Source organism: Cololabis saira, chromosome 17, assembly GCF_033807715.1.
Source record: "Cololabis saira isolate AMF1-May2022 chromosome 17, fColSai1.1, whole genome shotgun sequence".
NCBI classification, from domain to species: Eukaryota; Metazoa; Chordata; class Actinopteri; order Beloniformes; family Belonidae; genus Cololabis; species Cololabis saira.
The window spans coordinates 42,612,498-42,746,118 of NC_084603.1; the positions used below are offsets into that span (position 1 = coordinate 42,612,498).

At 44.0% G+C, this 133,621-nt stretch overlaps 3 protein-coding genes across 4 annotated transcripts in view; all 3 read right to left on the bottom strand.

The window, feature by feature from the left end:
• Window positions 1-42,769: 42,769 nt before the first annotated feature.
• On the bottom strand, window positions 42,770-112,323 carry ncapd3 (non-SMC condensin II complex, subunit D3). The gene is made up of 35 exons (XM_061745402.1): window positions 112,209-112,323; window positions 108,864-109,036; window positions 107,108-107,270; window positions 100,442-100,605; window positions 89,104-89,274; window positions 88,967-89,028; window positions 88,801-88,888; window positions 85,225-85,358; window positions 84,178-84,250; window positions 83,922-84,047; window positions 81,939-82,188; window positions 81,433-81,471; window positions 77,616-77,714; window positions 77,402-77,475; window positions 77,144-77,278; window positions 76,480-76,700; window positions 75,458-75,649; window positions 75,249-75,346; window positions 75,054-75,163; window positions 69,428-69,535; window positions 67,146-67,260; window positions 66,239-66,334; window positions 65,901-66,139; window positions 58,171-58,250; window positions 56,946-57,083; window positions 56,692-56,825; window positions 56,279-56,472; window positions 53,302-53,412; window positions 52,328-52,483; window positions 49,745-49,842; window positions 49,558-49,616; window positions 48,065-48,115; window positions 47,905-47,967; window positions 47,692-47,746; window positions 42,770-42,979 (listed from the first exon to the last, which is right to left on the bottom strand). Exons 1-35 carry the CDS (start codon window positions 112,258-112,260, stop codon window positions 42,919-42,921), a joined length of 4,182 nt encoding a protein of 1,393 aa, XP_061601386.1. The 5' UTR covers window positions 112,261-112,323; the 3' UTR covers window positions 42,770-42,918.
• A 2,564-nt stretch (window positions 112,324-114,887) lies between these two features.
• On the bottom strand, window positions 114,888-119,327 carry LOC133463465 (calcium homeostasis modulator protein 2-like). Of its 2 annotated transcripts, XM_061745016.1 has the most exons (3): window positions 119,183-119,327; window positions 118,374-118,972; window positions 114,888-116,664 (listed from the first exon to the last, which is right to left on the bottom strand). In XM_061745016.1, exons 2-3 carry the CDS (start codon window positions 118,923-118,925, stop codon window positions 116,248-116,250), a joined length of 969 nt encoding a protein of 322 aa, XP_061601000.1. In that variant the 5' UTR covers window positions 118,926-118,972; window positions 119,183-119,327; the 3' UTR covers window positions 114,888-116,247. The 2 variants fall into 2 exon arrangements, with proteins under 2 accessions (XP_061601000.1, XP_061600999.1); XM_061745015.1 differs by having other exon boundaries at window positions 118,374-119,327.
• An 11,867-nt stretch (window positions 119,328-131,194) lies between these two features.
• The window catches only part of calhm3 (calcium homeostasis modulator 3), a 4,262-nt gene continuing 1,835 nt past the window's right edge, over window positions 131,195-133,621 (bottom strand). The window contains exons 4-5 of the mRNA XM_061745408.1: window positions 133,493-133,620; window positions 131,195-132,476 (exon numbers count right to left, since the gene is read on the bottom strand). Of these exons, the coding sequence (XP_061601392.1) occupies window positions 132,030-132,476; window positions 133,493-133,620 (575 nt within the window). The 3' untranslated portion in view covers window positions 131,195-132,029. The remainder of the gene's footprint in view (window positions 132,477-133,492; window position 133,621) is intronic.

The following is a 133,621-nucleotide window of genomic DNA, read 5'->3' on the forward strand; positions in this document are numbered from 1 at the left end:
CTTTTACAAACTGACATTAAAAAACAGTACGTTGCGCGCCAAAAACGCATAATTTAGCCACTATAACAAAGAATAATATATAAATAATAATAATGTCATAATTCGTGTATATATCACGACCACGCCCCCATTGACTTTGCATAGTACTATATCCGTGGTGCTCAGATTAAAACCTCATTAAAACACTGCTAAAACAGCGTTAAAAACATGTTTTTACAAACTGACAGTAAAAAACCGTACCTTGCGCGACAAAAACGCATAATTTAGCCACTATAACAAAGAATAATATATAAATAATAATAATGTCATAATCCGTGTATATATCACGACCACGGATCCCATTGACTTTGCATGATACAATATCCGTGATGCCCACACGTAATTTTACCAGTTTCCGTGTTGGTACCACGGAAAATAGTGGTGAGAGGTCGTGGGCATTTCACGGATTTTTGTGAGATCAGGTTGTTTTTATGCCAACCTTAAAGAGGCATATACATCACCCCCCCCTTGGAAGATCTGATCACTATCTGATACACTTTCTCCCCCTGTATCAGCCTCTGGTACACAGACAATCAGCAGTCACCCACACCAGACATATCTGGTCCGAAGAGTCTCTGGAGACTCTCCAGGACTGTTTTGACACTACGGTGTGGGATGTGTTCTGTGAGGACTTCGGGGAGGACATTGAGGGATGTTTTCTGTGAGGACTACGGGGAGGACATTGACAGTCTCACCAGCTGTGTCACGGACTACATTAACTTCTGTGTAGACTCCACCATACCCACCAAGACACTCAGAGTGTTTGCAAACAGCAAACCATGGATCACCCCTGAGATTAAAGACCTGCTCAGGGACAAAAGGATGGTCTTTAAATCAGGAAACAGGGACTTGCTGAAGACGGTGCAGAGGGACCTGAGGAAGAAGATCAGGGAGGGGAAGAGCAGCTACAGGAGGAGGATGGAAGACCAACTGCAGCGGGACGACATCAGCGGGGTCTGGAGGAGCCTGAACACCATCTCAGGACGTAGCAACTCCAGACCTGCGCTGGACAGGGACCAGGAGTGGGTGAATGACCTGAACCGGTTCTTCAACCGGTTTGAACAACCAGACACCCTTCCCACCACCCACCCAGCCCGGCTGCAACTTCTTCCCCCGAGTGGAGCGTCTTCTGCTCCAAGGACTCTCACCTCAACCCCCCTCCCTGCTACTCCCCCTCCACAACCCCCCAGCCCCCTCTCAACTCCACCGAACCCACCAACCCCCCTCCCTGCTACTCCCCCTCCACAACCCCCCAGCCCACTCTCAACTCCACCGAACCCACCAACCCCCCTCCCTGCTACTCCCCCTCCACAACCCCCCAGCCCCCTCTCAACTCCACCGAACCTACCAACCCCCCTCCCTGCTACTCCCCCTCCACAACCCCCCAGCCCACTCTCAACTCCACCGAACCTACCAACCCCCCTCCCTGCAACCCCGCCCAGCCCAAACACCCAGGCCCTATACAAAAAGGGCCAAAGCCGACTCCACCTGCTGCACAGACTGAGGTCCTTCGGAGTGAGGGACGGCCTCCTGAGGACCTTCGGAGTGAGGGACGGCCTCCTGAGGACCTTCGGAGTGAGGGACGGCCTCCTGAGGACCTTTGGAGTGAGGGACGGCCTCCTGAGGACCTTCTATGACTGTGTGGTGGCGTCGGCCATCTTCTATGGTGTGGTCTGCTGGAGCAGCAGCATCACTGCAGCAGAGAGGAAGAGACTGGACAAGGTGGTGAGGAAAGCCGGCTCTGTCCGGCTCACTGCAGTCTGGACCGGGTGGAGGTGGTGGGGGAGAGGAGGATGGTGGCTAAGCTGTCCTCCATCATGGACAATGTCTCCCACCCCCTTCAGGAGACTGTCAGAGCCCTGGAGAGCTCCATCAGTGACCGGCTTCGTCACCCACGATGCACCACCGAGAGGCATCGCAGGTCCTTCCTCCCCGCTGCCATCAGACTGTACAACCAGGCCTGCTCTCAGTAGCCAGTGGACAATAAGATGTGCAATAAAATAAGATGTGCAATATTTGCCAATCTACCTCACAACACTCCACCTGCTTTTTTTGCACTGTTTCTTCCTCCAACCAACTGTATATACTGTTCATATTCTGTGGTTATTCATATTTTTTGTATTTTTCTATATATTTTTTATTTCTGACTTTTCAGTCTTTTTACCCCTCCCCTGCATGTGTGTGCTGAAAAGTCAGCTGGAGCCGTGAGCAGCTATGAAGAGACAGAGCTCCTGGTAGATCTGGTCATTCACAAGAATCCGTCACAGTCTCTTTCTCTGATTTCCTCCTCCTGACTCAGACGTCTGACTCCAACCCCCCGACCAATCGGTGGCCTGTAGTGTGATGATGTCAGATACAGCCGACGTCAGCAGCGCACAGCAGTCATGTGGAAGCAGCAGCGGGATGACCAGACCCCCTCTGGTCATCCCGCTGCTGCTTCCACATGACTGCTCCCGGGGGGGGGGTGCAGGCAGGCGGAAGCAGCAACAGCAGACATCCACGTAGGCAGGTGGAAGCAGCAGCGGGATGACCGGGGATGGGGGGGGGTACCGGGACCGCAGGCCAGAACGCAGCTCCCGAGGCTCCAGCCTGCAAACATACACAAAAGAGAAAAAAGGGGGGCCGGCACAAGAAACTACAGGAACGATGGACAAAAATGATAGCTATGAGATATTTATAATAAATAAAAATGGTAATGGAGAAGAGAGGCAGGGAAAAGGAGAGGAGAAGAAGGGTGAGAGGCACCGCCCAGCGGATCATGTCGGTGCCCCCCTGCAGCATAAGCCTATAGCAGCATATCTACCGCGAAGCTATATTTGAGACTAACTATTATAGTTTTGTTCTATAGCTGCAACTATGACTACTGACTCTAACACGCTAAAGTTTACACTACCTAGAGACTTACCAACACCAGCTAGAGGTTTACTAAACACTAACTATAGGCTTTACTAAACAGAAAGGTTTTAAGTTTAGTTTTAAAGGTGGAGGTGGTGTCAGCCTCCTTAACCCATATTGGAAGTTGGTTAAGTAATGGTGCCTGATAGCAGAACGCCCGCCCTCCAAATCTACATTTAGATACTCTAAATGCGGTTCTCCACCCACGGTTCTCCACCCACGGTTCTCCACCCACGGTTCTCCACCCACGCTCCCTGAAAAGAGACTCCCAGTCCTGAGTGTCACGTTCCAGGAGAAACATCTGGGACCGTTGGTTTATGTAACTGAGATATTCATCACATCCTGGAGTGTGTGTGTGTGTGTGTGTGTGTGTGTGTGTGTGTGTGTGTGTGTGTGTGTGTGTGTGTGTGTGTGTGTGTGTGTGTGTGTGTGTGTGTGTGTGTGTGTGTGTGTGTGTGTTTGACTGATGAAGTAACAAAAGCAGGAAGATAACCCCCCCCCCCCACCAGTCCTGTATGCTGAAGCAGGAACTGACTGACACTATATTTGAAGAACAGCTCACATGTACATGCTGAGGTTACCGAGTATTACAGTATGTTATCAGTTCCAGTCATGCAGCCCAAAATATGTGCAAATAACAAAGAAAAATTGTTTCACAGAGATAAATCCAAGTTCTGTGTAGTTATTTCACACATGCTAAAACATGTCAGTGTTTGTAAGAATTAATCAGGAGGCTGATGATAGTCTCCCGGACTATTGAGACAAAATCAGGACATCCTGTCACATGTTTTGCCATTTTCAATCATCAGTTACACAAACTGTTGATAAATAGACGGTTTAGTGGTTTGGCTACTTCCAGCTGCAGCCAAGATAACAGAATCAGAATCGTGTTTATTTGGCCTAGTCAGGTCAAACAAAACTAAACATGACAGGTCTTATTAACTCACTCATCATTCATGAGTCGCGGGGGCAGCAGCCTCAGCAGGGATGCCCAGACTTCCTTCACCCCAGACACGTCCTCCAGCTCTTCCTCCTGCTCTTCCTCCTGCTCTTCCTCCTGCTCTTCCTCCTGCTCTTCCTCCTGCTCTTCCTCCTGCTCTTCCTCCTGCTCTTCCTCCTGCTCTTCCTCCAGCTCTTCCTCCAGCTCTTCCTCCAGCTCTTCCTCCAGCTCTTCCTCCAGCTCTTCCTCCCGCTCTTCCTCCCGCTCTTCCTCCCGCTCTTCCTCCCGCTCTTCCTCCCGCTCTTCCGAGGGGAGTCCGATACGTTCCCAGGCCAGCCGAGAGACATAGTCTCTCCAGCGTGTCCTGGGTCTGTTAGGTTTAAACACAGCATTACATAAATTCATAATGAGAAAAGACACAGAGACTACCTTGGAATGGGTTTTAGCGAACTCCTGCAGGAGGGGGGAGAGCAGAGGAGTGCAGAGCAACGTAGCCCTCATTGAGAACTCCTGAGCTTCCCCAAAGATCCTCCCTCTAGAAGATGCTTTTATTAAGAAACTTTGACAGGAATTGATCATATGGACAATGCATAGTAAACAGTAGACAGTAGACATTGGGTAGTGGACAATGGGTGGAAGTGATAACGTATGATTGAGTCCTGACATTACAGTGCTCACCTGTCATAGGACAGTAGTGAGCTGTCACCAGGTCAATTCAAAACCTAGTAGATCAGGAAGTTGCTGATGTGGCTTCTGTTAGCCACTCAGGTGACAGTTTCACATTGACAAAACAAGTTCAAAGGTTGATTTACCTCACATTTCCCTACTCTTGTCAATTTTGAAACTTCAACTAAAATTCGTCCATTAGGCTTAGAATAATAGCCTCATAAACATTTAAGGTCAAACATTTAAGAAATAGCTAGGGCTTATAGCGTAATTATATGTCAAGGGAGAGGCGAAAACCCGATTATATGGGGCAAAATTCCTCTCCGACCCTCCTAGTGAGCGATCACTCTGGCCAAGACACATAAAAGCTTAAAACATTTCACAGTAAACAAAATGAAACAATCTATACTCCAGTGTTATCATAAACAGGTTGTCCTCAGTTAGAGTTCGATGGAGTTGTTGGCAATACTGGACTAACTTCCTTAGTCCAGTGGATGGTTGGATGGTTCTTTGGATCATTGCACTTAGACACAGAATGATACACTCAGAACCGTACAAGGACAGTAATAATCGAAATCATAATCTAGCCATTATGTCAGTCCAGGGGCCGGAAGTCAGCCAGGACCCAAAAGTGGTCTCCTGCTGAGCGTCTGTCTTCTGACACAACTTTGGCCAACTGACGTAATTCGGCTATAGCTTTGGTAACATTAGCTTCAGCACCAGTCTATGAACGGTGTATCAGTGTAATCATAATTACAACACAGCAATGCAAGTAAAAAGTTTAAGGAACAATTCCTAACATGTCAGCATGAGTCATTAGTGGAAAAGTTTCTTTCATCTCTCGGACTCCTCTCAAGTCTGTTGTCGCATGTCAGTTTGGGCTAGTCATCTTCAGGCTAGCTTTCACTGCAACTGGTGGACGCATGTAGATCGTTCAGCCATCTTTACTGCTGTCGGTGTCCTGATCTAGACCACAAAGGGGCCATCCTGACGGGGTGATGACCATGTTTTTCGTCTCACCAATCAGGATCTGGATCTGGTTTCAGCAGTTCCTGCTTAGAAGAGAGAGAGAGAGAGAGAGAGCAGAAACCAGCAGCCCACAAGAAGACGATTCTCATGTACAGTTCGACTAATGGCCGTCATTCAGGCCATGGCTTTCCTGAGCCTTAATTTAACAGGCCATTAGTTCACTCCAAGAATGAAATCCATATGAACAACTTCAAATGGATAGGTCCTTTCGCGACACTGACCTCTCTTAGGCCTCATATTGCCTTGCATATTGTATCTGCAACATGTCGGAAAGACCCTACAAAAATTTTTTTAAAGGGTATTTAGTATTTAATTCTTTGTGTACTATACTCTTCATCCCTCCTGTTTGAGCTATGGGACTTCCCATGGCTCAATTTATCCACCAGGGGGAACAGGTTTTCGTGTCACCTAGAATTTGAGTTGTATTGTCAACAGAGGTGGGGGTCTCGTTGTCATCGCTGCCGAGTCCTGACTTCTTCCCAGATAAGTAAGTGGTTCTCCCACTTCTTGACCTATGCACCCTGGCAAGTCGGCAAGTCTGACTTAATGATTCTCTAGGGTCGGTTATCTCTACGTCCCAGAGAGATCCCCCAGATCCCCCCTCCCATCACCTTAGATTTAGAAGGGGGCAAAACCTGTTAAATTCTGTCTCTTATCTGAGTCAAGGACCACAGAACTTTCCTATTTCAAAATGTTCTCATTGCAATCCAAGTGGGTTATGGTTTAATGAAAGTAACACCACACAAAAACTGTCAGTGCAGCAACTCTCCTGTAACGTAAAAAAGTAGTCTTCAGTGAACTTATATATATATATATAAACAATAAGTCATTGTCACAAAACGTTGGACTGAAAGGAAGCATTCTATCAAATAATGCCTTCTCAACTGTTGTTGAGCTCTATTGTAGCACGCCCAAAAGGAATACCAGAAAATTGTCTCCAGATTAATCATATAGTCTTCAGGAGATACTTAATCTTCTGTTTGCATGCTGTAATGCAAATGCATGCTCTTCTATGAAAACTTATAGAAGTCTTAAGAAAATTGTGGGATAAATTCCGATGTGTAAACTAAGCAGACAAAAACCCACCAACATTAAACACACACTTCAGATCATCTATATGTGGGTTCGTGTGTTAGTGCATATGTGTAAATTACTTCTCCTCAAACTACACTAACCAAACTCAATTGGTGCATTTCAGATGAACTCCAAACCTAAATGGTAGCAACACTGATCACAAATGTACACATTTTCAGTGTGAATAGGCTAGTATGCACTCAGAGTTCTTCTTTTCTAAAAAGATTGTTCAACGGGTTTGTTTCTTCTCCACACACTCCTTTCCTGTGTAAAATGTCACTGACTGACATGCAAATGACAATAGGCTCATGAACACGCCTCACTCCACTGTATCCAAAACACAGCGGCGCCCATTTTACGGGACGAAACTAGGGCTGAAACGATTCCTCGAATAATTCGAGTAATTCGATTACAAAAAATGATCGAGGAACTTTCTCTGCCTCAAGGAATCGTTTAATTTCACCATCTCAAAGCCTCGTATTAGATGGCACTGATGCACCAGACTGATACCGAGGGCCTTCACCATCAGCCGAACCTGACAATTTACCCTCTTGAATTAAGCTTAGCTTTCTATGCTGCAATTCCAACTTATCCCTCTCAATCTTTTGCCTCATCTCTTCCAAAGCCAGTTCTAGCTGCCATTCATGTTTTTGCTTTAACAACAAAAGTTCTTTTTGTTGCTCAAAACTCAAAACAGTATCTGCAGAAACTGAAGAACGAGTCCCCACACCAGGTTTAAGAATTCCTTTCTCCAACAAAACTGCCTTCACACTTTAACAGACTCCTTTAATTTTCTATCTGCTACTTCAAGCTCATACTTCTCAGCAATTAGCAGCAACTGGTCCTTAGTACACTGATCTAATTGTGCTGCTGATGGCGAATCATCAAATTCATCCACTACAGATGCCATGCTACACTATCTAAACAAAGTAACAAAGAAAAAATAAATAAATCAATACTTTAAGTGTTGGAACCACAAACAAAGCCTGGGGGAAAAAATAAACAAGGAAAAAGGTAAACCCAAAAGTAAAGAACCAAAAGGAGATGGAGATCCCGGCCAAAAAGAACAAAAGAGGGGTAAGCACAGGGCCAGCCCGCAATGGGCCGTCGGACCATGCACTTTCCCCACTAAAGAAAAACCAGGTAAATCTATAACCTTAAACAAAACCGATAACAGGACTACCGGCAATCTCCAACTCAAACTAAAATAAGAAAACTCTGCCAATATGGACAGAGGAAAACACACCTTCCCCAAGACCAGTCCCAAAGTTCCAACCCTCACCTTATTTATTGCAACCAAAACATTACAAACCACAAAAACAAAACTTAAGGACAAATGCTCTCCTACTCCCAAACTCCACCGACCAAAACCTCCTTCAAAACTGAAAATCAGGGAGAGAAGAATCACATGTGGAACTCCCAACACTGGCACCTAACTAATTGGCTTCAACAGGTGCTACCAATAAGATAAGATAAGATAAGATAAACCTTTAAATAACTTCAAATACAACTACGGCCAAACTAAAATTCCTAACAGGAACACAAACCATATGCCAACATCAAAAACCAATAGTCAGACCAAAGGGCGAGCCCCCATTTTGTCACACACTGGGCTAGTTAGTGACAAAGAGGGAGTCCACACATGAGTCACCAAATTCAAAAATGTAATTTATTAAAGTAAAAATTAAATCAAAACAAACCAAAAGTATATGTAGGTTTAAATGTAGAGTGTCAGTCATGTATTCTGTGTGTGGGTGAATGAAGTATGCTGAGTGCAAGTGTTGTATGCAGGAGGAAAGAATACTTAGTTCCCCATTGGCAGGTGGAAACCCAGAACCAAGCCCCTAAATACCCTGGCTCCCACACACACACACACACACACAGGTGAGGCCAATTGGGCTGACGACCTGCCACAACTTGCATCCAGGAAGCAGAATGACCAATCAGGAGGGAGAGGGGCAGGCCGTCACACGCCCCGACTACATTTAATGCAACACAACATGCTGACGCTGCGTAAAGGGGGGAGAGCTTAAAGGGGGAAGAAAGAGGCGGCAGGCATGTTTGACTTCCATAACATGCCATGCTCAGGCAGTCTGCAATGGCCCCGACGGGAGACACATGCAGCTCAGCGCTCAACTTTCATTCTTAATCCACGCTATATTCTTCTGGTCTCTTCTCCCATGTTCCCCCTCTAAAGCCAAAATCATTGTCCCGCATTAAATCGACCCAGAGCCTACGCCGCAGCCTACGCCGCTCTCTGGCAAGGGCGGAGAGCGCCGGTCCGGCTGGCGGTGCTGCGCTGCCATGCAGGCTCTGTTGCCACGGCTACGCAGCGACGCGCCCCATTCTACGTTGTTGTAACGTGGAACCATAAATCAGCCCTTACCCGGTACATAGACCTCTGTTCCCGCTACAGTTTTAATTAAAAGAAAAGGCAGAAAATGTTAGACAAATAAAAACGTAATAAAGCTAAACTGGGTAGTTTACAATTTCAGCTCTGTAATCATTCATGGATAAAACAAGTAGCGCTGGTGCCTAATGTGCTCCAATACAGCAGGTCTCACAATTTTATTTTGAACACTGCTAATACTTTCACTTAAAACTTAACTAGAACTTAAAATTAGCTTGACACAAATGAAAGTTCAATTGAAACACGTGGAAAAAACACCCAACCTTTTAAGTTATGTGTGACACCAGGTGCAATGGCATTTCTAGGTTAGAAACAAGGATCTTCAACATCAACAAGGTCTTCAAATGCACAGCCATGAACCCACTGTACCACATAACTTAGTCTTAGTGATGTCAACTAACATCTTATGTATATTTAGAATTTTTCTTTAACTAAACAAAAATATGTTTTATCCGATTACTCGATTAATCAATGGAATTTTCAGTAGAATACTTGATTACTAAAATATTCGATAGCTGCAGCCCTAGACGAAAACACATCCTGATGAAGCTTTGAATCATCAGTATGTGACTTCAAGACAGACAAAGTAAAGACAAATTATTGATTTGTTTCACACTCATGTCAGTCAGCCCAAGCATGCACAGCTCATACTCAAATATGGCACCTTTCCATACGATTAAAACATACAAAGACCAAAAACAGTATTACAAAAGTAATCTGCAATCATTCAACAGTGAATTAACCCCATTTGACAATTCTACATCACTACACCTTCATTCAGGGCTTAGAATGATAGAAAACTATATTACTCAATTTCTCTGCCTCCTCAAGAGGGGAGTTTCTCACTTGAAACACTAAACAGAACACCCTCTGAAGCTCTTGTGTTTTCCAGCAGACAAAAAGTCTCCTTTGCAGACACAGATCCAAATACAGTTATTTGTATCATTTTAACAAACATTTCCCCATAGAAAATTTAACACTCACCAGTCTCCAAATGAGAAGACACTCCCTCTGGATCCACCAAGCCTCATCCCATGCAGCTTCTCGTAGCACTTCTTACACAAACAATCTGATCTGCAGCTGATTACACACAGACACTGACCTTTGGCCTTCTGCAGCCTTTTGCAGCAGGCTCTCTCATCAACTTTCCCAATTTCCCATCAAATCACATTTCTTATACCATTCTTTTTCACAACTTTCCCATTTCTTTCTTTTTACTCTTGCTGGAACCTTGTCCCATTTTGAACATTTTGATCAGTTTTTTCTTTTAGCCTTAAATTGATTTATTTTCAATCTTTTAAAGTTCCTGTATATTATTTCGCACAATATTTTGTCACAAGCTTTAATTTCCTAGTTTTAGGGACGTCTCCCCATTAAGCATCTTTTAGAAATTATTTTAGGCATAAGTTTCAGTTTAACCACGCATCTGCTATTTTAGCCAGCTATTTTTCTTAACTTTAAGTTTCTTTTAGCTCATAAGTTTCCCTTTTTGACAGTTTAGCACTGATCTTTTCAGTGAACAATTGAAACTTGACTTCACAATTTTAGAAACCACAACATTGTCCATAAACAGTTTCAGTCATGAACATTAAACAAGAACATTAGACAAAACACACATTGGCCAAAACAAACATACACAAAAAACCTAAAACCCCATTCCAAATAGAAACCTCCTCTCGTTGGGTCCCCAGACCCGTGGGTGTTGGTGAAGTCCATGACTTCTCCACAGTGGTCCCAGACCACAGGCTAACCCCTTTAGCCCCATAACCCCATCTTTTAAAGCAACATATTTAAATACCCTAGGTATTTATCGAGAGGAGCATTTCTTACCCAGTCTCAGTGCCCCTCCCTGGCTCGAGGAACCCCGTCACCGGGCATCGTCCTGACGCCTCAGATGTAGAGGTCTCGGGTTTCGGGCACCAAAAATGTTAGGTTTAAACACAGCATTACATAAATTCATAATGAGAAAAGACACAGAGACTACCTTGGAATGGGTTTTAGCGAACTCCTGCAGGAGGGGGGAGAGCAGAGGAGTGCAGAGCAACGTAGCCCTCATTGAGAACTCCTGAGCTTCCCCAAAGATCCTCCCTCTAGAAGATGCTTTTATTAAGAAACTTTGACAGGAATTGATCATATGGACAATGCATAGTAAACAGTAGACAGTAGACATTGGGTAGTGGACAATGGGTGGAAGTGATAACGTATGATTGAGTCCTGACATTACAGTGCTCACCTGTCATAGGACAGTAGTGAGCTGTCACCAGGTCAATTCAAAACCTAGTAGATCAGGAAGTTGCTGATGTGGCTTCTGTTAGCCACTCAGGTGACAGTTTCACATTGACAAAACAAGTTCAAAGGTTGATTTACCTCACAGGTCTTCCCCGGGGTCTCCTCCCGGTGGGACATGCCTGGAACACCTCCCAAGGGAGGAGGGACATGCCTGGAACACCTCCCTAGGGAGGAGGGACATGCCTGGAACACCTCCCTATGGAGGCGTCCAGGAGGATCCGGTACAGATGCCCAAGCCACCTCAGCTGACTCCTCTCAATGTGAAGGAGCAGTGGCTCGACTCCGAGCTCCTCCCGTGTGACCGAACTCCTCACCCTATCTCTAAGGGAGCGTCCAGCCACCCTGCGGAGGAAACTCATCTCTAAGGGAGCGTCCAGCCACCCTGCGGAGGAAACTCATCTCTAAGGGAGCGTCCAGCCACCCTGCGGAGGAAACTCATCTCGGCCGCTTGTATCCGCGATCTTGTCCTTTCGGTCACTACCCAAAGTTCATGACCATAGGTGAGGGTAGGTTCGTAGATTACCCGGTAAATCGAGAGCTTCGCCTTTCGACTCAGCTCCTTCTTCGCCACGACGGTCCGGTACATCGACCGCATAACTGCGGACGCTGCACCGATCCGTCTGTCAATCTCCCGCTCCATCGTTCCCTCACTCGTGAACAAGATCCCGAGATACTTGAACTCCTCCACCTGAGGCAGGACTTCTCCACCCAACCGGAGAAGGCATGCCACCCTTTCCCGGTGGAGAACCATGGCCTCGGTCTTGGAGGGGCTGATTCTCATCCCTGCCGCGTCGCACTCGGCCGCAAACCACCCCAGCACATGCTGAAGGTCCCGGTCCAATGAAGCCATCAGGACAACATCATCTGCAAAAAGCAGAGATGAAATCCTGAGGTTCCCAAACCGGATCCCCTCCGGCCCCTGGCTGCGCCTAGAAATCCTGTCCATAAAAATTATGAACAGGACCGGTGACAAAGGGCAGCCCTGCCGGAGTCCAACATGCACCGGGAACAAGTCTGATCTACTGCCGGCAATGAGAACCAAACTCCTGCTCCGATCATACAGAGACCGGACAGCCCTTAATAGAGGGCCCCGGACTCCATACTCACCGAGCACCCCCACAGAATGGCACGAGGGACACGGTCAAATGCCTTCTCCAGATCCACAAAGTACATGTAGACTGGTTGGGCAAATTCCCATGAACCCTTGAGCACCCTGCGGAGGGTATAGAGCTGGTCCAGTATTCCACAACCGGGACGAAAACCGCATTGTTCTTCCTGAATCCGAGGTTCAACTATCGGCCGTATTCTCCTCTCCAGTACCCTCGCCTAGACTTTCCCGGGGAGGCTGAGAAGTGTGATCCCCCTAAAGTTGGAACACACTCTCCGGTCCCGTTTTTAAACAGAGGGACCTCCACCCCGGTTTGCCACTCCAGCGGTACTGTCCCCTTCCTCCATGCAATGTCGCAGAGGCGTGTCAACCAAGACAGCCCTACGACATCCAGAGACTTGAGGTACTCAGGGCGAATCTCATCCACCCCCGGTGCCACCGAGGAGCTTACGAACTACCTCAGTGACCTTGGCTTGGGTGATGTATGAGCACGCCCCAGAGTCCTCACCCTCTGTTTCTTCAGTGGAAGGCATGTCAGTCGGGTTGAGGAGATCCTCGAAGTATTCCTTCCACCGTCCGACGATGTCCCCAGTCGAGGTCAACAGCTCCCCACCCACACCATAAACTGTGCCGGCAGAGTACTGCTTCTCCCTTCTGAGGCGCCGAACGGTCCTCCAGAATTTCCTCGAGGCCGACTGAAAGTCTTCCTCCATGGCCTCCCCGAACTCCTCCCAGACCCGGGTTTTTGCCTCCAGGACTGCCCGAGCCGCGGCTCGCTTGGCCTGCCGGTACCCATCTACTGCGTCAGGAGTCCCACAGGCCAACATAGCCCTGTAGGACTCCTTCAGTCTGACGGCATCCTGTACTTCCGGTGTCAACCACCGGGTTCTAGGATTGCCGCCACGACAGGCACCGGAGACCATGCGTCCACAACTCCGAACCGCCGCGTCGACAATGGAGGCAGAGAACATGGTCCACTCGGACTCAATGTCCCCCGCCTCCCCCGGGATCTGAGAGAAGCTCTCTCGGAGGTGGGAGTTGAAGACGTCCCTGACAGAGGGCTCGGCCAGACGTTCCCAACAGACCCCCACAATCCGTTTGGGTCTGCCCGGTCTGTCCAATCTCCTCCTCCGCCAGCGCATCCAACTCACCACCAGGTGGTGATCAGTTGACAGCTCAGCCCCCCTCTTCACCCGAGTGTCCAAGACATGCGGCCAAAGGTCAGATGAGACGACAACAAAGTTGATCATTGACCTCCGGCCTAGGGTGTCCCGGTGCCACGTGCACTGATGGACACCCTTATGTTTGAACATGGTGTTAATTATGGACAAACTGTGACTAGCACAGAAGTCCAACAACAAAACACCGCTCGGGTTCAGATCGGGGAGGCCATTCCTCCCAATCACGCCTCTCCAGGTATCACTGTCATTGCCCACGTGAGCGTTGAAGTCCCCCAGTAGAACAATGGAGTCCCCTGTTGGAGCACCATCCAGTACTCCTCCCAGGGACTCCAAGAAGGCCGGGTACTCCGCACTGCTGTTCAGCCCGTAGGCACAAACAACAGTGAGAGACCTTTTCCCGACCCGAAGGCGCAGGGAAGCGACCCTCTCGTTCACCGGGGTGAACTCCAACACATGGCGACTGAGCTGGGGGGCTATAAACAAGCCCACACCAGCTCGCCGCCTCTCACCCTGGGCAACTCCAGAGTAGTGGAGGGTCCTGGGTGTGAGGGGTCTGGTCCTGGTCCTGGTCCTGGGTGTGTGGGGTCTGCAGAGATGCTACCGGCCCGTTTCCTGGTCCTGGAACGGTACAGGTCGTCGATAGATGGGAGGTTAGTCCCAGTTATCCTCTCTGCAGACCTGATTGTCCGTTGCAGTCTGTTCTGTCTAGTTTGGTGGCCGATCCAAACCAGACAGTGATGGAAGAGCAGAGAACAGACTGAATGATGGCAGTGTAGAAGGTGATCAACAGCTGCTGTGGTGGTTATACTTCCTGAGCTGATGCAGGAAGTACAACCTCTGCTTAGCTTCTTCCTGACAGAGTTAATATCGTTGGTTCCACTTCAGGTCCCGAGAGATTGTGGATCCCAGGAACCTGAAGGAGTCTGTGGTGGCGACTCTCCAGTCTTTCTCCGTAGCTCCTCTTTGCTCTTCTGATCTCCCTCGTCAGCGTGTTCCAGGCCTGCTTGAACGGGGCTCAATCACCACTTCTGTAGGCCTCCTCCTTGGCTCGGCGCAGCTTCCTGAGGTTCGATGTGAACCAGGGCTTGTCGTTGTTGTATGTGCAGAAGGTGTTAGTCTGCACACACATGTTCTCACAAAGCTGATGTAGGATGTCACAGTGTCCGTGAGTTCATGCAGGTCTGTGGCTGCAGCTTCAAAAACACTCCAGTCCGTGCAGTGAAAGCAGAACTGAAGCTTCAGCTTTTGACTCCTCTGTCCACTTCTTCACAGTCCTCACTACAGGCTAGACGTAAGGGGAAAGCGTCACCCAAGGGCGCTCACAAAGTAACTGTGTCGACGGCCTCCCCCTGCAATTGCGTAGTTTCACAGTCGTCTCGATCATTCGTGCCACTGAAGATGGAACCATGTGACCAAGTCAATAGAACATGGTCTGCACAGCCATGCTCTTATCATTGTGAATGCAGTCTGCGAACAAAAGTCCACCAATACGAATGACGCATGACGGGGGCAGGCTTAGTAGGCTGGAGGCCTCTAGTGAATAGTTCGATTGGTGGCGGCTTGGTTTTTAATAATCGCTGGATAGAACGAGAGATAATATCCTTCGGTATTTTGCCATGCGACGAGGATGCCCTATTTAGGGATGCACACCCTCCCCCAATCCGGGGAAGCCCCTAGAAAAGGTGGGGTAACAAGCACTCTCATCACTCCGTCAGTGAGAGTTTGGCGTCCTCGTATCAGTCTCTTTAAGCGTTTATTTGTTTGTGATCTAATTTGTGTTTCGTTTTCAACTTCTCGGGGAGTTTTTGGTGCACAGTGTGGCTAAAATGGACTTTCTTCTTCGCCCTACGGTGTGTTTCTGGCTACTGTTTCTACTGCTCGCCCTGAATGACAGCTGGACTGTCAGCGGAGACAGGCTGCGGTATAGCAGAAATGAACTCCTTCGACTCCAATACATGGTACCGGCCAGCGTGTCAGATATAATGACACAGATTCCGGATCACATCCTTAAACTGCCTAACATAAGAACTGGTGGTGGAAAATGGAGGGAGAGAAGCAGAAGGAAGCGAGGAAAGAGGGGAGGTGTGCGGTTACGTATGAGGAAGCTGAGGCTCAACCGGCTTCCCCTGCCTTCCATGATCCTGGGAAATGCCCAGTCCCTCCGGAATAAAATGGACGAACTTCAGGGAAACGTCCGCTTTCTGAAGGATTTTAAAGACTGTGGGATCCTGACGTTCACAGAATCTTGGCTGACTGAACGTGATCGGGACGCAGACCTGCTTATTGATGGCTTCGGCGCGCCATTCCGTTTGGATAGAGACGCCGACGCAACAGGGAAATCACAGGGAGGCGGAGTCTGTCTGTATGTAAACCAACGGTACTGTCATCCGAAATCTGTTACTGTCAGAGAGCGCATCTGCACTCCAGATGTTGAACTTTTATGTGTATCGTTGCGTCCTTTCTACCTGCCCCGTGAGTTCCCGCAACTTTTTATTATAACTGTCTATTTACACCCGAAAGCCAATGCCTCTTCTGCCTGCAGTGTCATCCATGATGTAGTGCAAAAACTACAATCTGCCTCACCTGATGCACCGATCCTCTTACTGGGTGATTTTAACCATGTCTCCCTTAAAAAAACCCTCCCGGACTTTCATCAATATGTAACCTGTCCAACCAGACGGGATAAAATTATTGACCTCTGCTATGGGTCCGTTAGGGATGCATATAAATCCCTCCCATTACCTCCCCTGGGCTCAGGGGATCACAACTGTGTGCATCTCCTGCCTACATACAGAACTGTTTTAAAGAGGGAAAAGGTCCAGACAAGAGACATTAAGGACTGGACAGAGGAGGCGGTGCTTTGCTTGCAGGAGTGCTACGACTGCACGGATTGGAACATATTTAAAGAAGCTTGTGGTGATGATCTTGATGAACTTGCTGATGTTACTTGTTCATATGTCGCTTTCTGCAGGGATATGATCATTCCTTGTAAGCGTGTAAAAATATTTCCCAATAATAAGCCTTGGGTCACTAGGTCAGTTAAGGCCTGTATACAGAATAAGAGACTTGCTTTTAAACATGGAGCAGCCTCCGAGCTGCACACAGCCACTAAGGACGTGAAAATCGGGATTTTAAAAGCAAAGCAGGACTACAAACTGAAGTTGGAGAAAAAGATGGCTACGAATAATCTTGGATCTGCTTGGTCGAGCATGAAAGCCATTGCAGGCCTCCAACACTCCAAAGCCAGCAGTATCATCTCTTTTGATGGCTTTGAGACGGACATTGAACTTGCGAATGCTCTTAACTGTTTTTATACTCGCTTTGATGCTTTTGATTTTAGTCAGGAAACACAGGAAGTGAGTCATAAAGTGATTGATGATCAGCACTTTTTTATCTCCAGGAAGGACGTTGAAAAATCTTTCTTTTCCCTTAAACCAAATAAAAGCCATGGTCCTGATTACATCTGCGGCCGCTTGCTAAAATCTTGTGCAGTAGAGCTGAGCTCTATTTTTCAGTATATTTTTAATCAGTCTTTAAAGATGCAGCACGTGCCAGTAGTCTGGAAGAATGCTGTGGTTATCCCTGCCCCAAAAATCAGTTCTCCCAAAAGCCTCAATGACTTCAGACCAATCGCACTGACATCGATTGTAATGAAATCTTTTGAAAAACTTGTAAGATCAGAAATTCTGAAGACAACTGAGCATGACCTTGATCCCATGCAATTTGCTTATAGGCCCAACAGAGGGGTAGAAGATGCCACAGTCACTTTGTTAAATTTGCTTTTTAAACATCTGGAGGGGAAAGGAACACTTGCGAGACTTTTATTTATTGATTTTTCATCTGCTTTTAATACAATTCAACCCCATGTTTTAGCTTTGAGGCTTTTAGAACATTTTAACATTAGCAAAAATCTTGTGGGCTGGATTCTGAACTTTTTAACTGACAGGACACAGAAAGTGAGAGTGAATGGAACTGTTTCAGAGCAGGTTTCATCCTCCACTGGCTCCCCACAAGGATGTGTGCTCTCTCCTCTCTTGTTCATCCTCTATACGGATATGTGCCGTAGCAGCAGAGAGGGTTCTCCCAAAAGCCTCAATGACTTCAGACCAATCGCACTGACATCGATTGTAATGAAATCTTTTGAAAAACTTGTAAGATCAGAAATTCTGAAGACAACTGAGCATGACCTTGATCCCATGCAATTTGCTTATAGGCCCAACAGAGGGGTAGAAGATGCCACAGTCACTTTGTTAAATTTGCTTTTTAAACATCTGGAGGGGAAAGGAACACTTGCGAGACTTTTATTTATTGATTTTTCATCTGCTTTTAATACAATTCAACCCCATGTTTTAGCTTTGAGGCTTTTAGAACATTTTAACATTAGCAAAAATCTTGTGGGCTGGATTCTGAACTTTTTAACTGACAGGACACAGAAAGTGAGAGTGAATGGAACTGTTTCAGAGCAGGTTTCATCCTCCACTGGCTCCCCACAAGGATGTGTGCTCTCTCCTCTCTTGTTCATCCTCTATACGGATATGTGCCGTAGCAGCAGAGAGGGTAGAACCATTTTAAAGTATGCTGACGATACGGTCATTGTCAGCCTGCTGAAAAACAATGAGACGAGCCACGGCCCAGTTGTCAATGATTTCCTTGACTGGTGCAGTAAGTCTTATCTTCAAATGAACATTTCTAAAACAAAAGACATGATCATTGACTTTCGTAAAAACAGTGCTCCCAACCAAGAGGCTACAGTTTTACAGGGTCAGGCAGTGGAGTGTGTCAGCACATATAAATATCTGGGAACTGTCATCGACAACAAACTGAACTTTGAGGAAAACTGTCAAGCTGTGTACAAAAAGGGACGCCAGCGCCTGTTTTGTTTGAGAAAACGTTCTACTTTTAACATTTCCAGGACCATGCTCATCTTGTTTTATCGTGCTTTTATAGAATCGGTTTTATCTTTCTGTCTTGCTTCGTGGTTTGGAAATGCGTCCCTTAAAAACAAAAACTTTTTAAACCAAATTGTGAAATGGTCGAGCAAGCTGATTGGAGAGTCTCAGCTTCAGCCAGAAACCCTGTTTTCTAAACAGTTACAGAGGATAGCTGGCTCGATTTTAAAAGACAACTCCCACCCCCTTAAATGTGAGTTTCAGCTGCTCCATCAGGTCGGAGGTTCATGGTTCCTGCTTGCAAAACGAAACGTTCTAAAAATAGCTTTGTACCAGCAGCCATCAGTGCTATCAATAAGTGAGGGAACTGCAACATAACTTTGTATTTATGTTTTGTGTTGTTTCCTTTATCTTGTTTTTATGAAAAGGCACATTTTTTACCCCTTTGCTTGGTTTTAATATTTTAGTGTTTTTTTTTTTTTTTTTTCTACTGATGTTTTAACTTATTTTGATTCCTATCTTGGGGCCGTCCTTCTTGTTCTTTGTTCTTTTAGCCAAAGCACTGTTGTCACTTTATCTTATCCTGTGTTGTTGAGTGTATGGTTTTATATTGTATGAGGAGGCACTCACTGTGAACCAAATTTACCCAAGGGTACTATAATAAATCTATCTATCTATCTATCTATCTATCTATCTATTCACCTGCCCAGCATACCGCGGCTGGGGGTAACTCACTAAAAGCGGTCGAAATAATAGATATCTGAAACTTGCGGCCTGGAACGTAAGAACACTCAATGACAATCCAGGAAACATCCGACCTGAGCGATCCACTGCTCTTGTAGCACATGAGCTACAACGCTATAACATCGATTTTGCTGCTCTTAGCGAAACAAGACTCCATGATTCAGGGTCCCTCACTGAGGCAGCAGGAGGCTACACCTTTTACTGGAAAGGCAAACCATCTACAGAGAAACATGAGTCAGGCGTGGGCTTTGCCATCAAATCGTCTATCCGGCTATCAGAACTACCTGTTGGACACTCAGACCGTATCATCTCACTCCGTCTGCCGCTGCGTAAGAAACGCACTCTCCATCTCATAAGCGTTTATGCCCCGACCATGCAGCACACAGACGCAATAAAAGATGCATTTTATGACGACCTATCAGTTATAATTCGATCTATACCTGCTCGTGATAAATGTATTGTCCTTGGCGACTTTAATGCTAGAGTGGGCTGTGACTATCAAAATTGGCCTTCCGTGCTTGGTCATCATGGCATCGGAAAAGCAAACAGCAACAGTCACCTTCTCCTGGCAATGTGTGCTGAAAACAATCTTACCATCACCAATACACACTTTCAGCTGCCAAACAAGCTTAAGTCCACGTGGAAGCACCATCGCTCTGGCCACTGGCACCTCATTGACTACATCATCACAAAGTCATCTGATATCTCAGACTTTCATGTCACAAGGGTTATGAGAGGTGCTGATTGCTGGACAGATCACCGACTTTTAATCTCCAGAGTGTATCTTAAGATCACCAAACCAGCCCTCAGAAAAGCTCAAAGAATACCGAAAAAGTTCTGCATATCAAAATGCAAATCAGAGGAAGCAGTAATAGCACTCAGAAGCTCTATCGAAGAGCAATTGCAACACATTGAAGTTCCAGAGTGGGATAATCTAAAAGCGGTTCTTCTTAACTCAGCTGAGACCATCCTTGGGTATCAAAAACGTGCTCACAAAGACTGGTTTGATGAGAACGACATGGAAATCGCCAAGCTATCGAAATCAAGGGCTAATGTAACAGGGGAAAGGTTAAAGGCAGTAAAACAAACCATAGCAAAGAAAATTCGAGCTATGAAGAACAATTGGTGGCAAGAACGGGCAGAAGAGATACAGCGGCATGCCGACAATGGAAACTCAAAAGAGCTGTTTCGGTTGCTAAGTGCTATTTATGTTCCTAAGAAAAACTCTACTGTCCCACTCCTAAATTCAGACGGTAGCAAGCTCCTTACGTCATCTGAAGACATTCGTGAAAGGTGGACAGAGCACTTCACACAGCTTCTAAGCGACTACTACTACTAGGTCGTCCTCAGACGAGCCATCCATCGTTGTCTCCAGTCATCCCGATTCTCCATACATCTTTCCAGTTGGCTGGAACCCTGTTTATTCACAATACCGCCACACACGTGCAGAAGCACCTTCACCCAGCTTCTCGGAACCCTTTGCTGCTGTCCAGCTCCGCCTTATAAGGCAGGCAGGGTGGAGAGAACCAGCCACTCAGGCGGATGGGACACAGGTGCGTGTCCGGTGCGTGTCAGGTGCATGTCCATGGCCCATGGTGGCCTCGGGCCACACGGTGCGTCCACGACCGCCTCCCTCACGGTGCAGCCCCTTTCTGGAGCTGGTGCGTCCCGGACCACGCCCTCCTTCGTGACGCAGCCCTGCGCGGGCTGCTGGTCCGCCTCCAGGACCGCCTCTTCCCCCACACTCTGCTCTGGCCGCAGGTCCGGCCTCGTCTCCGCGGGACCCGCTGTCGCTGGCGGCTGCGCCTCTGCAGCCGCCTCCCCAGCCAACTCCGCCTCCGCCTCCGTCGCCGTCTCCGTCCCAGGAGCAGTCGCCTGGCGGCCCGCAGCTTCTGCCTCACGGCCTTTAAGCTGCGGCGCCACCAGCGCCTCCCGCGCTGCTGCGGCGAACCTTAAACGTGGCGCAGGGGTGGGTCGGTCCGCGGGCATCGAAGCCGCCAACACAGCGAGCTGATGCTCGCCCTGGTCCCGGGACCAGGGCGGCCAGGTCTGCCATGACCTGGGCGAGCGCGTCCAGGGCCCGCTCCATGCCTCTCTCCTCCATCCCTTCGCGCCCCACGTTGGGCGCCAGATGTAGCAGGGCGAGTGCTACCGGGGCCGACCGAAGGATGGAGAGACACGGAGTTTCGTGCAGAACCCTGTTTATTCACAACACCGCCACACACGTGCAGAAGCACCTTCACCCAGCTTCTCGGAACCCTTTGCTGCTGTCCAGCTCCGCCTTATAAGGCAGGCAGGGTGGAGAGAACCAGCCACTCAGGCGGATGGGACACAGGTGCGTGTCCCATCAACTTCTCCACCCTGCCACAGAGGCCCTATGGTTGTAGAACATCTGCACAAAATAATTTTGAGGATCTGGAATGACGAGATCATCCCTGCTGAGTTCCGTGATGCAACAATCATCACCATCTTCAAGAAGATTGATCGCCACAACACTAGCAACTATCGTGGCATTAGTTTGCTAGCTGCAGCAGGGAAGGTCTTTGCTTTAATGCTATTGAACAGAATGCGTGATCCTGTTGTAGAAGCTGTCCTACCTGAAACCGAAATCGCGGAACAAACGACATGATTTTTGCCCTCCGACAGCTCATGGAGAAAGCTCGGTAACAAAACCAACACCTATACATGACCTTCGTTGACTTTACAAAAGCATTTGATGTTGTAAACCGGGAAGCACTGTGGGTAATCGTCGGAAAGATGGGATGTCTCCAGAAATTTGTCAACATTTTAAAGCTTCTACATACCAACATGTGCGTTAAGATCACGGTGGATGGTGTCTTAACTCGAGACATACAGTATAATAATGGTGTAAAACAGGGATGTATACTTGCTCCCACACTCTTCTCACTTTTTGCAACAGCTCTCTTCACAAATGCCTTTTTAGAAACACCTGAGGATGGCATTTACCTCCGCTTCAGGATGGATGGCTCACTGTACAACCTTCGTCGCCTCCAATCCATGGTCTGAACAAACAACTAAAGGAGCTCAACGATGGAACCATAAATCCTGATGGAGCTTTGGCTCCGTTAGAGAAACCTGCTCATGATCAGATCACACCGACCTGCTGGTCCAGGACTAAGACTGGACCATCAGCTGGTTTAGTCTGGATCTGCTGGTCCAGGACTAAGACTGGACCATCAGCTGGAGCTGCTACAGGTCAGACATCTCTGTCACCATGACGACCGTATGGGATGACTACTGGAGATTAAAGCCAGATCCTAAAACATCCCATAACTGTGTCTGGACAGAAAAACATTAAAATACATTTTGCAGCGAAAAACCGGTTCTGTCTTTTAAAATAAAACTAAGATGTCACGGAAAGGTTGGTTGGTACGAACTGATGTGATTCAGCAATGATGAATAAAGTTTTTATTGAATGTATTGACTTTCAGAGTCTGGTATTAGTCAGCTGCAGGAGCTGCAGGACTATAAAAAGAGTTTCTCCGGTGATGGACCGGGATCCAGACCGGTCTGTCCTCCTGCGGATGCAACACTCCGAGTTACAGCAACTTTGCTCTTTATTTCTCACGTTTGCACCTCGATAATCCCGTTGGCACAACTTCTTTCTTGCTTCATGTCTTAAATATAAATGTATATTGTTCATATTGTTATACTTGTGAGAGAGGTGATTGCAGACATCCACAATGTGTAAAACTCAATACACGTGTAAATTGGTCTTAATCCGTTAGTATATAATACGCGTTACAATAAAGCGGAACGAGGAGCCGTTTTTCATCCACCAACTTCTGGTGTTGGTTCTTAAAATACAAACAAGAAAAGGAGACTGTAATGATGCACTAACGCTGCCCATAAACATTCACAAACCCGTACGATCATAATAAAACCAAAACTCTTCACGGAACGCAACACAAAGCAAAGAACAACATTACCCATAATGCAATGCAGCTGAAATCGGAAGAAATCAGGCATCAGAATGGCTTGTCCTAAAAAAAGAAGAAAATTCTCGACGCGGACGAGTGAGGGCGCAACGCTTTACGTGTGTGCGTTGATTTTGTCCATTCGGTTATTTGATTCTGGTGTGTGCGTATGTGTGTGCTTGCTTGTGAACAAAAGGAACAAACTGCAAGGCTGTGTGTGCGGAGAGCAATTGTTGCCCATACAAAGTAATTATGGCGTTTTGTGTTGAGGATTATTTGTTTCCGTTTGGAGGAGTGGAGGATGGAGAAATCATAGACACAGACACAGATACATCATGCTTAGAGGGAAATGTGAACAGTTTATATAGTAAATATGAAAATTTGAATTTTAAAACCTTTGATCGCAATGAGCACAAACTTTATGGTATTGACCAAAATCTTGATCCAGACAATAATTTCTATAATACTATAAGTAATAACTGTGAATACTATACAGATGAACAATTTATTAGTAATGTCAACATGGAAGGTGCCCTGTCACTAGTGCATTTCAACAGCAGAAGCCTATACAGAAACTTCACAGAAATTAAAAAATATCTTGGGAAGTTTAAGAAATTTAACGTTATAGCAATTTCAGAGACTTGGCTTGATGACAACAAAGGCTACGATATGGATCTTGATGGCTATGAGATGTTTACAACAAATAGAGACAGTAAAAAAGGAGGAGGTGTTGCAATATATGTTGATACTGCTTTAAAATGTAAAATGGTCAAAAGCATGTCAAATAAAATAGAAAATCTTATAGAATACTTAACTATTGAAATTATTAACGAAAAAGCTAAAAATATAATGATCAGCTGCATATATAGAACTCCTGGTACTTGTTTAGATAGATTTAATAATAAAATAGCTGATATGTTTAGTAATATAAATAATAACAAAGTGAATATAGTTTGTGGGGATTTTAATATAGATATTCTAAATCCACATGGAAATAATAAAACAATAGACTTTATAAATCAAATGTATAGTAGTAGCCTCTTTCCTATAATACTAAAACCAACCAGAATCACAATAGACTCAGCAACTTTGATAGATAATATATTTACTAATGAAATTGATATTGAAATAACAGGGGGACTGCTGTTGAATGATATCAGTGACCATCTTCCCGTTTTTGCCATCTTACATAATTTCTTCAAGACCAAAAAAGAACCCAAGCAAAACATCTATAACCTTTCCAGATTGAAAACACTGGAAACCATTGCAGCCCTTAATGTGGACCTTAGTGAGCAGGACTGGCAGGAGGTCTATGTTAACAAAGACCCCAACAAAGCATATGATGCTTTCCTAGCCACATTACAAGACCTTTATAACAAGAACTGTCCCTTAAGAAAACAAGCTGCAAAGCCCAAGAACAAATATAACCCCTGGATAACAAGGGGGATTGAAAATGCATGCAAAAAGAAAAATCTATTATATAAAAACTTTTTAAAACATAGAACGAAAGAAACCGAAAATAGATACAAAACTTATAAAAATAAATTATTAAAAATTATAAGAATTCAGAAGAAAGAGCATTACTATAAATTACTGCAACAATATCGGAGTAATACACAGGGGACATGGAAGGTAATAAATAGTGTAATTAGAAAAGGTAAGGAGAAAGCAGACTATCCCAATTATTTTACGAAGGATAAAAAAACAACAGTAAATAATCCAAAGGAAATAGTCAATGAGTTTAATACATACTTTTCAAATGTGAGTTATAACTTGGCAAATGAGATTGTGGAGCCGGCAAATAAGGAAGGCTTAGTAGATCTAGTTGAACGAAATTATTATACAATTTATATAAGTGAAGTTAAAGAAATAGACATACTTGATATTGTGCATAAATTCAAAGATAAAAGGTCTGGTGATTGGACAGATATAGATATGTCCTTAGTTAAAAATATTATAGTAAACATAGTAAAACCACTGACCTATATATGTAACCTATCATTTCAAACTGGAATCTTCCCAAATAAAATGAAAACCGCCAAAGTAATACCCATCTTCAAAAACGGAGATAGACACCTTTTTAATAATTACAGACCAATTTCGTTATTATCTCAATTCTCAAAAATAATAGAAAAATTGTTTGTCAATAGACTCGATAAATTCATAGATAAACAAAATCTGCTGAGCAATAATCAATATGGGTTCAGAGGTAATAGGTAATAACCTCAATGGCTGTGATGGAACTAGTAGAGGAAATTTCAACTGCTATTGAGAAAGGGGAATATACAGTGGGGGTGTTTATTGACCTGAAGAAAGCATTTGACACCATAGATCATAAACTTTTATTAAATAAATTAGAGAGATATGGTGTCAGAGGGATTGCCAATTCATGGATAGAGAGTTATCTTGCTGACAGATTTCAATATGTTGAGTTAAATAATGATAAATCAGAACTAGAAAGAGTCACCTTCGGTGTCCCACAAGGCTCCGTGCTAGGTCCTAATTTGTTCATATTATATATAAATGATATTTGTAAAGTGTCTAAAATAATAATAATAAATTATGTCTTGTTTGCTGATGATACAAACCTTTATTGTTCAGGGATGAATTTGGAACAGCTGCTGAATGTGGTGGAAGGAGAACTGAAAAATGTGAAGGCATGGTTTGATATCAATAAGTTATCATTAAACCTAACTAAAACTAAGTTCATCATTTTTGGCACTAGAAAAAAAAAATCATATAACAATTAAAATTAGTGGTAAGGAAATAGAAAGAGTATATGAAAATAAGTTCCTGGGGGTAATAATAATAATAATTGATGATAAACTTAGCTGGAAATCACACATAAATAGTGTAAAATCAAGAATGTCTAAAACCCTAGCAATAGTAAATAAAACAAATTATTTTTTCTGTCAAAGAGCACAGTTTTTAATGTTTAACTCACTCATAGTTCCATACATGACTTATTGTGTGGAGGTTTGGGGTAACACCTATAAAACAAATACAAACCCTATTTTTCTATTACAGAAAAGAGCGTTAAGGATAATTAATAAAACCGACTATTATGAACCAACAAATAATCGTTTTATTAAATATAATATCTTAAAATTCCATGATATAGTAGAGCAGAAAACTGTTTTATTTGCCTTTAAAGCCCAGCAGAAACTGCTTCATAGCTGCATTCAGGACCTGTTCCAGATAAAAGAAACCTGTTATGACCTGAGGGGGAAACTCATGTTTGCTGTCGTCATGACAGCAAGAACTAATATTAAAAAGAAATGTACATCAGTTAAGGCAAAAGAAATTTGGAATAGTTGTAATAACAACCTAAAAATGTGTCGCTCTATCGTCAAGTTTAAGAAATTGTTTAAAGAAAATATTGTAAATAAATATAAAACACTATAATTATAAAGTACCGTATACTATCAAAAACACTCTAGGATGTGAAATGTCAATTTTATATTTTGTCTTATTTTTTTTTTTCTTCTTTATGTATTGTTTGTTTTCACTGAGTAAAAGTTAATGTCTCATATTTGTTGCTGATCAAAAGAAAAAGGGTAGGCACTATAAGCTACGGCTTCAGCCTACACCTTTTCGGCAAAAGAAATGTTGATTTTTTTTTTTTCTTCCTTTTCATCTTGTTCTGTACAAGCCGAAATAAAGATTAATTCAAAATTTAACGCGGAACCATAACTGAGGCTTAACTAGGCAACGGAGCGCAAAGGGGTTCTATATTGGTTCAATACGGAACGCAACTTTTAATTCCCAATTACGTAACAATTCCGTATTTCAAGGGGCGGGTGGCAAGCCCATACTCATCTCTGCACAGCCTACCTGCAACACAGCAGGGCTGCTGCTTTTTTGTCCCGCTGCAAAAATGTATTTTAAACTGAGCTGCCGGCTCCTCTTCATTTCTGCTGCTGCCGCGTCCTGGCTGTCTGTCTGTGAAGGCTGATTTATGGTACTGCGTTAAATCAACGCAGAACCTACGCCGTAACCCTACTTTTTTATTTATTTTTTCCCCCGTTCCGCGGAAACCGCGGACATTTTTTGCTGAGACGGATCTGCGGAAGAATCTGATGCCTGAGAAATGCCCCCAAATAAATTATTTATTCCAGCTCACAGCCGATGTTTTTTTTTTATTTGTTTTACCTGTTTTTGCACATTTCTTGTTAGGATGAGCGGTTTTTAATGGATAATTATCTTCATTATCATATTCAAACATATTTGAGGGAGGAGACAGGGCGGAGTGTTGTGCTCCCGCATGTGCGCTCAAATCCACGCTGATTGGGATGTACAGAGAGACCTGCGTGGATTTGGGCGTGCGCAGGGTTTTGTACATCTGAATTTTTGCGTTTGTGTAAATTCCATGCACGGTTTCACGTTGAAATCCACGCACTCTTAGTACATGAGGCCCCTGGTGAGGGGAAAACTGAGGAAGCTTCAGCTCCGAAAGGCAGCAGGACCTGACAAGGTGTGTCCCCGGCTCCTCATGACCTGCGCTGCTGAACTCGGGGAGCCGCTGCAATGAGTCTTCAACCTGAGCCTGCAACCCGGGAGAGTGCCCGCCCTCTGGAAGACTTCACGCATCATTCCGGTGCCAAAGAAGAACCGGCCCAGCGAGCTGAATGACTTCTGACCGGTGGCATTCACGTCACAACTGATGAAGACTCTGGAGCGGCTCTTCCTCAGCCTCCTCAGGCCTCAGGTATGACACGCTGAGGACCCAGGTAGGGGTGGAGGACGCATCCTCTACCTCCTACGAGCCCATTCTCATCTGGACAAGTTAGGATTCTGTTCCTGGACTTTTTGAGTGCCTTCCAACCCCTTGCACTCCAGGAGAAACTCACCAGGATGAGAGTGGACCTGCCTGGTTGCTTGGATATCCAGCTGCCTCAGCGACAGACCAGGTATGTCAGGCTGAAGGACATCCTGTCTGACACTGTGGTCAGCAGCACTGGAGCTCCACAGGGCACCGTGCTGTCCCCCATCCTCTTCACTCTGTACACCGCCCACTTCTGCTACAACTCTGCAACGTGACACATCCAGAAGTTTGCAGATGACTCGGCCATCATGGGCTGTATCAGAGACGACGAAGAGGAGGAGTACAGGAGCCCGGTGAGGAACTTTGTTGTCTGGTGCCACACAAACAACCGGCAGCTCAAGGAACTGGTCAGCGACTTGGGGAGGGACGGACCCAGTCCTAGACCAGTTCTTTTGTTTTTCCACATCTTTTTATTTATTTATTTTTTCAGTTCACACACAGACATTAAACAATTCAATGTGTCAAGGTGTTTCATTGGTAGGTGTTAGTTAGTAGGTGCTCCAAGAATATTAAACAACACAGAAATAGTAGGTGGTAGTGGGAGTGGTGGTCTAGTGGTTACAGAGGTGGCTCGGATCTGGAGGACCCAGGTAGCCCCGAAGATGGCAATATACCAAATATACACCACCTTGAGCAAGACCTTAACCCTATCTGCAGGGCTCCAGACTGCGACCATATGCTCGCATTTTGCGACCAAAATTTGAGCATGTGCGACTGAATTTCATGTCCACTCGCACACGTGCGACCAGTACATTTGCCAGTGTTTTTTTTTTTTTTTGTTTTTTTTTACACGTTAAACGTGGAAGGGGTGCGTCAATGAACCCCCATATTTTCAGGCCAATGAGTGTGAAAGGGAATGAGTCGGGGGATCTATTTATTTATTTATTTATTTCGTTTAATTTCACCAGCTCAAAGCAGGTATTACGCCCGGACCACATTTAATGCGACACAATGCGCTGCACCGCGCACATAAAGTTAGAAGAAAGAGGCGGCGGGTATGTTTGGTTTTAGTAACATCATGCTCAGGCAATGAGTCTGCAATGGCCCAGACGGGAGACACATGTAGCTCAGTGCTTAACTTTTATTTTTAATCCACTCTATATTCTTCTGGTTGTTCTCCGATATGCTCCCCTAAAGCCTGATTTATGGTTCCGCCTTAAATCGACGCAGAGCCGCCGCCGTAGCCTACGGCGTAGGCTCTGCGTTGTTGTAACGCGGAACCATAAATCAGCCTTCACCCGGTACATACATAGGTTTCTCTAAACATCTGTCCCCGCTACAGTTTTAACTAAAAGAAAATGTGCTCCAATACAGCAGGTCTCATAATTTTATTTTGAACACTGCCAAAACTCTAACTTAAAACGTAACTAGAACTTAAAATTTGCTTGACACAAATGAAAGTTACATTTTAACACGTGGGAAAAACACCTAACCTTTTAAAGGAGCTTGAGGCCGGATTGTGGCAGGATTTATGAAAAAAATCCGTATACATTTTAAGTTTTCTAGTAATAATGTCAGATGAAGCGTTCCAAACCCAAAAGAATGATTCCTCTAGTGTATCTCTCCTTTGCCTTGAACAGGCTGTGTGCTGCAAAATGTGCTGCAATTCGGTCCCGAATTTCCCGCGCTGGGCTGCGGATGTGACGTCACATGACGCTGCATGTGCGTTCTCCCCGTTCTCAGGGATTAAAGCAAAAAAAAATCCCAGGACGGAAAGTTTTCAGACCCCCCCCCCCCCCCGTTGCGATTGAAAACGTAAATTTATAATTAATTCCTGAGAGTTCATCTTTTAATCCAGTGGCAATATCCGTGCTAGTAGATACTTTTTATGTAATAATGACAGGGGGTTCTAAAGGAGGCACTGCACTACAGACTCGCTACATAACTTTGAACAAAGCATCTGAAATTAAAATGCAGATATACAAGCTCACAGCGTGTCACATTCGTAATGCAACGTAGGCTTGTAGCTCCGCAGTGTTTACATTCCGGCACACCGACATGCGACGAGGTCTAGCGCTGAGTTATGGTTCTGCGTCACACCAACGCAGAGCACACGGCGTAGGGTACGCGGCGACACGCACCGTACGGCGCGCGTCGCCGCGTAGCCTACGGCGTAGGTTACGCGTCGATTTAACGCGGAACCATAATTCAGGCTTCACAGCGCGACTCCACTGTCCGCCGGCGCGCGCCCGGCTCGTCGCCACGCCGACTCCGCGCTCATATATTTAATACATTTATAAAGCCCATATATTTATAAAGCCCCACCTGGCCGAGCCCTAACGCTGAGGCCATGGTAGATTTAGGTTACACACGGACACGCGGCACTGTTGACTTTTTTTCCCTGCCGGCTCTGCTCATTCGCAACGTGACCAGATTGTAGAGCCGTAGGCTCTGCGTCGATTTAACGCAGAACCATAATTCAGGCTTCACTCACTGCCGCAACGTGTTGACTCCAGTCATTTCAATGAGAAGCACACGCAAACACTGCATTGCATATTCAGCGCCGCACAGAGGCTCCCAAATGGAAATGATTTTTGATTTCTGAATGAATGGATAGATACGTCGCTTATTTTTTGCATATTATGTTTTTCTTTTCTGGCCTGGCGCATCGCGTTTTCGAGTCCGTTGTTTGGGGATTTTTTTTTTTTTTTTCCCGTTCCGCGGAAATTTTTTGCTGAGACCAAAATCCGCAGAAGATTCTGATGCCTGGTTATTAGGTGTCAGGTTACGTGCATCTAAAACCAGAGGAGAACTTTACTGTGCACAGCCAACAGCTGATTGACTGCAGTGGGCGCCGTTCGACAAGTCACCGCGGCGCTACAGACACCCCGGTGTTCATATTTTTTGTCGGATTTGCGCTGATCTCATAAAAAAATATCCCAAAAAAATCCCCAGGACGGAAATCCGTACCCAGTACGGAGAACTTTAATCCCTGCGTTCTCCCGTGCCGGCTTCGCTGTTGGCTGCAGTACCCATGACGGCCGTCGTGGTGAAGGGTGGCGCTAGAGAGTCTCATTTCTTAAAAGGAGCCTCATGCTCCTTTTAGTGATGTGTGTTATCAGGTGTAATGGCATTTTTAGGTAAGAAATAAGAATATTTCTTGGTAAGATCCTTAGTTATTTGAGGCAGTGAATTTGGTCGACTGGTGTAAGTTCAGGGTTTTAGTAAAGACACAAGTAGGGAAATGTTATTGGCCAGTACCCCCAATATTTGTACATTTGTTAAGTACTGTGTTTAACAGTTACATTCATGGCTGAAAGGTTACTAAGCACTTTGTTACCAAGCACTTTTTTATCATGTGAATGTATGTTTTTTTTATATATAATGACAGCAATGGTGCTGTGAGTTTACTTTATGTTGCAGCATCTTTAAAAGTGCACAATAAAATGTAACACTGCATTTGAAACAGCACATTGTGGTTATTCATTAATCTATTATGAAATACGTATTACTAATACACTGAAATGTAGTAGAAATGTAAAAATGTGGTTAGCGTGTCGATAAACGATGTGTGCTCCTAAAATTTCTGATCGTGCCCCTAAAAATGTTCAGTTAGGGGGTACTGTGCTCCTAGTGAGTCCACTGCTACTAACTAGAGATGGTTAAAAGCAGAGGTGTTTCCATGTTTACTGATGGATAAGGTGCTTATTATTAACATATGTTTTATCCGTCATCCCTCCCTACCCACCAACAAAAACAGACAAGCACAAGAAATAATGAAAAGATAAGTCGCTAAACAAAATGAGAATAAAATAAGAGAAATAAGGACAAAGGTGAAACTGAGGAACTTAATTAAAAACAAAAAACTAAACAAAGACACAACAACAAACAGACAAGGAGGGGGTAAGGTCTGGTCCATTACATTCTAATTATTTCCTCTTCAGTTATTTTCCTGTTTAAATAATCTAGAAAGGGCTGTCAAAGGCTTTGCCAGAGCTTGAAAGGGAGAACCTGATCTTTAGAGTTTAATCTGAGCTCAGACCTCTGTGAGCAGTCGTGGTGTGAAGGAGGGAGAGCGTGTTTCCATCTGAACAATAGAAGACGTCTGGCTAGTAAAGACGTAACGGCCAGGATCCGTCACTTTGTTTAATTACGATCCCCATTAGCTACAGCAGGACTGCAGCTATTCTTCCTGGGGTCCGCCAACATTTTTAAATAATACAGTACTAAACACAACATAATAAAAGCAAACCAAATACATTTCCACTAGATAAAGTGAATATCCAATTAAAATACACTGCAAAAAAGCAGAGACATTCCACAAAATGAAGACAGTGAAATGAGAACACAAAACACTGCACGGTTAAGATTCATCTGAGGTCGTCAAAAAGTCTGAAAAGCAGTCCACAATTTCATTTCATTTGTAGTCTAGAACTTAACAACTGATCTAATACAGAAAAAAAGAAAGAAAAAAATATATTCAACAACAGTCAAAACCAACTATGTTTTCATTTCCAGCATGTCAGTCTCAGCAGCTGCAGACTGTCACTAACCATTAACCAACCAAGATTCTTATGCATTTTAATAACACTTGACGTCCAGTTACAACTAAGAACAATGCGTGCAGCCCTGTTGTAGTTTTGCAATCATATCTGCATTTGACCAAACTACTGGGCAATAGTCAAGATTTGATATAATTAAGGCCTGAATTACTAGTTTAGTTGCTTTTAGAGTTAAACATTTTTTATGTCTTCTTATGACAGAAATAACATTTCCCATTTTGTTTATATGTGATTTCCATGACAATCTTTCATCAATGACCGAGTGTGTGTGTATACTGTGTATGTATGTATGTATGTATATATACAGTATATATATACACATACATACATACACACACACACACACGCACGCACACATACAGTATACACACACACAATGAAGTTAATTCTCCTTAATGCACCTGCAGAGCTGCAGTAAGGTTATTTTAATGTTACCTGCCATCAGGCCGACAGGAACATGAATAAGACTGAACTGGATTTATTGGATTTCAATGTAGATAATTTAATCAAAATTCAGATTATAATTGAGCTATATTTAATTGGATTTATACAGAACATGTGTATTGAGATGACTGGAGTTGTGAATTGCAAATAAAAAAATGGAATAAAAATCCTGTGCTAGCGATGGAAGATCCAGGTTGTTCTTTACTTCCACGAGTCGTTGGCTCGTTCCTCAGATTCCTGCTCACATGTATCTGTGGTATTTAATTAGTCCCAGAACCTAGACTGGTGCACCAAGCGCTCACTGTGAACAGTAGACTGCTGGTTAGGACTGGGCTCACTTGGACTTTACAAGGAAACATTAAAATGAGGGTAATTCTGATGCAGTTTACAAATATGGTTCAACATAAGCCAGCATGATGAAACTGCTAAATGATATGGTAAAATACAGGCCCAGCAGCTGCTGGAACCTTGGTTTGATAGGGATTATCATCATCTTCCTCCCCATTTCATCCCTAAACAGCTGTGATGATCATTGCTCAGGGCTGGAGTTTAATCATCAGATCAATCTTGCTGCCCTGGCTCACACAGTCGGAGGGATTTGATTTGATTTATCTGCACTAGGTGCTGTTTAGGATTCTCAACACACATGAACATTCTGTTCATATCAATAAAACCAAAGGTCCAATTCAGTAATGTACAGTAAAGGTTTGATGAAACCTCTCCAACGGTTTAAGGTTATATTAATAATACATAATATATAATATAATAGTTCTTTACAAGATGGAAATCAGTGTTTGTGAACAATTTGAAGTTAGGTGAATCTGTATTCACTCCAAACAACTAAAATGAACATAGTGCTGCAGTAAAAAGCCACTTTTGCACTAGTATCGGCTCAGCCCGGCTCGGCGCGGCACGGCACGGTTCCACACGTGTGTTTTCCACAGCCAGGGGAGAAGTGGGGGGGTTGGGGTGAAGCTGCTGTGACGTACTCGATTGCGCAACCGCTTTGTTCATGTCGGCGCTGATGAGAAATCAGCTGGAGCCGCGAGCAGCTGAGAGTAAAACAGCCCGTCTACATCCCTTTTTTAATTCTCTCGTCAGCCACCAGGTTTATGAACATCTGCACCTCAGAGTTGGATCACCAAACAGACGTTTTGCGCTTTATAATAAAATCGCTGCGAGTCGCCTCGCTCCGACTCCCGCTTCCTGATTCAAACGTCTGACGGCCCCGCCCCCCGACCAATCAGTGGCGCGGAGGGTGGTGACGGCCCCGCCCCCCGACCAATCAGTGGCGCGGAGGGTGGTGACGGCCCCGCCCCCCGACCAATCAGTGGCACGGAGGGTGGTGACGGCCCCGCCCCCCGACCAATCAGTGGCACGGAGGGTGGTGACGGCCCCGCCCCCCGACCAATCAGTGGCGCGGAGGGTGGTGACGGCCCCGCCCCCCGACCAATCAGTGGCGCGGAGGGTGGTGACGGCCCCGCCCCCCGACCAATCAGTGTCGCGGAGGGTGGTGACGGCCCCGCCCCCCGACCAATCAGTGGCGTGGAGGGTGGTGACGGCCCCGCCCCCCGACCAATCAGTGGCGCGGAGGGTGGTGACGTCAGAAATAGTCCCTGCTCAGCACGCTATAGTACGGAGCCCTGGAGGTGACATGGAAATTATTATTTTTATCTCGTGCGCACGACTTTTTATGTCGTGCGCACGACTTTTTATCTCGTGCGCACCACTTTTTATGTCGTGCGCACCACTTTTTATGTCGTGCGCACGACTTACTGAAAAGTCGTGCGCACGAGATAAAAAGTCGTGCGCACGACTTTTTATCTCGTGCGCACCACTTTTTAGTCAGTGAGAACAGAACACTGGATTGAATAGGAAGGAAGGCCAAAAGGAAACCCCCAAAAGTGACATATCCGCTCACTTCAACATATACAGCTATTGATGCCAAGCATTTATCTAGTCGTCGAAGTCCGATCTCGGGAAACTGGCTTCACAAACGACGTTTTAAAAGTGGAACTATTTCCAGAGGCGGAGTTGTCACAAAGTGCTTCGACATTGTCACGTGAGCGTGCTGGACCAATCAGAGCGGCCGCTGGTCCAAGATCGCTGCCTACAGTGCTGATTTTATTTGTAGAAATAAGCTTTAAATTGCACTAAAATGACTACAAACAATGTTATATGTAAACGAAAATTAATCTGAATTATAAACCTGAGAGACCTGCTGAAACAGTGATAATTCTGTCATTAGACAGAACATTAGACAGTGATGATTCTGTCATTAGAAATAGGGGGTTCTCCCTAATGATGGGAATATAATACCCATATGCTCAAAACCTATGTTAAACCTGCAATAATAACATGTTTTCTATTTTCTATTTTAATAGAAAATAGAAAACATGTTATTAATAACATGTTTTCTATTTTCTATTTTATTATTATTTTATTATTATTTTATTATATTATTATTATATATCTATTATATTATTTTATTATTTTCTGTCTATTATTACTATCTATTATTTTTAATAGAAAATAGAAAACATGTTATTATTTTTTATTAAAATAGAAAATAATAAAATAATATAATAGATATATAATAATAATATAATAAAATAATAATAAAATAGAAAATAGAAAAAATGTTATTAATAACATGTTTTCTATTTTCTATTAAAATAGAAAATTGAAAACATGTTATTATTTTTTATTAAAATAGAAAATAATAAAATAATATAATAGATATATAATCATAATATAATAAAATAATAACAAAATAGAAAATAATAAAAAATAATAACATGTTTTCTATTTTCTATTTTAATAGAAAATAGAAAACATGTTATTATTGCAGGTTTAACATAGGTTTTGAGCATGGGTATTATATTCCCATCATTTGGGAGAACCCCCTATTTCTAATGACAGAATCATCACTGTCTAATGTTCTGTCTAATGACAGAATTATCACTGTTTCAGCAGGTCTCTTAGGTTTATAATTCAGATTAATTTTCGTTTACATATAACATTGTTTGTAGTCATTTTAGTGCAATCTAAAGCTTATTTCTAAAAATAAAATCAGCACTGTAGGCAGCGATCTTGGACCAGCGGCCACTCTGATTGGTCCAGCACGCTCACGTGACAATGTCGAAGCACTTTGTGACAACTCCGCCTCTGGAAATAGTTCCACTTTTAAAACGTCGTTTGTGAAGCCAGTTTCCCGAGATCGGACTTCGACGACTAGATAAATGCTTGGCATCAATAGCTGTATATGTTGAAGTGAGCGGATATGTCACTTTTGGGGGTTTCCTTTTGGCCTTCCTTCCTATTCAATCCAGTGTTCTGTTCTCACTGACTAAAAAGTGGTGCGCACGAGATAAAAAGTCGTGCGCACGACTTTTTATCTCGTGCGCACGACTTTTCAGTAAGTCGTGCGCACGACATAAAAAGTGGTGCGCATGAGATAAAAAGTGGTGCGCACGACATAAAAAGTCGTGCGCACAACATAAAAAGTGGTGCGCACGAGATAAAAATAATAATTTCCATGTCACCTCCAGGGCTCCGTACTATAGAACCTCACTGAAATGGTTACAGAAAAAAGTACCGACTTGGAGCGGCTCTGCCCGTCTCAGCCCTAGTGCAAAAGCGCAAAATGGGGCCGTAGCGGGTAGAACCGAGGAGAAGTGAGACTAATGCAAAAGCGCCAAAACATTACATTTTACGTTCTAGACCTGCAGCTGGACCCGGGACCGTTCTAGACCTGCAGCTGGACCCGGGACCGTTCTAGACCTGCCGCTGGACCCGGGACCGTTCTAGACCTGCAGTTGGACCCGGGACCGTTCTAGACCTGCTGCTGGACCCGGGACCGTTCTAGACCTGCCGCTGGACCCGGGACCGTTCTAGACCTGCTGCTGGACCCGGGACCGTTCTAGACCTGCTGCTGGACCCGGGACCGTTCTAGACCTGCTGCTGGACCCGGGACCGTTCTAGACCTGCCGCTGGACCCGGGACCGTTCTAGACCTGCTGCTGGACCCGGGACCGTTCTAGACCTGCTGCTGGACCCGGGACCGTTCTAGACCTGCTGCTGGACCCGGGACCGTTCTAGACCTGCTGCTGGACCCGGGACCGTTCTAGACCTGCAGCTGGACCCGGGACCGTTCTAGACCTGCAGCTGGACCCGGGACCGTTCTAGACCTGCTGCTGGACCCGGGACCGTTCTAGACCTGCAGCTGGACCCGGGACCGTTCTAGACCTGCAGCTGGACCCGGGACCGTTCTAGACCTGCTGCTGGACCCGGGACCGTTCTAGACCTGCTGCTGGACCCGGGACCATTCTAGACCTGCTGCTGGACCCGGGACCGTTCTAGACCTGCAGCTGGACCCGGGACCGTTCTAGACCTGCTGCTGGACCCGGGACCATTCTAGACCTGCTGCTGGACCCGGGACCGTTCTAGACCTGCAGCTGGACCCGGGACCATTCTAGACCTGCAGCTGGACCCGGGACCGTTCTAGACCTGCTGCTGGACCCGGGACCGTTCTAGACCTGCTGCTGGACCCGGGACCGTTCTAGACCTGCTGCTGGACCCGGGACCGTTCTAGACCTGCAGCTGGACCCGGGACCGTTCTAGACCTGCAGCTGGACCCGGGACCGTTCTAGACCTGCTGCTGGACCCGGGACCGTTTATGCTCGGGGGTTTATGTTTATGTAATAATTGCTCAGGGGTTTATGTTCTGGTCTCTGGAAAGATCCTAGAGACAACATTTGTTGTAATAGATGCTATATAAATAAAATTGAATTGAATTGTTAACTTGGCATTTCAAGTCTCCATACCTGTGTGTTGTCAAAACAAACACAAACCACTTATTATTTAAAGGGGACCTATTATGAAAAACCTGTTTTTTCTTGCTTTAACATATATAAAGTGGTCTCCCCTCACCCTGCCAACTCAGAGAAGGAGGAAACAACCAGATTCTGCAGTGTCTGTACAGCCGCCCGGATGAGCCGTCCAGTGTCATGTGGATCTACGAGCCGTTCAGAATCTGCTCCTGTCGTGAGTCACGACGGGAGCAGATTTCCATAGGTCTCCTCCGCTGCTGAAACCACGCCCACAACTAACTCCGCCGGCCATACCGCCATTGTTTGGAAGCGTATAAGTGTATTGTGTGGCTGTTTCCACAGCGAGGGACAGTAAAAATTAGGTTTTGCATCGACACTTACCCTCATAAAAGGTTCAGTACCAACAGTACGGACCCGGCAACTGCACACGAGTCAGCGGTAAGTGACGTTAATTTTTTATGTTATTTATATTTGTCTACAAGTATGATCTTTGCATGGGCTAAGTATTTAGCTTAGCTCCGTAGCACCGGGGCTACTCACCGGACCGGACCGGTTTCAGATCTTCCAAGCACCTGAAGCTGTTCAACGACACCTTCAGAAGACGCACGGTCCTTCCTTGAGCCAGCAATAGTGCATACATGTTATTTATATACAACTTATGTTTTATTTTTTTAACAATAAAGTTGTCATTTGTGAAAATTCATATTGTGATTTCTTTACAGTTAACATGATTAATTTGTCTTGTAACATAAATTAAATGATGAGGAATCTGAGTAAATAACTGTGGTGTAACTGTTTACAATTCAATTAAATCTTCCTGTGTGAATTAGTGTGAAGACGAGGTGACCCGTTCCCTCTTCAGGGAACTAAAGGCTGATTTATGGTTCCGCGTTACAACAACGCAGACGTAGGGTACGCGTCGATTTAACGCAGAACCGTAATTCAGGCTTAAGATCCGTTTCCACCGTGTAACTGAATGAGAGCGTCCGACTATCACGTGGAGCTGCGTGACATCGGACGCTCTCTGTCCACACTGAAACCGTTAAACTCTCTCTGTCCACACTGAAACCGTTAAACTCTCTCTGTCCACACTGAAACCGTTAAACTCTCTCTGTCCACACTGAAACCGTTAAACTCTCTCTGTCCACACTGAAACCGTTAAACTCTCTCTGTCCACACTGAAACAGTTAAACTCTCTCTGTCCACACTGAAACCGTTAAACTCTCTCTGTCCACACTGAAACCGTTAAACTCTCTCTGTCCACACTGAAACCGTTAAACTCTCTCTGTCCACACTGAAACCGTTAAACTCTCTCTGTCCACACTGAAACCGTTAAACTCTCTCTGTCCACACTGAAACCGTTAAACTCTCTCTGTCCACACTGAAACCGTTAAACTCTCTCTGTCCACACTGAAACCGTTAAAATCTCTGTCCACACTGAAACCGTTAAACTCTCTCTGTCCACACTGAAACCGTTAAACTCTCTCTGTCCACACTGAAACCGTTAAAATCTCTCTGTCCACACTGAAACCGTTAAACGCTCTCTGTCCACACTGAAACCGTTAAACGCTCTCTGTCCACACTGAAACCGTTAAACTCTCTCTGTCCACACTGAAACCGTTAAACTCTCTCTGTCCACACTGAAACCGTTAAACTCTCTCTGTCCACACTGAAACCGTTAAACTCTCTCTGTCCACACTGAAACCGTTAAAATCTCTCTGTCCACACTGAAACCGTTAAACTCTCTCTGTCCACACTGAAACCGTTAAACTCTCTCTGTCCACACTGAAACCGTTAAACTCTCTCTGTCCACACTGAAACCGTTAAACTCTCTCTGTCCACACTGAAACCGTTAAACTCTCTCTGTCCACACTGAAACCGTTAAAATCTCTCTGTCCACACTGAAACCGTTAAACTCTCTCTGTCCACACTGAAACCGTTAAACTCTCTCTGTCCACACTGAAACCGTTAAACTCTCTCTGTCCACACTGAAACCGTTAAACTCTCTCTGTCCACACTGAAACCGTTAAACTCTCTCTGTCCACACTGAAACCGTTAAACTCTCTCTGTCCACACTGAAACCGTTAAACTCTCTCTGTCCACACTGAAACCGTTAAAATCTCTCTGTCCACACTGAAACCGTTAAACTCTCTCTGTCCACACTGAAACCGTTAAACTCTCTCTGTCCACACTGAAACCGTTAAAATCTCTCTGTCCACACTGAAACCGTTAAACTCTCTCTGTCCACACTGAAACCGTTAAACTCTCTCTGTCCACACTGAAACCGTTAAACTCTCTCTGTCCACACTGAAACCGTTAAACTCTCTCTGTCCACACTGAAACCGTTAAAATCTCTCTGTCCACACTGAAACCGTTAAACTCTCTCTGTCCACACTGAAACCGTTAAACTCTCTCTGTCCACACTGAAACCGTTAAACTCTCTCTGTCCACACTGAAACCGTTAAACTCTCTCTGTCCACACTGAAACCGTTAAACTCTCTCTGTCCACACTGAAACCGTTAAACTCTCTCTGTCCACACTGAAACCGTTAAACTCTCTCTGTCCACACTGAAACCGTTAAACTCTCTCTGTCCACACTGAAACCGTTAAACTCTCTCTGTCCACACTGAAACCGTTAAAATCTCTCTGTCCACACTGAAACCGTTAAACTCTCTCTGTCCACACTGAAACCGTTAAACTCTCTCTGTCCACACTGAAACCGTTAAACTCTCTCTGTCCACACTGAAACCGTTAAAATCTCTCTGTCCACACTGAAACCGTTAAACTCTCTCTGTCCACACTGAAACCGTTAAACTCTCTCTGTCCACACTGAAACCGTTAAAATCTCTCTGTCCACACTGAAACCGTTAAACTCTCTCTGTCCACACTGAAACCGTTAAACTCTCTCTGTCCACACTGAAACCGTTAAACTCTCTCTGTCCACACTGAAACCGTTAAACTCTCTCTGTCCACACTGAAACCGTTAAAATCTCTCTGTCCACACTGAAACCGTTAAACTCTCTCTGTCCACACTGAAACCGTTAAACTCTCTCTGTCCACACTGAAACCGTTAAACTCTCTCTGTCCACACTGAAACCGTTAAACTCTCTCTGTCCACACTGAAACCGTTAAACTCTCTCTGTCCACACTGAAACCGTTAAAATCTCTCTGTCCACACTGAAACCGTTAAACTCTCTCTGTCCACACTGAAACCGTTAAACTCTCTCTGTCCACACTGAAACCGTTAAAATCTCTCTGTCCACACTGAAACCGTTAAACTCTCTCTGTCCACACTGAAACCGTTAAACTCTCTCTGTCCACACTGAAACCGTTAAACTCTCTCTGTCCACACTGAAACCGTTAAACTCTCTCTGTCCACACTGAAACCGTTAAACTCTCTCTGTCCACACTGAAACCGTTAAAATCTCTCTGTCCACACTGAAACCGTTAAACTCTCTCTGTCCACACTGAAACCGTTAAACTCTCTCTGTCCACACTGAAACCGTTAAACTCTCTCTGTCCACACTGAAACCGTTAAACTCTCTCTGTCCACACTGAAACCGTTAAACTCTCTCTGTCCACACTGAAACCGTTAAAATCTCTCTGTCCACACTGAAACTGTTAAACTCTCTCTGTCCACACTGAAACCGTTAAACTCTCTCTGTCCACACTGAAACCGTTAAACTCTCTCTGTCCACACTGAAACCGTTAAACTCTCTCTGTCCACACTGAAACCGTTAAACTCTCTCTGTCCACACTGAAACCGTTAAACTCTCTCTGTCCACACTGAAACCGTTAAACTCTCTCTGTCCACACTGAAACCGTTAAAATCTCTCTGTCCACACTGAAACCGTTAAACTCTCTCTGTCCACACTGAAACCGTTAAACTCTCTCTGTCCACACTGAAACCGTTAAAATCTCTCTGTCCACACTGAAACCGTTAAACTCTCTCTGTCCACACTGAAACCGTTAAACTCTCTCTGTCCACACTGAAACTGTTAAACTCTCTCTGTCCACACTGAAACCGTTAAACTCTCTCTGTCCACACTGAAACCGTTAAAATCTCTCTGTCCACACTGAAACCGTTAAACTCTCTCTGTCCACACTGAAACCGTTAAACTCTCTCTGTCCACACTGAAACCGTTAAACTCTCTCTGTCCACACTGAAACCGTTAAACTCTCTCTGTCCACACTGAAACCGTTAAACTCTCTCTGTCCACACTGAAACCGTTAAACTCTCTCTGTCCACACTGAAACCGTTAAAATCTCTCTGTCCACACTGAAACTGTTAAACTCTCTCTGTCCACACTGAAACCGTTAAACTCTCTCTGTCCACACTGAAACCGTTAAACTCTCTCTGTCCACACTGAAACCGTTAAACTCTCTCTGTCCACACTGAAACCGTTAAACTCTCTCTGTCCACACTGAAACCGTTAAACTCGAGGCCAGTTACGACAGTCCAATACAAAATAAATAAAGCAATGGAATTGATTTTGTCGCTGACGCTCGCATGGGACACGCTTCGTGTACGGAGCCGCTGGTCTTCAGCCCGGAGAGGCTTTGTTCCCTCCCCTGCTACACGTCTTTCAGGCAGCCAATCAGCACAGAGCCTCATTATCATAGAATCACTCACAGATAATGAGGTTAGAAGCGGTAAAACTAGAGACATGCCCCACAGGCTGAATTTCTGATTTATGTAGAAAAAACCAGCTTTAGATTGTTTTTAAGACATTCAAGGACTGTTTAAAATATACATTAAATGCCATAATATGTCCCCTTTAAAACATTAAATCTGTTCTTGCCTGAACCAGTATTTTAAAGCGGTGCTCTAGTGAACTATCTCCCTCTGCTGGCCACAACCAGCACAACACCATGGACACGTTCAAGACTTTTACCTTTAAAAACAGATTTAAAGTTGTTCTGATCGAGTACAGACCTTGAATAGGGAAAACTTTTTTTTTTTAATACAACCTTTTTATTATATTTAACAAAAGCAAAAGGACAGTGGCACAAACAAACAAGAAAATGATCATGCAGATACAAATACTGACCATCACAAGTAAGAACAGCAACATGAAGAGAACATGAGAGCAGCGTATGAAGCTGTGTGACCACTAAACTGCTTTCTTCTGGCGGAGCGGAGTCTGCACGTTCCACTGCCTCGGCCCAGCACACCTGAAACACAACACATCCATAAACTCACACCTGAACAACAAATACACCTTTAAATATCTTTTAAAACAAATTTAGCTAACTAATCTGACCCTTTTTTTTTTTTTAAGAGGCTGACTAAAACAAATAAATGATAAAACTGTGCATGAAGACATGCAACCAGACTGAAAGGTCCTTAAACTGGAACAACTGTTTATTTATGCAGCTCATCATGTTCTATATTCGTGTGCATCTCATATGTTTTTGTTGCCCAGTTGGTTCCATGTCTTGTTACAGATGGGAAGTAATCTGCTGAAATATTTGACTTTTCACTGGTCCATAAATGCGGGTGCAGCAGAACCATCACATCCTGTATCACCTCATCTTTATGTAGGTATTTATGTTATATGTATATTGTATATGGATATATTGAGTTGTATTATACGTACAGTATTTGTGTATCTATATCTCTATTAATATATACTGATTTATAGTTATATGTAGATATGTCGATATATAGATTTATAGTAATTTTTAAGTATATATCCATCCATCCATCCATTATCTTACCCGCTTTATCCCTTGCGGGGTCACGGGGGTCTGCTGGAGCCTATCCCAGCTCATTTTAGGTGAGAGGCAGGGGTTACACCCTGGACAGGTCACCAGTCCATCACAGGGCCAAGTAAGTATATAAGTATATAAGTATATATATTTAAGTATATAATTGGAGGTAAATATATGAACCAGTGTATATATAGCATATCTACTCTTATAGTTACTCAAGTATATTGTTATAGCATTGTCGTCTATTGTTCTCTATTATATTGTAGTATTATAGTAAAGTAATACTATGCATTATAATTATGTCCATTAGTACATACATACATAGTAACACAACCTAATGCTGGGCGTTTGTTTTCTTTTGTTTGCCTTGATTTGCTTTTGACTATATTTATATACATATAATTGAGTATTATATCTATCCATCCATCCATCCATCCATCCATCCATCTATCTATCTATTCATTCATTCTGTTTTTTCACTTTTTTATCATGCATGTTCGAAATAAAATCTTCAAATCAAAAATCCTACTCCTAGGATCCACTGTGGATCAACTGGAGATGCAGCAAGTTTCTTGTTGGAGAGCAGAGACATTCCTTTTTTAATTTTCAGAAAACTCCATCACAAACGTTGTTAGTGTTCTCTGAATTCACAGACATGACCTTTACCCAACAAGACAGGGGCCTTTCGTTGGGCCAACCTCACAAGTTGCGACTGGATTGGTCTCGATTGATCGAAACTCCTTCAGAAATGAGCAAAAACATCTTTTTCTGAAGTAACCGAGTCCTTAGACTGTGACACGCGTGTGATACATGTCTAACAATTTGTGATCAGACTTCCATGGACAGATCTCCGATGTCTTTATTATCATTGCGACAAGTACAACCAAAGTAAAGGCATACTTTAGTATAAGTGAAAATCGAATGTTTTACACCCATACTTATTGAAAATGTGAAAAACACTAAACCAATGTAAAATGGACGGAGCAAAATCCCATGAAACTTCTTCAATCAGGTAGAACACTGAAACCATTGACACGGAAAGTGACTCGATTGTGTAAATTAAATCTTCACAAAAGCAAACGTGGGTCCACAACCCAAGCTTTCCACCTAAAAACTGCGGCTGAAGACCAAAGTGAGTCCCGTGAGCACCAGAACCTTCTCTGGGACAAAGGAACAGCCCACTGCACTAAGAATTGTTACCAAGATAAATAAAGACAAGTGACAGCAAGTTGCTATAGAGGGTTTGCATTGATGTCACTTCCCCACTGGACCAGCCCCCTTACTGCACTGAACTAGTGGAGAAGACGTGATAACAGCTGATTATCAGCTTAAATTAAAGGTAGTTGGACTTGACAGTGACCCGTACAGTTACCCCAAGAACCAGTGGTCCATGGACATTAATATTTGGTACAGTTACCAAGAACCAGTGGCCCATGGACATTGATATTTGGTACAGTTACCAAGAACCAGTGGTCCATGGACATTAATATTTGGTACAGTTACCAAGAACCAGTGGTCCATGGACATTAATATTTGGTACAGTTACCCCAAGAACCAGTGGTCCATGGACATTAATATTTGGTACAGTTACCAAGAATCAGTGGTCCATGGACATTCATATTTGGTACAGTTACCCCGAGAACCAGTGGTCCATGGACATTAATATTTGGTACAGTTACCAAGAACCAGTGGTCCATGGACATTCATATTTGGTACAGTTACCCCGAGAACCAGTGGTCCATGGACATTAATATTTGGTACAGTTACCAAGAACCAGTGGTCCATGGACATTAATATTTGGTACAGTTACCAAGAACCAGTGGTCCATGGACATTAATATTTGGTACAGTTACCCCGAGAACCAGTGGTCCATGGACATTAATATTTGGTACAGTTACCAAGAACCAGTGGTCCATGGACATTAATATTTGGTACAGTTACCAAGAACCAGTGGTCCATGGACATTAATATTTGGTACAGTTACCAAGAACCAGTGGTCCATGGACATTAATATTTGGTACAGTTACCAAGAAATTTCCTGGAAATTTCCCCTCTGGGGGACTATTAAAGGATTTCTTATCTTCTTATGGGGGTTCTGACACCACCCCCACCTTTAAAACTAAACTTAAAACATTTCTGTTTAGTAAAGCCTATAGTTAGTGTTTAGTAAACCTCTAGCTGGTGTTGGTAAATCTCTAGGTAGTGTAAACTTTAGTGTGTCAGAGTCGCTCCTGTAGTTTCTTGTGCTGGCCCCCCCCTTCTCCTCCCTTTTCTCTCTTTTGTCCATGTTGCAGCATCCTTTGCCGGACACCGGAACCTGCAGGTGGTCGTGGGTGGCTTGTAGCTTGCATTACGGAGCACAAGTCTTTCCCTGACCCTGCACCCCAAACTGGGACTTGCTGATTGGGCCGGAGCTTCGGGAGCTGCATGCTGGCCTGCGGTCCCCACCCCTGGTCATCCCGTTGCTGGCCCCCCTTCTCCTCCCTTTTCTCTCTTTTGTCCTGCAGGTGGTCATGGGTAGCTTGTAGCTTGCATTACGGAGCACAAGTCTTTCCCTGACCCTGCACCCCAACCTGGGACTTGCTGATTGGGCCGGAGCTTCGGGAGCTGCGTGCTGGCCTGCGGTCCCCACCCCTGGTCATCCCGTTGCTGGCCCCCCCTTCTCCTCCCTTTTCTCTCTTTTGTCCTGCAGGTGGTCGTGGGTGGCTTGTAGCTTGCATTACAGAGCACAAGTCTTTCCCTGACCCTGCACCCCAACCTGGGACTTGCTGATTGGGCCGGAGCTTCGGGAGCTGCGTGCTGGCCTGCGGTCCCCACCCCTGGTCATCCCGTTGCTGCTTCCACCTGCCTGCTGTGCTGTTGCCGTCCCTGACCCACCAGTCTGGCCCTCGGCAGGAGGGTCCCCCCTTATGAGCCTGGTCCTGCTCAAGGTTTATTCCCTCCTAAAGGGGAGTTTTTCCTTGCCACTGTTTGGCTTAAGGTTTTTCTCCCACTAGGGGAGTTTTTTACCTGCCATTGTTTATGTAATAACTACTCGGGGGTCATGTTCTGGGTATGGGTCTCTGTAAAGCGTCTAGAGACAACTCTGTTGTATTAGACGCTATATAAATAAAATTGAATTGAATTGAATTGAATTGAATTATGAACCAGTGGTCCATGGACATTAATATTTGGACACCAATCCAGTTTCCTGATATTTATATGTACTTAATTTCTACGCCGGGGAAATACACGAAGCAAAGCTTGAAGATACAAAAGTCTTGGCGCTTGGTCCGACTTCAAGGCAGGATTTGTTGTAGAAATTAAAGTGATGAGGACACCAAACTTTATGATCTGACCGTTTAACGTTAGGTACCCAAAAATCCAACATTACCTGATACAAAATGGGAACCGCAAATCCAGTTTCTGTGAATTGCAGCAATCCCTTTGTCTCTCTTAAGCTTATTTTTCGGCAATCTGTAAAACGATAACTCAGATTTCTTGCTAAATCTATGAGTACAGTCGATCCCACAACAGCTCTTTCCCTTTTTAGATGTTTTCCAGTTGCTCAAACTGAAAGTTTATGCTGCCACTCAGTCTTTCTGCCACTCAGTCTTTCTGACACTCACTCTTTCTGACACTCACTCTTTCTGACACTCACTCTTTCTGACACTCACTCTTTCTGACACTCACTCTTTCTGACACTCACTCTTTCTGACACTCACTCTTTCTGACACTCAGTGGATGTAACCCGCTGTGAAGTTTCATCTGTGACGTCTTGTCCATTCCCGCTATAGCTCCGGTCAAATTGTCTTCTGTTGCGTTTTTGGAAATTTTGTTCTGAGCTTGTTTTCATTAAAACCTGCATTCCATTCCAGGTTAGGAAGCTGCTCTGGTGTCATTCTGACAATTTGCAACATCTGTTTTGATGACGAGCCAACATGTTACATGTGGGGGAAGCTCACTGGGTTTTAAAAAGACCAACTGATGACCGTAATAGACAGCAAATGCAGACGAAGTGAAAAGGAGAAGCTTAGATGTACAGCAGGAGGAAAAGGTGGTCCTCCACGTTACATCTGGAACACGGGATTTCTGCTCTGATCAAGCATGTTTTCTCAGGATTTATTGACAAGAAATCAAATCATTACATGCAGGAGCAGAAGGTGGAATTGATGACAGAAGAACACACTTACTGCTGTTCGTTGGTCTGCTCCTCAACGTCCCCAGTGGACATCTCCCCAGCAGGACCTGTGGAACAAGGGCAGAGCACTGCCTTTAAAACATGGTTTTAAAGGAAGCAGAAGACGTGAGAAGGAGCCGTGCTGGACGAAGGAGAGAGGGAGGGGACAGGTGGAAGGAGAGAGATCCCAGGATGAAAGAGAAAGTTGGATGGTGGACAAACTTACTTGTTCCTCGGTCACTTAAGATGGCACTGAATCCTTCGCTAAACGTTAAGCTGATGTCGATGCCTGGATCAGAGAGACAGGTGTGTGTCGGCAGGGTCAGCATTACATTACAACAGGAACATGTCAGGTGATGGAGGTCTGCAGAGTGCTCCTCTCTTACCTCTGTGTGGGGTGCTGAAGAGTCTGTTTTTGGCAGCTCCTTTAGGCATGGCTGTAAACACATTCAGATTATTACAGGCTGTTTCCACTGCAGATTGACATGGTGCACTTCAAGCAAACACATGAAACATCAGAAAAACTGTGGTTAATCGGGCTAATGATGTCCATCTAGTCAACAGTTGGATGTGATTGGTGCTGTGGTTCTGGAGGCTGGACCGGCTGGTGACCCGGGTTAGGGGTCCACCATGGACAGGGTGCAAATTAGCCCCGCCCCTTCATCTGATTGGTCGATATCTGATAGTTCCTAGTTTCTGCCATAACTTTTGAATGGTTTGATATAGAGAGTCGTAGCTGGTGTCAATCCTTTAAATGTCCAGGCCTGAAGAATCTACATCAAGTCATACAAGCTTCCACTGCAGCCTGAACGTGCACAAGGGTGCGAGGGCCTGTTCATCGCTGCTTGCAGCAAGAAGGTTCCCGCTTCGACTCCCAGGCCCGGCAGGGTCTTTCTGTGTGGAGTTTGCATGTTCTCCCCGTGCTTGCGTGGGTTTCCTCCGGGTACTCCGGTTTCCTCCCACAGTCCAAAAACATGCATATTAGGTTAACTGGTGATTTGAAATCGCCTGTAGGTGTGAGTGTGTCTGGTCGTCTGTTTATCTATGTGGCCCTGTGATGGACTGGAGACCTGTCCAGGGTCGGCTCCGTGTCGGTTTTGTGTTTTGTTTGTGGTTTGTGTTGCAGATTTCCAGTGCTTGACGTGAGGCCTCCATGTGTTCCTGCTTCCTGGATTGGCAGTGGATGTCACCCCCCCCCCCCCCCCAAAAATAAATAAATAAATAAATAAAAATCACTGGGTTTGTATGTGTATATTTATGTATGTGTATGCGTATGTGTGGCAGGGTGGAGGAGCAGCAGCCACTCAGGTGATGGGTCACAGGTGTGTCCCATCAACCTCTCCACCCTGCCTGCCTTTATAAGGCGTGGCTGCACAGCAGCAAAGGGTCTGCTGGGAAGGAGCTGAAGCACGTGTGTCCTGTGTATTCTGGTGAATAAAGAGTTCTGCACTGAAACTCCGTGTCCTCTCTATCCTGTCGGCCGGCCCCGTAGCACTCGCCCTGCTACAGTATGTATGCGTATATATATGTATATATATTAAATATAGTAATAATGCACATATATATGCCTTTGGTTTTTACCGGCATGGTATCAACCATTGATATGTTTGCAGACAAGGTTTAAAAAAAAAAAAAAAAAAAAGAAGAAGAAATCAGGCTTGTCATTGGTTGCTATGACTGTAAAACAATGAGCTCTGTGTTCAGCCTTCATCTGACTAGTCACATGTCACATGACCAGTCACATGACCACTCCCCCACCCCCCAAACCTGATAATGGCACCACGTCAACAACGGACTCCCAAGCAGTGTTATCTGGACAGGTTTCCCTCGGGTGCTTTAATGGCTTCTTCAGACCGAGTGGTAAATCATTTCTTCATACCTGTCTCTTCCAGAGCGATGGATTTCAAGGGGCCTGTTTCACCTTGCCAGGGCAGGTGCCTGACAAAACGCAGAGACACAATCACACACATTTTCAACAAGATAACTTCAACATCTTCTGAACTGAATTCTCTAGATTTAACTTTTTTTTGGCCCCCTTATTGGGTCACCAATCAAAGCCAACCTACCGGTCACTCAGAGTGGTCCTGCCCGCGGGGTGACTGGGCCGCGGCGGCTGCGGGGTGGTGAAGGTAAAAGGCAGGTTGGGGGGGCCGAGGACCGAACCCTGAGGGACACCAGAACAGTGAACCATCAGTGACCGGAGCCAAGAAAAGCTCACCTACATATACTTTTATTTAGGGCTGTCAGTTTGGCGCGCAAAGCCACGACAGAAAAACTGAAACTCAATCGCAAAGTGGGTTGCTTCTGATTGCAGGTCAATTTGTATAATTTTGAATTGAGTCTGCTTAAGTGCCTATTTGAGACTCAGCCTTATTTTATTTCTGAATTTTATTTATTTAACTGTATTTGTATTGCATTTTTGAATAATGAACCTGGCCTAATTGGTTTGCTGATGTGCTTGAGCTTTTTCTTTTGGATTTCATTTATGAAACACTTCACCTATAAAAATGTGGATTTTAAATCTTCTCTTCTTAGTGTATTCAATTCATTAGGCATGCACTGCAATTTTGCAATGTCCTACAATTCAAATTGTTTATTTGGGGACCTTTAGCATATATTAGATTAAAATGCGATTAATTTGATTAATTATAAATCCTGTAATTAATTGGATTACATTTTTTAATCGCCTGACAGCACTACTTTTAATAGAAGAAAATCCTGTAGTCCCTTTGTGTGAAAAGCCTCCTACAGGAATCAATCCTGATTTAGATATTACCTGAACTCCATTTTTTAAACCACTTTAAGGAGATTTTGAAAGGCCCATTATTACTCACAGGATTGATGATAAATATACCTCAGCTCTTTCCATTTTATATCAGTACAACTAATTTAGACACTGATCAAAATGGACAAATGTTAAACTGTAAGAGACACCAAGTCATTTACATATACTTTTACAGTCCTGCTTTCTAATCTTGTTTTCTCTGAATTACAATATTCCTACTCTGAATACCAGTTAAGAACTTTGGAAACATCAATGTGAAAACCTAATTTCCAAAACAAAAAAGGTTTCAGTCTTTAAGTCTCAGTAAAATAAGTATTTCTGAATAGGTTCTGTTGTTGAAGATGAAGAATATTGTTGTTTTAAAGAAAAAAAAGTGCTTATTTTGAATTTGATGCCAAGGAATCTAATCGCATGTAAAAATATTAAGACTGGAGTACATTTGGACTTTTCCAGCCATACAAGTGATTTTGGAGTTTGAGACAAATTATCTCCAGAGTCAGAATAAAAGTACAGTATGAGGCTTCAAATGAGGCATCAAATAAGAAAAATACTACTCTATTGTGTTATTTTTAATGTACAGTACAGACCAAAATTTTGGACACACCTTTTCATTCAAACAAATGGGGAAGTGTGTCAAAACCTTTGGTCTGTACTCTACATTTTAGATCAGATTTTAGATTCAAATGTTTCAATATGACCACCACTACTAATTATCCTGACAGAAGCTGTAATGGAGGTTTCCCATCCCTCCATGCCACATGATTAAATGTCATGCTATGTGTATTCATGTTTGTGATTTTGTCACCTAGGAGGATTCTTTGGCATGCAGTTCTTGGCAGCTATGGAAGTCAGTCCTACCAAAATATGGTACATAAATCAGCCGGGGGGGCAGAACCAGTTGTTTGGTGGAACTCTGAGCACTGCTGACATGTCTGCAAGGTGTGAGTGGATTAAAACACTTACCTGTGTTCTGTGACAAAAGATTGTTCTGTGGCTGGTCAGAGCTATTTATACTTTGCCTAAAGTTAAAGAAGTACATTTTAAAATGATGAATAAGGTCTATCCTCTCCTTCTGGGGTTTAATTAACGATTTTAAGATTTTTTTAACATGTCACAAAAGAGTAGAAAACAAAAATGAAAGTAAAATAAGTGTAGACATTATTTGTTACTTTAATTTAATAATTCCTCTCCTTTTCTATGCTTCATTATGTGAATTTAAATGCTTAATTTATTTTTGTTATTCATATCCACCTTTTAATTCTTAGATATTTGTCCATTATCCTCTTTGAGTTTGTATATTTTCAGACTTTTCAGTCTTTTTACCCCTCCCCTACATGTGTGTGCTAAGTGTACTGCTGACAACAAAATAAGTTTCCCCACTGAGGGAGAAAATAAAGGATATCTTATCTTATAAAAAAAAAAAAGAAGCTATTTATACTTCCTGGATCGTACCAAGTGTGGGAAGCGAGAGGGGAGTTTAGCTGGATAACTGTCTGCAATTTGTGTTGAAGGAGCCACACAGAGATCGGATGTGGGTAGTATAATTATAAGGGGGATGATGTGATATATTATGTAAATACTCTTGGCCAAGTCGTGTGTGTGTGTGTGTGTGTGTGTGTGTGTGTGTGTGTGTGTGTGTGTGTGTGTGTGTGTGTGTGTGTGTGTGTGTGTGTGTGTGTGGTCTTGTCTAATCCATGTGGGGAGGTGTATAAGAACTCAGGGTGGTTGTCAGTGGTCTGTATTACTGTGTTTGTAATAACTGCCCATACAAGGGTACCTTGATTTCTGCCTCAGCCTCCTCACTTCCCCGTATTTAACAGGGTTTGTTCACAGGGGTTGTTTCTCTGATGTGCTCGGCTCTAACCTGGGAAGTTGGCATTCTGGCGTCTCCTGACTGGGAGCAGTCATCCATCTTTTTTTCCTTTTCTGCCTTCTCCAGAGAAAACTCTAATTCAGCCGCCAGCTGCTCATCACCAGAGAAAAACTCCTTCACCTCGTTGCGATAATCCTGCATCGTTGCCTGAACGAGGGAATCAGACACATCACTTGACTTAGTGCAGTCACTTCTGGTTCTCCACTGCAGAGAGCAATATTTTCCAGAACGTTCTCAGTTACTCTTCTTTAGCAAGTTAACCTCGCAAACTAGACAGATGTAGTTATACTAAAAACAGATATATGAAAATAGGGTTGATATTAACGTCTGAAATGCCACACTGCAGTTTGAATTCAATTCAATTTTATTTGTATAGCGTCTAATACAACAGATGTTGTCTCTAGACCGGGGGTGGGCAATCCTGGTCCTGGAGGGCCGGTGTCCCTGCAGGTTTTAGATGTTTCCCTGTTTCATTGCACCATGATACAAGTGACTGTGTCATTAACAGAATTATGCAGCCCTGGATGACAAGCTGATGACGATGATTAATTAGAATCAGGTGTGTTAAAGCAGGGAAACATCTAAAACATGCAGGACACCGGCCATCGAGGACCAGGATTGCCACCCCTGCTCTAGACGCTTTCCGGTGACCCCTGAGCAATTATTACATAAACAATGGCAGGTAAAAACTCTCCTAGTGGGAGAAAAGCCTTAAGCCAAACAGTGGCAAGAAAAATTCCCTTTAGGAGGGAAGAAACCTGGACCAGGACCTGGATCATAAGGGGGGACCCTCCTGCCGAAGCCCAGACTGGGGGGTTTGCTACTCAGTGGGTCAATCTAACACCATTCTGGTCATCCAAACGGACTAATGTCAAAGAAAATCTCTTAACCTGTAGCTACTAATATCATAAAGCTACCCCTATATTAGCCAGATGAATATGGGGTCTGGGACAGGAGCATCTCACCTGGAGGTAGGCCATGAGGTCTCTGAGGACGGGAGATCGTTTCTGCTCCAGCAGCCCCTTCAGGCTGATGATGAGCGGAACCGTGTTTTCTATGAATGCCCTCTTCTGCATCTGTGGATTCATGCAAGAAGAGTCGCAAGTTATCTGAAGATAATTCATGTGGAGTGAGCATTACTTTGCCCACTCTTTGCTAAAAATGTGCTAAAGAAATGAATTCTGAATGATGGCAGCTCTATGAAACCTCCTCCAAACATCCCGTCTCCAGAACACATGAGCCTGGATGCGACGGCAACATATCCTGCAACTCTTTGCTTTCTGCTGCCTATTATCCACATAGGTACTGGACTACTTGATGCTAGGCCTGTATTGAAAAAAAAAATTATTTTCCGATTCTAAATCAATTATCATATTAATTCCTAAGAATCGATTCATATGTCTAAAGATCGATTTTTTTTTTCATTATTACATTTTCGCCTGGTGAACTTTAATCTCAGTAGTCACGTCATTTAATTCACAGAGGCGTTAACCAAAATAACCTTGTAAAAATTAAAACCAATGCACATTTGGTACCAATAAGAGACTAAAAATTAGATGCGGACTACTAAATATACGATTGTTAAGCTCCAAGTCTCCGTTAGTAAATGATATAATTACAGAGAGCAGGAGTGATATTTTCTGCTTAACAGAAACATGGTTACAGGAGGAAGAGTATGTTAGTTTGAATGAATCAACTCCGCCCGGCTACTTTAATCATCACATTCCTAGAAACACGGGCCGAGGCGGAGGAGTTGCAGCAATTTATAACTCCAGTCTCCAAACAAAACCAGAACCTAAGTGCAATTATAATACATTTGAAAGCCTCACGCTTAGTCTGAAATTTCCGATCTGGAAATCAGAGAAGCCAGTTGTGTTAGTGGTAGTGTACCGGCCCCCTGCTGGTGCTTATCTACAGTTTCTGTCTGAATTTTCAGATTTCCTTTCTGGATTATTGATCAGCACAGATAAATTCATCATAGTGGGTGATTTTAATATTCATATGGATGTTGAAAGCGATAATCTTAAATTAACTTTCAATTCTCTTCTAGAATCAATGGGTATCTCACAAAAAGTGGACAAACCGACGCACCATTTTAATTATACTCTCGATCTCGTTCTCACCTACGGTGTTGAAACTGATGATCTGTTGGTGTCACCTGTAAACTCCCTTTTATCCGACCATTATTTAATAATGTTTGAATTTAATATTGTCGATGTTGAAGAGCAAAATAGGAGGTATTATTTTAGCAGATGTTTGTCTGATGAAGTTATTGCTAAATTTAAGGAGGCCATTGCTCATCTTACGACAGTGGAAAATAGTGATGTAGTCGAGGCCAGTGACCTGGGTTCTACCTCTGCAGATGTTCATTTCCTTGCTAGTAACACTGCTGATTTGTTGCATTCAGCTTTAGATGAAGTTGCTCCTTTGAAAAGGAGGGTTTCCAACCATAGGAGCTTAACTCTCTGGTATATTTCAGATATCCGCATGTTGAAACAAAACGTGGGTAAAATGGAAAGGAAGTGGTACTCTTGTAAGTCTGTAGACTCCTATTGTGAATGGAAAGACATTCTAATAGTATATAAAAAAGCCATTCGCAAAGCCAGAACAGCTTATTATTCTACGTTGATAGAGGATAACAAAAGTAACCCACGTTTTCTGTTCAGCACTGTAGCCAGGCTGACAAAGAGTCACAACTCTGTGGAGCCGTGCATTCCTGCAGCTCTCAGTAGTGAAGACTTTATGAGCTTCTTTAACAGTAAAAATGTGCAAATAAGTAAATCAAATCAAACTAGCTCCACCTCTATCCGTCTGGATGAGAAACGGCCCTAGAACTACTAGAACTACTTCTGTAGCAAGAACAAAGACCATGTAGAAATGTCCCACTCCAGTGCTGTCTCACCTGGGACACCACCTCCTCACCTGGGACACCACCTCCTCACCTGGGACACCACCCTCTCACCTGGGACACCACCTCCTCACCTGGGACACCACCCTCTCACCTGGGACACCACCCTCTCACCTGGGACACCACCCTCTCACCTGGGACACCACCCTCTCACCTGGGACACCACCCTCTCACCTGGGACACCACCCTCTCACCTGGGACACCACCCTCTCACCTGGGACACCACCCTCTCACCTGGGACACCACCCTCTCACCTGGGACACCACCCTCTCACCTGGGACACCACCCTCTCACCTGGGACACCACCCTCTCACCTGGGACACCACCCTCTCACCTGGGACACCACCCTCTCACCTGGGACACCACCCTCTCACCTGGGACACCACCTCCTCACCTGGGACACCACCTCCTCACCTGGGACACCACCCTCTCACCTGGGACACCACCCTCTCACCTGGGACACCACCCTCTCACCTGGGACACCACCCTCTCACCTGGGACACCACCCTCTCACCTGGGACACCACCTCCTCACCTGGGACACCACCTCCTCACCTGGGACACCACCTCCTCACCTGGGACACCACCCTCTCACCTGGGACACCACCCTCTCACCTGGGACACCACCCTCTCACCTGGGACACCACCCTCTCACCTGGGACACCACCCTCTCACCTGGGACACCACCCTCTCACCTGGGACACCACCCTCTCACCTGGGACACCACCCTCTCACCTGGGACACCACCCTCTCACCTGGGACACCACCCTCTCACCTGGGACACCACCTCCTCACCTGGGACACCACCCTCTCACCTGGGACACCACCCTCTCACCTGGGACACCACCCTCTCACCTGGGACACCACCCTCTCACCTGGGACACCACCCTCTCACCTGGGACACCACCTCCTCACCTGGGACACCACCCTCTCACCTGGGACACCACCCTCTCACCTGGGACACCACCCTCTCACCTGGGACACCACCCTCTCACCTGGGACACCACCCTCTCACCTGGGACACCACCCTCTCACCTGGGACACCACCTTCTTCTGCGCCACCTGCATGACGGCTCTGGCCATGGTCTCCTCCTGCTCTTCTTCTGCAGCTCCTCCAGCGGGACTCGATATCCGCAGCTTCATCTCCTTCAGACTCAAGATGTTAAAGGTCTCCGACAGAATTTCAGCACCTTCTGCATCCAGTGGCAGCTCTTCATCAGCAAAGCATACTGGAATAAGAAAAGGATGAAAAACAGATAGATAAATGAAAGAAATGAATAAAATAAAAATCACTGTCATGAAACCGACCATCCGGTTTCTAGAATCTAGTTTCTAGAAAACCATCCTGGTGGATCTTTCCTCTGCACGAGAACGAGTATAAAGGGTAGGAGAAGCTCAGCACGGTCAGCGTTTAGGAACTCCCCCTGCTCTGTCCACCGGGTGCTTACCTAAGACAGTCTGGTTGATCTTGTTGGTGATGTTGAAGCGGTGGGTGTCTGTGAAGTTCTCCAAAAGGAAGCGATAGATCCGAAAACGCTTTTCACGGTTTTGAGCTCCTTTCAGTGAGAAACGAACTTTTTCTCTGGACAAATTCATAAATACAATTAAGTCAAGAATAATCTTCAGATTTAATTTCCTGCATGCATGATAACAAGAGTCTTGTGTACATGTATTATTTGCAATAAAAAGAATCTGGATCAACCTGTCATTTTGAGGGAACTTGTTGTAGGACTTGTGTTTGCCGTAGGAGTTGAAGTGGAAGATGCACTCGATGAAGTGCTGGCTGAACATGTCGGGGTTCTTCTTGAGCAGCAGATGGAGCAGGCAGTACTCACACAGGCTGAAACAAACAACAACAGCTTTAGTTGTGCTCTACTTTAACAATTTTAGGTTAGAGTTTGCCTCTCAAAAAACTCAAGTTGATGTCAGACCCCACAACATGATGGAAACCACTCTCCAGCATTTCCCTGCTGATTATTATGTCAACTTTTGCACAGCACTGTAGGCTTTAGATGTAACATTCCGGCTATAAAGCATAAGATCAGGTGTGGCTTTTTAGAACAGCGGAAACAACGATATCTATTAGGCATGGGACGATATGAAAATTTCATATCACGATATTAGTGGACAAAAATATCACGATTACGATATTATCACGATATTAGCGTGTCGCTTATAAAATTCTTAAAATGCAAGGAAAGACACTAACCGTGGATCCACTGGTTCCTTCAGAACATTTATTCTCAAATCATTCTCAACACAGTGACACTTGAGGTAGAGAACAAATAGTGTACTGTAAATGTTATGCATTACAAAGTGTAAACTATAGTACCGGTACCAGTACTTATTTGAACTTTCTTTTTTTGTAAGAAAATACTTCCCTGAGAGTCGAAAGAAATAAGTGACAAATAGAAATAAAGTGACAAAGTAGAGCCAAATGCACACTGATTGTATTACTCTCTGAAACTTTAACAGTGGCTGGCTGCCTGCTACTTAGTACGGCTCTCTGGAAAAATAATAAAATAAAGGCACTGCTCTGTAGTATACAAAACAAAAGCTGCATGGCCAACACAAAGATTGAGTGAAAATAAAGTGCCACAGTAGTCAAATGCACACGGATTGTACTACTCTCTGAAAAAATATTAAATAAATAATATCAATAAAATACATGAAAAAAATAACACTGGCTTCTACCTGGCTGGTAGCCTTGTGTGACCAAAAAAATAAAAAATAAATAAAAAATTGGCGATAATTACAGTACCCCACGATAACGTTATCGCGGCCGTTTTTTTAATCGCGATATACGATAATATCGTATATCGCCCCATGCCTAATATCTATACAGCGGTATTATGTAATATAGTCTATACAGGGTATGGTGTAGTATGTATATACAGCAGTATTGTGTAGTACAGTCTATAGATTACCTGGCGATGGCAGGGACTGGGTCAACCAGCGTCACCATGAAGCGAAAGAAGAGCGAGCCTTTCCATTTCACAAACTCCTCCTATAAATAAAGTATTCACAGCACTTAGAAACATCCAGGTGGAAACTGTGTTAAATAAGACACTTACACTCACATTAACACCAACACTCATTATCTGAGATGCTTTGAAAGAGGAACAGAAATCTCTCAAGTTATTGCAAACTGAGACAAAAAAGCATCGCATATTTCTGGACAAACATTGGCTTGAAAACCTGTTGGCAGTTTTTTTTTTTAAACTTTAAACATCAAACATGGGAGATCCAAAGATTAAACAAGTCCAGCCGCTGGCAGCATTTGGGAGGAGTTAATTAATCAGAGCATAAAAGACACAATGAAACATGTAGTTTTGACTCTCATTTGATCATTTAAAAAAAGCAAAATATGTGACTTAGAAATGACACGTGTGCAACTCATTGGAACTGAAACCCTCATCCAAATGTAAGGTGGTGGTGTGAGGGGCCTGCAGATAACACTATTGGGTGAATGGCTATGTTTGTTTATATTTATGTACAGAAATGGGCCGCTACCACCGAAAAAACCCTAAACAGATGAGGCACGTGGGACGGCATATTGGACATGTGACATGCAGCAACATAACAAAGTTTTACATTAAAAATCATTGTAGGCCTATGTTGCTGAATAGACCTCTTTCCGTGTTTGTATACAAGTATGACGTAGGCAAGCTGCGAGCGCATTGTTGCGGCAGAAAGACGGAATTCATGTCAGTTTACACCAGCCGATTGACGGAAAAAGATCGTGGAAATTACGTTACTAAACTAACTTTGGCGGATGGAAAGCAACTTCCTTCCCGGAGGAAGATATCACAAAGTGGCCCGATGTCCAATGGCCGGATATTCATCCGTATTTGGTTGAGAAACCTAGTGTTTACACTCAGGAGAAGCTGCGACACTGTCAGCAGCTGTCACAGCTGAAGTTTGTAAAGAATTATGAGTCAACTGAATGTATTTTATACACTAGACATTTTAAGTTATTTTATTATTTCATATTTATTCAATTTATCTTATTATTTTTGTTAATTTACTGTGTCCCCTTTGTTTCTTAATGAGTTTGATTAAGCATTGCCTTTGAATGAAAGTCATGTCATGTGTACCTTTGTCTGTGCTGGCTGAATGAAGTTGATAGTTATTTAAAAAAAAATTAAAAATTATATGAGCTTTATTGTCCATCCTGCATCTCACATTATCACCATTAATTTACAGAAACCTATTCCCACTAATACGATAAAAAGAAAAACATTAAAAGGCATATAATGCAAAATACTGTTTTTTAAAACTTAGTTCATTATTTTTAGGTAAATTCATTATTTTTATTTGAGGGTTTGTGGGGATTAATATATCTATAATATACCTGAGTTTGATATACAACACATATAGTGAATATATGTATATTTGTGCAGCATATTTACAGCTGTGGAAGTTGGATGTTTGTAGCTTTAAAAAGAGAAAATAATCAATACATTTACACAATCAGTGAGAAAAAACAAATAACTCCAGTAGTTTATTAGCAAAACTTTAATAGTCAAGTAAATCATTAATGGCTGATATTCAATTCATAGTCACAGCTCCAAATCACTGATGAGAAAATAAAAAAATGTCAAGACTTGATGTTATTATTCAGAACCCTTATTTCTTAGATTTTTTCGGAACAACACTTTTGCTAAGGTTTGTGAGACTAGCACACACAATAACAATATCATCTAGAAGGTCAGCCTGTGACAGTGGAATTCTTGTCTGCAAAACTCTGAAGTTCTTCCATCTCCCTATAACACGTTCGACATGTATCCTGACACGTGACAGTTGTCTTGATGTGTCGACCTCCTGTGCAGAAAGTTGCCGTTTGCCTTTGGTGAAAGCTGGAATGCGAAGGGTGGCACCATGAGCTGCAACCTTCATTTCATTAACACTATCAAAAGATGATCCTGTAGAGAGAGCTTTTTGCTGAATATTTTTACACTTCCTGCAATTTTGGTGCACAAAGTCAAAGAGCACAGATGTTATTCCAGTGATAAACAACAGTTGTACCATGTTGCACTTAATATTTGAGTATGAAAATGTAGACTTCTTCAGCTCCTCTTTAAGTCTCTCATTTTCATCTCGCAGCTGTTGATACTTTTCCTGCAGGTTGACGTGGTCACTCTTCAGCTCGGTGTACCTCAGGTTCAGGTCATCGTATTCTGTCCTCGTGACTGGGATGTCCTCTTCAGCTTTAGCAGAAAAGAGAACAGTTGAGAATTGAAGACGAGATGGATGGATGGATGGATGGATGGATGGATGGATGGATGGATGGATGGATGGATGGATGGATGGATGGAGAGGTGTATAGAGAACATAAGAGGGGCATTGGAATCAGAAGGACAGTTGTGAATAGGAGAGGAGAAAAGGACAGGGACAAGGAGATTTTATTTGTCACATACATAGACCTAAGATTAATTGCAACTGTGTTAGTCTACACTGTGCATAAATATGGGTTGTAAAGAAAAGAATGGATGTGGAGATCAGCATAGGGGGAGAATACTCAACATGGTTGAACCATTATACAATGCAATGAGACATGAAATGACAACAGTGGCTACACTTACTAGGACTGTGATCCATGCTGGTGATTCCTCTGGAGCTCCAGGAGCAGGAGCAGGTTGGTTTGGTGGAGCAACCAGAAGTCTTTCACTCCATTTCTTTTTTCTTTGATACTTTCACATAAAAAAACTCAAATGAACAAAAATACTGATCTCAAGCTGTAATACAATACATTCCCATCTTAATTATCGGTTATGGTTTGCTTAATACCAAAATAAGTAAACCCTTAATATTCATGAGTTAATCATGTCATTAGGTTAAGCTAAAAACACAAACAGCTAGGTCTCATTTATTGTATTTTACCTTTTGATCTTTGCATCGGGGTTTTGGTTTTGTTTAGTGTATGAAAAAATAGAGGGCACAAAATCAGGACTCTCGTGGTCCAGTGACATCTCACCTGTAAAAAGAAAGATACACATTAGCCAAATAACACCAGATAACCACTTTTCAAGTTTCTTAAGTGTTCTGAGATGCTCAAATCAGAGAAAAGACAACCAGGGCACACATCCTAAACAACAATGATGCTAGAGGTTACAGCTGTTTAGTTAGTGGAGCTGCTGTACACCAATGGATCTATAATATTAATAATATTAATTATTATTATGTACACCACACTGAAGCTCTCAGCTGTATGAGTTAGTACTAGTAGTAAACTTACAGTCTATGGTAGCAAACACTTACAATACACTTACTCTACCTACAGTTACTCAATTAAAGGCATCCAAGTAAAGCTAAACCAGATAGCCACGATAACTCACCAGATATGAATCTAGATGATCCTCGGTCCAGTCGGTTCTTTGATGCTTGCAGCCACAGGCTCCTACGGGGCTTTTAAAATGGCCTGTTTCCTCTGGGAATTGCAAAAAAATTATGTTCCTGGATTTCGATTTGTACACCCGTACACACAACAGCTGGTGGGGCATGTTGTTCTTCTATAACGTTACTGCAACTCCAAAAACGCAACTTAAGAAACAAATCTTCCCTCGCTCTATTCAAACTCATGCAACTTCTTCAGCACTTCCGCCGCAACAATGCGCGCGCATCCTGTGTTGACGTAGGCTGGAAAGGGGTCTATTATATCACTTCAACGAAATCATTAGGCTTAATCTAACCTTTAACCAGAGTGTCATGGGCCTGAAAGGCTGCAGTGTGCTGGTCTGATCTTTTCTAGATATTTCAGAGGGATCTCTATGAAAACCCTCTGGGATGGTCCTCTTTTAACGGCTGCTTGTGCTGACGACATATGCCACAAAACATCCCTATTCACAATTGAGATTATATCAGTTATAAACAATTTAAACATTGTAGAGGATTTTTTATCTCCCGTTTTGTTATAACAGAGTTACATGCATATGACAATGCCTGGGGAAAAAATGAACCTTTAGTGGTTCTAGTGGAAAGACAATCTATTTTATTTTCATCATTATTGCTTACCAAAAAAAGAAGCTCAATCAGAACAAAAATGTAAGCTAAACAACAAATTGGAAATGTACCATGGGGAGTGTGGTACAACCAAGGGCTGTATTTATGGTTATTAAGCCATTCAGGATCCCAGCCAGATGTTCTGTGTTTAAATGCGTTGTTTTTTACTGGGTCACCAGTCGGACGGGTGTCAGCAACGCTAAAGGCTGATTTATGGTTCCGCGTTACACCGACGCAGAGCCTACAGCGTAGGGTACCCTACGCTGTAGGCTCTGCGTGGATTTAACGCAGAACCATAATTCAGGCTTAAGGGTAATTGAGCAGCCCCCTCTCCACTGCAATCTGCCCCTCTTTCTCCCGTCTCACCTGCACCTGTCATGTTTTCCTCTGTTGCCTCTGTTACTCTCCCTTCATCTATTTTCTCTGTTACTCTCCCTTCATCTATTTCCTCTGTAACTCTCCCTTCATCTATTTTCTCTGTTACTCTCCCTTCATCTATTTCCTCTGTTACTCTCCCTTCATCTATTTCCTCTGTTACTCTCCCTTCATCTATTTTCTCTGTTACTCTCCCTTCATCTATTTCCTCTGTTACTCTCCCTTCATCTATTTTCTCTGTTACTCTCCCTTCATCTATTTTCTCTGTTACTCTCCCTTCATCTATTCTCTCTGTTACTCTCCCTTCATCTATTTCCTCTGTTACTCTCCCTTCATCTATTTCCTCTGTTACTCTCCCTTCATCTATTTCCTCTGTTACTCTCCCTTCATCTATTTCCTCTGTTACTCTCCCTTCATCTATTTTCTCTGTTACTCTCCCTTCATCTATTTCCTCTGTTACTCTCCCTTCATCTATTTCCTCTGTTACTCTCCCTTCATCTATTTTCTCTGTTACTCTCCCTTCATCTATTTTCTCTGTTACTCTCCCTTCATCTATTTCCTCTGTTACTCTCCCTTCATCTATTTTCTCTGTTACTCTCCCTTCATCTATTTCCTCTGTTACTCTCCCTTCATCTATTTTCTCTGTTACTCTCCCTTCATCTATTTTCTCTGTTACTCTCCCTTCATCTATTTTCTCTGTTACTCTCCCTTCATCTATTTTCTCTGTTACTCTCCCTTCATCTATTTTCTCTGTTACTCTCCCTTCATCTATTTCCTCTGTTACTCTCCCTTCATCTATTTTCTCTGTTACTCTCCCTTCATCTATTTTCTCTGTTACTCTCCCTTCATCTATTCTCTCTGTTACTCTCCCTTCATCTATTTCCTCTGTTACTCTCCCTTCATCTATTTTCTCTGTTACTCTCCCTTCATCTATTTTCTCTGTTACTCTCCCTTCATCTATTCTCTCTGTTACTCTCCCTTCATCTATTTCCTCTGTTACTCTCCCTTCATCTATTTCCTCTGTTTCTCTCCCTTAATCTATTTTCCGTGGCTCCGGAGTCTGGCAGAAACATTTCTTTATATCATGTTGTCTGTCACCCGCGATTTTTTCTTTTTTTTGACGGCGCCATAGTTGGCTAGCTACAAACTCTATACATCCCATAATGTATAATAATATTCCCGCGCTCTCAGCACGATACTCGCATCGTTACTAGGCAACGAAGCAGGTTGACTCACGTTGCAGCTCTGCACAGAGGCTCCTAAACGTCAATGATCATTGATTTATGAATGAATGGATACGTCGCTTATTTTTGGCATATTACATTTTTTTTAGGCCTATACAATGGTAGGGGAAACACTGTGTGTGTATGTAGTAGAGCTGGGTATCATCACTGACCTCCCGATACGATACGATTCCGATACACTAGGTCCCAAGACGATACGATTTCCGATACGATATCGATATTCTAATTACAATAATGGAATAACGTGATCCTTCCATCGCTATGTCCGGCCAGAGAAGCCTCACCCTGACTGGTGGAAAGAAGCGGCCTGCTCACTCCTCAGGTTAAGGAGGAGACTTGAGCTCAGTGTAGGGCCTCCCGGGGTTGGTAGAGGGAGCAATTCCCAGGACTGAATTAGCAAGGAGCACTGGGTGATAAAACGGGGGGGGGGGGGGGGGGGGGAATCGGGATTTTAAAAAAAAAATGTATTTTTTTTTTTAAATCGATACTTGGATTTATGTATCGATAATCGTTCCTACACATGTATATCGATAAAATATCGATATTTTTAACCCACCCCTAGTATGTAGATATATACAGATATAGAGCAGATGGAGTTAATATAGAGATAGTATGGTGTAAATAAGTATATTTATATAAATATTTATATGGGCATGTGTGTACAAATATATAGAAATACTCAACTATGTGTGTGTGTGTATGTATAAGTGTGTGAGTATAATTATAGTTATTATAAATACATGTTAATAAATGATTAGTGAATGGAGTAAGATTAAATAAGTTTACACTTCTTCCTACTCCTTTTTGCACATGTAAATTAAGATATTAAAAAGGTATTATCCATGATTTTGGAGAGCTAGCAAGATTTGAAAGTGGCACCTCCTCTAAGCCCCGCCCCCTCCTCCCCCTCCCGTCAGCGCTCCATCCAAAGCCACGCCCCCACAAACTTTGGGGAATGCGCATTTGCAGGAGTCCAGTTTTCCAGGACATTTTGGACAGCACATTTCCAACAAAACTACCCCATGTCTCATTCACCTGTAAGCGAGGCCGGTTTTAGGGGGGGGCAGGGGTGGGCTGTGCTTACCCAAACATGTGTCCTGCCCACCGGCGTCTCCATCCCTGCGAGAGTGGAGAGCGGGTGGCAGTGCGCTGCAGGCTCTAGAGCCACGGCTACGCCGTAGGCTACAGCGTAGCCTACGGTGTAGCCTACGGCGTAGGCTACGGGGTAGGCTACGGCGTAGGCTACGGCGTAGGCTACGGGGTAGGCTACGGCGTAGGCTACGGGGTAGGCTACGGCGTAGGCTACGGGGTAGCCTACGGCGTAGCCTACAGCGTAGCCTACGGTGTAGCCTACGGCGTAGGCTACGGGGTAGGCTACGGCGTAGGCTACGGCGTAGGCTACGGGGTAGGCTACGGGGTAGGCTACGGCGTAGGCTACGGCGTAGGCTACGGGGTAGGCTACGCCGTAGGCTACCCCGTAGCCTACGCCGTAGGCTACGGCGTAGCTGTGGCAACAGAGCGGCGGCATGAAGGCATCTGATTGGTTCTTTCCCCCCCTGCCAAGCCTCTGGTCCTGGACCAAGCCGTTTCATTCGGACCAAATGGATTGGTTAGAGTTTTTACATGATTTAAGCTGGGAGGGGGAGGAGGGGGCGGGGCTTAGAGGAGGTGCCACTTTCAAATCTTGCTAGCTCTCAAACATTGCATACTATAACTTTAAGTGTTAAAGTATGAAATTCTTTGTTTTGTTGTTGTTTTTTGTTTTGTTTTCTTATCTTCTCTTTTAATTGTTGTTTTTTACATGTACAAAATCAAATCAAATCAAATGTAGCCGTTAATGACGTGAGACTCAACGATCATTTAAACAGCCATCAAATGTTTTTTTAACCCACTAATATATGAGGCAAGCTGAACCCCTGAATAATCCTGACATTAGAAAGACAAAGAAATGGCCACAAAACTCTTGGATGCGTTGATGACTTATATAAATAAGTGAGAACGTATCTGCTTGAGAAGTGTGTGAGAGCAGCACCCACCTGCAGCAGGTTGGTCAGCATGATCACAGTCTGCTCCCTGATGACGGCCTCGTCGTCCCGCAGACATGCAGAGATGTTGGGGATGTAGAGATCCACGATGTTGGTGTAGCGAACACACAGATCACACATCACCACCACGATGTTGTTGCGAACAGCAACCTCACTGCCAACCTCAAGTTCTCTGGCAAAGACTGGCAAATACTTCTGGACCAGTTCCTCGTGCTGCAGACACAGTTTACCTGGAGCAGACAGAACCATGAACGATGAGGTGTAGTGGTGAACACCTAAACATGCTGCTGGTAACAGGAAGCAGAGGGAACTGTGGCGAGGACACTCACCTAAAGTGATGACTCCATGGGCCTTGACTCGGGGAGGCAGAGCGTTGGGTCTGAACTGAGTCAGAGGTAACGAGGCCGGCAGCTCATCCCCGCACTCTGACAAATACCACAACAACAAGTCAGCTGGGGGTTCTTTCTTTGCTTTTCACTTTAGGAACTCACCGGTTTGGCAACAAAAAAAAAAACAAAATATTATTATTTTTTTTTTTTTTTTTTTTAAATGGTAAGAAGCTAAAATGTACTCCTTATGACATGGATTATTTATATAATCTTAATAAAGTTTATTGTTGGCTTTGTCTCGAACAACAACAAAACCCATCAAATTAAAAGCGTCAAAATAACAAAAAAAGCAAAACAATTTAACAGTCTCATCCAGAAATAAAGCACAACAGCAAAACAATGTGTTGGAGAGGGAACAGGAGGAAGCAGAACGCTTATTTAGTCCTGTCCCTTCCTCACTATATCATATCATATATGCCATAAAAAAAATATAAAAATTTAAATAAAATAAAATAAGAAAAGAAAGAAAAGACAAAATAACAACAAAAAATAAATAAATACAACACAAACAAACCAATAAACAAAGATCAAGGCATAATTAAACTAGCTTCCTACAATATCCTAAATTCAAAAATCCAATCTCCCAGTCTCCTCTCCGATGATCCATCTATCTATCCATCCATCCATCCATCCATCCATCTCCTCTCCGATGATCCATGAGCAGCCATGAATGCAGTTACATTTGTATCATATATGATCCATCACACAAGGAACAGAATAACAATCAAAGAAATAATAGAAGAATATAAAGAAATAATACTCAAATTGAGTTCTTTAGAGGTCCCCATCTTTATACTTGTCAAGAATAGCTTTCTTGTATGTGTTTCTAACGATCAGACACTCGTACCTTCCAGTCCCCCTGAGTGGGATGTGAGAACGGATTCCACCAGCAGCACGGTCTTCTTGCTCACTCTGGCAGGACAGTGCAGCGATGCCACACCGAGCATGTGGAGGTGCTTTATCTGGGAGAGAGAGCATGTTCATGTCAGTCACATGTTCCCTACACCAGTACCAGGCTGGGAAGTCACATGTTCCCTACACCAGTACCAGGCTGGGAAGTCACATGTTCCCTACACCAGTACCAGGCTGGGAAGTCACATGTTCCCTACACCAGTACCAGGCTGGGAAGTCACATGTTCCCTACACCAGTACCAGGCTGGGACACTGACTCACAGCGCTCTGTGACTGTGAAGACTCAGGGAATACTACGACAAGCCTTTTTCTGTCTGTTTCTACCAACTCAAATAGAAATTCCATATGGGGATAATATGGAAAAAGGTCATTAAATTTTAATAACACGAGTGTCAGACCCATTTTTCCCTTTAGTTCTTTGCAGCCAGTATAAACTCAAGATATGTAATGATTTTCCTTATTTCATTTGTTAATATACATCACTTTTCAAGCATGCTCACAACAAAAGCAGCATCACTTTTACCACTTTGTAGTACCGTGTTTTCCGCACTATAAGGCATGCCTTTAATTTTCTCAAAAACCGGCAGTGCGCCTTATAATGCACTATGCCTTATATGATCATTGTGGTAATTTAAGTTACTGTAGTCCGGGGGATTGTGTAGTCGTTGTCGCCGAAGTAACCATAGACATATATACATAGACGCCGCATTGACTGACGCTTCGTATTGGGGCCGACGTCGGGCGTGGCCGCCATCTTGGATCGGTGGCGCTTTGACTCCAGTGCGTTCACTTCTATTGAGGAAGGAGGTGTCTGCATAAGTAAAATAACTATAACTCACTTAATTTTGAACCGATTTTCACGCGGTTTGCTTTGTTACAAACGGCAGACATGTAGTTATGATACAGTATTGCTTGATGTACGTTAAAAATGCAGGCTTTCATGCTAAAATACGTTCTGCAGGTAGTCACACTACTGGTTATGCTATTCAGGTATACACCTCGCGGCTTTAGCTGATTTCTGATCAGCGCCGACATGAACAAAGCGGTTGCGCAATCGAGTACGTCACAGCAGCTTCACCCCAACCTGCCCACTTCTCCCCTGGCTGTGGAAAAACAAACGGGGACAAAACGGGTAGAGGCGTGACGAGCCGAGTCGGGCTGAGTAAGTACTAGTGGAAAAGCGCCATTGTATGCCTTCAAGCTTTGCTTCATGTATTTCCCCGGCGTAGAAATTAGGTTCATATAAATATCAGGAAACTGGATTGGTGGCCAAATATTAATGTCCATGGACCACTGGTTCTTGGTAACTGTACCAAATATTAATGTCCATGGACCACTGGTTCTTGGTAACTGTACCAAATATTAATGTCCATGGACCACTGGTTCTTGGTAACTGTACCAAATATTAATGTCCATGGACCACTGGTTCTTGGTAACTGTACCAAATATTAATGTCCATGGACCACTGGTTCTTGGTAACTGTACCAAATATTAATGTCCATGGACCACTGGTTCTTGGTAACTGTACCAAATATTAATGTCCATGGACCACTGGTTCTTGGGGTAACTGTACCAAATATTAATGTCCATGGACCACTGGTTCTTGGTAACTGTACCAAATATTAATGTCCATGGACCACTGGTTCTTGGTAACTGTACCAAATATTAATGTCCATGGACCACTGGTTCTTGGTAACTGTACCAAATATTAATGTCCATGGACCACTGGTTCTTGGTAACTGTACCAAATATTAATGTCCATGGACCACTGGTTCTTGGTAACTGTACCAAATATTAATGTCCATGGACCACTGGTTCTTGGTAACTGTACCAAATATTAATGTCCATGGACCACTGGTTCTTGGGGTAACTGTACCAAATATTAATGTCCATGGACCACTGGTTCTTGGGGTAACTGTACGGGTCACTGTCAAGTCCAACTGCCTTTAATTTAAGCTGATAATCAGCTGTTATCCCGTCTTTTCCACAGTTTCCCCCACTAGTTACAGCTGTTTTTGCCACTCAGTGCGTGGTCCAGTGGGGAAGTGACGTCAATGCATACCCTCTATAGGATGGTATCTTACCGTCCGCCTTATATATGAAGAGGGTTTTAAAATAGGCCATTTATTGAAGGTGCGCCTTATAATATGCTTTATGGTGTGGTGTTTATTTTCCAATGCTGCATCACAGAAGTAGAAACGGAAAAACGGTTCTCACCATCAGCTCCTCATTGATGTTTTGTACTCCGTTTTCACTGAGGATGATGTTGGCTAAATAAGCCTCGCAGGCTGACACCAGCTCCCCGCAGTACTGGTCCAGAAAAGCCTGAAGAAGGGACAGAATCACACAGGGCAGGGGTTAAACCAGAGAAATACATCAGGCGTTATCCTTGACACAACAAACACTGCTTTGACAACACCGACTGCGTCTTGCTGGAAGTTTTATACGTTTTTAAGACCTTTGAACATTCCTTTTAAAATCACCCCTTCACCAAAATCTGATTTTTAAAGACTGCCCAATATTGACTCGTTTATGATTTATACACTATTTAATGATGTGGCAGGGTGCGTGCCACGGGGCCGCCCGAAGGATGGAGAGACACGAAGCTTGTGCAGAACCCTGTTTTATTTAGTAAACTCACACCCACATGTGCACAAACATCCCCCAGCAGCTTCACAGGACTCAGTCTTATAAAGGCAGGCCGGGTGGAGACGTGGCAGCCACTCAGGTGGATGGGACACAGGTGCGTGTCCCGTCAACTTCTCCACCCGGCCCCACACCCCCAACGCCAATCTCGAGCCGGGGTCCGTCCGGAACGAGCCTACTCCCCCCCCCGCCCCCTCGGAGCGGGAGAGGAAGCCCGGAACCCTCCGGGCCTTCCTGGTCGGGGGGTCGTCCCCGGCGTCGGCCTGACCAGCGCACCGGTCGGGGGGGTCGCCCCCTGCGTCGGCCCGCCCGCCGTGGAAGACTCTCTCGGGGCCGGGCCCATGGTGGCCTGGGGCCACACGGAGCGTCCACGACCGCGTCCCTCACGGCGCAGCCCCGCTCTGGAGCTGGTGCGTCCCAGACCACGCCCTCCTTTGTGACGCAGCCCTGCGCCGGCTGCTGGTCCGCCTCCAGGACCGCCTCCTCCCCCACACTCTGCTCTGGCCGCAGGTCCGGCCCCGTCTCTGCGGGACCCGCCGTCGCGAGCGGCTGCGCCTCCGCAGCCGCCTCCCCAGCCAACTCCGCCTCCCCCTCCGTCTCCGCCGCTGACTCCATCCCAGGAGCCGTCGTCTGGCGGCCCGCAGCTTCTGCCTCGCGGCTCCTAAGCTGCGCCACCAGCGCTGTCGCGGCGAACCTCAGACGGGGTGCAGGGATGGGTCGCTCCGTCGGTCCCGCCGTCTCGGGAGCAGTCGCCTGGCGGCCCGCAGCTCCTGCCTCCTGGCCGCTTAGCTGCGGCGCTGGCATCTCCTCCCGCGCTGCTGGCGCAGGGGTGGGTCTCCCCGCGGCCATGAGCGCCTCCACTGCGGCCAGCTGCCGCTCGCCCTGGTCGCGGAACATGGCCGTCATGCCCGCCATGGCCTGGGCGAGCGCGTCCAGGGCCCACTCCATGCCTCTCTCATCCACCTTCGAAGCCCCACGTTGGGCGCCAGATGTGGCAGGGTGCGTGCCACGGGGCCGCCCGAAGGATGGAGAGACACGAAGCTTGTGCAGAACCCTGTTTTATTTAGTAAACTCACACCCACATGTGCACAAACATCCCCCAGCAGCTTCACAGGACTCAGTCTTATAAAGGCAGGCCGGGTGGAGGCGTGGCAGCCACTCAGGTGGATGGGACACAGGTGCGTGTCCCGTCAACTTCTCCACCCGGCCACAAATGACCAACAAGCTTTCAGTGTATTCTGACAGAGCTATTTTATTTTTGTTTGATGAGACAGCAGATCAGTTTTGAAGTTCCCTTGTTTATAAATCTAGTTGGGACCACAGGAATTTGGACAGTGAAACATTTTCCCAAATTCTGACTCGAGACAAAACCATCACGGTAAAATAAAGAAATAAAGACACAATGGCAGATATGGCTTCCAGATTTATTTCTGGAGGTTTCTAAAGTGAAAAAAAAAAGCTAATCAACTACAACAACATTAACATAAATATCAGATCACACTGTGGAAATTAAAATAATAAACAAACATAAAAATAACTGAAAAAACCAAACAGAGAAGTTGACACAATAGCATGAAAGGAGGGAATAAAACAGAACACAGAAAACGAGGACATAGCCACAGGTGCTAACACACAAGTGGAACACAAAGCTAACATCATCGCTGAAATACAGGCGGTTCGTCTGGACGTGCCAAAGGAACTCAACGAAACGCTGGGAACACTTAAGAACGAGCTGGCGGACTTCCCAGGGGAAATAAGTCAGAAGCTAAACGACATTGCTTCTGAAATAAAAGTAATAGTGGAACAAGAAAAGTAAGAGTGGAACAACGATGTTAAAGAGATGTTACTCCACTCACTTGAACAACAGAAATCCATTCAGGCCCAGCTGACGGATTTGGAATCACTTTCCAAATATTGGCATCCATGGTATCCCCGCGGGGGCGGAGGGGGAAACATCAGCGTACTCTTGGAAGGGTTTTTAAGACTGAACTGTCTCTCGCTGACACCCCGCTGGGCAAACAGCGCTGTCACCGTCACTGGGACCAAAACCTGGCAAGAAGCTAACCCAAGGTCTGTGATAGCGTGCTTCTTGCAGTACGCAATTAAGGAACAGGTGCTTAGAGAAAGAAAGAGATCCATTTGTTTTTTAAATATTTTTATCCCGATTTGACTCCTACCTAAGTCAGTCCTGGGCGTTGCTCCCTCTCCCAGCCCCGGGATCCTGCACTGATCTCAGGTCTTTACCTGAGGAGGGAGCAGCTTCTTTTCACTGGACACTGACTATGTTTCCATGCATCAATAACCCTTTTTTAACCGGAATATTAGCAATAACCCGGTTGCGCACGGCCATGTAAACACCAATTACCCCTTTGAATAACCCGAATTTGCTCATATTCCGGTTTTTAAAAACCCGAATATGAGCCCTGGGTTACTCCTTTTAAAACCTGAATATTGGGTCATGTAAACACCAAACGGAATATCCCCATCAAACGGAACAGGAATTTGTTTCCTGCGTATGTTCTTTTCGCAAGGAATCCTGGTCTTTTGAGTCCAGGAAGTTCTTCTAAACACGGAGAAACACAAGACCAGGAGGAGACTAATCACTTCATAAATGTAATGAAGGATATGAACATTTCTGCATTTGTAGACGGTAGAAAGTACCGGGATAGAAGATTTACAAAAAGCTGAGCGAAAAGTTGCGCGAAGCAGCATTTGTACGAACACCAGACCAGATCAAGCTCCGCTGGAAGACGCTGAAAAAGGAGAAATATAGGGCAGAGAAACAAAACGGTACCAGCGGGTCCGATTATCCGCCGTGCTGCTGTTGTTGTTGTTTTGGATTTGGATACAGGAAGAAGAAGCAGAAATGATGGGAATTGCGTCATGACGTTCTCCGTGCGTCGCTGGTTTGATCCAGATATCCCAAATGATTAATTACAATGTAAACAGGGATAACCCTGTTTGCTCACGCATGGAAACAGATTATTCCCAATGTTTCAGTAACCAGAATATTGACATTAACCCCAATTTTGACTGCATGTAAACGTAGTCAGTGTGCGACGGGCTCTCTACCTCACTGACAAAATGCAAAACTTCATGGAAAACTTCTGGAATTCACAGTTATCAGTCTTGATGCCTAAAAAGGCTTTTGACTCTGTCGGCTGGGAGTTTTTATATCTGGTTTTGAAACGCTTTGGCTTTGACAAACAGGTGATTGAGTGTCTGAAATCCCTATACTGCCTCCCTACTGCCAGAATCAAACTAAATGGTCCTTATCTAAGACGGTAAACCTTGAACGGAGCTGACGCCAGGGATGCCCTCTAAGTCCAACCTTTTTTGCGCTCTTTATTGAACCACTGGCCAAGGCAATAAGAGGATAACAATATATCTGACTGGGATATCGATTGGAATCACACAACACAAAATTTGTCCATACGCAGACGATATTCTTATGATTCTTTCCACCCCCAAAGAGAGTCTGCCTAAATTACTGCTCCTTATAATTGAATTTGGCTCATACATACAGTACATACTCCTTCCTTCACTGTTATTCTGTAACCCCCCCCCCACCTGGTATTGACTTTTAACCAGAGATTACACGAAAACACATACAGAAGTTATGATTTTAACTGGACTGCTAGTAAAATTAAATACCTTGGTGTACAAATACCAAAAAATGGAATTGCTAATCATTGATCTAAGAAATAATTATTAATCTCTAATCTCTCTTTACATTCATTGCACTACTATTACTACTTTTTTGTTATGTCACTATATTACTATCTTTTTATTTTTATTTATTTTTTTTTTTTTTGACGATAACTGTGGGGGGACGGATGGGTTTGTTCATCTGTTTTGCTCTGTATTGTGGAAACAATAAAAACATATATAAAAAAAAAAAAAGGATGGATAGAAATAGTTAAAGAAATCCACAATATGAAACAACTAATGTTCTCCCTCAGACATGAATCAAACAAGGGAAACAAATACTGGACGAAATGGAGACATTGGATTTGGGATGAAGTGTTATAAGGATGTGTGTTTCCTGTCTGAGGATATATGGAAGAACGTGATGTATATAAATGCTACATGAACAAGGGATTACCATAGAAAGACTGTTATGGACATGAAAGGAGCCCAAACCAAAGCCACTACTCCAACCTGCCCAAACTCTTTAATCTTTTTCTTTTGCTCTAGATGACCCTGTCTGCTGTGGTTGTTTATATGTATTGTATTTGTTATTTTTACTGGTACGACATATATATTATGTAAAAAAAGAAAAGTATTTTGCGATGTCAAAATACAAAAAAATAAAGTAAAAAAAATAAATAATAATAATTAAAGCTGCAAACAGCGATGAACGGGCCCTCGCACTCACGGCCACCGCCCCCATAAGCATATCAGAAATGACACCGCCCACGACTTCCTATGTCAAACCATTCAAAAGTTATAGCAGAAAAAAGGGACAACCAATCAGAAGAAGGGGCGGGGCTAATTCAGGCCAGTGAAGGTCAAGGACTCCATACAGAATCTGATGACACCACCCACGACTCTCTATGTCAAACCATTCAAAAGTTATAGCAGAAAATCGGGACAACCAATCAGAAGAAGGGGCGGGGCTAATTTTCACCAATTATGGTCAAGGACTCAATACCGAGTCCCATGACACCACCCAAGAGTCTTTATGTCAAACCTTTCAAAAGTTATGGCAGATAAAAGTATTCTAGGGGGCGCTGTTGAGCCGTTAGGCCACGCCCATTAATGCAAACCATCAAATATCAAATTTATCGCCAGGCCTGGCTTGCATGCAAAATTTGATGACTTTTGGAGAACTATCAAATATGGACCAATCAGATGAAGGGGGGCACGCTTTTTGGCGTCTAGAGTCGCCACGGTAACGCTTTTGAAAGAGAAAAGTAATGCGTGTTGTCGCAGGATGGAGACGCACATTTTGATGTATAACACACCTGGGTGCACGTTACGGGCCTTATTAACTGCCGAAGGAATGGCATAAATTGTCTTTAGGTTGAAATGATTATTGACTCAGTCCACGTATACAGGAGCACTTACCTGTGCTAGATCTTTACAAAGACAGCCATCTTTCAAACATGTTGAAACACTTAATCATGAAAGTAGAGAAAACAACTAATCCAAGTGTTATGATGTGAGTAGAAATGTATGAGGCGCGTATCCAAACCTGCGTTTGTTTGATGTCCTCACTGCAGCCGAGCTGATAAAGTGCCTGCACCGCAGCGTTGATCACTTCCAAAGACAGTGTGAAAGTCTTCAGCCAAGACATCAGATCAGCTAAAGCAGGAAGACGGAGGAAGAGGTTATGATACTTCTAGATTCAGTCAGCAAGTATCCCCATGATTCAATTCCAACTGATTACCAATAATCCTCTCCTTAGTATCCTCATTCAAAAGAACAGCAATGTCCCCCATTACCGAAAGCATGTGACAGCAGGTTGTCACGTTTACATCCTTTGAACTACAACAACAAAAACATGCAGGCATTATAATAAATCATTTAGAGGACGTTGGCTTAATGTGGAAAATTCAAATGAGGATATTGAAAATGAAAGGCAGGTTTCCTGCTCACCTGCTCATGGAGTCCCAGGCATCGAGGATCTTGCCGTACGGCAGTTTAGGAGCTGACGTGATAACCTTGGAGAGAAGCAGCCAGGCCCCGGCAGCGTGATCCGCTTCAGTGTGTGACACCAGGTTAGTGACGAACGCTGGCGTGAACTTGCTCTGCTTGGACCAGATGGTGAAGGCTCGACTGAAATATCGGCTGGAAACACGAAAGAAGAAGAGGGGGAGAAGAAAGACAAAGAAAAGTATCATATAAAGTTACAAAATGCTGCCTCAGAACTACAAACTCAACTGTTCTGCTTGAAACTTGAAGTGCAGCTTGACTTTGCCTCAATGAGGAGTAAATGATTTTGTTTTTTTCTGCTGAAAGCAGCAAAGCTTTCAGCAGTTAACTTGGCACAACAAGCTCAAATGGGTGCAAATGGGTGCAAATGCCTTGAAGCGTCAAGACCTTTGGTTCTTGGGGTAACTGTACCAAATATTAATGTCCATGGACTACTGGTTCTTGGTAACTGTACCAAATATTAATGTCCATGGACCACTGGTTCTTGGGGTAACTGTACCAAATATTAATGTCCATGGACCACTGGTTCTTGGTAACTGTACCAAATATTAATGTCCATGGACCACTGGTTCTTGGTAACTGTACCAAATATTAATGTCCATGGACCACTGGTTCTTGGTAACTGTACCAAATATTGATGTCCATGGACCACTGGTTCTTGGTAACTGTACCAAATATCAATGTCCATGGACCACTAGTTCTTGGTAACTGTACCAAATATTAATGTCCATGGACCGCTGGTTCTTGGTAACTGTACCAAATATTAATGTCCATGGACCACTGGTTCTTGGGGTAACTGTACGGGTCACTGTCAAGTCCAACTGCCTTTAATTTAAGCCGATAATCGGCTGCTATCCCGTCTTCTCCACTAGATGTTTTACCACTCAGTGCAGTAAGGGGGGGAAGTGACGTGAATGCAGAACCCCTCTACATGTTTGTGATAAAGCATTCCTGAACAAACCTACCTGAGGTTCTGGCACTCGTGGCACAGTAAGCTGAGCAGGTCCCAGGTCAGCCTCTGACCGGCGTCCAGGTGGCGGCCAGCAGAGTAAACTTTAACTTGACTGAGCAGCACTTGGTCCAGAGCTTCCAGGGCCTTGTCCTGCACAGAGTTCTCCGGGTCCACCACCGCGGGCACCACGCCCTGCAGCCACGCCTTCTGGACCACAACGACCTCCGGCTTAGCCTGGACACAGGAAATTCAGTTCAACGCCATCACACCTCACAGATGTTTTCTTTTTTTTTTTTTTTCGGGCTCTAAATTGTTTAGTCGTTTTAAAGCTAACTTTAATTTTATTTACATGACATAAGTCTATAATATCCCGTTTTAAACTGACAAAATTTTCAAAGTGTTACTAAGTTGTCTTTGTTCCTCTCACATTTAGTCCTTCCAAGAATAAAAGTAATGGATTTCCGGAATCTCTTCAACTCTAGCAGGTTCATTTTATTCCTGCAACCACTCTAGCTGTCAACATTTCTAACTCAAAAAAGTCATAGATGTCTGCAATGTATTGTCACAAGGTAAGCCCTTTATACACAGAGTTGAGATTTCAGGGAGGTTGCAGTTTCACAGAGAGCAGTGTTTTCAAAACTACTATTGATGAGTAATGTGAGTAATGTGAGACTCACAGCCAGTAGCTCTCCCACGCACTGTAAAGCCTTCTTCTTCACAGACACGGCGGGGTCTCTGCAGCGCTCCGGCAGAGTCTCCAGGTTCTCCCAGTTCAGGGGGATTACATCATGTTTCAGGAGACCCACCAAGGCCTGTGGAAGAAGGCAACATGTCTTTGTTCACTGCAGGCTTTCAACACAGAAGACCAATACACGATCCAATAATACTGCTCATTTAAGACATGAAGCCATCTGAAGAGGCTCAGGTCCACGTACCTGCAGCGCCGCTTTCCTCACATTCGTCTTAGAGTCTTGTACGCGCCGCAGAAGAAGAGCCAGGTTTTCCTTTGCTTCACACACATATACGGGATAATTCTCTGAGTTAATGTCACAACTCTTGAATGTTTGAGCATTTGAAGAATAGCATAAACATGTTAAGAAGGCGTGCATACTAAAGTCATTCATTCACTACATGAAGTGAAAACCTCACCGTCACAGCCGGAGTTGTCAGCGCTGCTGATGTCCACTGTCCTGAACGGCAAAGTCCGGTAGGTTTTCTGACAGGTCTGAGAACTCGGTGTTTGAGTTCCTGAAACACCGTCACATCCATTAAAACACCGCACCAACACTTGGAAAGCATGTGCTACAGTGGATTAGGCCAGGATACGCAACTTTACCTCTTTTCAAAAGGTTTTGACTGAACCATAAAAAAATAAATAAATAAAAATAAAAAAATTAATCTGAAAACTAGATAAAGTGACCTGCAAAATGTGGTTCAATACGCACATTTACAATAATCAACAGCAAAAATCATCTGGGTTAGCAACTGTAGAACTTTTTGGAATTCATTTGGAAAGATAATAAAATAATGATAATTAAAGCTGCAAGCAGCGATGAGCGGGCCCTCGCGCGTATAATTTTAACAATAAAAGTCAAGGACTAGAAACTAAGTCCGATGACACCACCCACCACTCTCTATATCAAACCGAACAAAAGTTATGGCAGAAAATAGGAACTATCAAATACGGATCAATCAGATGAAGGTGCGGGGCTAATATGCACCAATTATGGTCAAGGAGTCAAAACCATGTCCGATGACACCACCCATGACTCTATGTCAAACCATTGAAAAGTTATGGCAGAAAGTAGGGACTATCAAATATGGACCAATCAGATGAAGGGGGGGCGTGCTTTTTGGCGTCTTTTGAAAGAGAAAAGTAATGCGTGTTGTCGCAGGATCGAGACGCACATTTTGATGTATAACACACGTGGGTGCACGTTACGGTTCGGGCCGCATTAACGGCCGAAGAAATGGCATAAATTGCGCCAAAATTACGCGATTAATTCAAAGTGTCCGACTTCCTGTTGGGTTTCGGCCATGGCGCCAAGAGACTTTTCTTTAAGTTGTGCCATGATACAGGTGTGTACCGATTTTCGTTCATGTACGTCAAACCGTATTATGGGGCTTGAGGTACAAAGTTTTCAAGGGGGCGCTGTTGAGCCATTTTGCCACGCCCATTAATGCAAACCATTAAATATAAAATTTTTCGCCAGGCCTGACTTGCATGCAAAATTTGGTGACTTTTTGGGCACGTTTAGGGGGGCAAAAAGGCCCTCCTTTCGTCAGAAGAAAGAAAAGGAAAGAAAGAAAGAAAGAAAAATTCCTACAGATACAATAGGGCCTTCGCACTGTAAGTGCTCGGGCCCTAATTAAAGCTGCAAGCAGCGATGAACTGGCCCTCGCACTCATGGCCACCGCCCCCATAAGCATATCAGACATGACCCCACCCACGACTCTCTATGTCAAAACATTCAAAAGTTATAGCAGAAAATAGGGACAACCAATCAGAAGAAGGGGCGGGGCTAAATTGCACCAATGTCAAAACCATGTCCGATGACACCACCCACGACTCTTTATGTCAAACCATTCAAAAGTTGTGTTTTTGATTCCAATATACATTTCAACTGAAAATGTTCTGGATCTCTGGAAAGCGTCTAGAGACAACATCTGTTGTATTAGACGCTATATAAATAAAATTGAATTGAAAATTGAATTGAAAAGACATTTGGGATTTTTTTTTATGTCATTTAATATATCAGGCTTTAAAGGGTTAATATCTGAATTATTCAAATGATTTCAAGCAAAGACAGCGGAAACAACAAACCCAGTTTCCAGAGTTCAGCTTGAACAAAAACGGGGATTAGATTAGAGTAAAGTCAGCTTCCTTTATTTTTCTATAGAGCAGAAATCACCTGATTTGTGGAGGAGAAGGAAGCAAACTCACAATCGCCTCCTACACAAGTTCATCTCAGCAGATGAGTGTCAAGATTTCCACCAATGAGGAGCTGGAGATTTTAAATTTGTAGTAAAGCTAATTAGTCTAGTCTCCGGCTAAGTTTCACTAAACCAGAGTAGGGATGTTAATAATTAATCGATTTTCGATTAATTGCCGTTATGAAATTACCCGATTAAAATTAACGATTACAATTAATCTTTTTTTTTTTTTTTTTTTTATATCCCGGTTTTGTCCCCATTTTATCACCCAGTGCTCCTACCTAACAGTCCTGTGCATTGCCATCCTCTACCAACCCTGGGAGGGCCCTGCACTGAGCTCAGGTCTCCTCCTTAACCTGAGGAGGGAGCAGGCCGCTTCTTTTCACCAGACAGGGTGGGGTTTCTCCGGCCGGACGTAGTGCGTGGAAGGATCACGTTATTCCGGCCGGATCCTCCCCACCCCATCTGTCCCCCGGTTGGCCAGAGGGGGCATGTATAGCCCAGGACTGTGTGCATGTTTTTGTGGGGGTAGAGAACATTAGCTACCCAGGGGAACACGGGGAGAACATGCAAACTCCACACAGAAAGATCCTTTCACCAACCCCACCCAGGGTGCGGGCGCTGAAGTCATGGAGGAACTAACACGCACTTCAGCGCCCACAGCGTCCCCGGCGGGAATCGAACCCAGGACCTTCTTGGCTCTGCGTTGTTGTAACGCGGAACCATAAATCAGCCTTCACCCGGTACATACATAGGTTTCTCTAAACATCTGCCCCCGCTACAGTTTTAACTAAAAGAAAATGTGCTCCAATACAGCAGGTCTCATAATTTTATTTTGAACACTGCCAAAACTCTAACTTAAAACGTAACTAGAACTTAAAATTTGCTTGACACAAATGACACTATTATGGCTGCTGCTACTACTAATAGCCTTGAAGTGCACTTTATATTATATTCCTTGTGGTACAAAAATGTCTTTTTGTTACTTTTGTATCAAATAAATATTTGATTAAGGAATACATTAAAATGTCCTTTGTATTTTATATAAGCAAAAAAAATTATGTTTGTATCTCAGATGGGGGAAAAACGCCGCTTATCAACTAATCGATGATCGATCGATAAGGTTATCAACTATCAATTAATGAAATAATCGATAATTTGCATCCCTAAACCAGAGTCTAATTGATGGTCTGACTTGTGTTTCTTGATGTGTCAGACCCATGGATGTATTATAGAACTGAATGGGAGATCGAAAATGGCTGTCCATTCATTTCAATGCATTTTGCTCACTCAGCGCATACGCTGAAAAAGTTTCTGACTTCCGGGTTTACTTCCGCGTTGTGCGGCCCATAGAGCATGCGCAGTTGAGTCACCTCCCATGATGCTCTGGGGCCTCCCATCATGCCCCGGGGCAATGACGCGAATATTAATATAATATGTATTAATATAATATATTAATTCATGTATATTATTACATGTATAGTATTACATATATTATTAATGTATTAATATAATTACATAATATATATTAATATAAAACATCCGTGGAATGCACGGACACGGCTGTGACGTCAGCCATGACGTCACGCCCAGAAAGAGACTTTTCTTTGACTTTTCTGGCCGTTATAAAACATTTTTGACGGATATAAAGTCCATGACTTAAAAATATATAATACAAAGATTAGTAATTGCCGGTGATTACAGCTGGAGGTTCCTGTGAACAGATTTAGAGGCTTCTCTTTTACTATTGCGGTCTATGGGAAAAAAGATTTCTGGGCCACATGGGATTTTTTGTTGCAGTACCGCGGCTGGCCACTGGAAAAAAATCGGCGCGCCTTCTGAGTGCGAGACCCGGGGGCTGGTCAGACCTCTGTGCAGAAACTGTATCACTTGCAGACATTAGATAACAGCGTAATCTACACCAGGGGGTTAGTACTTTTTGAAACTGCAGACATACAAGTTGAAGTAACTCAAAAAGTCCCTTCTAAAAGCAGAGTTCAAAATCATTGAAGAAAGAAACCAAATGACGTACCTTCTGTGAGTTCTGCCGACAACACTGTCTGAGTTCCAGCTAAACAGAGAAAACAAACAAATGTGTTCACAAATACATGTTATGGATGTTGCAGTCAAGCTTAGTTATTTATTGATGTTGAAGTCAAGCTTAGTTATTGGTGCACCCTCTTGGGAAAAAACAAAAATGTATCTTGAAATTAGTGATCGACCAAAATGGGTTTTCCTCAGGTAGATGTCAGTCTTTCAGAAACAAGAGCAGCCAACGTTCGATCCACAAGTGTGCTGAACTTAAATAATCATTTACTAAATGATTCTTGAAATGACTTTGGTGAAACATGTTTAACACATTTTTAACAACACGGGGCTTCCTGCACGGACACCCGTCTCTTAACTGCTTCATATTCTCAGATGTCGGCTGATGTTGGCTAGTGGCTAACTCATCTATCATCTCTCTAAAATACTAAATGATATAGGAACTAAAGGAAAACACATTTATAAAAGATTATTTTTAAAGAGTATTCCTACTGTCAAAGAGCCTGTGCACGGCCCGGGTGGCGTTGAGCGAGGGCAGCTCCAGGCACTGGGCCAGGCAGGAGAGGGCGTGGCCTTGGACGGTGGGCGACTCGTCCATCCGCCGAGCAAACAGCAGGTGCTGGATGAGGAACTGATGAGGCAGGAAACCGGCCAGCTCTGGATCGGGACACTCCTCTGGCCTCCTCTCTGGCTGCTCCAGCAGAACCATCATCACGTCCACAGAGAACAGCCGGTACACCATCTACACAAACGGACATTCACTAGGCCGGGTTTGGCTCCTCCCATTCACATTAAATGATCAAGTGCTGTTTGCAGCTAGTTTGGACTTGGAGAAGCTGGGTTTTTTTTTCCTTGTTTTTATTGATTTACATCTTGTCCTCCAGGGACATCCTGCCGGAAAATATATTTCCATTTTTAATTTTTTAATGCCTTAAATTTGGCCCACGTCACATTTTATATCCAAGTCTCAGGAATAATGATTTTTCTTCTCTGATGAAGCAAAGAAAAGTTGAAGGGTGATGCGACACCATTCAGGCCTCGTGCCCACTAGGGAAAGCTGCTCAACAACCTGCACTGCTGGTGAGAAGCTATAGAAAACACGCGCTCCCCAATCCCTCATGGATTATTGATGACCTTACAACCAGATCACGGTGGTGTCTGAGTGGGTGGAGCAGCCCAGGAGTCACATCTATGGAGCTTTTCCACCAGTACCTACTCAGCCCGACTCGACTCGCCCCGGTTTTGAGCTTCTCCACTAGGGGTGGAGGCGTGCAGAGTAGATACTTTTCTGTAACTATTCTACCGAGGTTCTAAACTGCTGAGTCGGCTGTATCTGACGTCATCACACTACAGGCCTCTGATTGGTCGGGGGGCGGGCCTGTCAGACGTTTCAGTCAGGATGCAGAAATCAGCGAAAGAGCGACTCGCAGTTCTTCATTTTATACAACCAGCAACGGCAGCAAAAGTCTGTTTCTGATCCAACTCTGAGGGTCAGATGTTCATAAACCTGGTGCTGAGGAGAGAATTAAAAAGGGATCTAGACGGTGATAAGGAACGACCAGATCTACCAGGAGCTCTGTCTCTTCATAGCTGCTCACGGCTCCAGCTGACTTTTCAGCAGCGCAGAGACAAACTAACAAAAAAAGGTCATCGCTTGAAGCTTCTCTCACTCTCATTTTTTTACTTTATATCAAACACAAGCCACAGACCCAGCAGCACATCTATCATCCCCTTCAGGTTCTACATCTTTAGTGTTGTCTTCTTCATTTAGATCACACAATCAAATACGTCACAGCAGCTTCTCCAACCTCCTACTTCTGATCTGGGTATTGAAAAGAAACGAGTGCAAGGCGAGCCGGGCTGAGAAGGTACTAGTGGAAAAGCGCCATAACTAACTAAGGGCCAGCGAGAGTGACTGACTTATGCAGAAACTTGTTCCAATGGTTGGGACATTTGTGCAAGGACCTATTATGGCATCCAATACCTATTTCAAACAGGCCTTGAATGCCTTAAAAACAAGATTGATTGTTTTTGCTAAATACATTAGAAATTCATCCTCTGAGCCATGTCTTTATCTTCCCATTCTCTAACCTCATTATCTATGTGGGATTTTGAGTGGGCGGGGCTATGATAATGAGGCTCTGTGCTGATTGGCTGCCTGAATGACGCGATACACCGCTACGAAAAAATGGCTCCGGCTCCGGCCGGCGGAGTTAGCTGTGGGGGGGGTTTCACGTATTGGAGGCCGACCTATGTATGAGGAGAGATCACTTTATATATGTTAAAGCAAGAGAAAACGTGTTTTTCATAATAGGTCCCCTTTAAGGAAGAATATTAGTTGCTTCAGTTAAAGTTACTTTAATATCAGACATAGAGCAGTCTTTAATTATAATCTATTAGTATTTTTTTAAGCTACACCTTGAGTCATTCAAAATTTATTTCTTACACATTAAAAACATTCCTGGGGTTTGTTACCTTTGAGTGTCTGGAGAAGTTGAAGAGCCACTTGATGAAGCGGGCGTAGTCTGTACTCTCCATGTGAGACGTGAGCATGCCTACAGCCTGGGCTCCATGGTGGCGATACTCGCTCTTCTCCACCATCTGTACGTCCGCCCAACGGAAACATCAATCATCAGCCATCAATGCGCTCATCGGAAACACCATCAAAAAGATAAACTACTACTTTAAGACAGAAATGCTTTTTATTTTGTCCACAGGAATGATGACTGGCCTGGAAGCAGATGTGCTGCAGGAGGATTTGGAGGAAAGGCAGGACCACCTCTTTCAGCTCATCCACAAGACAACTGGAATCAAAGACAATCAATGACAAAACAATGGAACTAAATGCATTTAACTGCCAAGGACATATTACGCTGAATCTGAAGTACACTTTCTACTATAACTCATTTTATATTTCTTATTAATTGAACCACATTCCTATCAATCACCAGGAGGTGTCGGTCTTAAACCCAAAAACCATGCTGTGCTGATTAAATGCTGTGTTTGGTTTGAAATGGTAAAGAGATAGTCCTCCATAAAAACTGCTTAATCCATTTCTTATCAATAAAAATCAGTCCAACCCCAGTACATGGTTCTGTGCTAACGAAGCATCTCTTCACTCCCCTAATCTGTATGCTCTGTAAGTACAAACTAGTGGTGGGGGGGGATAATATATATAATAATGTATAATAATATATTGTTGCGCTCTCTGTCGCAATAAATAATCGATAAACTGATGGCAAATATGGATATTTTATTACAACACACATAATGGATGTATGCGGTTGTCTCCGCACTATTGTTCATGCACTTTAATTTGTCCAGCTGTTCCGTGTTTACATTTACAAGACTAGCTGGCAGTGAGGAAATATACAAATGCTCTTTCTTTGTACATTGTATGAAGTTTTGGCATTGAATAAATGCATAACTACAGAAGTTTTCCTTTTTATTGGGTATTTTTTCTTGTTCAGTCACATATATCGTGATATATCATTGAAGAAATTTCCTACAATATATTTAATATAATATATTGAATATGGTAGATATCATGTATAGTGATATTATCATTATCGTGGGCCACATATCACCACAGTATTGAATCGTGAGTTACCCGTATCGTCCCACCCCTAGTAAAAACCCACGGTTGTTCAGCACATAATAAAACAACAAAGAAAGAAACAGTGGTGCTAATTAAAAGCTATTACATTATAAATTTCAACCACATTGAGATTTAAGCATGCACTTAAGTTTAAGATTGAATGAAAATAAAGCTGCCTACCAAACAAACTGGATGGCATTGTCCCGAGTGGCAAGAACGGTCTGACTGGGGACGAGGAGGGACGGCTTTCCTTGGCTGCCTTTGTTCATCATCAGGATCACGTAGAGGAGTCGGTGGAAAACCCGACACAGAGACTGGAAAACACGCATAATGCATTTAAATGCATCAATCTGGTGCACTTTGAAAAGCTAGAATAACAATTTAATAGGGGTAATCTGATCAGAATATTTGGGGCTGATCACTGGGATGAGTGAAGTTAAATAACGTTATTGGGCTCACAGTAACGTTACTAGTAGTTGTGAGTTGTAGAGGACTGGGTTGTTTATTACAATTTCGGGAGAGTCTGCTGCCTTAACTTACCTTGGAAACATAGATATGCTCTCCGGAGCTTCTCTACCCGGCAAAACGTATTCTCCGCTCCTCTGTTACCCCTTTTACACCAAGCTGGTTCCAGGCCTGGTTCTGGGCTAGAGCCAGACTTAGCACCAGTTCTTTGGTTTTACACAGCCTAAGCACCGGCTCCTGGCTCTCAAAACTGGTGCTACACCAGCCCCAACTCTTTGCTGGGCCAGGCGTAAGAACCGCTTTACGTTGGGGGCTACGTGCTTACGTCAAGGGCTGGGGGCGGGGTTACTGAACAACCAAAGCAGAATAAACACGGAAGAGCGCCATTTTTAAACAACGGAGCGTTGAAGACGGCTGTTAACTTAACAGACTATTAAAATCTAACGTTAAAATGGATGTAAAGCAGAAGCAGCAATGGTCAACTTGCTGGATCGCAAACTTTTGCTGTCCAAGAAAGGCTTGAGAAGCCAGCAGCAACACTTGGGGTGCGTCCCAACACTCCCCCTCGCCCTAGGCTCTGCGTTGATGTACGCGGCGACGCGCGCCGTACGCCGTAATTTATTAACAGGCGTAGCTACAACTGATAGATTTCATCTATTAAACCAACATTTATCTTCCTAAATGATTTTTTTCATCCAGCGTAATTCTCAACAGAGCTGCAGGTTTCTCCCCCGGGAAGACGGTGCAGGTTGAGCCAGCTGTGCGGAGCTGCTGTACCCCGGGGCTGCCGGCTCTCCAGTCAAATTTCTTAACAGGCGTTATTTGGATAAACTGAGCCCAGGTAGTGGATCTTAAAAGGTTACTTTTACGCCTGAAAAAAATATTAAAACGTAATAAATGGCCATATTAACAGCGCTACAGCAGAAATTAAAACAGCTTTTAACTGTCTGCTTCCTCATATGGTGTGACGATCGACGCAGAGCCTACGGCGTAGGTTACGCGGCGACGGGCGCCGTACCCTACGCCGTAGGCTCTGCGTCGATTTAACGCGGAACCATAAATCAGCTCCGGAGCCGGCAGTCAGCCAGAAATTCCGAAATTTTCAGAGCAAATTTCTTAACAGGCGTTATTTGGATAAACTGAGCCCAGGTTGGGGATCTTAAAGGTTACTTTACCTGAAAAAATATTAAAACTTAATAAAGTGCCATATTAACAGCGCTACAGATGAAATGAAAACAGCTTTTGGCTCTCAGCTTCCTGATCAGGGTGGGGATGAAAACGAGGGGGAGTGGTGGTGACGTATACAGTAACGTGATGACGTGGCTCTCTGGCCAGCACCAGCTTGTGTAAAAGCAAACGGTTCTTACTTAGAACCAACCGCGAACCGGCTCTAGCACCAGCACCAGCACCAGCCCTGGAACCAGCTTGGTGTAAAAGGGGTATGTTTGTGTGAGCACAGAGCATGCACAGCCTTCACTGCTGATTGGCTGTTTCCCTGCTGTGGCTCTGTGTGTAACCAATCAGATGGTGCTCTGGGCGGGACATTGCTGGACACAGTGCAGTGACTGCAGGCAGAGAGATGCGGCTGCATCATCCCCAAAATAACGCAGTTTTAAATTGTACAAACACAATATTGGTATCGTTGGAAAGGGAAAAATGTCCTCTTAATTTTGAGGGGACTGAGATCAAATTTGGGGGGCCTTCGGCCCGTTTTTTTATTTGTAGTGAGAACATAATCCACACAGCAACCGACACAACTCCATTCATGTGTATGTGCGACCGCGGCGCAAGGAGAAGAGTCGGCGCAGAGGCTCCGCCCCCTTATCTCCTATTGGACACAACTTTCTCCCTTCTCCCTTCTCTCTCTTCTCCCTTCTCCCTTATTGGACGTGCGAAGATGTCGTCACAGCGCGGCACGGTGAAATAAAAAAAATGTTCAATTCGGGTTGATTGACAGAGGAGGTGCCAGATCCAATCAAATAGGTACTGGATCTTGTTCCGGCAGGATCCAGCACAAATTAAGCCCTGGGCGTGGTCGTCTCTAGAAGGGGGCATGACCGTCTCTAGAAGGGGGCGTGGCCGTCTCTAGAAGGGGGCATGACCGTCTCTAGAAGGGGGCGTGGCCGTCTCTAGAAGGGGGCATGACCGTCTCTAGAAGGGGGCGTGGCCGTCTCTAGGAGGGGGCGTGGTCGTCTCTAGAAGGGGGCGTGGCCGTCTCTACAAAGCATCAACACTGAAAATGGCGTCGCCGGTATGGGAGTTTTACAATGTCCAAAAAGGACAGCAAATTTGCAGTTTTCAAGGTTTGAGCAAAAGAGATCCCCCGAGGAGGAATGATACAAAAGAATTTCAACAAAACGAACCTGATAAGACATTTGAACGTTTCTCACATCAAGGAGTATATTAAGTTTTCAAAGTTGGCTGCCGCTAATTCACAGAAAGAAAAGGAGCGTGCAGCAAAGGCTGCTAACTCAGCTGTAACAGAGACCTTAAAACAACAGCAGCAACAGCAAGAAAAATTTAAAACTACATCGTAAGGTAATGGATTCATAAGCCTTGATCAACAGCCACTTTCTGTTGTAGAACATGGGGTTTGTGGCGTTAGCCGCTTGGATCCCGGTAAGCGCTGCTGCGTCGTAAATATTTCACTGATAAATGACCGCCGGAGTTATATCACACTATATCCCACACAAATCCTCACGCAGGACGACAGTCGTGTCAGTCGCTTCACGAGGGACATTTGGAGTTCTAGTTTGAAGAGTTGGACTTCACTCCCCACAGTTTGGGGTCACACACATGCTATCGCTAAAGCTTTCGCAAAGCTTTCATAATTCATTTTTATTTTAAGATTTAATTCCTTTTTTCACAGGAAAACTAGGGTTTAGTTTACAACTCGTATCAACTCTAAGAGAGAGACATGTCTGCTGTTGTCTGTGTTGGTGCACATGTTGTGTTCCACACAAGTAAGCTACACTTACTCTTTGTAAGCCGAGTCTAAGTCGTCTCTAGAGGGGGAAATATTACACATTACCTAAGCCTGCAATAAAATAGTGGTCAATTCATGCTACTTTCTCAACTCCTAATTTTAATACCTAATAATAAAATGTCAGTACTGTGTACATGAGACACCAATATTGATGAATTTATGGATTTCACACTGTGATTTGAAATATGGGGATTGGCAGATACTGCTTTTCTGTAATCGGTTATCGGCCCTCTAAATCCTGATCGGTGCATCTCTACTTATTTTTGTATTTTTTGTCTCATTTGTACAAGATCCTTGAAGCTTACGTCCTTCTGGTCTCCGTGTTTTGTGGAGCAGAGCTGATGGAGACCATAGAAAGCCATTTCTGGAACACTCCTCAGCTCGGCCGGATCTCTGCACAGAAAAATGACGGTCACCTTCCATGTTTTGGATATTTCTACACGTGACAGAGAGGAGCATAAGCAAACTCACTCTGGAGCACCAAAGTTCAGCACCCCAAGGACCGGTTCAAAGTATAGCAGTTTAGTGAAGATCTGCAGAGAACAGAAAACAACCATGGGAATGCTGCAGACGTGCGTGACGAGGCCGAGCAGAGAAGCGGGAGTTACCTGGGTGCAGTTGGCAGCGCTCTGCGGCCTGTCCTTCAGCGAAAATGTTTGGAGGAGTCTCAGGAGGCTTTGAATCAGGAAAGTAACAGCTTCCCTGATCTTCATCAAGTCCTGGCCAGAGAAATTAAGCTCTTCTTTGCCCTCTTCCTCCTCTGCTTCATCCACTTCCATCTGAGGACAACACACAGTAGTTAGAATCCATCATGTATCAGACAACATAATATCCTTAATAACACTATTTCTTACATTTACACCTGTGTTTGATAATCCATAATGAAGGTGTAAAAAATCTGTTCTGTTAAAAAGAGACAAAAAACCTGCTGTTACCCCCATCCATCAGAGCACACATTCCTCAAACAAACACAAAAACACTTTATAAATCATCTTTCAAACATTTCAAGACCCTCCTTTTACTACTGGGACTGTGTGATGAAGGAAATGGTGCACTACGTCACAAAGCAGCTCCCAGCTCCACCTACGACGATGAAGAGGGACCATATCAGAGGATGAGGACGAGCTCTTCATCACTCCGGCTCGGGCTGCACAGCCATCAGCCTGCGTGGCCTCTGGGGATGGAGGTGTGAGCAGCACACCAGCTTCTCCCTCCCCAGCCCGGCTGCCGTCCCCTGGCCCGCTGCAGCCCAGACCCCCACACCCCGCTACGGAGGGAACTAGTCGCCCTGGGCCAAGAGCTACACAGAGACACTTGTCCCCGTCTCCCAGAGCTGCTGGATGAGGTGGTGCGCTCACAGAGAGACGCCCGCTTCCTCCGTCCTCATCCCTCCACTCCAATCCAAACCTACATGACCCTGTGTGAAAAGTGAATACTTGGGTCTGCGCCCACCAACGGGGAGAGCGAGTGCAGGGTGATCATTTATCCTTCCTATAACACCAGTACAGTCTCCAAACACCAGAAACAAGTTGCTGAGTGTGACGCTTATCGTTTTAACAAAGACAAAAGTCACTACGCACAGTCACTCATTTTCTAGATAAATTTGCATCCTGCGGCTCTGACGCCAAGAAGTTCTGGAAAACGGTTAAATCCATGGAAAATAAGCTCACTTCTCCCCACCTTCCCAATGCTTTGACCTTTGATAACACTGTTGTTACTGACAAGTCTCTTATGGCCTCCCTCTTCAATAGGCACTTTGTTGATTCAGTTCATGTTTTCTCTACTAAACCCTCCACTGCTGCTCACTCTCCTCCTCCTCCACCCTCAACCTCAACCACATCCACCAGCTCCAGCACTTTCTCCTTCAGACCCATTTTGACTTCTGAAGTCTTAGAGAATCTCTCCAAACTAGACTCCAATAAGTCAGCTGGTTCTGATGGGCTTGACCCCAGATTTTTAAAAGCAGCTGCTCCTGCCATTACTGTTCCCATCACACGGCTCTTCAACATGTCTCTGGATCAGTCCACCTTTCCCATAGATTGGAAATCTGCTCTCGTTTTCCCCCTCTTCAAAGGGGGCTCCAGCTCTGACCCCAACTGCTATAGGCCTATCTCCATTCTGCCGTGCCTGGCCAAGGTCTTCGAGAAACTGGTCCATAAACAACTCAGCGACTTCCTAACCTCCAACAACATCTTGTCCTCCTTACAGCCTGGATTCAGGCCAGGTCATGGATGTACCACTGCTACGCTGAAGGTCCTGGATGACATTGTCTCCTCTCTGGACTCCAAGCAGACCTGCATCGCTGCCTTCATTGGTCTCTCCAAGGCCTTTGACTCCGTCACCCATCCCATACTCCTACAGAGGCTCTCCAACATTGGTCTTTCACCCCACTCCTGCAACTGGTTCTCCAGCTATCTAAACCACAGAGTCCAGCAAGTCAAGTCCGAAAATTTCATATCAGCCCCTCTCACCATCACCAAAGGGGTGCCTCAGGGTTCTATTCTAGGCCCAACACTATTCTCCATCTACATCAATGACACAACCAGGTTTGCCGGCAACTCAAAAATCCATCTTTATGCCGATGACACCATCCTTTACTCTGAGGGCCCGTCCCTCCAGTCCGCTGCAGCCACACTACAACACAGCCTCACTTCTGTTGAACAGCACTTCCACAGTCTCCAGCTCCTCCTCAACACCAAAAAAACAAAATGCATCGTCTTTGACCGGAAACACACTCCCACCACTGTTCCTAAATTCTTCTGCGCCGATGGCTCTGAACTAGAGTTCGTATCCTGTTACAAATACCTTGGCCTCTGGTTGGACTCGTCCCTTTCTTTCTCCACCCACATCAAACACCTACAGTCAGAAGTCAAAGCTCGTCTGAGCTTTCTCTACCGGAACAAGGCCTCCTTCACCCGTGCAGCCAAACACACACTCGTCAAAATGACCATTCTGCCCATTTTTGACTACGGTGACACCATCTATAGAATCGCACCTCACTCTACTCTCAGTAAACTGGACCCACTCCATCATTCCGCCATCCGTTTTGCAACTGGGGCTCCTTTCACCACTCACCATTGCGACCTCTATAACCTGGTAGACTGGACCTCCCTTCACACCAGACCTCTATAACCTGGTAGACTGGACCTCCCTTCACACCAGACGGCTCCATCACTGGTTTCTGCTCATCTACAAATCTATCCTCTGCATTACTCCTCCCTACCTCTCCTCTCACAACCTGCCCGCACTCTAAGGTCCAGCGCCTTCATCAATCTCTCCATCCCCAAAGTCTGCACCGCCTTTGGGCGCAATGCCTTCCGGTTTGCTGCAGCCTCTGATTGGAACACCTTACAAAAAACCCTTAAACTTTCTGTTCTCACTTCCATCTCCACCTTCAAACTACATCTTTTATTAAGTACAACCGACTGCACTTGCCTTTAGCCCTCCTTCATGCATACTGACTGTTTTACTTTATTAATTGTTTTATCTTTTGTATTGTGTTTTAATGTATTTTTGTGTATTTATATAACTTTGTTTTTTTTCATCTTAGCTCCCTCCCCTTACCCCCCTAGGCTGCACTTGTAAATAAGAAATGTGTTCTTAAATTCAATCTGCTATCAGGCGCCACTACTATGGAACCAACTTCCAATCTGGGTTAAGGGGGCTGACACCACCTCCACCTTTAAAACTAAACTTAAAACATTTCTGTTTAGTAAAGCCTATAGTTAGTGTTTAGTAAACCTCTAGCTGGTGTTGGTAAATCTCTAGGTAGTGTAAACTTTAGTGTGTCAGAGTCGCTCCTGTGGTTTCTTGTGCTGGCCCCCCCTTCTCCTCCCTTTTCTCTCTTTTGTCCATGTTGCAGCATCCTTTGCCGGACACCGGAACCTGCAGGTGGTCGTGGGTGGCTTGTAGCTTGCATTACGGAGCACAAGTCTTTCCCCGACCCTGCACCCCAACCTGGGACTTGCTGATTGGGCCGGAGCTTCGGGAGCTGCGTGCTGGCCTGCGGTCCCCACCCCTGGTCATCCCGTTGCTGGCCCCCCCTTCTCCTCCCTTTTCTCTCTTTTGTCCTGCAGGTGGCCGTGGGTGGCTTGTAGCTTGCATTACGGAGCACAAGTCTTTTCCTGACCCTGCACCCCAACCTGGGACTTGCTGATTGGGCCGGAGCTTCGGGAGCTGTGTGCTGGCCTGTGGTCCCCACCCCCGGTCATCCTGTTGCTGCTTCCACCTGCCTGCTGTGCTGTTGCCGTCCCTGACCCACCAGTCTGGCCCTCGGCAGGAGGGTCCCCCCTGATGAGCCTGGTCCTGCTCAAGGTTTCTTCCTTCCTAAAGGGGAGTTTTTCCTTGCCACTGTTTGGCTTAAGGTTTTTCTCCCACTAGGGGAGTTTTTACCTGCCATTGTTTATGTAATAACTGCTCGGGGGTCATGTTCTGGGTATGGGTCTCTGTAAAGCGTCTAGAGACAACTCTGTTGTATTAGACGCTATATAAATAAAATTGAATTGAAAAATTGAATTAAATTGCTTGCCTGGTTATGACGGAATGAAGCTACAAAACAAGATCGCTGATTCGCTCATTTGGCTGTCAATCAGAAAGGGATTCAGCCTCAGACAGATCATCCAATCATCATGCAGCAGGCCAGCCGAGGCCGCGCCCACTGCCCCATAGCCCCCCAGAGAAGCTTCAGATGGATGGGACAAACCCAGCATTTATCCAATGATGCTGCGGTCTGGCTGCAGTGGAACAACCCACTCCAGCTTCATAGACGCTGAGCTTCTGCTGTTACTGTTACTGTGAAGCTGCAGGAATGAATGAGGAGAAAGTCGCGTCTGTGACCTGTGATAAGACACTGATTCTGAACTAAAGGTGATCACGTTCTAGCGCATATATAGTCAATGAAATGTAAACACAATAGGGGTGGGCGGTACACCGGTGTCATAGTCATCACCGGTGTGACACTGCGCCACGACATGGATTTTGCAATACCGTCAATACCGTAATAAATCAATTATAAAATAATAAGCCTAAATAAGACATTAAAAACGTCGGTGATATGCAAGGTTTGCTGCCGTGTTGTGACAGCAAGAGGTGGAAACACAAGCAACCTGTTTCATCACTTAAAAAACACGCACGCCCGTGAATATGAAGAGGCAACCCGGGCCAAAACGAGCGCAAGTGGGACCAGCAGCTGGTCCCGCTGCTGCTCCAGCACCAGCGGAGCACGTCCCAAGACTAAACAGCTTTCACTGCAGGCATCGTTTATGCTGCTACACCTTACGACAAGAGTAGTAAGAAATGACAGGGCTTAAAGTATTCCGGCACCGTGCCGGATCTCCGGCGTACGGAGTTTTTTTTCTCGGCGTGCGAGTTTGACTGCTTTAAAAAAAAAAAAAAAAAAAAGGTTTGAGAGAAAAAAAAAGGTTTGAGTCAACCGTGTTCGTCTACCAATGGAATGAAAGGAAAGCAGCTCTGGCGCTCAACCAAACTAACACTAGCCAATCAGAAGTGGAGCTGGGCGGGTCTTTGACGGCAGCGGAGCAGAGCGCTGTTTCAACCTGCTGGAATACCAGACTTCAAGATGGAGAAAAAATGAATGAATGTCGGTTTAAAAGAATCTTTTTGCCCAGAAGAAAAAAAGAGTGACAAAAAAATACCCATAACCATGTTCTTCTCTCGAAAAAACACACCTGTATCGCGGGCTTTAGAAGAAAAAGACGCTGCAGCGCGAGTCGGGATGGAGCGGCTTAAGAGCAGAGAAATACGTGCGAGGCGGTGCTGAACTCCGCAATATGAAGCTTTGTATAATAATTGTAAAAAAAAAAAAGGGTTGCTACTATGTGAATATCACTTATCACGGGTTCTTTTTGGAACGTAACCCTCTCGAAAAACAAGGGATTACTGTATATGAATACTCATGGCATAAACCTGTCAAGTTTTGGATTTCAAATTAAGGGAAATTTTCCACCACCCGCTGTCCAACCAGCCCAACCGAGGTCCAGTATTACATTTTAAGACAGGTTTACAAAATATAATATAATAAAAAAAAAAAAAAAAAAAAAATGTTGAGAATGCATAATACTCTCCCATGTCTCTTTTTGATAAGGATACTACCATTTACTTATTATATTATAAAAATATTAACCTTATTCACATAAAGGGACAGGACAGGCTACTCCTCCCAAAACGTACCAAAAAATACCGTGATATTATACCGTCACCGTTCAAAAGATGAAAAATACCGTGATATTAATTTTAGGTCATATCGCCCACCCCTAAAACACAACAGTACATATTTAGGGCCTTCGCACTGTAAGTGCGAAGGCCCTATTGTATCTGTAGGAATTGTTATTAGGGCCCGAGCACCTTCAGTGCGAAGGCCCTATTGTATCTTTAGGAATTTTTAGGGCCCGAGCACTTACAGTGCGAAGGCTCTATTGTATCTGTAGGAATTTTTTTTCTTCTGACAAAAGGAAGGCCTTTTTGCCCCCTTAAACATGCCCAAAAGTCACCAAATTTTGCATGCAAGCCAGGCCTGGCGAAAAATTTGATATTTAATGGTTTGCATTAATGGGCGTGGCAAAATGGCTCAACAGCGCCCCCTTGAAAACTTTGGGCCTCAAGCCCCACAATACGGTTTGACGTACATGCACGAAAATCAGTACACACCTGTATCATGGCACAACTTAAAGAAAAGTCTCTTGGCGCCATGGCCGAAACCGAACAGGAAGTCTGCTATTTTGAATTAATTGTGTAATTTTGGCGCAATTTATGCCATTCCCTCGGCAATTAATACGGCCCGAACCGTAACGTGCACCCAGGTGTGTTATACATCAAAATATGCGTCTCCATCCTGCGACAACACGCATTACTTTTCTCTTTCAAAAGTGTTACCGTGGCGATGCCAAAAACCGCGCCCACCCTTCATCTGATTGGTTCAGACAGAAAAAACTTTGTGCCTCAAGCCCCACAATATGGTTTGACGTACATGAACGAAAATCGGTACACTCCTGTATCATGTCGCAACTTAAAGAAAAGTCTCTTGGCGCCATGGCCGAAACCGAACGGGAAGTCGGCCATTTTGAACATTCTGAATTAATCGCGTAATTTTGGAGCAATTTATGCCATTCCTTCGACAGTTAATACGGCCCGAACCGTAACGTGCACCCAGTGGTGTAAAGTAACGAAGTACAAGTACTTCGTTATTGTACTTACGTAAGATTTTTGAGAATTTGTACTTTTATTGATACTTTCATTTTTCTGTACTTTTACTTTTACTTCGTTACATTTTCAAGGAAAAAAAATCATACTTTTAATTCGCTATATTTAAAATTGGACACGTCGTAACTCGCTACAAATTAAAGAACAGCACGGCGGGGGCTGATTTATGGTTCCGCGTTACACCGGCGCAGAGCTACGGCGTAACACCGTGTCCACACTGCATGCGACGCGAGCGAGCGTCAGCGTCAAAAACAGTTCCATTGCTTTATTTTTTATTTGCACTGTCTACACTGGTTGCGAGCGCCGCAGCGCGATGCGGCGCGCCGTTTTGAGCAGGACTTTTGTCGCACGCCCTGCTTCTATTTTCTTCCCGTCGGTCGCGTTGAAAGCCGGTTGAAAGTTGAAAAAAAAGTTGAAAGCGCTGTAGGAAACAGTCATTTCAATACAAGAACCTCAATAAAGTGGCAGCTGGCTGGAGGGAGATCGCCAAGGAGCTGGAAGGTTCTGATAAAATAATAAGATATAATAAGAATCTTATCTTAATCTTATTAGGGCTTAATTTGTGCCGGATCCAACAAGATCTGGTACCTATTTGATAATTTCTCGTGTTTTCTGCTTTTTCCCCACATCCCAGTAATGATCTGACATGCTGACATGTTTGCTGCTTTAACACCACGAACACGCCGCTCACTCCAGCTGTTCGCTGTTTGATTGCGTCACCACACGCCGTTATTTTGTTCGTTTTTTTTCCCCACTTTGGTCGGACGTTAGACCTGCTTCTATTTTCTTCCTGCCGCCTGCGTTAAAAGCCGGTTGAAAGCGCTGTAGGAAACAGTCATGGATGAGGAACGGCTGATCCAGCTAGTTGAAATGAGAAGTTATCTTTATGATACCTCCTCATTTCACTACAAAAACCTCAATAAAGTGGCAGCTGGCTGGAGGGAGATCGCCAGGGAGCTGGACGTTTCTGGTAAGTTACCATTATTTTTGTGTTTTGTCAGTAGCAGTTAGCAAGTTCAGCTCAATAATATGCGGGGATGAGGGGGGATGAGGGGGGATGAGGGGGGGATGAGGGGGGCATCCCCCCCTCATCCCCCCCTGAAATAAAAGCCGTCCAAATCATGAACCTCTAAAATAAAAACGGTCAAAATCTCCCGATAACGCGTTCAGTGTGGACAGAGCGCGTCCGATGCCACGCAGTGCGGCGCGACAGTCGGACGCTCGCATGCAGTGTGGACAAGCTGTAAGGTGTGCGTCGATTTAACGCGGAACCCAGGCATCAGAATGGCTTGTCCTAAAAAAAGAGGAAAATTCTCGACGCGGACGAGTGAGGGCGCAACGTGCCCGAACCCTCTAGGGGGTCCGGGGGCATGCTCCCCCGGAAAAATTTGAAAAATAGACTCAAAATGGTGCATTCTGGTGGTCTCAAAGCTCCATAATCACATCTTTTATCAATGCAAGAATACACACAAAAAAATCTGAATTTTTGCAAAGAATGATGCATTTTGATAACATAACACGCATTTATCATCATGGGTAATTCTTCATGCATGAATAAATCTTGAAATCAAGATAATTATATCTTAAACTTCTACAATGGCCAGAATCCCCCTTTCACACCTAAATTAAATGACAAAACGACAAAAGACAAGCAGCTCCTTGTCTTTCAGAACTGTGGTGTGGAACTCCGAACAGATCTGCTCAAAGTTCAGTGATGAGGAGCTCCACTGAACTATTTGCTATAATTTTGATTATTTAATTCTTTATTGATTTCATAAAATATTCAAATTTTTTGAGATTTTTTATTTGGGGTTTTCATAAGCTGTGGGCCAGAATCATTAAAATTATTACAAATAAAGGCTTGAAATATCTCACTTTGCATGTAGTGGGAAATAATATATTTGTTTCACCTTTAGTTGAATTTACTGAAACTAAGTTTAGCAATATATTGTAATTTTCTGACCTTCACCTGTATATTATGACCAATAAATAAGAGCATAATATATGTCCCGTATCACACCATATCAAGCTCAGGGGATGATTCAGGTATGAGGAACTGTGCAACAGATGCCTGGCTCCTCTGGGACGTTATATTACGTTTGTGAAGGTTCCTGCAGCTGTCTGACACACCTCAGAGAGACCTCTGTTTCCTCTTTTAGGACGAGGTGGGGTGTTTGGAGCCTCTGGAGACATCTTGACTTGACTTTTTTTTTGTTTAAAGTCGCGTGTGTCGGTGCAGTTAGCAGCAGCTGAGGTAAAGGCTTATTTATGGTTCCGCGTCAGACCAACGCAGAACCTACGCTGTACATTGCGGGTCGCCGCGTACCCTACGGCGTAGGTTCTGCGTCGATTTGACGCGGAACCATAAATGAGGCTTAACGAGGCAACGGAGCGCAAACGCAACTTTTAATTCCCAATTACATAACAATTCCGTATTTCAAGGGGCGGTGAAGCCCATACTCATCTCTACACAGCCTACCTGCAACACCCGCTGCAAAAATTTATTTTAAACTGAGCTGCCGGCTCCTCTTCATTTCTGCTGCTGCCGCGTCCTGGCTGTCTGTCTGTGAAGGCTGATTTATGGTACTGCGTTAAATCGACGCAGAACCTACGCCGTAACCCTACTTTTTTATTTATTTTTCCCCCCGTTCCGCGGACACCGCGGACATTTTTTACTGAGACCAAAATCCGCGGAATTCCGCGGATCCGCGGAAGAATCTGATGCCTGGAACCATAAGGCGGACGGGAAGGAAGGGGGGCGCATGAATATACCGAGAAGGAGCCGCAGCTCCCGGGAGAGTTGCGCCGCAGAGGCGGGCCGGAAGGCCGGAGGAACCGCCGTTGCGTCGAGTACCGATGAGGACTGAAGCCTGAATTATGGTTCCGCGTTAAATCGACGCAGAGCCTCGCCGTAGGGTACGGGCCCTGCGTTGGTGTAACGCGGAACCATAAATCAGCCTTGAGCGGCAGCCGACGCGTGTCCATGGGCACCATTCTTTGATTCCACCCCTTCTAAGGTGGTTTTGGCATTTAAAAGTTCAAAGTCTCATCCTTTATCAGCTGGGGTTGCTTAATGTTGTCACTGCATACTACAGGCTGGGGGTGGGCCTGTCAGCGGGGCCAATGGGGTACAGCAGCAGTGATGAGCAAAGGGAGAAATTAAAATGGGGTAATGGAAACAAACGCTAAAGGGGTCAGAATAATATAACCATTATTTAGAGTTGTAAGCAAATTCTTGGATTCTTCATTTCTTTGCAATCCTTTTGAAAATAATTTTGTACTTTGTACTTTAGTACATTTTACACCATGTACTTTTGGTACTTTATTATATTTAAGTTGAGGTACTTTTATACTTTTACTTAAGTAATGTTCTTAATGGGTACTTTTTACTTTTACTTAAGTAATTTTCAAGCAGAAAATTTGTACTTTTACTTAAGTACAATATTTTTGTACTTTTTCCACCTCTGCGTGCACCCAGGTATGTTATACATCAAAATATGCGTCTCCATCCTGTGACTACGCGCATTACTTTTCTCTTTCAAAAGTGTTACCGTGGGGACGCTAGACGCCATAAGGCGCGCCCCCCTTCATCTGATTGGTCCATATTTGATAGTTCCCCAAAAGTCACCAAATTTTGCATGCAAGGCAGGCCTGGCGATAAATTTGATATTTCATGGTTTGTATTAATGGGCGTGGCAAAATGGCTCAACAGCGCCCCCCGGAAAACTTTGTGCCTCAAGCCCCACAATACGGTTTGACGTACATGCACGAAAATCGGTACACACCTGTATCATGTCGCAACTTAAAGAAAGGTCTCTTGGCGCCATGGCCGAAACCGAAAAGGAAGTCGGCCATTTTGAATTAATTGTGTAATTTTGGCAAAATGTATGCCATTCCTTCGGCAGTTAATACGGCCCAAACCGTAATGTGCACCCGGGTGTGTTATACATCAAAATATGCGTCTCCATCCTCCGACACCACGCATTACTTGTCTCTTTCAAAAGTGTTACCGTGTCGATGCTAGACACCAAAAAGCGCGCCCCCCCTTCATCTGATTGGTCCATATTTGATAGTTCCCCAAAAGGCACCAAATTTGTCATGCAAGCCAGGCTTGGTGATAAATTTTGCATTAATGGACGTGGTAAAATGGCTCAACAGCACCCCCTGGAATACTTTTCTCTGCCATAACTTTAGAATGGTTTGACATAGAGAGTTGTGGGTGGTGTCATCGGACTCTGTATTGAGTCCTTGAGCTTCATTGGCCTGAATTAGCCCTGCCCCTTCTTCTGATTGGTTCTTCCTATTTTCTGCTATAACTTTTGAATGGTTTGACATAGAGAGTCGTACATTACTTCGAATGGTTTGACATAAAGACTCGGTATTGAGTCCTTGACCATAATTGGTGAAAATTAGCCCCGCCCCTTCTTCTGATTGGTTGTCCCTATTTTCTGCTATAACTTTTGAAATTTTGACATAGAAAGTCGTGGGTGGTGTCATTTCTGATATGCTTATGGGGGGCGGTGGACATGAGTGCGAGGGCCTGTTCACCGCTGCTTGCAGCTTTAATTGACCACTTATTTTTTGACATTTTAGAGGAAGCTGAGCTTCCCTTGCAGTCTTAGAGGAATCGCTGCTGACGCGCACACGCACGCACACTTGTTACACACAAGTTAACTTGCTTGATGGTGGAAGAGAGTCCTGTTGAGTGTGTGTGATCCCTGATAATACCTCTGCATGGTCTTGGCGTTGTGGTTTGGAGCGTTTGCTGTCCATCTGACCCTTGAGTCCGTCCTTCTTGCGCTTCTTCCCAACATCCTGAGGCCAGCAGTGGGAGGTCAAGTCACAACACGTGTCCATGAAAACTTCATGAAAAACTTCGTTGGCAATGCTCCCTAGAAAGCAGTGAAGATGTACACAGACATTTTGAAGACAGACTCTCACATCCATATGCAAAACATGCTAACCTCTCTTTAAATCCATGATTTGAGTACAGACATAAAAAGAAAATAATCTGATCAAATCAGATTATTTTGTTTGAAGTTGTGTTTGTAGTAAATACAAACACAGCGTGTTTTACTCGTTTGCTGGTCAGGCATGCGTTATAGTAATTCCAAAAGGAAAAAAACTAGAACCCATGGGTGAAGTGCTGCAAAGTTGCTCACTAAATCAGTCTGAAAAGTGTTGTAAAACCATTAAACTGAAGTTCAACATTCAAGAAAATACCAGTCTGCCAGGAGCAAAGTTACCCAAAGGTAAGGCTGCATAATGCTCAGAGAAATGCATAATTTAAAAACATTTTTAAATAAGTATGGGTAGAGAGGGCCACGTGATGCGGAGGGAGTAGGAGCGTCAGAGTCGAGCTCCCGGACTAAACACGATTTTGAACATTTCAGAAATAATTTAATGCAGCTGAAACAGTACGACCAGGGAAGTAAGTCATTGCGTGAATTTTGGGCTAAGGAACCTGAAAACAGACGAGTTTTACGACATAATTCTCGAAAAAGTCAGCCGGGAACAGCGCCCAGCGGTTCAGGCGGCATGGCGGAGAGCGAGGACACAGATGGCCTGGTGGCAAAGATAAGTGAAGGAGTATTCGCCAAACTCAGCACGAGTCTGGATATGAAACTTGACCAGATAGCCAAATCAGTGAGCTCGGTGTGCGAAAAGGTAAAAGCTGTTGAAAGAAGAGTGGAAGATGCGGAGCAGAGAATTTCCGACACAGAAGACACGGTGTCGCAACTGCAAGCTGAACTTCAGCACACCGAGGCGCGGCTGAGTGAGGCCATTAACAGGCTAGAAGACCAGGAGAACAGGTCCAGACGTAATAACATTAAAATCGTCAACCTGCCAGAACGCACTGAGGGCGCCAACGCAAAGGACTTCTTCGAGCCGTGGCTGCCAAAAACCCTGAAGCTCACGGTGAAAAACGACCGGATCAAGATGGACAGGTGCCACCGCACTCCAGCGCAGCCGCGGCCGGAGGCAACGAGACCGAGGATCATATACATCCGGCTCCACAACTACGCGGACAAACAGCTCGTCATGCAAAAGGCAAGAAGCATGGGAGAAATCCGGGAATCCGGGAACCGCATTCATCTCTTTGAAGATTTTTCACCCGCGGTGGAGAAAAGGCGACGTGAGTTTCTGGAGGCAAAGAAGTCACTCCAAGCGCTGGGGATTCCCTACAGGATGCTTTTCCCCGCTGTGCTGCGCATTGCACATGACAACAAGGTCCAGCTCTTTAAAACTGCAGCTGAAGCACAGAGGTATGTTGAGGAGCTGCAGAAAGACAAGACGGGAGGGACAGCTGCAAGGTAATCTGGAGTAATTAAGCAAACGTGTTCACCATGGTCAGGCAGCTGACAATTCGTTTTATATAAAAGGAGGTTAATAGACATTATCGGTGCAGACATGGACTGTGATTATTGGAAGCTTGAGTTGATTTCTGATGATTGAACACAGTGGAGTGGGTTATTTTACTAACCTTTGTTTGTATTTACTGAGGAAACAGACAAAAATGGGGAAACATTTAAAAAAAAAAAATTTTTTAGTACATGTATGATCCACTGCTTTTGGTTATTATATCCTGTGACTACAACACTTTTATTTTATTTTGACACTGATGACGGGGGTTTGTTTACTCCAGGTTATGTGACATACTCCTCCTCTGTTATTTGCCTGCAGGACCAGAAAGGTAACATTTAAGTTGGTGACGATTACTGAATAATTACTATCTCTGAAAGATGTCTTTACATTATATAGAGTCTGGGGAGCTCTATCTCATCCTACTCATGTTTGATTCGAGGTTAGATTAGGAGGCCTCACATGCGCCCTACAGATAGGTCAATGTTACAGCAGGTATGTGTATGGTTAAAATGTTTTTTGTTGTCTAGTGTAGTTAAATGTCTGTTTTTGTTTTCCACCACCAGAAGGGAATTTCTATATAAGATAGGTAGGCTAGGGTTTGATAATACAGATGCTCAGAGCTCCATCAGAAAGACAGGGTCCATATATGACACCAGGAAAAAGTGGTAAATGGTATGTGTAAATAGCATTAAATTCTGCACATTTAACGTAAAAGGGATCCACAATCCAATAAAGCGGAAGAAAATATTAAGCTTTCTCAAGAAGGACAAAGTACAAATTGCTTTCTTACAAGAAACCCATTTAGTGGATAAAGAGCACATGAAACATGAAAAGAGACTGGGTGGGTCAGGCCTTTTACTCATCATTCACCTCTAACAGTAGAGGAGTTGCCATTTTGATCCACAGGGCCACACCATTTGTTCTTAACACATGCAAGACAGATCCTGAGGGGAGATACGTCCTTGTCCATGGTACAATTTATGGTACACATATTACTATGATGAACATATATGCCCCTAATCCACCGCCTCCCTCATTTTGGACTAATGTAGCAACAGTATTGGAGGAATACAAATGCCCCCTCACAGTACTGGGCGGCGACTTTAATAGCTGTTTAGACAACAAATTAGACAGGTCCACAGCAAATACACATAGACAAACAGGTACAGGTGCTCCACTAGTTAAAATGTTAGATGATATTGATCTGAAAGATATATGGAGAACTTTAAATTCACCAGTTAGGGACTTCACGTTCTACTCTAATCCGCACAATTCGTATTCACGAATTGACTATTTCTTCATACCGCCGCAAATTATAGGACAAGTGACTGCATGCAGTATAGGATCTATTCATATTAGTGATCATGCCCCAGTCTATTTAGAATTGGCCATTAGTGAGTCCACAATGGGCAGGCAAAGATGGCGATTTCCATCATATTTACTTAACGATAAGGATTTTAAAAAGAAGATGGAAGCAGAGAGAAAACTATTTTTTGATATGAATGACAATAGTGAAACAAATCCTGAATTTCTTTGGGAATCTGCAAAGGCCTATATCAGAGGATTCACCATTTCATATGTCACACCGGAAAAAATCATTATTGCTGAAGCAAAACGAACTGGAAGCAGATTTGAAAAAGGCAGAAACGACTCATAAATCTAATCCAACTAGAACTAACCTCATTAGAATACAAACTATTAAAGCGTCACTAAATTCAATATTGAACGAGAAGGCCTCCAGATCATTATTTTATCAAAAGCAACGACTGTACGAATATGGGAATAAACCTAGTAAATATCTGGCACGCCTAATTAATCAGAAGCAAAATTATAACACAATAGCAGGGATCAGAGATGTGGGAGGGAAAAGACATTTTGATAGGAAAAACATTAATTCGGTCTTTGTATCATTTTACAAGTCATTATATAAATCTGACAATAACGGCACTAAAGATGAACTCGACAAATTCTTTTCGAAAATTAAATTACCAACTTTGACTGAAGAGCAACAGAAAGTTCTGGGTGAACCCATTCAGGAAAAGGAAATTTTAGAGGCAATAGCGCTAATGCGCAGTGGAAAATCTCCAGGCCCAGATGGGATACCGGTGGAATGGTTCAAGGCTTTTAGGGACAAGCTCACTCCCTATCTGGCTAGAACCTATAACTATAGTTTTGATACAGCCCACCATCTGCCTGAAACAATGACATTAGCCAATATTAGCCTGATTCTGAAAAAAAACAAGGACTCTGAAGACCCAGCTTCTTACAGGCCTGTGTCACTCATTAATGTAGATGCAAAGATTTTGGCTAAGGTCTTGACTTTAAGGCTGGAACCTCTAATATCAGTATTAGTAAAACCTGACCAAACAGGCTTTATTAAAAGGTAGAAGTTCCTCTAACAACATCAGGAGGCTTCTGAACATAATACAGCTGGCCAGTGATAATGATATGCATGGACTAGTGGTATCTCTAGACTCACTAAAAGCATTTGACAGGGTGGAATGGCCTTTCCTTTTTTATGCTATGGGAAAATTTGAAGTAGGCACAGGCTTTATTGACTGGGTGAAGTTGCTGTACTGCTCCCCTAAAGCGTCGGTGATTACCAACTCTTACTGCTCAGATCCATTCCCACTTGAGCGAGGTACCCGTCAAGGGTGCCCGCTGAGCCCCCTCCTGTTTGCTCTGGCCATCGAGCCTCTAGCAGAGCTCATTAGATCTATCACAACGATTAGAGGATTTAATGTTAAAGGCACAGTGCATAAAATTTCTCTGTATGCGGACGACGTCTTGCTATACTTAGTCGATTTACACACAACCATACCATGTCTGCTTGAATGTTTACAACAATTTGGACACATTTCAGGCTTTAAGGTTAATTTATCGAAAACGGAGGCTATGCCTATTGGTGCTTTGACGGGTTGTGCCCCACCTAGTGGATTTCCTTTTCAATGGTCACCTAAGGAGATAACATACCTTGGAATCAGAATCAGTCCCTCTCTGAAAAAACTGGTCAAGCTTAACCTTAAGCCGATCATAACACGCATTAGGGAGGACTTACACAGATGGGGAACCCTACCTGTCTCCTGGCTGGGTAGGATAAGCGTGCTCAAAATGAACATATTACCTAGGTTATTGTACCCTCACCAGATGTTGCCAAACTCAATTCCCAACAGTTTTTTCATAGACTTGGATAAAATGTTTACACAATTCATTTGGCAAGGTAAAAAGGTAAGAATGAAAATAGGCAAACTGCAAAGAAGCAAAGAACAAGGTGGACTGGGGGTCCCAAATATGCGGTCATACCACTGGGCAGCACAACTTCGGTACATATATGAATGGGTGAATCCAGACATTACAAATACATGGATCGATATAGAGTCTAGAAACTGTGGCCTACTGGCACTTAAGGACTGTCCTTTTGTGAATTACAAAAAGGTAAAATTAGAGGTACAAAATAACTTTATTGTTTTTAATACATTGAATACATGGAACAAGATTAAGGTTTGCTTCAAACTTAAAAACCATTTTTCACTCCTGGCTCCCATATGGAGGAATCCAGATTTTCCTCCCTCATGTCAGGATCCAGTGTTTAAACTCTGGCAGGAGAATGGCCTAGACCAGCTTGCTAAACTTTATGAAGGAGGAACATTGGAGTCTTTTGAGGGCTTAAAAAGTAAATATTCTTTACACCAGTCTCATTTCTATCGCTACCTGCAAATAAGACATTATATACCAAAAAACCTACATGCCCCAAATGAGTCTTTTTTGGAAAATATTCTTAAACAATCCATTCCGCAAAGATTTATCTCTCATGTTTATGAAACCTTTGGCCTAAATTCTAATTACTCTACTGATCACATCCGTAGGCTATGGCAGAGTGATATGGATTGTGAGATAGATGAGGATGACTGGGCAGCGGTTATAAGAAATACACTCACTATTCTGAGCTGTAATGCTGATAGAGAGAGACAATTTAAAATATTACATAGACTCCATTTTACACCACTACTGAGGAGCAGACTCGGTCTGGCCTCTCCTAACTGCCTTAAATGTGACACTGAAGTGGGCACATATGTACATATGTTTTGGAAATGTGTAAAGGTACAAAAGTTCTGGGGAGAAGTGAAGGATGAAGTGGTTACTTTGGTTGGATATGATTTATAACTGTCACCTCTGCAGTATGTTTTGGCAGCTAAAGCAGACAGTGCAAGAAATGCCCACAATGCTAAATTGATTGGAATACATAGTACATAGCAAGGAAGACTATTCTCACTTTCTGGATTTCCAAGGATGCTCCGACACTGGACGATTGGTATAAGGAAGTACTGAGAGTACTCCCTCTGGAAAAACTGACCTATACCCTCCACGACAATGTCAAGGGATTTATCAAAATATGGCAGCCCGTTCTGGACAAAGTGGACCCCCTTGGAGTGAACTTTGGTTTACCTAGCTAACATGATGTGAAATAATTACAGCATGCCCTAGCAATATCATTATGCCAGCCTGATGGTGTGTGTTTGTTTTGTCTAGTTTTTATTATTTCCGTATCCGTTTTACTCTGCCCCAGTACTACTTTTTGTTTTGTTTTGTCTTTTTTTTGTTTTCCTTACTGGGGTATTATGTCTGTTTAGTGTGTCCTGCTGAGTTGTGTTCTCCCATTAAAATGTTCAATTTTGGGGAGGGGAAAAAAAAAAAAAGTGGTTCTATAAAAGTACTGAACAGATAAAAAAAAAAAAAAAAAAAAAAAACTAAGTATGGGTAATAAAGTTTAACCATGACAGTAAAACATTATCACAATTACCAGAAATCTGCCAAATAACCAGGGAAACAGTCTAAAGTATCAAACAATAAGGAATGTAACAAACAAGCAGTTAAGTCAAAATATTATTTAACTATTTATTACATATTAAATGATTAAAATTGTGTTTGTAGCTACTGAAACCAGAATAAAAGCTAAACCTTAGCTCCAGAGTTGAACCAAAGTGAGTTTATGGTGTGAAAGTGTGTGCTGTGGTGAGATTGTGTCACCTGGGATTCTCAGCAGCAGCAGGTAGAGGGAGGCGGCGTACAGGCCGCCCGCCCGCTGCTGCACAGTAGCAGCTCTGGCTTTGGCAGTCAGGACAAAGAAAGACAACGCAGCCACCAGACACTTGACTGACACGCCGTTCTCCCTCAGAATGACCCAGATGCTCTGCAACACAAGAGACAAGCAGACTCAATAGAGGGAATGTGACGTCACAGATGAGACTTCACAGCGGGTTACGCCCACTGAGTGGCGGAAAGACTGAGTGGCGGAAAGACTGAGTGGCGGAAAGACTGAGTGGCGGAAAGACTGAGTGGCGGAAAGACTGAGTGGCGGAAAGACTGAGTGGCGGAAAGACTGAGTGGCGGAAAGACTGAGTGGCGGAAAGACTGAGTGTCAGAAAGACTGAGTGTCAGAAAGACTGAGTGGCGGAAAGACTGAGTGGCAGAAAGACTGAGTGGCAGCGTAAACTTTCAGTTTGAGCAACTGTAAAACATCTAAAAATGGGAAAGAGCTGTTGTGCGATCGACTGGACTCATAGATTTAGCAAGAAATCTGAGTTATCGTTTTACAGACTGCCGAAAAATAAGCTTAAGAGAGACAAATGGATCGCTGCAATTCACAGAAACAACTGGATTCCAGGCACCGAAACGTGGATTTGTGGTTCCCATTTTGTATCAGGTAATGTTGGATTTTTGGGTAGCTAACGTTAAACGGTCAAATCATAAAGTTCGGTGTCCTCATCACTTTAATTTATACAACAAATCCTGCCTTGAAGTCGGACCAAGCGTCAAGACTTTTGTATGCCTTAAAGCTTTGCTTCATGTATTTGCAGATTTTCTGGTCTTACCAGAATAAATAATAATATGGCGGGGTTTAAGAAAAATAATGGGATACGAGATTCCCAAATCTTGTAAGATACTTTATTTGGGAAATTTGAAACAAGATATAATTGAAAAAGAGGATGAATATCTTGTTAAAGTTCTGCTGTCGGGAAGTAAAAAAGCAATAACAAGGTGAGGGTGTAAAGCAGAACCAGCAACCGCGCTGAGCACTGCGGAAGAAATATTTGTAATGGAAAAAATGACATCTAAACTACGATTACAGAGACACAATTTCAGGAAAAATGGGAAAAATTGATCTGACAGCTCAGGTCCCTTTTAAACAAAGTATACTCTTTTGTGCACTTTATTTTTATATATTTGGCAGATGTAAAGCATACATGTTTATGCTTTCTGTGTTAGTCCATTTAGTTTGTTTTTTTTAATCAATACTTTAAAAGCTCAGGGATGTTCAAGGAGCAACCTGTTTGTGAACTTTCTGAAGATTATCTGCACTGTGAATTTGCACTGTCAGTTCTGTTTTCGATTGGTTGGAATTGAATGCTTTTTTTTTTTTTTTTATCCGATTCATCGATTAATCAAAAAAAATAATCGACAGATTAATCGATTATTAAAATAATCGTTAGTTGCAGCCCTACTTTGCTGTGAAACAAAATAAATGTTGGTAGAACTTAATGACCTTTCCTTCCATTAAAGACAGTTTAGTGGCTTATAAGCTAAAATACATAGTAAAAAGAAGCATTTGGGCTTCTTTCCTGAACATGTAGGGAATTCTTTCTGTTCTTATGATGGCCACTTAAATATGTCCATGTCATTTTGCTGAAAAACAATCTTTCTAAGCCAAAAATAAATAAATGTTTGTCTTTAATAATAAGTCAGTTTTGTTAAAACCACAATAAACCAACAAAGATGAGTTTACCTGTGAAACGTCATCACTGGCCGCAGACTGCCGTTGGTCAGCAACATGAGAGAGTAAACAGTGGTACAGGTCTTTGAAGGCTTTGTCTCTGCTCGCCAACAGTTCTTCCCCCAGGATGTCGTCCAACGGTTTCCTCTCTGTGAACTCCACATCCCAGACCTCATCCACCCAGGCTGGGAATCAAAGATTACAAACAGCGATGCATTTGTGAGCTTAAGAAGTATTTACTTTTTAGTCAAAATTGAGTATCTTCAGTTCTAAATCTATTCTTAGGAAATCACATTTAGTAGTTTGCTGCAACGACTGCCGACCAATAAAAATGCAGTGTTAAGTTGTCTCACCTGGTGTGGACCAGTTTTGCAGGACCTGTCATTTGTCTTTTTCTCATCTTAATTCCATAATTGTGTTCACTTCACTTTATTCATTTGTCCCTTGAAGGGTGATTATGTTTGCAGCAGATATAAACATTCAGCACATTCATCATACAGCTACGTTCAGACATAAAAACATACATGATGCAAGCAGAGAAAAACTACATCAGATGCACCAAGCTCACAATCTGGCTTCATGAAAAACAGACATATCTCCAACAATATTAGATTAGTTCTGGATTTAATTGACTACTCAGATTTGTTCCCTGATGAAAGTTTTATTCTTTTTGTTGATTTCTACAAGGCCTTCGACACAATACAACATAGATTCATTTATCACGCCCTGGAAACGTTTGGTTTTGGGTCATATTTTAGCAGTGCTATCAGAACAATGTACACTAATGGAAACTGTTCAATCAAGTTGCATACCGGTACTTCTCCTCGTTTCTTTCTTAAACGTGGGGTTCGGCAGGGATGTCCGTTATCTCCGTATCTTTTTTTGCTTTGTACTCAACTACTCACTGACTATATACATGTAAACCTTAGTCCACTAAAAGGAATCTCAATTGCAGACAATGAAGTTATAATCAGCCAGCTGGCTGATGATACGACATTTCTCAGATACCTTTGTCTATTGATTTGATTAACACCTTCTCTAATGCCTCCGGTCTTTGCTTGAATATAAAAAAATGTGAACTTTTTGCTCTCAAACATTGTGACATCCCTGCCGTATGTAATATACCTGTAAAAGACTGTATTACTTACCTTGGAAGTTCAATCACCAAAGATGGAAAGGCCAGGTGCAACTTGAATTTTGATTTAATTATTGACAAAACACGAAAAAAACTGAACCAGTGGTTGCAGCGAGACTTAACACTAAGAGGTAGAATTCTACTCACTAAAGCTGAGGGAATATCCAGCCTCACATATGCTGCTTTATGGATGTAAACACAAAGATTTCAAACAATATTGACAAATTGCTTTTTAATTTTATTTGGAGGTACAAAACTCACTATATCAAAAAATCAGTAATAATGAACTCATATGATAAGGGTGGCCTTAACTTTTTAGACTTTTCTACTTTGAATAACACATTCAAAATTAATTGGCTTAAACAATTATTAAAGAACCCACTTTCAATTTGGAACTTTATACCAAATCTTATTTTTTCTAGATTGGGAGGCCTAAATTTCCTTTTATTTTGTAACCATAATATCGGAAAAACTCCCTACAAAATTATCCAACTTTCATAAACAGATGCTTCTCTCATGGTCATTAATTTATAAACATAATTTTTCTCCACATATATACTACTTATGGAACAATAAAGACATTATATACAGAAAAAAATAAATGTTTTACCCTCACTGGTTTTCTAATAACATTCTTTTGGTTGGTCAACTGTTTAATTCAAATGTCTTACTCTTGAGATATCAAGAATTTTTGTTGAAATTCAATATTATTGTCCCTGTTAAGGAATTTAATGTCATTATAAACGCAATCCCTACTGGAGTCGTTATGTTATTTAAAAGTACGACGGGACTGAACTTAAATTTAAATTTGTCTTTTGATCCGACTAAACTTGAAATTGGTGAGATTCGTTTCTCCTCAAGACGTAATAATAATCGTTATTTACGTGCATTGTTTCAGAAGGATGTTCAATTCCATATGTGCTTTCTTATTGGAATAACCTTGTTAACCATCTTGATTGGAAAAAGATTTGGTCTTTACCTGCAAAATACTTAATTACAAATAAAATGAAAGAAGTTTCTTTTAAAATAATTCACAGAGTCTACCCATGTAAAATTTTTCTTCAACGCTTCAAAAAAGACATGGACACTGCCTGTTGTTTCTGTGAAGGATCAATGAAGATGTTTTTCATTTATTTTGGAGTTGCTCTTTCACTACAACATTATGGTCCATATCTGTAATTTGATTAGAGTTTGTGTTGAACCCCATTTCTCCCTTTGCTTTGAACATGTATTGTTTGGCTTCATTGACTATCCTTCTGTCAAAAAAAACAATTTTATATTAATAATCTTATTATACTTTTGACAAAATGGTTTATTCATAAATCCCGGTATACTAATCAAAAGCCTCTTTTTTGTATTTTTGAAAATGAGGTCAAACAATACATTAGAACCATTAGTCTCTCCACCAATGCAAAGGCCATCAAGACCTTAAGTTTCTGTCTCTTTTCAATTTATTTTTGTAGTTCATTGTTTCCTGATTTTCCGCCGCTGAGTGTGTGTCTCCCCCTGGCGGTTGGATTGTGGTGTTTGCATCTTGTCTTTCAATATTAAAAAAGATACGTATATGTCATAAGTATAATATTAAAGTATAATAATATTATTATATAATATTAATATTATAATATTGGTATATAATAATATTATATAATGTAATCTTGTTTGGGCCAGGATAAACAGGAAAGAGCGGAGCAGTGCTGCTACTGCTGCTGTGACAGTTGTTACCATGGTAACAACTCCCCCTCCCAACCTGGCTTTGAGTAGTACGTCCGAATTAATGCACACTACTGATATTTACTCAAAGTGTGCCGAACTTAAGTATACTTTTTGAGTATATACTGTTTAGTATGGCATTTCGGACGCACCGCATGTTTATGTGTATGTTGAAAACCCTCCCTTATCTTTAAGGTCTGTTTGGGAACACCAACAACGGAGAATTTTATCTATTGGATCACGGTTTCGTTCAGTCTCAGAAATTAATATGTATTTACAACACGGCTCTGACATCTTTTAGACATAACCAGCACACACAGGTCCTCCCAGGTGTTCCACATGTATCGTTCTGTTTCCCACCCAGAGAACTCTGTTCTGCTCTCAGAAACATCATTTAACCCCGGAAACAGCAGTCTCTGCGGCACCAGGCGAATACAAATGTTAGACACCGATACATTCCTGGATTTAAACATTATAGTGCCAGAGAAAACAACACAAACATTAGGTTTTACCTTGTGGGATTTCCTTTAACTTGAGAAACTGCAGCGCAGACATAAACTCCATGTCGGCGATGTTTTCAATCTGCCCGCGCGAATACTTCGAAGACTTCGCGCATGCGCAGTGGAACTCTCCGTAACTTCCTTCTGCCGGAATCTTGGATTTTTTATTATTAGCACACCCTGTTGGTCTGGAGAGCAATTTAAATTACAGCCCCGAAGGATGAGTGATGTATACAGTACTCGAGTTGTAAAAATAACATCAGGGGGGATGGTGGATTTTATCATATGGGGACAGATAATTTGTGCTGATTACAATAATATAATATATTACAAATAATAGCACTGACCAAAACAGCTGCAGAAATACTGCAGGAATGACATAGCAGCAGTTAAATGCAGCCTTCTGTAAGCTTTAAATATCCACTGGGCTTACATCAAATACATCAAAACACAACAATAAAAAACACTTTTCTGAACTTATCAATATGACTCTGTCCTTCACAGGATAAGTAAAATGGATCACTGCAAAAACTCTAAATCTTAACAAGAATATTTGTCTTATTTCTAGTTAAAATGTCTCATTTTAGTAAAGAAATCTCATTACACTTAAAACAAGACTCATCACTGGAAAAAACAACAATTTTCACCTGTTTCAAGTAGATTTTCACTTGAAATAAGTAGAAAAATCTGCCAGTGGAACAAGATTTTTTTGCTTGTAATAAGAAAATAAATCTTGTCCCACTGGCAGATTTTCCGACTTATTTCAAGTGAAAATCTACTTGAAACGGGTAAAAATTGTCAAATAAGTTATTTTTCTGGTGTTATTTTTCTGGTGATGACTAAATGTTGAAATAGCAGTAAAACCACATTCATTGATGAAATGACATAAGGGATGGAAAGGAGGGATGGCAGTTTTACAGGGGGGATGATTTGGACCGTTTTTATTTCAGGAGGGATCCCATCCCCCCCTCATACCCCCTCAACTCCAGTACTGATATATATATATATATATATATATATATATATATATATATATATATATATATATATATATATATATATATATATATATATATATATATATATATATATATGGTGATATAGGGTATATATAGGGTGAAAAAGGTATACAATTAGGAAGTAAGTAATTACAGCAAAAATGGTGAAGATAACAGATTCACACAATAAACAAAAGCAAACAAAAAGCTGTGAATAAGATATTTACCCAAAATAATCACCAGGTTGATAATGTTTGGATATTTAGGATCTAAGTGATAAAATAGATTTTTCTTACAACAGAATTAAACTTTGCCCAACAGTCAGTACAATCTTCACAATATTTAGTCATTTGAGCGCAACCTAGTGGCAGTTTCTTTTTGTTTCATCCAGTGGCATATGCTTTTGGACATTGAAGCAATTGAGTAAATACAAATATCTGCTAAATGATCACGTTTGACTTGCTTTTGATCACTATTAACTTGCTTTTATTACATCTGTCAACATTAACTATACTTGTACAGGCTTTATAGTCATTTGTCATACAACTAATCTTCGTTTCATAGTACACAAAATCGTGTTGGCAACATTTTGTACATCCATTTAAAAAATATTTTTATTGTGTTTCCATGAAAATATTCTCCACCTTATGTTACACTGATGAAACGGGGTGTGTGAACTATTAATAGCGACCAATGATGAGCCTCTTCTTCCCAGTCACTCACAGTGGGACCACATGTCCCCCCACTTTACAAATATGTAGAAAACAGGAGACAGGACCGGCATGAGGTGCACACTGCAGCTACAAAACTGCAATACATGCTAGGTCAGCCTCGTGGAAGAGGGGGAGAATGTGTGGAGGAAGAGGACAAAACCGGGAAGGAAGAGGAAGAAGAGGCCAAGCACATAGACAGATTCCTGATGAAATCAGGGCAACACTTGTTGATCATGTGGTAAATCCTGGTTGGGATTGGGAGAACCACCGTCAGTTCGTTTATCCCCGGGAGAACAGCGGAGCAGACTGTAATTCAGGGTCATTCAGCACAAACTCATTTCCTCTGCACTATTACAGTCATACAAGAGGACAGGACCTTTTGAACTTTTACATGTAGACTTACAATTTACTAGAAGTGTAGCTCAGATTTGGTGTGGTGTAGTGTAATAGAAAGGAAAGGGGTCATGTATTTTTTTTAACAGTACTGCAAAAATGTAGCATGTTTACGTTTTTACTTTTAGTTGTTTGATTTTCTGCAGCTCAAAAAGGATCACAAGACAACCTAGAAGAGGTGGAAGAGGTCCTCGTTATCCTCCGCAGCAAGAGGAACGCATTTGTGCAATGTGATGTAGATGAAGATATGTGTCCAGACGTGTCGTTGACCAGGATTGATTTGCAGAACTGTCTGTTCTACAGTATTTTCAGTTTCAAAACTACTGCAGTAAGGTTTACTGAGCCAGAAGGAGTTCATATTTGTTGTAAATGTTTTGTTTTACTTGCTGCTCAATGCTGTTAACAGTTGCAAATATACAGTAGGAAGTACAGTGCATATTCAGTGTCTGGATTTTTATTTAATTTTAGTTTTCCAAATGCCATGCATGGTACATAATGCTGTCTTGACTTGGTATGACATTGGGAAGTAATGTAATCTGTCACAATCAAAACATGTTCAAACCTTTTGACTTGATTGTTCAAAGATGCTGGTTTCATAACTTCATACTTTCGTTGACATAAATACTTGCTTTTGAGGCATGAACTACCCATTTTGAAGTGCTGATTTGCTTTTGTGCAACTGACTTTCCATTTAGAGAAAGTGAATGGCTCTTGCAGGTTATCTATCATGTTTGCAGTTTGCTCAGCAGTGGTGCCAAGTTTAATGCTGTGGTGAGAAATGCACCAAAGCCACGGAGAAAAACTGTTATCCAAGTGTCAAGGTTTGTTTGTTTGTTTGTTTTATTTAGGATCCCCATTAGCATTAGCAACAGCATTAGCTATTCTTCCTGGGGTCCGACACACACACAACACGCACATGAACACTTAATACACAACACACATACATTATACATGACAAACAAAACAATAATAGACACATCTCCCTTAGTCTCACACATAAATACATAGAAATGAAATCAAATAAAACACCTTCATAAACAATACCTGCCTGAAATGACCTTATCTTATCATTCTTGACCACTTTTCACCTTTATTGTGATAGGGTTTACTCTACCTGTAATTCTATTCAAACTTCATTCTATTCCTTTCTAAATGTAAAATCATAATTCATTACATTTTAAAAGATATTGTTTCAACTGAATCTTAAACCAATCTTTGCTACCTACATGAGAAATATGAACTGGTAAAGAGTTCCAGCCAACCATGGCTCTGTAAAAAAACAGTTCTCTGAATCAAACCTGTTCTCACCCACGGTATGAACCTGCTTTCTGGTGTGATTCTACTGTAACCATGGTGATAAAATGATGGTATAATCTAGTTCTACTGTAACCATGGTGATAAAATGATGGTATAATCTAGTTCTACTGTAACCATGGTGATAAAATGATGGTATAATCTAGTTCTACTGTAACCATGGTGATAAAATGATGGTATAATATAGTTCTACTGTAACCATGGTGATAAAATGATGGTATAATCTAGTTCTACTGTAACCATGGTGATAAAATGATGGTATAATCTATCATATAGTTGTTTCGGAGATTGTGTCACCAGTATATTGCTCAGACAATTTAACAAAATAAATGTAGACCTTTGTCTTGTAGATAACCAGAGGTTTTTAATTTCTTATACATGCCTTATACACACACACACACACACACACACACACACACACACACACACACACACACACACACACACACACACACACACACACACACACACAAATACATTATGATACGGTTTTGATCTTCTATGGCTTTTGGATGGTATTGTCCAAAGGAGTCATGATTTGTGCATCATTTTCAGATAGCTCCTGAAACAATCAAATATTAAGATGTGGTTAAGGGAGAAGTAATCCAGTCAGCATCCATGTTAGCATCTATCTTAGCAGCTGAGCACATCCATCTCTTTCTCCAGGGCCTCAGCATCGTTCTCCTGGCTGTACGTGGCCCATTTGTTGAGCCTGCTGTACAAAGGAAGCCCATTTTTCTCCCTGTAGAGGTAAACGCCAGTGACTCTGTTCCAGTTGGTGCTGCAGATTGGACCAGCACTCTGGTGCTCCATCTGCTGCTCCTTCTCGTCCTTCTCCAAAGCCACAAAGCCAAAAAAGCTCTTGACGTTCTCTGCAGCTAGGAGGCGAGCGTGAACAGAGGCCGTCCGTTCAAACATGCTCTTCTCGTTAGAGCGGTACTGGGACCAGTAATGTTCCTGCTGGTAGCCGAGTGGAGAAGTACAGCGTTTGACACAAAGAATCATGAAAACCATCAGAGACATTCCTCCCACCAGCAGCCAGCCAATCAGCTGTAAGAAAGCAGAGAATCATGTTTACGCTGGCTGCTCTTTGGCACCAGGACCTACACTTTTTTGTCAAGTCTACATCTTTATGACAGTAAACATTTCTTGCCAAGAGTTTTCACAGAAAAGAATTTGATAAATTCATCAAATGTACTTGTCGCTTAACTACTTCTGACAACAGTACTCCAGCAACTTGAATGTGAGATCTGCAGTCAATGAATCAGGAATTACTAACCTTTATTTCACTTTTCTTTCTGGTACTCTTAGCCAGTCTTTTCTTATGTCCGAGAACCTTTCAATGTGTTCTAGTTTTACTTTAACAACATCAGACGTGCTAGGCATCATGTCCAGACAGTATGGATCAAGCTGTGAAGAACTTACAAGCTAATAACAATCCTTAAAGTCTCTAAGGCCGTTCTAATCATCTGTACAAGTTCACATTTGAAGAAACTCAACTAATATGGGGCGGCAGTAACTCAGGTGGAAGAGCGGGTCGTTCAATGATCGGAAGGTCGGCGGTTCGAATCCCGCAACGTCCCAGTTTCTGTCGTAGTGTCCTTGGGCAAGACACCTTACCCTGCTTGCCCCGTGTGAATGTGTTTGAGTGTGTATGAATGTTGGTGGTGGTCGGAGGGGCCGTTTGGCGCTTTTGTCAGTCTGCAGGGCAGCTGTGGCTACAAACGTAGCAGCCGTGGCTACAAACGTAGCAGCCGTGGCTACAAACGTAGCAGCTGTGGCTACAAATGTAGCAGCTGTGGCTACAAACGTAGCAGCCGTGGCTACAAACATAGCAGCCGTGGCTACAAACGTAGCAGCTGTGGCTACAAATGTAGCAGCTGTGGCTACAAACGTAGCAGCTGTGGCTACAAATGTAGCAGCTGTGGCTACAAACGTAGCTCTGTGGCTACAAACGTAGCAGCTGTGGCTACAAATGTAGCAGCTGTGGCTACAAATGTAGCACCTGTGGCTACAAATGTAGCACCTGTGGCTACAAACGTAGCTCTGTGGCTACAAACATAGCAGCTGTGGGTACAAATGTAGCAGCTGTGGCTACAAACGTAGTTCTGTGGCTACAAACGTAGCAGCTGTGGCTACAAACGTAGCAGCTGTGGCTACAGAAACGTAGCAGCTGTGGCTACAAAAACATAGCAGCTGTGGCTACAAACGTAGCAGCCGTGGCTACAAACGTAGCAGCCGTGGCTACAAATGTAGCAGCTGTGGCTACAAATGTAGCACCTGTGGCTACAAATGTAGCACCTGTGGCTATAAACGTAGCTCTGTGGCTACAAACATAGCAGCTGTGGGTACAAATGTAGCAGCTGTGGCTACAAACGTAGCTCTGTGGCTACAAACGTAGCAGCCGTGGCTACAAACGTAGCAGCCGTGGCTACAAACGTAGCAGCCGTGGCTACAAACGTAGCAGCCGTGGCTACAAACGTAGCAGCTGTGGCTACAAACGTAGCAGCTGTGGCTACAAACGTAGCAGCTGTGGCTACAAATCACTGAGTTATCACTGAGGGTATGAGGACCCTATTGTATCTGCAGTGTTATTATTATTGATGTTGTTGTTGTTATTATAAGCAACTAGTAACCTGGAATCAAAGACAGATTTGAGAATAAGAGGGGAAAGGTTTGTCCAGTCTCACAGCTCTGGTTTAATCAGTGCATTCAAATATTAAAAGCTAAATGTTATGTGACTGTAAAAATTGCTTTACCTGGGATTCATACTTTAACCGTCGCTCGATTTCTGGCCAGAAACCCTGCAGTTCCGGTGGAACACTTCCTTTACACGGGAATTTTGCCATCACCGCGCACTCCTGACCTGCGGGGAAACCGTCCAGAGTCCCGGGCTGGACGAACTCACTGAGGGCGCAGGTGTAGGCCTGGCCCTGCAGCAAAGAGATGCTGGCCCACGTGACTGGAGCCACCACAGCCCGACCAACCATGCTGCCCAACAGGGCGAAGGCCGTAGCTCCAGACAGCTTTCGACACTTTCTTAGCCGACATTCAGACACCAGGTCCCAGGTGTGCCTGTTCATCATTATTCCCACCAGGAAAAAGGCCAGGGCTGGAACTCCGATGGCTGCCAGACCGTAACGGTAGTTCCTCCCTGAGGAACATGGACAGTGAAAAGCAAAAACACTGTATGCAGTCTGGCTAGCGACAGTGCCAAGGGCAATCAGGCCGTTGAAGATCATCACATCTTTACTCTTAAAGAAGAGAGATGCAAACTTAAAGTTCTCTGTGACGAGTGCATAAGCAGCCATGTTGGGATGATGTTAGGATGACAGAAGTTTGCTTCGGAGGACTATCACTGCGCCGAAATAAAAATCAGTGAGACAAAAGTTTCATAAAAGTCTTTGCTTTAGATACTTTGAGCAGAAAAATATTTGCTAAACAAAAGTAAAGCATTAAACCCAAAAAAGATAGAAGCCAAGGATTTCTCACTGGTTTTAGAACAAAGGATCATTCTTGAATGTAGTCATGAAAACTAAACCCCCGAGGCAGGACATATGACTCTTACTTTTATGATCCATCCATGTACTGCAGAACCATCTGAGAGCGAGGAAACTCAGAGAAATATTTAAAATCCACAAACATAAAATGAACTTTGTTGGCAGAAAAGTAGCGTTTCAGTAGTTCCTTGCAGCTGTGAGTTCCTGGTAGCAGCCTGGGCACCGCAGCACTCACGCTGAGGGAGGAGTGCCCCAGTTCCCTCGCTTATGGAAAAAAGAAAAAAAGTCTCTAAATGAAAACATGTGCTGCAGATCACAGAGCAACGTGGTGACGACGACTCAGGGGAGGAGCTGAACCACACTTACAGAACAAAACTGAGCATGGAGATAAAATCAGCCCAGAGTATGTTTCACAGATAGTTTATAAAAAAGAAATGACCCCTTCAGGAGTCTGGTTTCTTCCTGTTGAAAGGGAGTTTCCTTTCCAGTCACCGGTGCCTGCTCAGGATGAGGGATTGTGTTGAAGAAAAGTCCTCATGGATCTGTTGGCTTCCTTTTGGAATCTTTGGTAAAGTAATATAAGCAACACCCGGTTTGTAGGCAGTAAGCTGCCAAACGTGTGACAACATCATGCTATTGTGATTTAGACAAAAATAAACTCACATTTATGTCATATTGCCAGTGAGATTTGAGACACGCTCACATGATTTATGAAAGAATGCATCCAAATGTTTGACTGATACGATACAAGTTTTTGACAACTCTTGGAAGTTTCATGTTGAAATAAGAGGACTTTGAAATTAAAATATTATGAAGGGATAAAAGAAAGTCAGTACATTCATACTGAGTTCTAGTGGAGGATAGAACAAATCTACTAGTCTGGTCATACTGAGTCGTGCATCAATACTTTCATACACCATAGTTACAAATGCAAAGTGGGACTGTTTAATCAGATGCTTACATTCAATTTTAGAACATTAACCACCATTCAGATTCACACTAAACTGGAAACTTCATCATCAACCTCATGTAAGATGTATGAAATATAAGAGACTGGATATGGGATATAATGCTTGAGGAAGCAGGGGCAGACAAAACCCAAAGCCCAACAGCAGACCAACAGGAACAGATGACTGCAATTCAAACAGTTTAGTCCTTGGCTCAGAAACTCAGTAATTTCTTGATTTCAGTTTCGCAACTCTGGGCCCTTATCACTTCCAGTCACAGCATTCTAAACTACCTCCTCTACTTTAAGCACAACTCGTTTTAAAGGATGAGAGTTAATCATACTGGACCCAAACTGTGAGGAGTGCCTAATTTAATACTTTGCTTGGCACAATTTAATGCTAAGTGGCTTCCCCTGTAACTGATAGGAGTCTTTTCCATCTGTTAGATTCCTAATACTATAAACACTTACAGTATGAAATCAATGCAACAAAAGCCAATCCATTATCTCTGAACTCGTCACATACTGGCCGTAGGTCAGAAGCCTTCAGTGTCATAGGAAACACTGACAATAGCTGTGTCGGTTGCTGAGATTTCTGTAGGGACCATTTTATGGCTCTTATTTCCTGGAAGAGAGGCATCCATTGATTTCCATTTCTAGTGCTTGTGCTATGATCACATGCACTGGGTAGCACACTGAAGCGATTTCATGAAAAACACGTTGTGTTTCCATCGCTGTAGAGTCCTCCCACGTCTGAGTGCGCCGGTTCTTCATCCCTGTACTTGATTTCACACATATCTTCGTAAGGCTGAATTATGGTTCTGCGTTAAATCAACAGAGCCTACGCCGTAGGGTACGCGGCTACGCGGGAATCTCTCCGTAGCCTACGCTGTAGCCTGACGTGCACCTCCCAAAAAATGGAACTATGCATCGAGGCAACGCAGACCCAACGCAGACCGAGAGGACTGTGATTGGTTTGCTTGGTAGCAACGTGTAGTTTGCGGCTGAAAAATGCAAGAGGTTGCCAAACTCCTGCCACCCGTTGCTCTACGACCCCCCCCCCCCTACTGCTATGTCCGAAGCGTCGGTTGTCAAAGAAATGGGCGCTGAAGGTGAAGGGTGAGCTAAAAGTACTGCATTGGCCAGGGCAGACTTAGCACCCTCAAAGGCACTGATGCGGTCAGGTGTCCAGTCCACTGGGTCACAGCCTTCCTTCTTTTGCAAGGCTCCATAAAGCGGCTGCAGGAGGTGGGTGGTGTGAGGGAGGAAACGTATATAAAAATTAATCATACCCAAAAACTCCTGCAGCGCCAGGCGTGCAGCGCTAAAGGCCTGGAGAGGCTGAGGAGCCAGCAGCAGAGTCTGAGGTCCCTGCAGCCTCAGGTGGTCTACCTCAGGGACCTGGCCCAGGGACTGGTGCCGGACACACCCCAGACCCCGGGAGGAGGCCCAGGGGGGGCGCAGAGACTCCAGAACCAGGCCAAGGAAACTGAGGAGGAGTATGGAGGAGGGCAGACCTGGAAGACCCGGGGACCAGGAACCTGGGAGACCCGGGGACCAGGAACCTGGAAGACCCGGGGACCAGGAACCTGGGAGACCCGGGGACCAGGAACCTGGGAGACCCGGGGACCAGGAACCTGGGAGACCCGGGGACCAGGAACCTGGGAGACCCGGGGACCACGAACCTGGGAGACCCGGGGACCAGGAACCTGGAAGACCCGGGGACCAGGAACCTGGATGACCCGGGGACCAGGAACCTGGGAGACCCGGGGACCACAGGCCAGTGGGGTCAGATGGCGGCCCCTGACTTCCTCTCCCGCTCCGAGGGGGGGGATGGGGTTGGCTAGGCCGGATGGTCCCCGGCCTGAGTCGGGCGATGGGGGGGAGTGGCAGGGTGGAGGATTGGGCGTGGGCTGCGGGGGAGTCCCCCTCCCCCCTGTAGAGAACTTCACCCTACTGATTATAAGTCATCATCCTGCGTTTCCACAAGGTGCCACTATAGGTCTGAACTTGTAGGTCAATGTAATCTTCCAATATTTGTGGGATTTTTATACTTTTGTTTTCTAAATACCAATTATTATTATGACCAATTATACTGCAAACATGTAAATGTGCTTAGCGCAAACCACTGTTGTGGTTATGCTGCAACGACTAGTGTCACTAAGATGCTATTGCCACAATGAATTTATTTCATAATAGTCCTAGTTACTGCCATGTGCTGTTGGTGTCCCTATATGAAGTCCAGAAGTCTGTCTCACTGTGGTTTCAACCCCATATGTTGCATCAATTTAGCCACTCGGATATGTCTTCCTTTTTGCTAGTGTACACTAAGGGCCCGATTTACTAAGATCCTAAATAAAGAGTACTAAATTGCCCAGAGGTGTTTGGTGTCATTTGGAGTCCTTCGGAAGATATTAGGAGTTTTTTGCGAGCCGCTTCTCCATATAACGGTAGCGCATTAGGGCACCCGCGGGACACAGACAATGCAGCGTCTAAATAACACATGATTGCCGCGAAACTCTTCATTTCTTTTATGAATCACTAGATCTGCTTCCAGGACCTGTTGTAACATTGCGGGGCTGTCTGTGTAATAAACAAATCCGTTTGTAAACAAGACCTCTGAACTCATGACGTCATCTCTGTGCTGCACTCTGTCCTCCGTTCAGTGAGCTCTTCAGCCGTATACTCCGGCTCAAAACGGTAAGGACGTCCATCATATTCAAAGTCGTCGTCCACAACCTCAGAATTTGACAAATATTCAGACATGTTTCAAATAACTAACAGTAAACTAACAGTAGAACTCCAGCTGTACACAGAGCTGTGTCTGGGATGCGCGCACAGAGATGACGTCATGAGTTCAGAGGTCTTGTTTACAAACGGATTTATTTATTTTATTTATTACACAGACAGCGCCACAATGTTACAACAGGTCCTGGAAGCAGATCTAGTGATTCATAAAAGAAATGAAGAGTTTCGCGGCAATCATGTGTTATTTAGACGCTGCATCGTCTGTGTCCCGCGGGTGCCCCAGGCGCTACCGTTATATGGAGAAGCGGCTCGCAAAAAACTCCTAATATCTTCCGAAGGACTCCAAATGACACCAAACACCTCTGGGTGAGTATACGACCATAAAAAATGCCAGAAATAAGGTCCAGGTTGTAAAAAACCGAACTTTCCCTTTAAGGTTTGCGAGCGCAAACTGCGCCATGGAGAGTGGATGGAATGCACAGTCACAAGTCACAAGCGCAAAATGAAATTTGACGAGTTGGAGTTAGAGATATTAGTGGAAGAGGCAAATAAACACATTCATGAACTACAGCAAATAAATTTAAACATTACCAAAAGAAAGGCAATATCGGAGAAAACCTGCGATAGAATAAATGCAGTTGGTAACACAAAAAACGGAAAAACGTCTGGTTTTACATATTTCAATTTTAGGCACAGATCAAAAATACGAAATAGAAAAAAGGGCCACAGGACTGAATTAGATTTTAATATTTAATTGGTCGGGTTTACTTGACCCCGCGGTGCTCGGCATGATCTGAGGAGAAAAAGACAATCAGACACGGAGCTGGAGAGCGCTTTGATTCAATCTATTTATGAGTTAAGTTTTTATTCAGATGTCCACAGTATATTGCAAATATTATATATTATATAGCAAACACTGACAGTAAATGTGTGACAGACGGGACCATCATATGGCAAGAAGAGAAGTGTTCAGAACAGCGCACAGAGCGCACACTAAAGGCTGATTTATGGTTCCGCGTCACACCAACGCAGAACCGACGGCGTAGGCTACGCGGCGACGCACACCGCACCGCGACCCTACGCCATCGGCTACGCCGTCAATTTAACGCAGAACCATAATTCAGGCGAAGCTGCAGTCTGTCTGCGCTGATCCTGACACAGCGGGTCGGAGCGGATTTGGTCATGATGTTTAACCTGTGTTTTGTGATTAATAAGCACGGGTTTTAATTAAATGTAATTTACGAAGGATGATTTCACGTTCAATAAGATAAGTAATCAATAAAATACAAAGTTTTGGCACAAAGGCTTGGCCTGCTTGTGGGCGAGTGGAGGGGGGCACATTAAAAGAAGGTGGCAAGATATAAGGCGGAGAACTAAAGAAAAAGTGGCCTTTAATAAAACTTGTGCAACCATTTTTAAAATAGCATGCAGCAGAATAAAGACTCTCTCTCTGTGTATTCTTTGATTTTGGATGTCGCCTCCTTGCCACAATAACAGCAGCAGCAGATTAGCACCTTCCTTTCGAACGTATTAAATACAGACGCAATCACAATACGCACAACTACTTTCAGGCTTGGTAAATCTCATTGCGCGTGGTAAATGGAGCAATTTGCATCTTCCCCTCCCAGTATTTAGGATTTCTGCCGGGTACGCCCCATATTGATTATTCATCAGGGCAAAAGTACTAACTGAATTGCGTGTGTAATTTTGCGCATTTGAGAGACGCAGTCGTCTTTGCACGCTGTTAGTAGATCAGCTGGCACTTTGGTTTGCGGGTGCTGTCAAGTTTGCACACGTTTTAACACACGCAAACCTTTAGTAAATCGGGCCCTAACAGTTTTGGTTGTTTTGTTTTTTTTGTTTGTTTGTTTGTTTGCATTACCTTTAACTGAAACTAGCTGCTTGCTGCAGCTGGAAACCAGCACAGTTGGTTTAGTTACAATTTCTTCTTTAGGATTTCAATCTTAGGATACCTGGCAATGTTTTGCACGGGTACAGGGAAAATATTTAATACACTAGCTTTAAAGAAAACAAAATATTAAGCAGAAGACAAATTATTAATGCAAGTCTGTGACATGAGTTTGGTCACAAATGTGTTTACATATGTTCATTTGTGTGGGTGAGTAAGTAAAATAACCTACATGCAAAACTAGCTTGTCCACACCCTCAGATATTCAAATTACCCTTGCGACATGTTTTGATCCCATAAGAAAAGCCTAGAGACTAATAATGTCAAATTATTTGTCTTGTTGTTCCAGTGCTGAGCACCAAGAGTGAGAAATAATAATAATAATACAATTTTATTTTTAAAGGCGCATTTCTTTACACTCAAGGTCGCCGTACACAACACATTAAAAAATAAAACCAGCAGAGCACATAAAAAAAAACCATCAAAAACATTTAAAAACAGCAGAGGTAAGAAATAAAGAAGACATGAACATTGAATGAGTTAGGCAGTCTTGAACAGATGAGTTTTGAGTTGGGATTTGAAAAGAGTCAATGAGTCAATATTCCTGAGTTTGGGGAGGTAGAGAGTTCCAGAGACGAGGAGACGAGGAGACGAGGAGACGAGCGGCTGAATGCTCTGCTGCTCCTGGTGGTGAGACGGGCGGAGGGAACAGACAGATCCCCTGGGGGTGAGACGGGCAGAGGGGACAAACAGATCCCCTGAGGGTAAGACGGGCAGAGGGGACAGACAGATCCCCTGGGGGTGAGACGGGCGGAGGGGACAGACAGATCCCCTGGGGGTGAGACGGGCAGAGGGGACAGACAGATCCCCTGAGGGTAAGACGGGCAGAGGGGACAGACAGATCCCCTGGGGGTGAGACGGGCGGAGGGGACAGACAGATCCCCTGAGGGTGAGACGGGCGGAGGGGACAGACAGATGTATGGAGGAGGATCTTAGGGCTCGGGAGGGAGTGAGGACATGGAGGAGATCAGACAGATGTGGAGGTCCAGGTTGTGGATGTGGAGGAGATCAGACAGATATTGGGGTCCAGGTTGTGGACGTGGAGGAGATCAGACAGATATGAAGGTCCAGGTTGTGGACATGGAGGAGATCAGACAGATATGGGGGTCCAGGTTGTGGAGGAGATCAGACAGATATGGGGGTCCAGGTTGTGGACGTGGAGGAGATTAAACAGATATGGGGGTCCAGGTTGTGCACGTGGAGGAGATCAGACAGATATGGGGGTCCAGGTTGTGGAGGAGATCAGACAGATAAGGGGGTCCAGGTTGTGGACGTGGAGGAGATCAGACAGATATGGGGGTCCAGGTTGTGGACGTGGAGGAGATCAGACAGATATGGGGTCCAGGTTGTGGACGTGGAGGAGATCAGACAGATATGGGGGTCCAGGTTGTGGACATGGAGGAGATCAGATAGACAGATTTCTTCATCTGGCTCTCGACGAAGGCGGACGCTTTTTCTGCTCCCTCTCCCTTATCTGTCTGCCCCCGCTACTGCTTGTTGTCTCGTCTTCAGAGTTCTCTTCTTTTTCACTCCTCCGAAATTACAATTATGGAATTGATTAACTGGTCTCTCAGCACAATTGACCAAATTTTTGAAACAAGAAGACAGGGGGTAAGGGAGCCCTCTTGCCCAGTTGGGACATTTTTTTCGGGATATAATGTACAATGGATTCCTACAAAAATTGGAAGCCTTTGTGCATGGCGATCATGTCCATCGAGGATGTAGAAGATGCCTTCATATTTGGATTCATGATAGCAGGATTTCTCCTGATTATCCTCATGATTGGAGGTGGGGGTTTCCTGATGTATCGACAAACGCGTAAGTCGTTGGCAGCCGTTTTCGCTCTTTCAAAGCTGCCGGACGTGCCTGAAGGGTCAAGCAAAGCGATCAGCGCTCTGACTTTTACGTTTGGGGAGCAGGCCCGTAAGCTGGATGCTATTCTCGAACAGAACCGCAGGCTGGCGGGGGTCTTTGAGCTCATTAACAAGATTGATAACAACCTGGAGAAGTTGGGAGCTCAGCTTGGCCGGAATTGATCACAATTTGCCTGATTGGAGTCGCCGCTGATGAACCAGAGACTGAAAGGCAGACGGAAAATTAATAAGGCTGCCTGTTTTCAAAATAATTGCTGATTCTATAATTTGCCCTTGACAGAGCGGCCTGGGCCGACCACTCCTAGTCACAATCTTCCTAGTGGAATGTAAACAAGATGATTCTGCCTCTCACTAACCCTCCCCTCTCCAACGAACACCTGTGGATCCCTGTTGCAGAACTGTACCGAGCCGCCTGATAACATCAAGGACATTGGCTGGGAGCAGATCTGGGCGGAGGTTCACGGACGGACTCATCGCTTCACAGAGACACTTACTGATAAGCACACACAATCCCTCAATTCAAACGCCTTCCTTGGCTCCCCCCTCTTATCAGCCCCCCCCCCCCCGAACAGTCTTCGGGTTCGAGCGCCAGACGGCGATCACTTGGATGTCCACGTGGACGTGGAGGAGATCAGACAGATATGGAGGTCCAGGTTGTCGACGTGGAGGAGATCAGACAGATATGGGGGTCCAGGTTGTGGAGGAGATCAGACAGATATGGGGGTCCAGATTGTGGAGGAGATCAGACAGATATGGGGGTCCAGTTTGTGGAGGAGATCAGACAGATATGGGGGTCAAGTTTGTGGACATGGAGGAGATCAGACAGATATGGGGGTCTAGGTTGGGGACGTGGAGGAGATCAGACAGATATGAAGGTCCAGGTTGTGGACGTGGAGGAGATCAGACAGATATGGGGGTCCAGGTTGTGGACGGGGAGGGGATCAGACAGATATGGAGGTCCAGGTTGTCGACGTGGAGGAGATCAGACAGATATGGGGGTCCAGGTTGTGGAGGAGATCAGACAGATATGGGGGTCCAGGTTGTGGACGTGGAGGAGATTAAACAGATATGGGGGTCCAGGTTGTGCACGTGGAGGAGATCAGACAGATATGGGGGTCCAGGTTGTGGAGGAGATCAGACAGATAAGGGGGTCCAGGTTGTGGACGTGGAGGAGATCAGACAGATATGGGGGTCCAGGTTGTGGACGTGGAGGAGATCAGACAGATATGGGGTCCAGGTTGTGGACGTGGAGGAGATCAGACAGATATGGGGGTCCAGGTTGTGGACATGGAGGAGATCAGATAGACAGATTTCTTCATCCGGCTCTCGACGAAGGCGGACGCTTTTTCTGCTCCCTCTCCCTTATCTGTCTGCCCCCGCTACTGCTTGTTGTCTCGTCTTCAGAGTTCTCTTCTTTTTCACTCCTCCGAAATTACAATTATGGAATTGATTAACTGGTCTCTCAGCACAATTGACCAAATTTTTGAAACAAGAAGACAGGGGGTAAGGGAGCCCTCTTGCCCAGTTGGGACATTTTTTTCGGGATATAATGTACAATGGATTCCTACAAAAATTGGAAGCCTTTGTGCATGGCGATCATGTCCATCGAGGATGTAGAAGATGCCTTCATATTTGGATTCATGATAGCAGGATTTCTCCTGATTATCCTCATGATTGGAGGTGGGGGTTTCCTGATGTATCGACAAACGCGTAAGTCGTTGGCAGCCGTTTTCGCTCTTTCAAAGCTGCCGGACGTGCCTGAAGGGTCAAGCAAAGCGATCAGCGCTCTGACTTTTACGTTTGGGGAGCAGGCCCGTAAGCTGGATGCTATTCTCGAACAGAACCGCAGGCTGGCGGGGGTCTTTGAGCTCATTAACAAGATTGATAACAACCTGGAGAAGTTGGGAGCTCAGCTTGGCCGGAATTGATCACAATTTGCCTGATTGGAGTCGCCGCTGATGAACCAGAGACTGAAAGGCAGACGGAAAATTAATAAGGCTGCCTGTTTTCAAAATAATTGCTGATTCTATAATTTGCCCTTGACAGAGCGGCCTGGGCCGACCACTCCTAGTCACAATCTTCCTAGTGGAATGTAAACAAGATGATTCTGCCTCTCACTAACCCTCCCCTCTCCAACGAACACCTGTGGATCCCTGTTGCAGAACTGTACCGAGCCGCCTGATAACATCAAGGACATTGGCTGGGAGCAGATCTGGGCGGAGGTTCACGGACGGACTCATCGCTTCACAGAGACACTTACTGATAAGCACACACAATCCCTCAATTCAAACGCCTTCCTTGGCTCCCCCCTCTTATCAGCCCCCCCCCCCCCGAACAGTCTTCGGGTTCGAGCGCCAGACGGCGATCACTTGGATGTCCACGTGGACGTGGAGGAGATCAGACAGATATGGAGGTCCAGGTTGTCGACGTGGAGGAGATCAGACAGATATGGGGGTCCAGGTTGTGGAGGAGATCAGACAGATATGGGGGTCCAGATTGTGGAGGAGATCAGACAGATATGGGGGTCCAGTTTGTGGAGGAGATCAGACAGATATGGGGGTCAAGTTTGTGGACATGGAGGAGATCAGACAGATATGGGGGTCTAGGTTGGGGACGTGGAGGAGATCAGACAGATATGAAGGTCCAGGTTGTGGACGTGGAGGAGATCAGACAGATATGGGGGTCCAGGTTGTGGACGGGGAGGGGATCAGACAGATATGGAGGTCCAGGTTGTCGACGTGGAGGAGATCAGACAGATATGGGGGTCCAGGTTGTGGAGGAGATCAGACAGATATGGGGGTCCAGGTTGTGGACGTGGAGGAGATTAAACAGATATGGGGGTCCAGGTTGTGCACGTGGAGGAGATCAGACAGATATGGGGGTCCAGGTTGTGGAGGAGATCAGACAGATATGGGGGTCCAGATTGTGGAGGAGATCAGACAGATATGGGGGTCCAGGTTGTGGAGGAGATCAGACAGATATGGGGGTCAAGTTTGTGGACATGGAGGAGATCAGACAGATATGGGGGTCTAGGTTGAGGACGTGGAGGAGATCAGACAGATATGGGGGTCCAGGTTGTGGACGTGGAGGAGATCAGACAGATATGAAGGTCCAGGTTGTGGACATGGAGGAGATCAGACAGATATTGGGGTCCAGGTTGTGGACGTGGAGGAGATCAGACAGATATGGGGGTCCAGGTTGTGGACATGGAGGAGATCAGACAGATATGGGGGTCCAGGTTGTGGAGGAGATCAGACAGATATGGGGGTCCAGGTTGTGGAGGAGATCAGACAGATATGGAGGTCCAGGTTGTGGAGGAGATCAGACAGATATGGAGGTCCAGGTTGTGGAGGAGATCAGACAGATATGGAGGTCCAGGTTGTGGAGGAGATCAGACAGATATGGGGGTCCAGGTTGTGGAGGAGATCAGACAGATATGGGGGTCCAGGTTGTGGAGGAGATCAGACAGATATGGAGGTCCAGGTTGTGGACGTGGAGGAGATCAGACAGATATGGGGGTCCAGGTTGTAGACATGGAGGAGATCAGACAGATATGGGGGTCCAGGTTGTGGACGTGGAGGAGACGTGGCCCGAGGGCACCCTGGGCCCAGTCCCGAGAGCGGCCCTCTCGGTGGTCGGCCCGGCGCCGAGGGCGACCTCCCGACCGGTCTCCGCAGTCGGCCGAACCTGGAAGGCCCGGAGGTTCGGACGGCAGTTCCGGGCTTCCTCTCCCGCTCCGGGGGGAGGGGACGGGGTTGGCTAGGCTGGATGGTCCCCGGCCTGAGTTGGGCGATGGGGGTGTGTGGAGGAGCAGCCACTCAGCAGATTGGGCACAGGTGTGTCCAATCAACCTCTCCACCCTGCCTGCCTTCATAAGGAGCAGCTGCACTCCAGAGAGGGGCTGCTGCTGGGAGAAGGTTCTGCTGCGCACGTGTGTCTTGGATGAAGAAGAGTGAATAAAGAGTTCCTGCACTAAACCCTGTGTCCTCTGTCCTGTCGGTCGACCCCCGTAGCAACGAGCTGCTACAGTGTGATACTGAGTGTCATCTACAGTATAGTCCTACTAAAAGAAACAAAATAATCAAGTAGACCATTTATAAACCATTTACTTTAAACACGTTATCTACTTTATTTTTGATTTTAAATAAACAGCAATGTGGAACAAAAAACAATTAAGTGCAACAACAAAGCACTACAAAAAGTAGACCTTGTGGGCCTTCACCCTACTCCTAAAGTGTGAAGTGTCGTGTGCAACAATCCATGGGTGAACGAACACATGAATGAGCACATGAATGAACACATGAATGAACACATACCAGTGGAGCTGTGGAGCCGAGAGGCAGCAGTCAATACCAGCAGTATGTACTCCAGTCTATATGGAAGAGTATTAGAGCCAGGCAGGAGAAAAAATATTTGAGGGGAAGATTTTTTTTTATTGTGCACTTCGAGAAAAAAGTCGAAATGTCGAGAAAAAAGTCGAAATGTCGAGATTAATGTTGAAGTACAATTTCAAGAATAAAGTCAAAATATCAAAATTTTGCCCTTTTTCTCAACATTTCAACTTTATTCACGAAATTTTGACTTTTTTCTCAACATTTCGACTTTTTTCTCGAAATTGTGCTTCAACATTAATTTCGACATTTCTACTTTTTTCTCATCATTTCGACTTTTTTCTCAACATTTCGACTTTTTTCTCGAAATTGTATTTCAACATTAATTTCGACATTTCGACTTTTTTCTCATCATTTCGACTTTTTTCTCGACATTTATTTTTTTTCGAAGTGCACAATAAAAAAAAAACTTCCCCTCTCAAATATTTTTTCTCCTGCATGGCCCTAATACTCTTCTGTAAGTCTAACATAATATTGTTGATGTAATAATATTAACTATTGTGTTTTTGTACAATAACATACCTTTGATAATGTATGAATCATCACTCACACATAAAAAAATTATCTTATTTTTTAACTCTTGGGGGCCCCTTAGTGGTCACGCATAACACACACACACACACACACACACACACACACACACACACACACACACACACACACACACACACACACACACACACACACACACACACACACACACACACACACACACACACACACACACACACACACACACACACACGTATCATATAGAAATGTTTACTTCAAGTTATTGCTGAAAGGTGGATTTAATCATGGTGGTGCTTAGTATTTCCCCTATGGACTTTTGTTTTTGACTTCATGTTGTTAAATATATATTGCTAAAACTAAACCTATGATGACGGTTGACTTTTATTTTAACACCAGCAAAATTAAATAAATACATGTTTAATTAAAAAATGGGGTAGTAGTTTTGGAGCGACTGCATATCCAGCTCAGTCTACTCTAGACATCTGAGTATAGAGCCCTCCCTCTCCAGTCCTCCCAGGTGACGCAGGCCCGGGGTCTGACGGCCGTCCTCGTCACGTCCAGCTCAGGTTTGCTACAGTACCACTTGTTGAGCAGCTGGTCCACCTGCTCCTGCTTGGTTATCCCATGAAGCCTCTCGTCCTCGTCCTCCAGGTCTTCTCCCAGGTCTGCCATGAAGGCTGGATGTGGAATACGAAGCACAGCGTCATCCCGCATGTCCTCAAAGAACTGCACCACACATTTCCGGGCAAAGTCACGAGCATGTAGGACACAAGTTTCATCAAAAAGCTTCTGCTCCACATCCAGGTAGTTGCTCCAGTAACGTGTCTGCAGGAAGTTGGCGTGGTCGTCGAAGAAGGGCTTGATGAGGCGTCCCAGTGCTCCCAGCACGATCAGGAACAGGAGGATGGACCAGCCAACGGCCTGGGGAGGGCCAGGAAACGCAAGCAGCACAAACACAGCAAAAGGCAGCAGTCATTTTTGTGCAATGACGAGCTAACAAAGAGCCATCAGTCAGCAGCAGCGTTTGTTCTCCTGCTGGAGGAGGGTGTTGACCTCTGACCTCTGACCATCACCAGCATCACAACAGCTCTCCACTTTCACTGCAGTTCAGCTTTTCTATGGTAGTTGTCTTTCCTGATTGAAGGATATTGTGGTTTACTTCAACATGTTTTATATCACTATTTAATTTTTTTTTCATCATTACATTACAACTTTTGGTATTTTTTGGTTTATGCCCAAAAAATGAATGTTTTGTTGGACACGAGAATAACTAGTGCCGTGTTTTTGCCTTTAAATATTTTTAAAGGCATGAAAACATTAAAGTTTTCAGTTATAATTGTATACATTGTTTATATGTCTTTGCTGTCATGGGTTTACATTTGCATAAAATGATAAAAATCTAATTCTCAAAAATGAAAAACCGAAAAAGACAACTAATGGAAAAAAATAAAACCGATTTCATCCGTCTCTGTTTGCTGCCCTGGATGTGTTTGGTAATTCTGACCCACATGATGTTTCTGTTTGCAGTTCTATCAGCATTCTGGGAGCTGATTGGTCCTTACAGCATCATTAGCTGCAATACTCTCAATATAATACTAGTATAAATATGTTACATAACTACACACTCATATAATTCATGCAACAGCTCAAAAAACTGTTTTAATAACACTAACCCAAATCAATATCGGAATCGGATCAAATCTTGATAATCGATTCTGAATCTTAAGAAATGGAATCGAATCTATTCTTGACATTTGAATGGATGCCCAGCCCTAGAGAGAGAGTGTAGGAAAGAGTGTTCTCCTTAACCATCCCTGCTCCTCCCCTGCTGAGTCCTCACCCTCCTGTCTGGAAGTTGTTTTTGTACTTCGCTGGTTGAAAGTCATCACTGAAGATGTCTTTGTTTGTTTGCATATAACGAGACTCAAAGAGATTACCTGTGAATAGCAGCGCACATAGCGAGAAACCGATTTACGGAAAGAGCTGTCTCTGAAAATAACGTCTTCTTTGCAGGGCACTTTGGCCATGATCTTGACTACATCCAGTCCAGTGTTGTTGGGTACACC

Coding starts and splice junctions, on each gene's coding strand:
- LOC133463465 (XM_061745016.1), bottom strand. CDS start 118,925: ATGGCTGCTTATGCACTCGTCACAGAGAACTTTAAGTTTGCATCTCTC. Junction 116,665..118,373: donor GGTTAAAGTATGAATCCCAG/GTAAAGCAATTT, acceptor GCTTTCTTACAG/CTGATTGGCTGGCTGCTGGT.
- ncapd3 (XM_061745402.1), bottom strand. CDS start 112,260: ATGGAGTTTATGTCTGCGCTGCAGTTTCTCAAGTTAAAGGAAATCCCA. Junction 77,715..81,432: donor GTCGGCAGAACTCACAGAAG/GTACGTCATTTG, acceptor ACGGTGTTTCAG/GAACTCAAACACCGAGTTCT. Junction 66,335..67,145: donor CCACTCAGGGGGACTGGAAG/GTACGAGTGTCT, acceptor GGTATTTGTCAG/AGTGCGGGGATGAGCTGCCG.